General features: G+C 32.8%; 6 protein-coding genes and 1 pseudogene across 15 annotated transcripts in view; all 7 read right to left on the minus strand.

The window, feature by feature from the left end:
* Positions 1 to 4,313: 4,313 nt before the first annotated feature.
* Positions 4,314 to 22,561, minus strand: LOC143244021 (uncharacterized). Of its 2 annotated transcripts, XM_076487969.1 has the most exons (6): positions 22,244 to 22,561; positions 16,099 to 16,234; positions 12,383 to 12,591; positions 8,704 to 8,832; positions 5,340 to 5,509; positions 4,314 to 4,659 (listed from the first exon to the last, which is right to left on the minus strand). In XM_076487969.1, the coding sequence occupies exons 1-6, from the start codon at positions 22,421 to 22,423 to the stop codon at positions 4,584 to 4,586; spliced, it is 900 nt and encodes a 299-aa protein (XP_076344084.1). In that variant the 5' UTR covers positions 22,424 to 22,561; the 3' UTR covers positions 4,314 to 4,583. The 2 variants fall into 2 exon arrangements, with proteins under 2 accessions (XP_076344084.1, XP_076344085.1); XM_076487970.1 differs by lacking the exon at positions 5,340 to 5,509.
* A 1,677-nt stretch (positions 22,562 to 24,238) lies between these two features.
* LOC143244020 (methylcrotonoyl-CoA carboxylase beta chain, mitochondrial-like) lies at positions 24,239 to 48,408 on the minus strand. Of its 6 annotated transcripts, none has more exons than XM_076487967.1 (13): positions 48,161 to 48,408; positions 45,294 to 45,431; positions 43,544 to 43,808; positions 42,195 to 42,373; positions 40,112 to 40,187; positions 36,494 to 36,677; positions 35,241 to 35,430; positions 35,004 to 35,095; positions 34,403 to 34,559; positions 29,042 to 29,152; positions 27,318 to 27,395; positions 26,654 to 26,779; positions 24,239 to 26,081 (listed from the first exon to the last, which is right to left on the minus strand). In XM_076487967.1, exons 2-13 carry the CDS (start codon positions 45,387 to 45,389, stop codon positions 25,989 to 25,991), a joined length of 1,647 nt encoding a protein of 548 aa, XP_076344082.1. In that variant the 5' UTR covers positions 45,390 to 45,431; positions 48,161 to 48,408; the 3' UTR covers positions 24,239 to 25,988. The 6 variants fall into 6 exon arrangements, with proteins under 6 accessions (XP_076344082.1, XP_076344078.1, XP_076344081.1 ...); XM_076487963.1 differs by having other exon boundaries at positions 43,532 to 43,808; XM_076487966.1 differs by having other exon boundaries at positions 43,532 to 43,808; positions 48,175 to 48,230.
* A 4,755-nt stretch (positions 48,409 to 53,163) lies between these two features.
* Positions 53,164 to 55,356, minus strand: LOC143244017 (zinc finger protein 593). The gene is made up of 3 exons (XM_076487959.1): positions 54,986 to 55,356; positions 54,137 to 54,199; positions 53,164 to 53,463 (listed from the first exon to the last, which is right to left on the minus strand). The coding sequence occupies exons 1-3, from the start codon at positions 55,177 to 55,179 to the stop codon at positions 53,310 to 53,312; spliced, it is 411 nt and encodes a 136-aa protein (XP_076344074.1). The 5' UTR covers positions 55,180 to 55,356; the 3' UTR covers positions 53,164 to 53,309.
* Positions 55,357 to 68,784: 13,428 nt separating this feature from the next.
* On the minus strand, positions 68,785 to 120,339 carry LOC143244018 (multidrug resistance-associated protein 1-like). The gene is made up of 28 exons (XM_076487960.1): positions 120,146 to 120,339; positions 112,566 to 112,742; positions 111,558 to 111,683; positions 111,187 to 111,324; positions 109,377 to 109,517; positions 108,552 to 108,607; positions 106,479 to 106,610; positions 103,745 to 103,918; positions 99,830 to 100,004; positions 98,443 to 98,697; positions 95,285 to 95,488; positions 93,898 to 94,044; positions 93,009 to 93,093; positions 92,541 to 92,734; positions 91,871 to 92,047; positions 90,727 to 90,894; positions 85,361 to 85,608; positions 82,486 to 82,699; positions 81,339 to 81,555; positions 79,891 to 80,201; positions 78,799 to 78,998; positions 78,232 to 78,358; positions 75,918 to 76,019; positions 74,614 to 74,760; positions 72,447 to 72,605; positions 70,388 to 70,554; positions 69,886 to 70,080; positions 68,785 to 69,039 (listed from the first exon to the last, which is right to left on the minus strand). The coding sequence occupies exons 1-28, from the start codon at positions 120,173 to 120,175 to the stop codon at positions 68,928 to 68,930; spliced, it is 4,578 nt and encodes a 1,525-aa protein (XP_076344075.1). The 5' UTR covers positions 120,176 to 120,339; the 3' UTR covers positions 68,785 to 68,927.
* Positions 82,135 to 82,286, minus strand: LOC143245713 (U2 spliceosomal RNA; annotated as a pseudogene).
* A 6,474-nt stretch (positions 120,340 to 126,813) lies between the features above and the next one.
* LOC143244023 (dicarboxylate carrier UCP2-like) overlaps positions 126,814 to 144,179 on the minus strand; it is a 24,452-nt gene continuing 7,086 nt past the window's right edge. For 3 of the 4 annotated variants that reach the window (XM_076487976.1, XM_076487978.1, XM_076487980.1), the window contains 4 exons: positions 136,660 to 136,897; positions 134,743 to 134,955; positions 130,487 to 130,769; positions 126,814 to 128,579 (listed from right to left, as the gene is read on the minus strand). In XM_076487976.1, coding sequence (XP_076344091.1) covers positions 128,354 to 128,579; positions 130,487 to 130,769; positions 134,743 to 134,955; positions 136,660 to 136,897 — 960 coding nt within the window. In that variant the 3' untranslated portion in view covers positions 126,814 to 128,353. Of the gene's footprint in view, positions 128,580 to 130,486; positions 130,770 to 134,742; positions 134,956 to 136,659; positions 136,898 to 141,646; positions 141,774 to 144,179 lie in introns of those variants that run through there. The other variant, XM_076487979.1, reaches the window with a different exon arrangement.
* Positions 130,778 to 134,734, minus strand: LOC143244024 (SCAN domain-containing protein 3-like). Its single transcript, XM_076487981.1, has one exon. It carries the CDS (start codon positions 133,095 to 133,097, stop codon positions 132,600 to 132,602), a length of 498 nt encoding a protein of 165 aa, XP_076344096.1. The 5' UTR covers positions 133,098 to 134,734; the 3' UTR covers positions 130,778 to 132,599.

The raw sequence follows: 144,179 nt of genomic DNA on the forward strand, positions 1-144,179 counted from the left end.
TTACATATTGTTGGTGGTCTTTTCCAAATATTATTTTTGTTTTTAATGCCTTTTGATGGCCTTTTCTAAATATATTCTCATTGCAAAAATATTACTAATGACATATAATGATCAGTGTCACTAAAATTGTCTTGCACTCATCAGCAAAGTATTAATGATGTGTTATAACATTTTTTCGCTGAATTCCCTTACCTATAGCAGAACCAGAATGGCCTGGGTTTCCACCTCGGACAACTATCATAGTGCATTATGTTCACCCATTATTTAATTATGTTGATAGAGTAATTCCAGAGTTGTTGTTAACAAAACTGTTAAATTAACACACAAACACCAACACAAAAAGTTAACTTTAAACACAAACAAAGGTTCACTTTAGAACACAAAATTATGTTTTAAATATATTGTCCATGATAGCACCAACTCATGTTCCTTATAAAAAGATCTCTGTAAACTATGTACACAAGACTTGTTTTCAGTAAGTTCTACAAATACTGAAAATACCACAGAATACAAAAATCACAAACATAAAATAATTCTTTATATGAAATATGAAAATTAACAAAACCAATAACTCCTCTCACACCTGTGTTTTATGTTGGCTCTTAAAAAAAACCTGTACATAGAAACGTTTTAGAGAAGTAATGTTTCACATTACAGCTTAATTTATTCTATACTATATTAATTTACAAATAATTAGCTTCTCTCAAACACCATGTTATTCCCAACCCCAAAACCAGCTGATGTATTCTATATTTCACATCAAGTAACAAACCATCACTAATAAATATAAATGCATTAGAGAAAGGCATCAGTGGCATTGTATGTAGCAAGTGTAGGGTGTTTGTCATACTATTATTTTTGCTTGTATTAATGATTTGTATCTGGAACCCACAAAAAAAACTGGAGTTATGGGTGCATTATAAAAGTGATAGTCAAATCCTCCTATTTGGTTAGACAAGAGCTGGTGGTGAATGCTTTTGACTGGCTATCTTCCATCTAGTGTATCTATACAAACTAGAAATAGCTATGCATAGATAGCCCTTGTATGAGGTTCTTAAACAAGATTAATTGAGAGTGCAATAGAATATGATTAAAAATGTTAAGTCTTAGAAGCAACTATGTTTTAGGTTGTATTCAAATCACAGAACAACAAGTGGATATACAGGGTGAGCCAAAAGTAGGTGGACAGTAAAAAAACATTTATTTAGAGATCACGTATACGTACAACTATATGTAATAAGACAATTATATTAATGAAAATAAAATGTTATTTATTAATGCAAATGCTCAAATTGTTTTCCTTCCTAAAAGAGATTTCCAATACTCTTTTAACACCCATATTCTTTTATCTGTATTTAAAGTATTTGACATTATGGGTTCTATTAACAATCTAAAAAAAAAAGAAAACAGATTAAATTAAAATAAATGTAATTATAAAATTGTAATTATATAACACAAATAATATAGTTGCAACATAGTTATAATATACAATTGCATTAATATAACCGATACATAAAACTATTCCAAATGCTGTCCACCTACTTTTGGCTCACCCTGTATATATATATAATTACATACATACACACACACATTTAACAGTATTTAATAGTCTTGACAATGATAATGGCATGTTTCATATACTAGAATTTATCTATAAGGTTGATTCAATGACAGCTTCAGTTTTGTGTTAGATTTTGACCCAAGAGCTCAATTGGAATTATTAACAACATTTTAACAATAGGCTAATAGGAGTACAGTTTTGGGCTCCCTTTCTCAAGAAGGACATTTAATTGTTGGAGAAGGTTCAGAGAAGAGCCACTCAGATGACACCTGGGATGGTTAGATTGTCCTATGAGAAGAGACTAAAATCTTGAAACTTGTTTTCACTGGAGAGGAGAAGTGTCAGTGGGAATTTGACTGAGGTATTTAAAATTATTAAGGGTGTCAACATTTTTGTGTTTAACAGTGAAAACCACAGGACAAAGAGTCATAAATTCAAATTTTGGCAATGTAGGAGTTGTCTGCAGTTTGGACAGTCTTACTTTTCAAGCAGGGTGGTTGGTTTTTGGATTGAGCTACCTTTGTAGGTGGTGGATGCAGAAAATTTAACTGAGCTCAAGAAAAGATTGTATCAATACACAAATAGTAAGGGGTGGTTGTAGTCAAGAGCTGGAAGGGGGCTTCCTTTATGGGTTAAGCAACTTCTTTTTGTCCCTTTAAAATTTTATGAAACAAACAATACTGCAGACTGCTTTCACTAACATAATCATCTTGCAGTACATGAATTTAGTGTCAATACATTTCAGCCTTCAGACTGCTTACATCAACATAATAATCATGTAATAAAAATAAAAAACATCACAATTTTCAGCAGTATTTGTAAATCTTGATTTTCGGCTACATTTGTCAATGTCTAAACTGAAGGATTTATGTCACTCCATCACTAGTTTTACACAAAGTTCTTGAAGAATGTGGAAAGTTAAAGGAAGTGAGTCATTGAATGGTCGTACTTTTGGGAGTACAGATCTATAAGGTAGAGCCTTAGGTTTCCAAACAATCAGTTGGTAAGGTATAGTTTTTTTATAATCCTCATATAACAATATCTGTCCTATAATTGTATCAGATTAGTTTAACATTTATAGGTAGTAGGACCACAGCATCTTAATTATAAATTTTTCCTTTCTGAGTACCTTAAAATACAGTAATGTCATGTGTTTTCTCTGTCTGCCAATATACATATTTATTTTCATTCTTCTTAACGTAATTTCCAGAAAGGTAAACAGCTGAATTGGTTGATTTAAAATAAAAATTTTGATATATCAATATTATGTGCATATAAAACTTAATGTTGAGATGCAAGGGGCTGTCATAACATCAATAAGTAATGGTTTATATGGCAACTACATTACAAAATTGCTACTGAATATGGAAAACACTAAAGTTGATCAGTGAACATACAAATGTATTTAGAATTAGCCCCTCCCCCCAGTAGTTTAGTAGGTTTTTGTACTTAGATGGTAAAAACCAGGTTTCAGTATCTGTTGTTGGCACAACAGTCAATATTCAAAATAATGTTAATTATCTAATCTGCGCTGCATTTTGATTCCATAGAAATGATTATGGTACTTGTAAAACTAACATATTTTCTTTATCATGCTTACTCCAAAAAGATTTAATCTTAATTTTAAAAATATAAGCGTGCTATAGAGTCGATTTGAAGTTTCACATATGGAAAACTTGCCTTGCTCAGAACCGATCTTATTTCATGTGCTTGTTATCCCATGGGCCAAGATTGTTTCTCTCTTAAATGTTATTGAACCTTTTACTGGAGTATGTCATTGGAGCCCATAGTCTTTGTCTTGTATCTAATGCCTCCACTGACAGAATTCCAAATGATTTTCATTTCACATTCTGCACACTTTTCTTTGTCCTGTTGTTTTATGTATTAAATAAACATTATTTTGTACAAGGTGATTATTGTGAATTTAATTATTAAATGCAAATATGGATTTTGATTCTTATATCTTAATATAAGAACTTTAGTTGATAAGTTTGGCTGAGTAATTCTTTAAATATTCATTGAATCAAATGAGGAATTCCAGAATATCACTAAAAAGAAATACTTAGATATTCATACGAAGCTATGCAAGGGCTATCTTTGCTATCCATCCTTAACTTTTAACTGATGCACTGGAGTGGAAGGAATAATATAGTCAACAGCCCTCATACCTATTTCTTAGTGTAATAGAATATAGTGGAATTGACTGTTACATTTATAACATTCTCACAGCCCCAAAGTGCAGAATTTGATAACTGGATGCCAATCAGGATATTCTTGGATCCATAATTCACCAGACTAACTACATAGCCACGAAAATCCCTAAAAATAAAAATTGGAAAGAGAGGAGAAAAATCATAAAGTAGTTTGGCTTTGTGTTTTCACAGCATAAGTATCTGAAATGGATCTTTTAAAATATTCAATTCAAAAATAACAAATATCTTGTAATTTAGGAACTGTAGTAGCAGTGTTTGCCTTTATTAAATTGTTTAATCAGAGCAACGGCGATAGGAGTTGTAAATCCTCTCTCGTTTCGGTCATTGAAATTAAATAATTCTACAAATGGTTAACATTTCAAAATTTCATGGTTGGGTCTGGCTTTTAAAAATTTTTATGGTTTTCATTCATTATAGATTCTTATCTGTTTGTTTTATTGTTATTTTAATACAGCAATATTCGCTTGTCAGTTTGTAATTTTATCTTTGAAAATTGAAAATTATCATTTTTTTCATTTTCATACACAGAAAAAACATTGTTTTGGTTATCGGTATTTATAAATTGATTTTTTTATTGGCAAACATGATTTTCGAAAACTCGAACCTTTTATAAAATAAATCTAAATGCAGAAGAGTTAACAAGAAAGGAAAATATTAATTACAATATTACCAGCTAAAATATTAATATCAACAAAAAAGTACTATTTGTAGAGTTCTTCCACGAGCTTTTAAACAGAATGTAGATAAAATGCAGTCAGTTTAGTTTTTTTAATCACAAAAGTTAGTGTCTGCAGTGGCGAAAATCGCTTTTAGTTTTTCATACGAATTATTTGGATGAGGTTTCTGAGCCAACTGCTGGTCTTAAGTTCGTTGTCGTGGACGCATCTGGAAGTAACAAGTATACATGAATAAACATGTTCAAAAATGTTAACTAATTCAAAACAAAATTATGAACGTGTCTAGCTAGGAGAGAAAACAGTTGGCGTGGGAAGCGAAGTAGAGCCTCCTCACATACGAGTAAAAAATGCATGGAAATTAGGAAAATTATTCTTAGAACCCACAAGCTTCCATGGTCCTAAGACGAGCCCTAGATGCCGGATATGGTGGAAACGCCTTTGGCGCACGTTCTCTCGCTTCGTTAGATCAAATAAGCCACGTCCCCGGTGGCTCAGCGGCATGTCTGCGGACTTAAAATGCTAAAAACCGGGTTTTAATACCCGTGGTGGGCAGAGCACAGATAGCCCATTATGTAGCTTTGAGTTTAATTCAAAACATCAACCACGCTCTCCCCCTTCGAATTTTAATTCGATCTCTTACAGTTCTTTAAAAAAAGAAGTATTTGAAAAAAAATACTAACTATAAAAAGCCTCTAGAAATTATTTTTGGTTGATGCTGGATGGATTTGTTTGTTTGTTTATCAGCGTAAAGTTCCGTAATAGGCTATCGGTATTCTGTCTGCCAGAGGAGTTGGATCCCAAATGTTTGGCAACGTAAGCCCCTAAACTTTAGGTAATCCACTCCTCACCCCTAGTTCCACTCTTACAGTGACAAAGAGTTGCACTTACCTGCAGCTTTGTAGGTCATAATAAAATCCTGTTGAACACATGCGGTGGTTTAAAGTTGGACAACGGCACTGGCATGATTCATTATCCCAAAACTTCCCGTTTGACGACAAGCAGTGTTTCATATTGGAATCATCTCGGCAAATACATCGACAATCATCCTTAACAAACTTCTATAAAATATATATAAACTAAGGCCTGAGAATTTATACTTCATAAAAAGTGTTTCAAATTTTCCATGATTCAGCTTCGCAAATTTCGAAAATAATATTGTTTTGTTTTTCTGTAACGTAAAGATTTTTTTTACAAATCGAGATGAAGAAAAAAACTTAATTAGATCAGATTATTGTTTCGTTTACCACAATTAATATTTTTTTACTGTTATGTATGGGTTATAGAACAATACATAAGACTTTAACGTCGTGGTTGGTCTAGAAAAATCTATAGCTAAACACAGTCACCCGTCGGGGTATCATAATGTTTCAGTAAATCACATTATTCGTTACTAAAAAAGTAACCCAAGTACTGGTGGTGGATGGTATTGACTAGCTCCCTTCCCTCTAGTCTTATACTGCTAAATTAGGGATAGCTAGCGAAGATAGCCATCATGTAACTTTGCTCAAAATTCAAAACAAGCCACGTTATGATTTCTTCTCATTCCTATGTATTCATTAGAACACAGTTTCTCAACTGGAGTTATAGCTCGAAAGAGGGTCTCAAAGCTATTATAGTGAGTTATTAGATCTTCGAAAATATTACGATAGCAGATATTTAAAAATATGTAAAGTAATTTACTGACGTTTTTTTTCTGGGAAATATTTTTAAATTGAAGCCCAGAAAAAAATGGTTGAGTGTTTCAGTGCCTCTGCATAAGAATAATACCAGCGATTTTAGTACAATGTTATAAATACTGAATTGTGTAGAGGGCAGGAGTATACATTTCACCGTAGTATAACTACAAAGTGCGAGAAGTAGAAGAGTCCATAAATTCACTCTCTTACACTTATGACCTATCAGACAGGTGGTCAAAAGCATACCTGCATTTCAGTTTTTAAAATATAAGTAGATTATAACCCTTATTGCCACATTTTCTAACTCAAAAAAAGAGTCACACTTCGTATTTTGTTACTTTCAATAACATTTGTTAAGTGTGCACTTTAGATTTCGTTTTAAGAATATTTTTGCCCATCCTACAGTGTGAGTTTATACTTGCTAAAACATTGTCATCCCTTAAGTATATAATCAAACGACCATGTTTCGATTTTCACGTGACCTGAATATTTCAATAAAACGACTAGAACAAACATAGTGTAGCGTGGCTATTTCAACTAAACATTTTAATGGAAATAAATGAAAGCTTGAAGCTTTCCACCAAATTTTATTTTTACTGTTAGTAACAGTACTGGACTTCACGGTTGTCGGGCTGACATTTTTTTAAAGTAATCTTATTGAGCAGAATAAGCCTTAAACTGTGAATGTAGAATACAATTTCATCTGAAGCTCTTTCGTCTACTAAAGAGTTGTTTGTTTTTTGTTTTGTTTTGTTTTTTAATTTGCGTAAAGCTACTCAAGGGTTATCTGCGCTAGCCGTCCGTAATTTAGCAGTGTAAGACTAGAGGGAAGGCAGCTAGTCATCACCACCCACCGCCAACTTTTGGGCTACTCTTTTACCAACGAATCGTGGGATTGACCGTGACATTATAACGCCCCCACGGCTGGGATGGCGAGCGTGTTTGTCTACTTAAGAAAGAAAAGGATAGTTACAAGTAACAAACTAGGTTGGCTTACAAAGGGTACGAGAGGTAAAATAAAAGAAAGCATCAGAAATGCATTTACTTGTAGAAGAACAATAAAGTTGGTCAAACCAAAAGGACCTTGGTGAAAAAAAATTGGCTGAAAACATAATAATTAATAGTAAGGATTTTTAAAGTACGCTAGGGATAAACATAACATTAGGACTGATAAAATATGACACTTAAGGGATGGCAAAGGATGAAATGGCGAGGTTACTAAATTGTGCTTTTTTTCAGTTTTTACTAATGAAGACAAATAGTGTTTCTTATCTTGAACAACTAATAGATGATAACAAAGTTAAACAGGATAACTACATAAATTATGAGCTTGTCATAATGAAATTGGGAAGTTTAAAGAATGATAAAGCTCGTGGTCTGATAAAAATATTTTGCAAAGTCATTTAACAATATTTAGAATTTTATTGGATAGTCAGCATTGTTTAACGTAAGGAAAATCATGCCTAACTAATCTTTTCATATACTTTGAAAATGTTAATACGTATGTAGACGAGGATAAAGCTGTGGATATGGTGTATCTGGATTTTCAGAAAGTAGTTGACGAAATTACACATAAAAGGTTTGTAAAGAAACTTATCTCTTGATGTTAGGGATAATTTAATTAATTAGACAGACGAGTGGCATAGTGAGAGAAAGCAGAGGATTGTTATAAATGGAGTTCAATCAAACTGAATTAATGTTGCAAATGGTGTATATCAAGGCTTAGTCTTAGGACCATTGCACTATTTGTTGGTTATTATAATTTGAATTATAAGTATAATTTTGATGGAAATAACCTGAACAGTGTCACCGAATAAAAGAATCTCGATTAATGGTCAATCAGTCTCTAAAGCCATCCAGTCAGTGTACTGTTAGTAGTAGTAGGGCAAATAGGAGTTTAGGTTGTACATACAGAAATATTGAATATAGAATATAAGTCTAAAGAGATTATAATTTCATTGTATAGATCATTGGTGAGGCCACATTTGGAGTATTTCATTCAGTTTTGGACTCCTTACCTTAGGAAAAACATTGAATTGTTGGTAAGGGTTACTAAAATCGTACTTGGAAAGAAGGGGTTGTCACACGGGATCTTTATAATTGTTTTCTCTTGAAAAAGGGGATTTCATTGAAGTGTTTAAATTGTAAAAGGAATTGATAATGTTGCATCAACATTTTTCATACTTGACGAAAATTATGGAACTAGGAGACACGAATATAGATTCAGGCATGGTAGAAACTGTCTTCAGACAAGACAATTTTATTTTTTAATAGAGTTGTTGGTCTATTGAAATGGTTGCCTTCAGGTGTTATGGAAGAAGAAAATTTGAGTGAGTTTAAAAGAAAGCTTGATAGGTATATCAATTATAAGGGCTGGTTTTACTTTTTTTAAATTTAATAGTTTTAGTTTGGCTTATAGGATGAGGCAGTCAAGATGGACCAACAGGTTCTCTGTCCCTAAACACTATGTTTTGCTATTTGTATGAAGATAGTAATTTACTCCTCCATCAGCTCTAACAGGAAAGCTACAAAACAAAAGCCTTTTTAATTAATTAATTATAGTGAATTTTTCTCACTTGTTTGTTGCTGCAATTACTTGGCTTTAAAGTGCACTCGCACCTGCAGCGAATGTGTTTTTCCACGTAGGCCATACCACAATGTTGATCAAATATACCTCTTTCGGTATTAAACCTAAGTTCAATTACCTGTAAGAAATAATGATATACACATTTTTTTCAGTCAAGAATTATAAACAGTGCATTAAAATTAGTAAAACTTTTAGTTGTTTTAGTTGCAGGTACATATAACGATTAGATTTTTTGTTTTTTCCATTATCAGTATAACAAATGGCAGTGTGAACTAGTAATTAGCGTAACTGGTCTCTTAAACCGAGAGTTTATCATTCTCTTTCTCTTTTTTCGTACGAAGCTGCAGGACCATCTGCTCTAGTAGTTTGAAATACAAAGGAATAAAAATACAGTGGTACCTCGGTTCTCGATCTTAATCCGTTCCAGAAGGCTGTTCGAAAAACAGAATCAATTTTTCCCATAAGAAATACTGTAACTTAAATTAATCCGTTACAGACCTCCAAAAATTACGCATTATGAAGCATTTTAAATAAAAATATTGCTTATTTATACTTGTATAATAATATTTACATGCATAAAGTCAACCACAAAAACTATAAAAAAAATAAAAAAACAATAAATGAAAATTTAACTGCACTTTACCTGTGCTGAGGAGAGCTGATGGTGTAAGTGAAAGGTGGTGAGGAACGTGGAGAGTAGGAGGGTTATTATTGTTTTTCCATAAAAACGTCAGGTAACTCTCCTTCCGGGTTCTTTCTCTTTTCTGTCTCTTTGCACCCCTACAACCTGCTTGAGACTCACTGGACCTATTTCTCACTAAAAACTTGTCTAATGAGGTTTGTTTCTGCCTGCATTTTAAAATGTTTCTAAAGTAAGACATGGCATTGTCATTGAAAAGGTTTATGCTGCGGTTTGCTACAGCTTTGTCAGGGTGAAATTTTTCCACAAAACTTTGTAACTCTCCCCATTTTCCACACATGTCCTTGATTAGTGAACTAGGAACATCCTCCTCATCTGAAGACACTTCCTCAGTTGCCTTCTGTTGCTGCTCCTTCTGAAGGTCTTGGAGTTCTTCCATGGTGAGCTCAGTGTTGTGGTCTTCCACCAACTCCTCCATCATCATCACTCACATTCAAGCTCATACATTTGCCTAGTGAGACAATACCCTCGACAACAGGCTCAGCCTCAAAGCCTTCAAAGTCTCTATCTGCTACTGAGTCTTGCCACAATTCCTTCCAGGCTGAGTTCATGATCCTCAAAGACACTTCCCTCCAGGCTTTATCTATGATTCTCAAGCAATGGAGGATATTAAAGTGATTTTTCCAGAACTCTCTGAGGGTTATCTCTGTGTCAGAGGTCACTTCAAAGCACCTTTGAAACAGTACTTTGGTGTAGAGTTTCTTAAAGTTCAATATGACCTGTTCGTCCATGGGCTGAATGAGAGGAGTCGTATTAGGGGGCAAGAGCTTCACCGTAACGAAACTGTACTCCTCCACCAACCCGTCCTCCAAGCCTGGTGGGTGAGCAGATGCATTGTCCATCACAAGAAAGACCTCCAGTGGCAACTGTTTTTCCGTGAGGTAATTCTTTTCACTTGGGGCAAACACTTCATGGACCCACTCCATAAAGAATTGCCTGGTTACCCATGCTTTACTATTAGCCCTTCACATGACATTAGTTTACTTTTCAGATTATTTTTCTTAAAAACCCTCGGGTTTTCAGAATTGTACACAAGCAAAGGCTTAAATTTTAAGTCCCCACTTGCATTACTACATAACAATAGAGGTAGCCTGTCCTTCATTGGCTTGTGTCCTAGCAGTGACTTCTCCTCCTTGGTGATGTAGGACCTCTTTGGCATTTTTTTTTCCAAAAGATGCCTGTCTCATCACAGTTGAACACTTGTTGGGGAATAAAACCCTCAGTTTCTACATAATCTTTAAATTCCCTAACAAATTTATCAGCAGTGTCTTTGTTAGAACTGGCACCCTCCCCATGTCTCACCACACTATGTATGCCACTTCACTTCCTACATTTTTCAAACTGCCCCCTACTAGCCTTAAAGGCATCACTTGTATCAGCACTCATTCCAGGGGTGTTTTTCAGGAAGTCAGCATGCAACTGCTTTGCTTTCTCACAAATGATGGTCTCAGAAATGCTATCACCAGCTAACTGTTTTTCGTTTACCCAAATCAACAACAGTTTTTCTACCTCTTCCATTGTTTGTGATCTTTGTTTCGTAAGCACTGTCACTCGTTTTGCAACATCAGCTCCTTTGATGACCTCTTTATTTTTCAGTATGGTGCAGATTGTAAACTTCGCCATTCCAAACTATGTAGCAAGGTCAGACACACGAACACCACTCTCATACTTCGCTATGAGATCTTTTTTCACCTCTATTGTGGCTCTAACGACTTTTCATTTTGGTTTACTGCTTTCATTATCCTTCTTTGGCCCCATGGTGGCTTATTTAATCAGAATATTTAGAAAAGCAACAAAAAAAACGAGAACGTTCACAGCAGATTTTAGCGGGGGTGAGGACTGAGCGACAGGTGCGGGTAAAGTGTTTTGAGCAAGCTTGACGTGGGCCGAAAATGGTCGAAGGGTCGTTCGGGTCATCATTCGGGTTATTTTGGGGGTTCAGGCCACGACAGTTTGGTTCGGGAACCGAGTTTATGTTCGACAACCGAGACATTGTTTTCTCAAACAATATGTTCGAAAACCGAATTGTTCGAGAAGGGAGTCGTTGGAGAACCGAGGTACCACTGTAATACACTTAGATGATATGGACTAGTTCTCATTGCTTTATCACCAACTCTTGGAACTACTGTTCACTAATAAATGCTGCGCTTGAACGTGACTTTACAATGCTCTCACGGCTAAAAGGGCGCAATATTCAGTCATGGGTTGCGACTCGAGAGCCCTAACCTCTAGGTCATGCTGTACTCTTTCGTGATTCTCTTCGCACGTTAGGTCTGACTTACGTAACTTAAGTCCAAAACATAACAAAATACACTTTTGTTCTAAGTTATTTTGATTTTCCTATTTCGTATATTTCTGTCATTGTGATCACTATTTTTTATCCATTTTGTGTTATTTACTATTATTTTAGTGGCCCCTAAATAATTACACACCGCTAAATTAAAAAAACACATTTTGAATTTCCTCTTTTTTGTATTTGTTTTACAAAAATTTCCGTGCTTATTATTATTGATTTAAATTGTATTTATCGTATTTACGTAATCATAATAATAACGGCCCGGCGTGGTCATGGCGCTCGACTCGCAATCTAAGGGTCGCGGGTTCGAATTCCCGTTACACAGAACATGCACGCCTCTTCAGCCGTGGGGGCGTTATAATATTACAATCAGTCCCATTATTCAGTGGTAAAAGAGCAGCCCAAGAGTTGGCGGTGGTTGGTGATAACTAGTTGCCTTTCCTCTGATCTATTACTGCTAAACTAGGGACGATCTCGTGTTGCTTTGCGCGAAATTCAGAAACAAACAAACAAACATAACAGTACCATCCCAAACAAAATTTCAATGAATACAATGATATCAAATTATAAAAATCGAATAATTTTGGAATTATTTATTTTAGTCGAAGCACAAACGTAAAATATGATTAGATATTATATAATACACTTTCAAGATTACAGATTAACACTTACGGGTACAGATATTTTTTCTGCTTCAATTGGTACGCAAGACATCTTGGAATTTTGGCATTCCCCACCGCATCTCTTTACTGTAATGCTTTTTGGTATGACATGCAAAACATCTGGAGATTTTGTGATGTCCACAGATGTGTCCTTTGGTATCCCACAGGCCTCTCTGTGGAACGATTCCATTATATTACGATTCTTGCAGTCTTCCATCCCTGGAAAATATTATTAAACATTCAAACCTTCTCCATTTTCTCCACGGAAATCAGGCCCGGGCATAGCCAGGTGGTTCGGGCGCTCGACTCGTAATTTGAGGGTCGCGGGTTGGAATCTACATTAAACCAAATATGTGCACCCTTTCAGGCATGAGGGTGTTATAATGTGACGGTAAATCCCACTATTAATTGGTAAAATAGTAGCCCAGGAATTGGCGGTTGGTAGTGATGACTTCCCTCTAATTTTACATTGCTAAATTAGGGACGGCTAGCGCAGATAGCCCTCGTGTAGCTTTGCGCGAATTTCAAAAACAAACAAACTATTAACATTGAATGTAAAATATGTTGCTTTAAAGCAGCGGGCCCTCCAGAAATATAGATTAGAATCTATTTATATTGAAGGCTAAATATGCTGCTTTAAAGCAGCGGGCCCTCCAGAGACCTCTAATTAAAATATACTTTTATAGAAGATAAGATTGTTTGTTTGTTTTTGAATTTCGCACAAAGCTACTCGAGGGCTATCTGACTAGAGGGAAGGCAGCTAGTCATCACCACCCACCGCCAGCTCTTGGGCTACTCTTTTACCAACGAATAGTGGGATTGACCGTCACATTATAACGCGCCCACGGCTGAAAGGGCGAGCATGTTTGGAGCGACGAGGATGCGAACCCGCAACCCTCAGATCACGACTCGCACGCCTTAACACGCTTGGCCATGCCGGACCATGTTTTGTTTTATTTTGTTTGGGGGGGACATAAGATGTAACTGAAAGATTAAAAGCCCCTTTCACCCTATCACCTCCTGGATTACGTATTTATATCCTGAGAATAACGAGAAAAAAAAACGTGATTGTTCCAATGTTCTTCTATTTATGAAGAGAACCAGATAATGAATAAACATGAACAAAAGTCGTGAATATTTTTCGGAAGGTTGTTGTTGGAATTTACAAAAAGAAAATAACAAAACATGAGTGATAAGTAACATGATAAGTTATTTATCTGCTTTGTGCGTATTCAACATATTCTTGCCCCACGCCCACCACAGTGACACAGCAATATGTCTGCGGACTTATTGAAACCGAGTTTCGACACCAGTGGTTGGCAGAGCACAAATATCCCATAATGTCGCTTTGTGCTGAACTACAAAGAAACGAACACGGTTTTCAAACAAGACCCAAAACTCGACCGCTTTCAAATAGTTCACTATTCTCCTTCTGAGGAAAAATAAAAACAGAAAAGACGAAACATAATTTAACTATTGTCACAAACTGGTATCAACATAGGCGCGAAAAGAGATAAAGGTTAGGGTTGGTTTGTGGGTTGGTTGCATGTGGTCTAGTAGTTTATGTGCCTGGATTGTGAATCTGGAGGTTTATGGTTTGGATCACGTTGTCGTAAAAGAGGATTCCGTGCTGTGGAGCCATGAGAGCGCTATGAAAGTGACGGTTAAATCCCACCATTCGATAAGATAAAAGTAACCCATCTATTAGCTCAAAATTAGAGACGACTGTGTGTAAGAATATTTGCAGTCAAAAAATAAAAAGTGCAAAAATCTACAGTTAATCGAGTATGGTGAAAAAACTGTCAAACCAAAAAACAAAGAGAAAACCTGATTTTGAAGCTCCATGTACGTACACTTGCAGTTCATCCGTAATGCAGCAATTAGTGGGTGGAGCACACATAACTCGTTATATAGCTTCGCGCTAAAAAGTTTAATCCCTGAAATTTTCGAGAATTCTACAAACATATCTAAACATTAGTGACAGTGACACTCATCCGAAGGCCTGGCACGACCTAGTGGTTGTAGCAATCTACGAGTCAAAGGTTCGAGTCCCGTCATTAATGATGCTGAAACTTTCAGCCGTCAAAGTTTTGTAATGTTACGATTATTCACACTATTTTCTGGTAAAAATAAATAGTTAAAGAGCTGGCAGCGGGTGGTGTTGATACATTGGCTTCCCTCTAGCGTATAACTTCAAAATTAAGTTCGGCTACAACTAAGCTTTGCGCGAAATTCCATAAACAAACAAAGCACTTAAGTAACGGTTATTATTATTATTGTACTTCTGAACCAGTAGTTGGAGCGTAGTACTTTGACCATATCAAATGTGCAAATGTACTTTTTCATATCTCGGTGGAGAGTCCTAAAAATTTAGTTAGTGTGACCTTCTGGAGGTTATTATTAGTTTTCGTTGTTGTTTCTTTGTTTAGAGCAAAGCCACAATGGGTTGGCTATCCCCGATTTGAGTATTGTAAGTCCTTATAACTTACTATCGACCGACAGGAGGAACCCAATGTTTTTTATTTAATAGAAACACGAAATGGAAGCAAATGTTTAAATGTTTAAAAACTAGTAACACTGAAAGCCTATGGTTTCTGTTCGAAGGGCATTTCATACTGTCATAAGACTAATTAGTAGACCACATATATTACAGATGTGTGTGTTACAAGGGTGTGAATAATAAAAACCGAACGCATTTCTGGTGCATCAGAGCAACGGTGTATATTAGTGCATTAAAAAAAAAAACAGCATTTTTTTATTTATTATTTTACTCTTTTCACATCCGGTGTTTATATAACATAAAAGGAAATTAAAATTCAACCACGTCTGTGGATATATTTCCTGCTCACACACTCTCGGCAGATTGCGTGTTGTTTTCTTTTTTGCCACCCCATCTCCACGTCGTCTTTCCCGAAATGAATCTCGTGTGTTAGTTAAATTACATCATTAATCATGTGATCGATCTGGTATGGCTGTTTGCGTCATCTCCACATTATAAAATGAAATTAAACATAATTTATCAAATTGTTTTTGCGCTTTTGTGCGATATTTCTTCAATTTGACGCCCTAGCAGCTGCCTATTTAACCTACGTGTAAGTGTGGCTCTTCACCCTTCACACACACAAGGTAAATCTCATGCTCAGGCAGCGCGAGTTTGCTGTTTCCAGAATGAGGTGGCGCCACCATATTCTTTTAAACATTTCACATGATTATGATAAGATTTTAACACAATTTGCTGTAAAAAGATTTTCGGTTTTATTACACGCTATAAAGTGCCACCTATGTAAACTTGTAGCCGTAAACAACTTTGTTTATTAAATAGTAAATAATTGGTGTTTCTAAATATATTTGAGAATTCACATCTACGATCAAAATATTTTAGTATTTGCAGTTTGAACTGCTCATCATATGATACATAAATTAAACGGTCAGCTTAAAGGCCCTTAGAGTTCAGGCCTAACCATGGCTAGGTTATAGCTACTAAGCAGTCGAATAGTAAAATTAACTTATGCAGTTATAAATACAGTTGAAAATGCGGAGGCATCTTCAGCATTGAATCATTTCTCTAACTTTAGACCTTTAGATACATAGCCCGGAATGCTAACCATTAGGCTACACGCGACTCAGAAACAAATTTATTCAGCTTTTTATTACTGGCACCTAAATTATTACCCAGCATTATTTTATTTTATGAAACAACAACAAGAAATTTAACAAAATACGTACCTGTTGGAATATTCGAGGTTAAATATTTTTTATCTGTAATTGACCGTGATGAATGGTTAGAGGCATTCTGCTTCTCTTGTTCAGCTAGCCATTTCCAATGTGCATTCCATAATGGTTTCATAATGTTTTGTATTTGCTGTAGGAGAAGTGGGAAAATGTTTATAAACAAAGCATTGTCATCTGATATATTCCACATATTTCGGAGAGTGTTATGGAAACTTGTTTTTGTGTCAGTCATGCCAACTGGTACTTTTTCAAATAATAAAGTTCCGTTAAAACTCCTTCAAGATATAAGAGAAAAATTAAATAAAATATAGAAAATAAACCTTTAAAATGACACTTTTGATTAAACAATTTGTTTTAAAGTCCAAAATATGTTACGATTTAACCCTAACGTAAAATAAAAGTAATCAAAGGCTCAGTTGCTATGAAACTCCAATTATTATAGGAAAAAAATAACTAAGTGAAAGTTTAAAAAGTAAAATATTAAATTACAATTATGTTTGAATTTCATGAGTTCATAATGTTTAATGTGACATGTATCTTGATTTTTGATATCTTTATGAATCTGATCATTTCTCTTAGTCCTACATGCCTAGATGATTAAGGGTCGTCTGTTTGAATCCTTGTCACACCAAACATGCTGTTCTTTCAGCCGTGGGGGCGTTATAATGTGGCAGTAAATCCTACTATTCATTGGTAAAAGAGTAGCTCAAGAGTTGGCGTTGAATGGTGATGACTAGCTGCCTTCCCTCCAGTCTCACACTGCTAGAATAGGGACAGATAGCCCTTTACGCGAAAATTTAGAAAAAACAAACAGACTCTTTCTCGACATCTTCATAATAATTACTCTGGAGTGGTTATAACAATGCATCTTGACACCTTAATGACAATAAGCCTCTGCCTTAACTGTGATCAAACAGGAAAATCTGACAGACCGATTCAGAGTGGGATGAAACACTAACATAAATATTAAAATCTTCAGTAACCTGGAGTTAAGTAAATGAATGTAAAATAGTAATCAAGATTAGTTAGGCTCATGTTTCGCCATGAACAGCCTTAAAATGTTAGACCAACTTTTCACAAATAATAATTTATTTAAGTAATACATGAGAAGTGTCAATAGAATATATAATTCATACAATCCAAAATTTTGGAGTGCATTGTCATAATTTCGCTGAATAGCTTTAGAATGTTTTCTGAGAAAAGTTTTAGAACATGGCAAGACTGAATTAATTTAGAGGGATTCTTGAAAAAAAAAGAATTCGGATAACTATTCAAAATAAATAACAAAATTTCTGAACTGTTTGATGGTTTTCTCGTTTAAATATGATACTGGAGTTACTAGAAGTACAAACCTGATATTTTCCCACAAATTTGCAGTATAAGCGTGAAGTCTCCTTGACGACACACGTGTTTTGTTCTGGATACAGAAAAATCAGGATTTTGTATATTTATAAACAGGAAAACTTGGGAAAACCAAGCCATTCATTTGAATGCTGCCTGTCTAAGATATAGTAACACTATAAAAAAACTAGTCGAGCTAAAGGTTAATAAGGCTAACCTAATACCAAATACAACCAGCTGTTTTAATATAAACTGATTTGAAATGTTATCAAGCGTACAAACTTTCAGACTTCTTTAGGTTATCATCCATAGGCACTTGTTATTGGCCCAAACTTATTACAGCTCCTCTTCTGAATAATGCTCGAGAAATGTACTTGACATCAATACGATTGACAATAAAAGAACAGAAACAGGTACACGTGAAAAGTCCGTCAATAATCCAACGAAGAATGTCGCTTCTGAAGATTTGAAATTAATATAACTTCGAATAGAAACTCTGGAAACTAGGTTCAACAACAAATGAAAAACTTTCTTAACAATAGCGTGTGTAGTGTCTATTTACCAGACTGACTTCCATCATAAAAATATATCTTTCCTAAAATGTACCACAAAACAGCGACAGTAGTATTTTTCAGACAAAATATTTCAAGTCGGGTATATTAGAATAAAATGACGCAGATGTAACCGACTATTCCAAATAAGCTTGTAAGAGAGCAAAATCCCTAACCCATACCGATTTGTACACATATCTGCACCACCCTTTAACATCGGTTGCTAGGAGAACGTAGGACCAAAATAATGCAATTTTCTCACCGTTACAGTCAGTAACCTTTACCTAAGTAAAATGAGATGCATATAATTATATTTCAACTTCTGAATAACTAGAATTTCATTACTACGTGCAGAATACCAGCATGAAAACTTTAAAAAAATTTCAATATACTTGATGAAAAATGTATTCTATACTAGCTATGATAAAGTGAAATGTATAGTTGTTGTAGCTGTTTTATGGTATTCCAAAACGAAAAATCACGTAAAGTTATCTTGATAGATTAGAATGTGACCTTTCTTTTCAGCAGCTTCTCATTGTGTTGGATCTAAAGAGAACCTTGATAACCTACTAAGCTGGTATGTCCCTAATTTAGCAATATAAGACTACAGGAAAGACAGCTAGTCATCACCACTCACCGCCAACTCTTGGGCTACTCTTTTACCAATGAATGGTGATGATTGTAACATTACAACGCCCCCACGGCTGAAAGAGCGAGCATGTTTGGTGTGACAGGGATTCGAATCCGCGACCCTCGGATTACGAGTTTAGCGTCTTAACTACCTGGCCATGCCGGGCTTTCTCCTTTCCTAGCAACAGCTGTACCTTAATTTGTTATTAAAGTGAGCTCACGTCAGTTCCCTAGCAACGTGTTACACATAAGAATGTTGATGGCATATTTTTAATACTAGAAAGCATCCTGATAATCGCATAATCTCTTGATAACAACCTACTAAAATCGTCACGAAACATAAGTTTGAAAGTAAGAAATTCTAGTTTAAAATCGCTAACATCACTAATTATTGACATATTTCAATTTTCTTTAAAGGTAGGTTCAGGGGCGTAGCCAGGGGGGTTGGGGGTTAAACCCCCCATGGACCTAAACTTTTTAGACAAGTTCAGTTGCCACCTGTGAAGTTTCATAAAGATCCGTTATTGCATGGCAGATAATTTCACACACAACAAATGGTCAAGTGCAAATTTCTGATTGAACACTTTTTAATACAGCAAGTTTTGTCAAAACTAGAGAAATACAATCGAATATCTATGAAAGGCTCAAACGCCTATTCGTTCTTGCCAGGACATCTACAACACAGTGTGGTTCAACTTTAATATCACGGTGAAAGTATAATAAGACCAGGCCATTCAATCGAACTTCAGAGGTGGTATTTCTCAAATACGTTTTGGGTCTTCTGAGAGTTGAAAACGAACGCTCCAATGAGCTCGTTAACACAGGCAGCGTGGCAAATACTTTCAACAGTCTTGTAATGACTGGGAACATTTTTGTACTGTGAATCATTCACTATAGATGGTGCCAATGGTACTAGGTTAGTGCCATGGTGCTGCCAGCCGGCCACGATGCCACACACTGTTTATTTGTGAAGTTAATTCTTGAAATCCAGGAAATCTGAACATACACTGTCCATGATATTTGAATACAGATTATTGACACTATACATATATTTTGTACTGTCCTGAGTGACTCTATATTTTATATGTTGATGACAGGAATGTAGGCCTACTTTGCTGGGCCTGATAACTTTAAGTTATATATTATCTATATAGGCCTATATATTTATTTATGATTAAAAAAATAAGACAAACATCTCAATGTGCCATTCTGAAACATACCCCAAAGGTGGTCTCAGAATGCATAATTCAGGCTTTTATTTTATGCTTTTATTTAAATAATTTCCTGGGGGGGCATGCCCCCGGACCCCTAACATAGCTTCGCGCCTGCGGCGCTTGCATCAAGCATTCAAACTACCCCCCCACCCCAAATGGCCATTTCTGGCTACGCCCCCTGGCTAGGTTTATTAACACAGGATCCTTTCTTCAGCCATAAATACATCAGTGGCAAGTGGCAGGAATTGAACGTAAAAACTCAGTGACTTATTCAGCTTGGAGGATGTGTATATAGGATGTAGCGTATAATGCCACAAAGAAATTTAATTTACAGTTTCCAGTGTCATCAGCAGAAACCCCATAATTAATGAAAGTGTTTATTGTGTAACAGATGTGAACGCAGCCACGATGGTGTTTTTGGCACCATTTGTTGAAGCAAATCCATCAAACTCAAAAGTGCTATGGCAGGATTCAAAAATAGATTTTGCGTTAACAAGTGGAGTAGTAATAGTAGTAGCAGTCTATCACCAAATCAGAATATCGAAAACAGATTACATAATTTGATTTGAAACTTAAAAGACAAAAGAGTGAGAGATAATTAATTCGTATCTAAGGCCGTTGCTGTTAAGATGGTGCGACCACTCCGAAAGTCTGTCTCTTTGACTGTTTATAACTCCCTTTTTAAATGTGATGCCATCAAACGAATTGCATATTTAGATACAGCATATTCTGGTCTTACTAATGGTTATACAAAACCTACAAAAACCGATCGCTGGAATTTATTGTTCCATGCCACCCAAAAACACTACTTTGGTTCAAGGAGTTGTTCTGTGCTAGCGTGATTGTTCATGATGTTTAAAATAATTTATATTATATTTTATCGTTTATTTTAAAAGTATAAATAAATAATGAAAACAGTCAACACTACCATAAAATATAAACAATGAAAACATTCAACATTACCATAAAGTATATAAACAATGAAAATAGTCAACATTACCATAAAGTACAAATAAACAATGAAAACAGTCAGCATTACCATAAAGCATAGATAAATAATGAAAACAGTCAACATTACCATAAAGTATAAATAAACAGAGAAAACAGTCAGCATTACCATAAAGCATAGATAAATAATGAAAACAGTCAACATTACCATAAAGTATAAACAGTGAAAACAGTCAACATTACCATAAAGTATAAATAATGAAAAGAGTCAACATCACCATATAGTATAAATAAACAATGAAAACAATTAACATTCCCATAAAGTATAAATAAATAATGAAAACAGTCAACATTACCATAAAGTATAAACAATGAAAACAGTCAACATTACCATAAAGTATAAACAGTGAAAACAGTCAACAACATAAAGTATAAATACATTCAATATTACCATAAAGTATAAATAAATAATGAAAACATTCAACATTACCATAAAATATAAACAATGTAAACAGTCAACATAACCATAAAGTATAAACAATGAAAACAGTCAACATTACCATAAAGTATAAATACAGTGAAAACAGTCAATATTACCATAAAGTATAAATAAATAATGAAAACAGTCAACATTACCATAAAATATAAACAATGTAAACAGTCAACATAACCATAAAGTATAAACAGTGAAAACAGTCAACATTACCATAAAGTATAAATAAACAGTGAAAACAGTCGACATTACTATAAAGTATAAATAAATAATGAAAACAGTCAACATTACCCCAATACTACTTAAACATTCACTGAATTACAATTTGTCTTTAAAGTTAGTTTTTAATTATTCTGGTCATTCACTCTGAATTTTATGTTTAACAATTTTAAAAATAATATCCGTATGAGTCAAATGAAATTTCTGTGAACGCTCTTAATTTTACACTGACTTCTTCATCTATATTTTGTTAAACGGAAGGAAAATGTCGGATTCATTTAAAAAAAAAAATTGGTAAGTGCACATCCTTCTCAATGCATTATAAAAAGGTTAGAAATGCATTAGGCCCGCCATGGCCAGGTGGGTTAAGACGTTCGACTCGTAATCTGAGGGTCGCGGGTTCGAATCCCCGTCGCACCAAACATACTTACCCTTTTAGCCGTGGGAGCGTTATAATGTTTCGGTCAATCTCACTATTCGTTTGTTTGTTTGTTTGTTTTGAATTTTGCACAAAGGGTCGCGAACCCGCGACCCTCGGATTACGAGTCGCACGCCTTACGCGCTTGGCCATGCCAGGCCCACTATTCGTTGGTAAAAAAAAGTAGCCCAACAGTTGGCGGTGGGTAGTAATTACTCTAGTCTTAAACTACAAAATTAGGGACGTAGTACAGATAGCCCTCGTGTAGTCGCTTTGCACAAAATTCAAAACAAACAAACATCGAAAATACGTTTCGAACCCTTACCTCTGAAACTTTATAAGCGCCTGTTGGCCGTAAAGAAGTCGACAAGCTGTCTTTCTTTCTAGCTACCAACTTCAAGTAATCAGGAACCTCCTCTTCAGCCAAACAGTGGAGTTTATGCCAATTATCATTCAAAAAATACTCAACCAGCAAAACAAAAGAAATCGCTTTAAACGTGTGCATTTTCTAGTGGGAATTTCAAAAAAGGATTGGACGTGGAAAGTCTGTTGAATATATTTATCTATTGATTGTACCGTAGTAACAGTAAATCTCAGGTCTATGGGTGTGACATCCGCCTTGTCTTCACAGTTCCTTCCTTCTGGCGGAAGAGGAGATTTGTAAAAGATGTGTCTTACAAAACTTGAAATTAAATGTCATGTTTTATAAATACATTGTTAATTTCTATTCAGTTCACTTAAAGTTTGGATTGCTTAATTAAAATCGCCAAGTTATAAAGAAAAAAAAATAAATATAATGTACAACCATAATCGTCATGAATTATTTTACGTTGGTATCGGTTGTTAAGTTCTTACAGGAGCATATATATCATCTTTCACAGAAATAATGTAGACGTATAAAGTTGATGTTGTCGGATTTCCTTTCATTCAATCATTTTCCAGTTTCGAAAACAGGTGCCTGTTTTTCAATAATTAAAGGAAGTAGCCCATTATGCAAGTCTTCTTTATTCTTGGGTATACAGTATCTACCTGATTATACCAGGTTAACCTAGCGAAACATTGTAACCATAAGTATTATAGTCTGTATAGTTGACGGTGGGTGGTAATGACTAGCTGCCTTCCCTCTAGTCTTACACTGCTAAATTAGGGGCGGCTAGCGCAGATAGCCCTCGAGTAGCTTTGCGCGAAATTCAAAAAAACAAACTGTATATTCGACATTAAATTAGCCTCAGATATTTGATCTTTTTGTTGCGGTTCTTTTTTGTAAAGGAAAATATTTTATGTATGATAAAAGGTTCAAGTCTGAGGAAAGGTTTAAATGAGTGAATAGTCAACTTTTGACTTCTCATGAAATTGCGACCTTTAAATATACCTGATCAGTAGTTTAGGTGACAGTACATTTACGGTACAGGAGGATATATATTTTTAGTGTTTTCAGTTAATGTTCGTCGCTACAATAGATAACAAAACTACCTACCGATTTCAATTGCATCCGAGATCAAACTCATTTTCGGTCATTATGTGTTGTTTTTTGTTTTTTTAAGAAGAAAAGATAACTGGCTTGCCCATATGATAAATCAAACTAAACAGCTACATCATTTGTTGATGAATTTTGTAACTGGCGTGGGGTCTCTCCATCCTAGAATTTAGGCATCTGTAGATTAAAGTTATATGTTTGAGAAGTGCATGCCGTGAACAGCTTGGCTTTGACCTTCCTGTAAAACAGTAATTTTTGTTGCATTTCGAATTAAAGATTTTGAAAGATTCTCATGTTAAAATTTCTTATTCAGCATTTTTTCGAAACTTTTTACATTTTCTAATATCGAAAATTGTTTAATAGTTATAAGCTTTTAACTCATTTAGATTGAGTTTTAATAGCTTGTATTCTATTTTAGCTTTCTTTAAGCTTATATATTGCGGGTGGGTTGGATCTTTCACTGAATATGTGAGAGAAAAAAAACGAATAAAGCATTATTTTTCAGATTCTCTCCCCTTATATCTACACACTCACTTAAACCAAATGTTTCTGATTTTATTGTTTTGTATTTACGTCACAACTAAGAGTATAAACTACAGTATTTTTTATTATAGGATAATATAGTATAATTAATCAATCTTGCATATTTTGCTCGTGATGTATCATAGTTTTGTACTTGGTTTATTATACATACAGCAGTATTTATCAATTTTTAATATTTTTATACAATACATCTGAAGAAATAGAGACAGACTTCATGTGGTAAAATTCAAATTTTGTGCACCATGTGGTAATTTTAAGAAAAATAAAAGCTGCAATGATGTATTATACCAGAAAAAGCTCTTAAGTATTATTATTTATTCCAATTTGTCATCAACTGAAGTTTGTTTTTTCTGAATTTGAGGAGGCCCAGCATGGCCAGGTGGTTAAGGCACTTGACTTGTAATACAAGGGTCACGGGTTCGAATCTCCATCACCCCAAACATGCTCGCCCTTGCAGCCATGGGGGCATTATAAAGTGACAGTCAATCCCACTATTCGTTAGTAAAAGAGTAGCCCAAGAGTTGGTGGTGTGTGGTGATGACTAGTTGTCTTCTCTCTAGTCTTACACTGCTAAAGTAGGGATGGCTAGCTCAGATAGCCCTCATGTCGCTTTGCGTGAAATTCAAACCAAATGGAAAAGCTGCACAAGGGCTATTTGCACTAGACATCCCCAATTTAGCAGTGAAAGACTAAAGAGAGTGAGAAGGAAGTTAAGTCATCAACAGCCACTACAAACTCTTGGGCTACTATTTTGCCAATGAATAATCATCACATTATAATGGTCCCACAGCCAAAAGGGTGAACATATTTGGAAATGGGGATTAAAACGTGGCCCGCAGATTACAAGTGAAGTGCCATCACCACCTGAGGTTATCCATAAACAATGGAACAAATTGGAATATATGATTAACCTCACTAACAAAAAGCTACAGGTTGAATCAACAAATGATCTGAGAGTTAATGAGATTTAAATTTAAAAATTACAATGCATGTTTTTTAAGTCCACAGGACTTGGTTTGAGACATACATGTAAGAAACTATTTTAATGGGAATACCTCAAATATCTATATTCTAAATTTAATGTAACGAAATAACAGCTGGACATAACTCTAAAATACAAATTGTTGTAATCACTGCAAATACAAAGAAACGTTTACAATCATAGTAAATGAAAAAAAATGGATTAATATTTCAGCCATAAAGCATTCATTGGTCAAAGAAAAAGAAAATAAACAACCACATACTTTTCTTATAATGATTTTAAACACTTATTTTGAAACCTAAACAATTTATGTGTAAATGTGTTAAAATTGTGAACTGTTATTATCGTCAAGTTTTTACAAGTTAACAACTCTAACTGCTTTTATTTACACTCTAAATGTTACATCAATTTAAAAGTCATTTAATGTAGATATATTTATTTTACTGTTCACTTGTATAAGTAGAAACTGATCAAAGAGCAATCTGTACTGTGCCCACTACACAGATTAAACCAAGTATTTTTGTTTTATATGCCCTCAAACTTACTTCTGAGGTAGTGGATAAAAGATAATTTTTTAACATAACTGTTAATAAAATATAAAAACGTATGTATATAAATGTTAGATGCAATATGGTGAAAAATACAGGAAATATTCAAAAACATTCATTTATAACTAAACTAGCTGTTTTGATATTTATACAATTTCAAACATTCAGAATAGTGATTTTTAAACATACTCCAAACTGATACAACTTGTTTCATTCTTAAATGGTTCAACTGATGATACACATTTTAAATTTCAATAAAATGTTCACAATACAGCATAGATCTTTTGAATAAAATCACAGTAAGCAATAAATGAATAAATTATTTTAATTTAGTTTCTGTGTTAAAACATAAGCTCAATAACACATTCAGGAATTGCATTGCAACAACAACAAATCTAGATATGCTTTAAAATATATACTGACAAAATTTTACTTAATAAAAACATCCACTGAATTAATTAAAAACATTTATAAAAATATAATTGTGTACAATATGAATTCACAGCAGTCTAATAAATTTTTACATCCTTAGAACAGCATGTGTTGTCTGTACTTTTTCTGTACGGGACCTTCTGTAACCAATGCATGCTACCTCTAAACAAGTGCCGAGAACCTGAAAATAATCAGCCAATTTGTTGGTTATACAACAGAATTCTTCTACATACTAAATAATAATAATATCTAAAGTCTTTTATATTCATTTGGCAATGCGTCAATTAACATCAGGTAGATCACAGAAATAGTAATTAGTGTGTGCAACTGTTTAAAAAATCAACCACAAAATTATTAAGTGTTTGCTGCAACTTTTAGCCAACTAACATACTAAAAGTCCTAACAGATATGAAAATCTAACTATTCTAATTCTATATATTTTCAACTTTTTCAGAATCTATTCAATATGTGGTGTGATGTAACATCACCAGTTGATGTGATTATTTTTATGCAAACATTAGCTCAAACAAACATTAGCTCAAACTTATATTCCATTATTAAAATGACAAAAAAGCAAAGCATGCTTCTAGTTTATTTAGTTTAATCAATTAGTTTATGAATTTAAATTATCAAAAATAACATTATTTTTACACACAGATGCATTTCATGCTAATAAAAATGTAATAATACCTTTCAAGCGAGTATCAATGAATAACTACATATTATGTACATTTGAAAATAAAATAGTTTTACTTGTCTTGTATCCTCAGGAAAAATTATTCCATCTTGTAACATGTTTGCACTTCTATAAAATGCACTTGTTGATTGAAGAAATGGATCTGTTGCTTTCTTACCCTCATCCTTAGAGTTTTTAGCTTCCTAAAGGAATGTGAATAATGAACAGATGTCATGATGTATTGTGATACAGATGGGTTGCACATATACCCAGAGATGCTAACAAAGTATTTATGAGGATTCAGAATTTGTAATAATTAAGTGTACTCTTTCATAATTGTTAGAATTAACACTATTCCCTTCTACAATCACTTTAGATAGATGCTATACTAAAATTAATAATAATTATGTTAGAATTATACACTATTCCCTTCAGACAAGTTTTATACAAAATTTAAATTTCATAAGTCAAAAAAAATATTATGAAAAGAAATGTAGGTTTTGAGACTAATCCATAATGCTTGAGAAAACAGGCTAAGTCATGTTACCTTATTATTAACATATCTGTTATTTGTGTATAATTTTCACATATTTTAACAACAACCTGTTGTAGCTTAGGCTATTTTGAATATAACCATATTCATATTTATTATTTAATAAAATAATTCACTCTTATTAAGACAGTATTATGTAATCCACTTCAAATGTTACCAAATCTCAATACTTTGTAAATAAAACTTACCATGTGGCTAAGATAGTTTGAATGGGTATGAGCAGAAGGCCAAGAGAACAGGAAATTAGGCTCAAATGACCATCCACACTAAGTAGACCAAAATATACATCATGTTTAAATCTGAATTTGTTTTAAATAAGTACTATAATCAAAATATAATGTTTCATTTTTTATTCATACACAGTACCTGTTGTAATTTATTCTTCTATTACATACCAATGATTAACCATAATTACTCATTTTAAAATACATTAGGTGTAAATTTATAGCTAAACAATAATAACCTTATGTGAAACAATTTTTAATGAATTTCTTTACTCAACAAGTTAAATGCTGATAACACTTATGCATTTATTATTCCAGATAAAAGAGTGAATATGTGTTTTGAATAGTTTGATACTAATTATTTCAGATAAAACATTTTGAGTCTGTGTTTGAATAGTTTCAAACTAACTGTAACCATGTCAGGTACAAAACCTTGTACATTTGTTACCATGTTCAGTTTGAACAAATTGTCTTCATTACTCAATCAAGCCTTCTCCAAACTTTAAGTCTCGGAGTAGTTTTATCATCAGTCAAATTTCAAATCAGATATAATGGGTTATATCAATTTTTTGACATGTAAGTTTAAAATGCTATGATTTTAGTCAACTGAAATCTAGAAGATGAATCTGAGAAAAAATTACAAGTGAATTATTAGTCAAACTTACATATTGTTTAATAGTCAGATTCACTGATCAATTATATTCTACAACTCAATTATTCTAATAATAGACTTGTATAGTTGGAATAAGCAAAAATGATAATACTTAGAAACAATAATATTGACTAACTGTTTTATTTTCATGAGTCATAACAATAATGAACAATGAATTAATTGAATATAATAATGAGAAACAAAGACAACAATATTTGAATTACTTGAAAATTTTTGTGATTTTAATTAATGTAATCACTATTTTGATTGATTGATTATTTTATGTCACAAAGCTCAGTGTAACTTATGCTCATAAGAAATTATTAATTAAGTTGATTGCCCAATTGTGGCCAAAATGGCAAAAACCTTTCAATAAATGACAAATGTACACTTTCCTTTGTTAATCTATTACAAGTTTATTGACCATACTCTCTTAAAAACACCTGTTCTATATTATTAAAAGCAATGCAACAAGCTTTGTGATATATCTGTATATCATTATCCATATATGTAAATAATAATAAAAAAGCTTTTCAACCAATAGGAAACATCATATAATTTAAAATTTAGTGGCAGAGAAAGCCATAGTAACAGAACACAAGGAAAAAAAAAGATTAAAACATTTCAGAATTCTCAGATTCAAATTCCTCAAACTTCAGCAATCTTAAAAGTATCAAAAATGTGCAGAGTAGACAGGAGGACTGAAACCACTTTTACCAAAACCACTTAATCAACAGCTTGTTCAACATTTTGCAATTTTCTGTCCCTTGATCATTTTAATTACTTTGTATGCAATAAGGTCTATTATTACTATTATTAAGTCTGTTTTTAATTTGTTTATGTCCTCAGCTATCAGCTTTTAATTTATGTGAAACAATATAACCCTTGGGAAAGGCATCAGCTAAAACATCAGGTTCTGAAATACTGGATTTCAATAAAATTGTTTTTTTTTTTTTTTTGGAGTGCAATTAGTTGTTTTTATGCAAACAAACATTAAAAAATATTTTTAAATCTTTGTATTTCCAACTGTACATACCATTACAAAGTCATGATCTCCCACTGAACCACCAATATTTATTGTAATTTTTGGAACAGTAGCACATACATGGGAAGCTATCATATTTGCCCTGTCTTTAAGTATCAGTCCTGTAGGAGTGAAGATTACAAATATATGAATATTAGAAACAACACTAACCAACTACAGTTTACTCATCAGTAGTAATATGAATATACACTGCCAGACTTTTATACAAACTTCTGAATATGATATCACATGATGTTAACATAGACTAAATAATAAACATAACACAAGCCTAAAATACTTGAAAGCAAAAAATGAAAAAATTTATATCAAAATATGTTTCAGTAAACTTCTAAACTAAAACTGCCTGGCCCCTGCTCATGTAATGCCTAATAAGTAATGTTTAAACCAGATTTTCTTCCACTATGTACTATTTTAGTAAACTTTTAAACTAAAACTGCCTGGTACCTGCTCATATAAGACTTAGTAAGTTACATTTAAACCAGAGTTTCTTCCACTCTGTACTATTTATTAAACATCTAAACTAAAACTGCCTGGTACCTGCTCATATAAGACTTAGTAAGTTACATTTAAACCAGAGTTTCTTCCACTCTGTTCTATTTATTAAACATCTAAACTAAAACTGCCTGGGACCTGCTCATATAAGACTTAATAAGTTACATTTAAACCAGAGTTTCTTCCACTCTGTACTATTTTAGTAAACTTCTAAACTAAAGCTGCCTGGTACCTGCTCATATAAGACTTAGTAGGTTACACTTAAACCTATCTTCTACTCTGTACTATGACTTCTGACTTTGAACTCTAACCCAACTAAAGCACATTAGCTGAGGCCTTATATTTCATCTCATCAGCTGCTATCCACTGCTGTGGTTAATAATTTTTAGTATTGAATCAACAAGGAAAACAATCTCCATGTAAAAACATGATAATAAGTTATCCTCTGACTGAATTATATTTAAATGCTAAGATATAAATCACATTAAAGCATTCTTACCTCTAAACATATGAAAAACAACTCTTAAATGTAAATATTAAAAGAGGGAACTAAACAAATTGATTCAGGATGATATACATTGCATGATATATCTGTGACAGAATTTTGACCTACATTAGTTTGTTTTTTATTTGCCACAAATCTACACGAGGGCTACCTGCACTAGCTGTCCCCAATTTAGCAGTGTAAGATTAGAGAAGGCAGTTAGTCATCACCAGCACTGCCAGCTCTTGGGCTGCTATTTTTCCAACAAATAGTGAGATTGACCGTCACATAACACTCCCACAACTGAAAGGGTGAATATGTTTGTTGTAATGGAAAATCAAACCTGCAATTCTCAGATTCCAAATCGAGCATCTTAACCACCTGGTCACATTCACAAATATCAAGGTATTTTATAATTTTTTTAATAGTTAATATAAACTTCAATACAAATATAGAATTTTTTTAGGAATTGGTTTAATCCAACTCAAAGCTGTAGATAACAAAGTTTCTTTTTAAAACTTGACACACAGTTGTAAAATTATTCCAGTGAGGATATCTAGAGTACTGTAATTTCACACATTTCAACGAGTTTTGAAAATCTAGGTATCTTGTCATAAAGACCAAACTATTTAAGGACAAACTACTGGGTACTAGTTTTTTTTTCCAAGGTAAAATAAAAAGTTTGTATCAATGAAAAACGTTTTGAAGGTTCAATACAATATTTGTCTAATTCATTACTGATGAATAAATGCCATGAGGTTTGCAATGGTTTTGCTTTAGATCCTTCAAACTCTTGGTTCCAAATCCAAACTTGATGTTTCCATGACCTGTTTTATGATGCAGCTCTGCGAACATGACGAATTATTCTCATCACCCAAGTTCAAACTACTGCCAGATTGTTTAGTCCTCCACCAACAGAATGGGTACTTGGCACTAGAATCATGTATTTATTAACAACTTTGCACTTCAAGCAAACATGACTGTTTTAAACTGTGACTGTAGAATACATCTTGACTTTAAAATCTGATTAAATTATTAAGAAATGTTTTGAAGAGTGCAGTAAAGGGTATTCTGTCAAGCAATTTTGTCCTCTTGCTAACACTCTTGGTTATTATTCAGAAAAGACTAAGACAAGAGGAGTTTCTTACATGAATAAAATAAATCACAATTTTTAACCCTTTAGCCATATACCTTTTCCCTATCACATCATGCTCAAAATCAACATGAAATAATTCAGGTTAAGAGCCAGGATTATCATTAGCTTGCACAAGTTTAATTCTCTCATCAAGTATGAAAACTCTGGAACATTTTGTATCAATTTTCCAATAAAAATTAAACAATTCTCAACTGCAAACATTCTCAATATTTTGAATAGCAAATACATGATGTTGAATATGAATCAGCAACTAAGAGCATCATGTGTGCAGACTGGGCTTTGTCTGTAATTTTGAGTGCATTTCTAGTGTGAAATTCAAAACAGAATATGCAGTTGCTATACAATGGCAGGCATGTCTGAAATGTTAATTATATATTTCTAGTACTTGAAACCATTCTTTGTTTTCCACCATTGCTGTTGGTTCCTTGCCTTCTAATTGATATATGCACCTTTTATTCTTAGGCAAAAATGTCAGATAATACAACAAGTAAACAAAAATGCAGAAAGATTTATAAAAATAACAAGGCAAAAAGGAATTAAAAACCTGGTTAAGTATTCCCACAGAAAAGTTGTAAAGTGAACTGAGGCAGTTTACTTTGAATAGGCCTTCAAACTTCCTTTCCAGAAAAACAAAGTAGAAAAGTTTTACAACCACCAGCAGTAAAATTAGCTGAAAGAAGTTGTTAATTAGAAAACACACACACAGTGAGAATTAATAAAATGTGAAGACTGAAGAGTAAAACAGTATAAATAGATTGTTTTAAACACTCATAAAGAGCCTTTAGAAAATTAATCCGACACAGTTCTGCAGAAACCGAGTTAAGATCTACATTCCTAAGTAAAGAGCACTGAGAGTGCTTTGAATTCTGACCACTTTAAGCCCAAGAACAAAGCAAATTCAATAATGAATTTTGTTCCAGTAATACTAGTTTCCTGAAATATTCCCTTTAATGCTTAGCTACCACAGATGAACACGCACTCAGGCTTTAACAGTAACTTCCTGTGAGTGTACTTCAGTTATCTTTAAAATTTATTTAAAGTAAGTGTTCTAAAAGAAAACTTTGCATATATAAACTTATAGTTTAAAGAATATGTCCTACATGTGCTAATTATGAAAATGAGATTAACACATTTAATTTTTTAAAATAAAATCTTTAAACATAATTGAACTGTACATGGCTGTTATAACTGTTTTACAAATAATGTATGGCACACTATGATCAAACATCGTCATAAATCATCAGCTCTGTCCTTCTGTTAAAATAACCAAGAAAGCTGTACATTCCACATCACTAAATTCCATCTCAAACCTCAGTAAAATAAGGGGGAATTTCCACATACATTTGATGTAAAGAAAGAGAAGACATAATTGTTATTTTTTTCTGCAGTATTTGTTTTCCTTAGGAGGAAAATATCAATCTGCCTAAGAAGCTATATATAAAAGTTGTTGGTTTTCTTAAATAAAAACAAATTGTTCTCCTTCTCAAAATCTGCAAATGGAGCAGAAATTCTATAAAACATTTTACATATCAGTTGAAATGTATAAAATAATTACATATTGTATCTAATAGCCAAATTAAAAACTACAACTGTATAATTATTCTGTTGTAAATTCTTTTAAAAAATTAGACACTCAGTAAATCATCTGTTTTTCATCATAGATCCATTCTTAAACAAATACAATTTTCTCACAAAAAGCAAGAACAAATACATAATCAAACTTTCAAAGGAGGGTTAAAAACGGTTTGCAATCACTTAGTGGATATACTATAGACTCAGCTGGAAGTGGAAGACTTAACTCTTTTCATATTCAGTGGGTCAGCTTGACCCACCCTGAAACTATGCATACTATAACTTAATTTTACAGGCATATCTTTACAAAATTTAGTAAGCTTTTAGTAAATACCACAAATGTTTTGTATATAAAAAAATCTGATTTTTTTAAAATAAAGTATTTCTATTAAATATTTGTCTATGAACTTACAGAACCTTTACTGATTCACCCAGAGTGAAAGATGGTTTTCATGCTAAAACTAAAAATAAAAATACTCCTTTTCACCTTATGGATTTTATATTTTACTTTCATAACCCCTAAAATCCTTTAAATAAATATCAAAATTTTTTCAATAAAACTTTATATTTTCTGTTAGTTACTTTACCTCAACATTAACTGCACTGAAACCATTAATGTGCTGTGAAATGAAAAGTTATAAAATATCAAATAATATGAATAATACCTTTTATTTCTTCTTCTTCTTCAGATGCAAAATTTTTGCAGAATTTAGATTTCTTTATTCACAGTGTGAACTGTTAATCTTTTCACAATTTTTTTCTTTTAATTTTATGGTTTTATTACCTGTACATTGGACTACCATCCTCCATCAAAAGCAACTACTCACAACAAGATCCCATTAGCCATCTCTTGTAAACAACAAAGTGCATGACAAGCATGATATTTGCACAGTACAAGCATAACTGTGCTAAGCCTCACTTTTTTCATTAACTTAGTAGTTTAAATAAATATTCATGCATTTTAGAATATTAAAAATACATCAGGAACTAGAACAAAATACCCCCAAACTGCTTTAAATAACCTGGCTTCCTAAATAAGTCATAAATGGAATTTAAAAAGTCTAAGAGCTGGAAGCAAAGAATTACATACATTAAAACAAAATATTTCTGCCAAATAATGGTTTAAGATGAAAATATAAGTAATGGATCTACAAGACTACTATAGAAGAGATATTTCTATTGATTATAAGCATGTCCACCAGTCTTGTAAAGATTATTAGTAAAAAGTATCAAAAGTGAGACAAGGAGAGAAGGAGCTTCTCTGATATTTTCTTTATAATTAAGTAAAGCAGGAAGGTAGGAAGTTCAAATTTTAAATTCAAGCCTTTTATTACCTGTAGTTTGTGTTTCTAATTGGTTTGATACTGTAGTTTATATTGGAGAAGATCTAACATCTATAATGGAGAATTCAGAGCAGGTACACTATGTTACACAGAAGACTTGAGAAAGTTTTTTAAACAGTTTCTTTTCATTTCAAGAAAGTAAAACTTAGATTATATAAAATTATGATGCCAAGTGTACTGAAATACAATAATAAGTTTTAATTAACTATGACCCAGTCATACAGAAAGAATTAAATGTCCTATATACCCAGACAATTGCAAGAAGCTAAGATGTAAAGGCCAAATCATACAAAGATAACATACCTTTTTTCTAATCCACTTTCTGGAAAATCTTGAGTATAAAAATTCTGAAGAAAAATAAGTGGAATTTCTCTGAGACTGCACAGCTGTATGAAATGTGAGCCTTTCAATGCATCTGCTGAACTAACTGGACCACAGTTAGCAAGTATACCAACCAAGTACCTAACAAAAAACATTTGTACTTTTTGGAGGTTTTCACTTAAGAAGAAACAAGACAACTTATATTCAATACAACAAAATTATAAAACACCATGAAAATGAATTTCTTAATATATGAATACCATTTTCATCTGTGTTGGAGAGAGAAGAAAAAAGAAGTACTGGACTTTACCAAAATTCTATGTAAAATCTGTTGCAACAAGAAAACATTTTCCACCCAATATAAAGCATTTTAGTCTTATGTTGTCTAGCATAATTTGTATGACACGACTTTGTATCAAGATAAAAGTTTCAACAGTAAAAAAACATGGTATAAATGGTTATCACCCATTCTTTATTTTTTAACTATTAAAAGATTTACACTCCTGCTCGTAGCAGGTTTTTTTTTCATTAACCAGTGAGAGCATCAGTGTTTAAATAGTTACTACTTAAAGCAATGAGACCTACCCGTGAATGTTGCCAAATCCAGTAATTAAATTTGAGCCATACTTTTCTTTGAATTCTTGAAACATGCTGCCATCTAACAACCTAGCTAGTATCTGTCAAAATAAAAATAAACAAGATTTAATCAAGGACAAGTCTATACTCTCTTTACATGGCTCATTAAGTTCTAGTAAACAGGTTACAGTGATACACCGATGTGTATAATTAATCATCTTTACTGACAGCATCGCATTCTCTTACCTTGTACAAATCATTTTTGGTAATGAATTTCTGTCCTGCAATTCCAGCCAACTCTTCCACTGAAAACACTGGTTCAGAATATGATTTGTCTATTTGAATGTTTTCCGTATTCAGTGTGAGAAAAATGTCTCGACAAATGCTCAGGGCTTCCTCTTCATTTTCCGCATAATAGTCAAGACAGCCACTCAACCTTAAAATGTTTGAAATAACATTTACACAAGTTTATTTCAAGTAGTACATTTTGAGTTAAAGCAAGTTTCTTTTAAATGATTACACTGATTTTAAAATGTTGACATAAATCTTAACTGCCTAGGTGAAAATTAAAGCTTCTTAAACATTTTTTTTCTCTAATTATAATAATGACACAAAATTATTTAATAAAAAGAACCCTACAGTCTTATATACATTACAAACCATGGTGTCTGTCTCCCATTTGAAGAGCTGCATACACAGGTAAAGCTCAACATTCAGTTTTAAAATGACAGGAGAACAGTTGAGAATAATGTTGATGCTATAGCAGGATATTCTACATTAAACTGTTAGGAACTAACCACACTATCATTTACATTCCAAAATGTGATGTAACTTAAACAATAAAAATGTAGATTTACCACGTACTGCTGACGAGTGGCTCTTAGTATGACTGTAATGCTCAACAATCACTTTTCTTAGTAATTGCTATAAGTAAATCATAGCTTTGATTCAGAGTGAAAACAAGAGTGCAACACAATTAACTTTTCTGAAATCCATAAAACAATTTAAATTGACAGATAAACTTTTCCCCGTCACTATGGATGGGTACTTTTTCTTGTGTTTTATACAGAAGGCTTAAAATAACCCTCTCAGAGCCTATATCCATAGAAGTGGTTTTCAGATGTTATATTTTTCTTGTACACAAATAACTCTTGTGAATGTCACAGCAAAGGACATAACTAATTTCCTAGTTTGAACAGCTATTTGCTTGTAGAGAACTTGGGAGGACAAAGTTATGTGTCCCTCATGTACACATAACCTAAACTAATACATTTTGACATCACAATAACTAAATTGATCATGCTTGTGATCCAGCCATCACTCTGAGGTGATTTCTAGCAATGTGTGCAACATTTGGTTCTTAAACACAATAAGATGTTGACAAATGATACCCCTAAACACAACAGTAATAACAGTAATATATTTTTATGATGGATTCATGTTTGCACATAGATGAAGCTTTTAGCCTGCTATTACATGTCTGATACACACAAACCCACCTACAATGAAGGTCAGCACCCCCAAGATCCTCTTCAGTGATTTCCTCCTGAATTGCAGCCTTCACAAGAGGAGGTCCTCCAAGATATAATGTTCCAATTCCTTTCACAATGATCGCTTCTTGTGTCATGGTTGGACAGTATGCTCCTCCAGCAGTGCATGGACCACATACGACAGCAATCTTAAGTAAAACAAAGATAAAAGAAAAAACTTTTCAACTATTCAAGGTTGTACAGATTCAAATAAAACTACTGTATGTGCTGGCATACAAAACAACCCCTAATTTTCAAGTTAAAGTGTAGGTTTCAACCTATACTCGCCATATAAGATGACTCCTCAAATCATGCACTTGATTAGTGGAACCAAATGAGCCTGTTAAAAATTGCTGTCCAATAGTCCTCAGTCATCAGTATTCGAAAGAAAATAAAGTGTAAATATTTAATACATAAATTTTATGATTTTATACACAATATGGGTAATTAAAACATTTTAAAGGCAAATGTTTTATTGGCAATTTCAAGTAATATGGTTACAAGTTACTAAAATCCTTCAAAATCCAAATCCTATTCATCATCTGACATTAAAAATTCTTCAGTTACCTCTAATTTCAACTAGTTAGGATGTCTAACTGGTTAGCATGTGATTGGCTTATTATTAAAAGATATAGTATTATATAATAGTTGCAGAACTTTTCAGTGGAGATCTGGCTTGTCCTTTTGATTTTATTCCACCACCAATACATTGGAAGTCAGCCCCACTATCCAACTATATCAGATCCATCAATATAAACTTATCATACACCACAAGATTAAATGTTCACATTTCACACCTGGTGTATAAGACAACCTCTAGTTTCAAGAGATTTTCTAAAGCTTCAAATGTTGTCTTACATGCCAGCATATATGGTATTTATTTGTTTACACTTTCAGTTCTATGAGTTTTTTTCATGCCCTAGAAGTAAAGGAGAATACCAGCACACAGAAACTAAAATCCTTGAACAGTTTCAAACGTTCTAGTTCAACATAGCCCTGTATACACATGTATGTTTCACATTAAACCAATAATAATTTTTAGATAACTTTCAAAAAAAAGCTTGGCATGGTTAGGGCATGTTGTGTTGGGCGAATGACAGTTTCTTTAAGAAGAATGTGATGCTTTGTTCATATGCTGCAAAATTTTTCAAAAATCTTAAAACTGCTTACGTATAACATTTTTCAGGAAGTTTGAGTAAACTTTTAACTGCCAAAAAGGGACTTCCAGGCCAAGTTTATATTTCTTGGTCTCTCATGAATTAATGTACATGTATAGGTAGCTCGAACAATGTACGCTAGTAAAATTATGTTTGATAAAGGAAACATAAATAAAACAAAAAAGGAATAAATTATTTGTAAAGAAATAAACTTACTAATTAAAATAAAAGTGTGATTGAAAAAAGTATAATATACAGTGCTGTGCACAAGTGTTAGAACAAGAAGATATGTTGTCAATCTTTACATTTTATATGGCTAATTCTTCCATGCCATTACAGAATGTAAATTTCAACACTATAATAATGTTTCACTGATCCATGTTGACAAGTGAATGAGCCAGGTTGAGAATAACTATTATTCTTTACAATTCCCACTTACTTTAACCAAGGGCATGTAATAAGGGTTCTGCTTCAATGAATATATAGTTAAGACATTGCATGGGATATCACAACAGTTATTTTAGACCATAAATTTTATCAGTATGTTCACTGAAGTAGAACCCTTATGACATGCCCTAGGTACAAGGAGCTATTATATGGTACTGGTATATGGTAGAAGAAATCAATTTAACAGCACTCCACAAATAAACCTTGATAAAACCAATGTTATAACACTAAATATTAAGTTTTGTTTCATGGCACGGCTCAAAAAATAGAGAAATCTCAGTAGCGCAGGGAGTTTACATAAAAGCTTTATATGATGGTGGTTAATCTCTCCAACAAACTGCTGCAGAATTGAAATTCTCACCAAACATTGTCAAGTACACCCTAGATCATGAGACCGAGACAGGTATGTTTGAAAATAGGAAAGGAAGAGGCAAGAACACCTAAATTCAATGATACTGATGTTAAGTATCTTTGTTTATGCAGCCTTCAGGAAAGAAGGAAGACTGACACTAATTCTGGCACAAGATAAATGACCATATAAAAAATGACAGAAAAGTGTCTAGATCTACAGTATCAAGAAAACTCAAAGAAAATAGAATATTTGGTCACAAAGCAGTTGAAAAACTTTTACTTCAATCTCCAATAGACTAAAATTTGCCAAAACAAAGTACAAAAACAACTTCTGATGACTGGAAAAGGGTGTTATGGATGGATGAGTCCAAATTTGAAATATCTGATTCAAAGCATAGGTTGTACATCTGGTGGAAGAAAGGTGAAAGATACTTACTTCAGTGTATAGCACTTATCATGAAGCATGGGGGAGACAGAGTGATGGTTTGGGGGTGTTTTTCTGCTAAGGTGACAGTAGATATTTGCAACATACATGGAATAATAGACCAGTGAAAGTACCATCAGATACTGATCTGTCATGAAATATCCATTAGTTTACGTATTATTAGTAAAATATTTTACTGCCAAGTAAGTAATTACCCCAAACATTCATCAAATCTATACAGAAATTACTTAACTAAAAAAGAAGACTCTGCAGCCATTCAAATGATGCAATGGCCCTCACATATCCCCAATCTCAACCCAGCAAGCAGATCTGGATTTGTTAGATTAAGTACTTACCAAACCAAAAGTTACTTCCAAAGAAACTTTACGGGAAAGTATTAAAGACATTTGGAGTAAAATCTTAAAGGACACTTTGACTAAATATGTTGCATCAATGCCTAAAAGAATGTCTGCAGTTAAAGCAAAAGGAAGATGCACAAGATACTAACTGTTTGAGTTTTTCTAATACTAATTATGAATATTAATAAGTTTGATGTTTCACCTGTGATTTACCTTCCATTGTGCTTTGAAAATAGCCTGAAATTCTTTACTTTGTCCTAACACTTTCGTACAGTACTGTAATTACAACAGGTTATTTGAAACACATACATTTACAAACAGTAACATCTTATTTTTGATTGTTTTTAAAAATGATCTATCATGATTAATAAGCATTTTTAACTAGTTGGAATGAAAGAGTAAAGTTTATCCTCTTGATTAGTAACTGGAGAAAACACACACTTGCATACGAAACACCTGGAAGTTACTGCCACTAATGACAAATATAGTATCATGAAAGATAATCTTGAATTCTTCCAACTAACAACTTAAGCCTAGCTAGCAAAGCCTATGCTTCTTCTTGCCTTACTAGTACAGATAAACCACTTGGCTATTGTAAACATTTTTATTTTTTGTATTAAGTTTTTAAGATACAATTTCTACACACTTTCTTTATGGTATAGTTTAAACTTTAACTTCATACTTTCCACAGGCCAAAGAATTAGAAAATAATGCTAAATGAACTTACAAGACTGAACTATGAATTCTTACAATACATTGTATGGTAGCAATGCATTTTCTAAGTACCTTAAATTATCCAGTGGAAAAAAGCATCAGTGTACAAAAATTACATTACTTATACATGCCTGAGGAATGCCTCTCGATGATAAAATAGCTTCATTCCTGAATATACGACCTCCATGATCCTGATCTGGAAACAACTCGGCCTAATTTGCATAACAGTCAAATATTTCTAGAATTAATCAATTACAAAATCTTCATAATTACAGCAGAGATAAAATTTCAACAATACACCGTCCAGTAGTCAGAAACTCCTATGTATACAGCAGTGCTATCACTGTCTACAGCTGCCGTAACACAAACAGTAGCAGAAAAACTATATGATCCCATAAAAAGCTACATAAGAATAAAGTTTATTAGAAATCACATGTGTAATCTCAAATATGCATGGAATGTATTCACCTTTACCTCTCTTAATAACTTATTTCTGCTACTAATCAGTTTTTGTTTTCTTCTTAATTTTATGTTATTGTACATCAGTTTCTACCAGATTGTATGCTGTCAGTTTACATGTAAATGATTTAAAACTTACAACAAAAGAAGCTGCTTACATTTAAAAGTTTAACAAATACTGGTCTCACCAAGATACTAATGTGACGTTTGATTAAACTTTGTTTTTCAGCTTGACAACATAGCATAATGTTTTGGGACAATAGAAAACATATTGGTCCATCTTGACTGTTCCACACTCTAAACTAATTTTTTTTTGTAATTCCTTTTTCAATCTTAAACACTTCAATGACCTCCCCTTCCCTTCTAACTCTTCTTTTGTGAAAAGAAAACGAATTTGAGAATCTTAATCACTCTTCCATTTTAGTAACACTCCTCTGAACTCTTTCCAACAATTTAATGTCTTTCCTAAGGTAAGAAGCCCATGACTGAACACAATACTCCACACATGGCCTAACCAATGACCTATACAATGAAATTATAACCTCTTTAGAGTTGTATTCAATATTTCTACTCATACAACCTAAAAATCCCATTATCAACTAGCAAACAGCACGCTGCTTGGATGACTTAAGATACTGATCAATCAATCCATGAAGAGCCTATTCTTTCATGACACTGTTAAGGTTATTCCCATCCAAATTATACTAATAATTCAAATCATAATAACCTACCTGCAAAATCTTCCATTTATTATAATTAAAACCCATCTACCATTTATTTGCCCAACTCTCTAGATGATCTGAATCCATTTGTAAAGCAGCAACATCCTCTCTACATCCAAGACCATGATATCATCAGCAAATTTAAGTAATTTGTTGACAAATTTTGTAAGGCAAAATTTTCCCTTAGTAAAACCAAGCTGACTATCCACTAAAATTCTAAATTAAATGTCTTGGTTAAACATCTTTTAACAGACTTTCCAAAACTTTTCCCACAAACTGGTATAATACTAAAGGGTCAGTAATTACTGGGGCAATTTTTATCACCTTCCTTGAAAAAAGGAGTTACATATGGTAACTTCCAATCCTCTGGTACCTGCCCACTATTCAAGAACTGACAAAAAATAGTAGTAAGTGGCTCAGATATCCAATCTTTAACCTCCTTCAAAACCATTGGGGAAACATCATCTTGCCGAGGAGTCTTACTTTTTTTAAGCTCCCAATTTCTCTTAACTGGCTCAGAATTAATGCAATCATCTTATTTGATTTCATTTCCATTTATCAACTGTTCAAGATATGGAATACTGCTTAAATCTTTGTTAACAAAAACCAAAGGGAAAAGCACTTAGTTAAAAAAGCTTTGACATTTTTGAAGTAATAATATAAAATTAACATGGCTACTTTGGTTTCAATACACCTGAAAGATGGAAAATCTTTAAAAAATTTAAAACATTTTATTCTAAACCCGAAATCTGAAATGAAGTTAACTAATTGAAAATTTAGACTAGCATAAAATAACTGTTAATTTACCAGCTTTTCTAATTTGTTGAAAATATTAAATTAACAAAATGTACAAAATAAATGTATGTTACATATTTTCGTGGTTCTTTAGAAGCAAGGTAAACTTACAAAAGCACAATCTGCAAAGCCTTTTATTTTTAATATTATTTATGATTTAAATTTTTGCTGTCAGTTTTCTTTTGCAAAGGGAAATACCTGTCAACACAAGAACTAAGCAGATAATAAAATTGACAATTTTACTTGATAAATAAGAAATCCGCCACCACTGTCAACAAGGTATATAGTAGGTAGAAAATTTTGAAAGGCTAGTCGTTGAGCTCGAAGCATTTTTGCAACAGTTATAGGAAACATGGACCCTCCCTTTACTGTACCATCATTTGCAGCAACAATACCCCATTTTCCATGTATTTTTCCAATACCTGCAAAATATCAAAATAATATAACAATAAAAATGAAACTATATTGGCACATATAAATATTAATTCTTGTAATGCAGTTTAAATATACTGATTTTATAAAGTTGAAATATGGAGCATTGTATATACAGAAATGTAAGCCATGCACCATCAATGAAACGTTTTCCAAGATCTTCCATTACACGTTATAAATGTGCACACTCTTATGTCACAATGCAATGTTACTCTTCACTCACATTTTTTTTTAAATTTCTAATTGCACAGATGGTGCAATTTTCTTTTTTAAATCTTCTAAGCTATTTAGATATGTAGCAAATACTAAGCATTGGCTGCATCACTAAAAGGAAAAAAAAAAGGAGTTAATTAGGAAAAATCAGTCTTTCATTGTAATTACAACTGCCCACAAAACTATTTGTACAAAATGTGGTGAGCAAATAACAACACTTATTCTCCTGCCCAGAACTGCTGAAACTCAATTTTCCCATGAGCTGCATAGGCTCGGATATTGCACACACAATTCTTTATCCTTCACATAAATTTTAACAAGTTGTATGCATTTTAGATACCATGACACTATAAGCTCATAATTTCTATAAAGTTTCATTGTTTTTATTTCATAAGTACCACAAAGAATGACATAATGTTCATTAGATACTGTATTTTAAAATTTGTCGCTACCATTGTTAGGTTCATAAAAATACTTGTTTTTTCTTACACATACTAGGCTGTCAATATTCTTATTAAACAAATCAAGTCATTCCATTTCTGCACTTGATATTCTGATGATATATTACTTAGCATGAACATTCATGTACTACAAGAGCTGTAAAATATGAAATACACTTTTTTAGCATCAGATTTATGCTACCTAGGACAGATAACTTGCCTGACATTCCTCCTTACCCACAGATATTTTAAGTACAATTTATAATTAAAATGACATTTTAATGAATACAAGGTTTGACTGAAGAGAGTTATACGAGTTACTCTTGTGCTGATGATCATTTTGTTACACATCTCAAATTAACATTATAAATATTCCATTAATAGATCATTTACTAAGACACCTAAATGTATATGTACTAAAAACACATTTAATCTATAACAACAATTCTATATTTTTCTCAGCTACATGTAATATTCCTAAAGTAAATATTTTACCAAGCACCACACCAGCTGCAGGGACATCACCGTAATTCATGCTGAGACCAGCTAAGGCACCAATCTCCATGTATTCACAGTCTTGATCGAACAGCATTTTTATTCGCTCTCTAACAAATATTTTTTTATTCACAACTGTGTGGCGATGAATGGCTTTCTCACCCCCACCACTCCTCACTTTACTGAGTATAGACTGAATCAGTTGTTTCAAAGTTGATGAATGTTGAAGACCTTTCACAAATTGATGATTCTGTGTGTCCACTTCACCTTTCAGCATCTTGAGAAAGACAGAAAAAAAAGGGAGGGAGAAAAATTATCACATTACACGACATAAAATAAATACTGTGCACACATACAAAATTATAATGATATACCTGAATGTCTACATAAAGCAAATCAAGGAAAAATCCATCTTTGTCCAAGACTTGGAATCACTGGACAACAAATAGTGCTCAAACTTTTCTTTTAAACTTCAAACACAAAATTTAAATGATTATTTTATAATGCAGAATATAAGATAAAGATTTCATAATGAAACTGTAATGTACATTTATGGTCCTTAAAAGGACTGCAGTGAAAAGATACCTGATCGAATCTTGAGATCTTTTAGGTCAACTGACAGAGCACCACCTGTAGAAAGCTACTCCATCACTTACAGTTTCCAGTTCAAGTTTTAGTCATGGTTATTTTTTATTATCTTGACTTCTTTATACTGAGACCCCTATTAGTAACTTCCCATTCACTTGATTCATTTGAGTCAGTATAACCAACTTAATATTTACTTAGATCAACGACTTAACTGGTGTTGTGTTTCCAAGTAGCATATCTGATGCCAGCTACAGGCTGTAATGTGCCAAGTCTAGAACAGCCAAGCTAAGTCTATGATGTCAGTTGGAGATTGTAATGTCCCGAGTACAGATAGTACACATGATGTCAGCTGAAGGTTTTAGTGGGCTGAATCTGGGACAGCTAAGTAGCATCTGTATAATGTCAGCCAGCATATATGTGTAAACCTGTACATAACTCTTTTTTGATGTACACATAATAAGTATTAACTGAACCTGAGTTAGAAGGGATCTTACTGGGGTGTTCAAGATTGTTAGGGGAACTGATAGCATTGATGCAACATCTTTCTTCATATTTAATGGTAAAAATTGTAGGACTAAAGGAATGAAATATATATTTTGGTATTGTGGGAGTCATCTTTAGCTAAGACAGTTTTACTTTTCTGAAAGAGTAGTTAGTTTTTGAAATGGATTGCCTTCAGACATCTTTGATTCAGTTACTTCAAAGGAGTTTAAAGAAAGGCATGATAAAAATTTGCATAACAAAGGCTGGCTTTGACTCTTTTAAATTTTAGAATGGCCTTGATGAATCAACTAGTCTTTTGTTGTTTCATTGTATATACATCATTTGAACTATGTGATTGTATTTTAACACTTTAACAGTGCCAGATTTTGGTACAAGTGTCTGAATGTTTGGTCCAGTTTATACATAAAATTTATGTACAACAAGAGACCTGTTGATTCATCAAGGCCATTCTAAAATTTAAAAGAGTTAAAGCCAGCCTTTGTTATGCAAATTTTTATCATGCCCTTGATAAATCAACAGGTCTTTTGTTGTACATAACCTACAAACACTTGTACCAAAATCTAGCACTGTTAAAGCGTTAAAATACAATCACATAGTTCAAATGATGTATATACAATGAAACATTTAAATACACAAATGAACATCAGTTTCTATAAAATAAACTCAGTACCTTGAAATGCTTGTTAAATGTTGAAACACATCTCTTTGGTTTTATGGCCCATGACAATCTCATTCTCTGCATTATGTGAACAGCAAAAGTTTTCATACTGAATTTTTATATCCTTTACAAAAGTATTTTATAATAATCCTAAAAAAAAAGAAAAAAAATTAACTCAAAAATGGTTTCCAGAATAAGCAAGTAAGAAAGTGAATCTATTTATTCATTTTCTAAATTTTCATTAACCCTTTCATGAAACTAATAGTTTATGATGTTTGAGGAACCCACTCACAGTAATTACACAACATAGAAAACCAGTGTGAGTATTAATAACTTTCATTTAAACACACAAAAAATAACTGGTTTAATCTGATTAGATCGTCATAAGATTAAGAACCATTATGATGACTTAAGCAGGACAAAACATTGTTACTTATTTTGTGTTTACAAATAACATTTTTAATACCATATCAGTTATCTTTACAATATACAAACCAATAGTCTATTAGCTTACTAAATGTTCATCCATTTATCATCAAACAGAATATACCTTTAACACAATTACAAGAAATTACATTAAATTTAAGTCTATATCAAAAGATGGGTTTTGTGCTTTAAAGGTTCAGAATATATTACCAAAAAAGGAAAACTGATATGAACATTTGATAAAACTTTATTGTATAATTTAATGTTGATGTAATCATAGATACTATTTTATATGTGATTAAAAATATACAAATCACATACAAAACTGTACATAATTTAAAAATGCATTCTATAAAACATTAATCATTTCTTTATGTTTTTAAACAAATGCATATTGTTTATGTACAAGTATTTGATGTTATGTGTGATACTCATACAGCTATAAAGAGAAAGCTTTCATTGCAATAGCACCCTGTTACAGCCAATTAAAAGAACTGTAACTCACTTAAGCAACACCAATTTCTATTTAAAAGTCACCATCCTCACATGAGGCTTGGATAACTGAAAATTTTAACAATGAGTAAGAATAATTTTGATTACTTGTTCAGTTTAAATTCACGAGTGTCATAACTCATAAAAATAATGAATTAGACAAAAATAATGATGAGAAATCATGATGACAATATTTCAATGACAAGAGCAATTGGAATAACTGAAAACACTAATAATAACAAACAAATTTCATTAGTTGATTATTTTCTGAAGGTTAATCGATTTAATTACAATTTCCAATCAAATTATCACTTTATGTGACTAATTGATATGGTTGGTGCTCATAGGTAATCAATTAATTAAATTAATGCTAATACATAGTTGGCAGTTTAAAATATTTCATTAGGTATATGGGAGAAAGTAGTTGCATTGCATTTATTTTTGAGCTTTGGGTGTACAGAAATGACAGAATGGCCTATTGTCATCTAGCATACAAAAAACACGTCTATTTAACTCTATACTTTGGATATAATTACTTTTTATGGACTATTTTTAAACAAAAAAACAATAAAAAAGAAATAATATTTAGCTTCTAAGAAAGAAATTTAAAATATTAAAAGAATCAGATGATATCAACTTTTACTACATCTATTATAAGATGAAACTATACTGTAAAAATAAAACTTTTGTACTATTTGATAAGGCAATATTAACAACTACGTGGTGGTCACAATACATAAATTATAATAACAAACCACAAAATTAGTTAGAGGAAAAAGTTTGTGGTCAACACATGATCAAGTGATGTAAAAATGCCAAGTGTAATTTTGTCAAAAATATCAGCGACTGACTAATATCACTCTTTTACTAATATATACAACGAAGTAAAAATAACTGCAACTCAGTGCTCTTAATGACAGCGTGTGTTTTCTTATAGCAGAGCCACATCAGGCTATCTACTGAGCCCACCGAGGGAAATCGGATCCCTGATTTTTTCGTTGTAAATCCGTAGACTTACCGCTATACTAGCGGGGTGCCTTAATGTCAACAACAAAATTCTGAGATAATAGCTCTGACTCTCTTCAAACCATATAATATAATCAACAGGTTCTGCATACCATATGATGGAATTCCTAACTGCTAAAACATCACAACAGAAACATAAATTTAGTAGATTGTTTAAAATTTACTGAAAAACTTTCAAGAATACGGAACTTCAACTTAAATCCATATTGTCATATGGTACGTAGCTTTAATTTCCCGTCCATACACAATCTTTTTTGTTATTCCTATTTATAAAAGATTTACCAGCAGAAAAAGAAAATATCACATAACTGCTTTAGGTCAACATAAATTTTTCAATTATTAAACTGTTTAAAATTTTTCCCTATGATATTACACTCTACAAAAAGCAACAAAACAACGTTATATATCACTTACTCTATAAAAAGTTACTAAAGATATTACATGTTTTGCAGTACGTGACACAAAGTTATCGCACTCGCAAAACTAACAAAAGGAGTAAAACTCATTAATCAAAAGTTATGTTTGGAAGTAAAATGTGCCTTTTTAAGCGACAGTCCCTTCCCATCCCTATTTCCCACACACAAAAAATGAAATGAAAATATTGAATTAGATAACTGAATAAACTTCATCAGAGTCATACATATAGACTCATATATCGCACTGTTCTCCAGTATTTTGCAACAACTACATAGTATACCTATCAGTAATCGCGTACTTCGTACCCAATAAAGAGTATAAACATTTACACTACACCACGGTGCAGAGTTACCCTGCCCCGTGCAAGTTAAAGAAAACTAGTGCAAAATATTATCGCTGTAAAATTTAACGCATTTAATCATAACATTTCCAATATTTTAAACAATTGCTTTAATCATTTCCTTTATTTATATCTATTTTCTAATACTTGCCATTTTTCATAATAGCATTGCACTCACCATACGAAGCTTACCAGAACATCCTTACATATAAAATAATCCACCCCACACGTCTGGTGTTAAATTAAGAATACTAAACATTTATAACTATTGTCGTTGTTATTGTAGCGAACCTTAAGTTTGATAGTGCTAACTGAATATAAAATAAACTTTCACATTTTGATACACACTATTATAAATGATCTAGATAAAAGTGTATTTTATTTTATTTTTAACATTACATCAGTGTTCATGAATCATGCATGAATGCTTTTAATTTAACAATTAAGTCTATAACAAAACATAGTGGTTTGTATTTCTTAAAAGATCCACTAGATGTTAAAGCTTATCGCAAGTATATAACCACATTACGATATTGAAAAACGAGTTTTTATTACATATAATATGTATATATAAAAATAAATTATATAAATTGTAATTTAGCATAAGATCTAAAAACAGATATTATCTTCTTTTGAGTGTGAAATGTCCAGAATTATTACTATTACTGTATTACTTGAAAAAAGAAGTAACAAAACGATAAAAGTGTGTTGCTAGGACTGAGAGTTAGATCAGAATTAAGTTCTTATCTACGAAAGAAAAGAGTTTTATGTAAAAGTCTGAAGAAAGAAAAAACATTCTCAAATACCACGTTTCACCTTTTAATCTGCTGCCATCTTCAAAACATTTCTAAAACTGATAATACGTGTAGAAGTAGGATTCGGGTCCCGGTCCTAGATGTTCTTGTTGAAGCACGTGTGATGATGTTTTTTGATGTTCATCCACAGAGCGTATAAACAAATTAAATTTATATACACGGCGGGCTGTGATCCCTACTGGTGTGATTTTACTCGTTCCTTCACTCACTATGCTGGTGGTCCCCAAGGGTCATTGGTTTTCCTTCTCTTGTACATTTCTCTTTATTGCTAATATACGTCAACCTCGAGTTTTCTATTTGTTTGTATTTGTATGCTAATGGACTGCTTTGGTTGCCCATTGTTTGACTTTATAAATTCTGAATAAAGTTCTGCAGTCTGTTTGGTGCCGATACTGGCGTGCTACCTTTATTGCATACAGAACACATGGCATCCTTTTTTATTCTACGCGCCGAAAATTCGTTCCATGTCGCAATCCGGCTTCATTTGATGTCTGTATAGACAATATCTCCATCCAATATTTTGTCTCAGTGATATATTTGATAAATGTATCGTGTGGAAGCCGTATTTGTTTGCTTTCTCTAACATGATATCTTGCCATTTTAATGTTCCATTTTCTCACAGGAACTTTTATCTTCCTCTTTTACTGTACACCTACAAGACTTTCATTAGACCCTTGTTGAAGCATGGCCATGCTGCCTGAGTTTACACTTCTTCATTGTTTTATTCTCGTCTCCAAGTCTTGGAACAGTATGTTCACCGACTTGCTTTATTGTTAACTTTCCTATTCCCATCCATGTTTTACATGGCTGTACGAATTTTCCATCTGCGACATCTTCATACTCCCTGTGTTCCCAAGTGATTTCTTATACCACTAGCAACCGGGTTTCGATATCCGTGGTGGGCAGAGCAGGGATAGCCCACTCTGTAGCCTTGTGCTTAATTCCAAACAATCAATTACTAATAGTACGAATATTACTAGTACGTGTCTTTATCTGTGAATGTAATTAAACTTTCTCACTTTTTGTCATTATAGTTAACTAAATGTTTCAGAATGAAACTTACTGGCTTTTATCAAATTTCAGTTTAATCGAAACTAAAGACTCTCCTAGATTTATTAACTGTTATTTTGGTGAAAAGAATGCGTAGAAGAAAGCGTAAAATTGCAGATTCTTTCAGCGTTAAAGAATTAAGTGTAGCGAACACAAAATAACAGTTAAAATACAGCTTAACATTTTAATTTTAAGAAAACAGTTTCAAAACTCCAAATGTTAAATACTTATAAAGAAATGAAAAGTGAAATTAATATGTTAAAAAATCAGATGAGATTTTCTTTCTGTTCAGTATTCATTCTAAAAAGAACAATAACGATACTGTCACTACAAATATTTACTTTTTTTTAAATACTCTCTTCTTAATGTGTAAAGTAAACCGTAAAAACAAATTATAAGAAATGTGGCTTTCAAATCAAGTACTCTTGTTTCTTACAAACCAGACATTCATCAGTTACTTGTTACTAAATATTTTCCTGGTCACATAAATCTTTCAGTGAGAGAATCTTGATACCTTCCATAGTAAGATGAGAACTCAAAATGAATACAGCGGATGTAGAATTATTCTCGATGGGAGATAAAAATACACATAAATACTACAATCGCTTAGAGGGTGTTATTATTCTATATATATACCTATTTTTGTGAAATTGAACATCGCTTGATTGGATTTTCTAATCGCTCTAGTGTTCAGTGACGTAATTAGATAAGAGCTAGAAGGGATTCAATCCTAGGGTCCATGGTTGTAATGTGGGCCCAATGATAATTTTATTATATGTAAAATTACATGGGATATAGGGCCCACACAACCTTAAATCCACCAGTGCTAGTTTTCATATCTTCAAATTTGGTAGAAAATGGAAAACTTAATTTTATTAAACATTGTGGGCTGAGCTTTACCTATGATTATCATCCCTTGGCAGTGTACTTGAGATCCCGTGGTTTGTGCCTCGTTTAAAATTAGTGTTTCAATTTCTCTGTGAGAAGAGTACACCAGTACTGCTTCTACTTTACTATTTTTTGTGTCCCACTGATCACTTGACTTAAATTAAGAGAAGACAATAAGTACAATTTCTGAAATAAACAGATTTATTACTTTTATTGTGTATCTAGTATGAATATTCTAAATCGGCTGACATACATTTAATTAGACAAACGACAACATTTGACACGTATATGTTTAGTAACAGTTTATTCTTGTATGTTTCGGAGCATACATATTCCATTTTCAGTAAGCTATATCGAAAATAGTAATTTATTAGGCACAAACATATTATATTATCTGTTTATTTGATTGTCTCTTAATTTATTTCTTACCTTTGTGCTGTATTTCAATTACTTTTATAGTGTTTAAAGTTTATTATATAAATTTAAAATGAATGTAGAAAATTACCACATAACTCTTACCTTAACTATAATGCTCCCGTATCGTTCTCTAAAAAGTCACATATAACCCAATAAATTACTGGTATGGTCAGAACATATTTTCATAAGTGATTAGGAAGCCCGACTCACAATCTGAAGAAAACCTTTAAATAATGAGAATGTGTAATAATTATTCATTCCAGCTTCTCTGAATCAATTTATTTTAAAGTATCCTATCTATTTCTTGTTCGATGTCTACGTTAAAACAAACTTCTTCCGATCTTCTCATTATTTATGTCTAGAATACTAATACATTTCTTAAGTTGGTGAAACAACAACTGTATTGAAGTATTAAAACGGCCAAGTGTGACCAAACATAATCGCTCTTTCAGCCGTGGGGGGGGGCGTTATAAGAAACGGTTAATCACACTATTCGTTAGTAAAAGAGTAGCCCGAGTTCGTGGTGGGCGGTGATCACTAGCTGCCTTCCCTCTAGTCTTACACTGCTAAATTAGGGACGGCTGGTACAGATAACCCTTGTGTAGCTTTGTGCGAAATTTAAATTATAGCTAAAATTTGATTTTACCAGCAGAAAACTTGAAAAATATGATGAATGAATTTTGGACGATCCCTTAGTTCCATTATTTCTAAAACTATATTTTCATGGTATTCGAAAGGCTTAGTGACATTTCATTTGCTTCGAAGAATGGTGAATCTTAAGTGAGTTATGTTATGTTTCCTATCTATCCACATGTAAAATGTCCCCGGTTTCAAATATAAGACGATACTCTTGGACATTTGTTTTAACACACTATTTATAACAAAATGAGTTTTTAATATACCACTTTATACATATATTTATCAAAATAAAGTTTTTAATCATTTTTTCCTTCAAAGATACTCTATGTAAACCGTCAATAATATCGCTTGTTAATTTTATCTTGCTCCACGAGATTGTTACATTGTTATAATCTTGTATTCTCTAGTTTACCAAATTATCGTTTTCTTTTGCCTGATGACGACCTAAATAGAGGGTCGAAATATTGTATGCCTATAAACGTGTGTTTATCTGTAATAAATATTTCACAAGTTAGAAACAATGAGGTACGTTTTTTTTAACTACAATATTTTTTTTTTCCTTTTTATGCCATGTTTTTTTCTATTTAGTGAAACATTTTAGATTCTATATTTTAATATTTGTAAGCCTATTGTAATACCTTTGTTTGTCCATTTTTTGGTAGGAAGCTGTTCAACGTTTGATTCATTGTTTCTATCAGGTTCAACATACTTATGTTCATTTAGTTGATTTTTTTGTGATGTCATCATTAATAGAGGTTATAATTTAAAAATTATATGGTGCATTCCATTTCTTTATCCTCAATCTCATGCCTTCTTAATATCGCAGTGAAATATGAAGTGTAATACTTCAAATTATTTTTGACATTACCATTGAATTCAAAAATTACCTACTTGTATTTTTAAAAAAATGTCCAATAAGGATTTAATAAGCAAAAAAAAAAGGAAATATCATATTGTTAATATTTATTTCAAGAAACTCAAGAAGCTTCTAATTCAAACTGTAGAACACAAGCCAGAAAGATATCTACTGTAAGAAAACATGAAAGTAAACAGGAAGCCAACCAAGAATCCTTCACAGTATCCCTAACTAAAAAGCAGTTACCAGCTTTCCTTTCCATGCAACAGACCAATTATTTTAGGAACAGAATGTCATTTTCTTAGCATTCTTACTTGTGATAATTTGAAATTTTTTTAACAAACGGGTATACATTTCCAAGTGCAAGTGTACATGGTTTGTCACTGATGTTATATGTTTCAATCATTTACAATTCTAAATATTTTATAACTAGTTATATAAATCAAATTTCTACGTACCACAGTCAAGAGTGTATAGCTTCAAGTACGAGTACATTAATTTACTTCTGCAACCAAGTAATGAACACATAATATATTTATTTATATCTGTACAGACAGTAAAGATATGCATCTTTATGCTTCTTAACCACAGCATGGCTGTCATTTCACAAATTAAAACTTCAGTTCCATATCGTTCTCTTAAATCCTTTAAGAGTCTCGATTTCATTCAACCATGGATCCCTTTCCTTCCTCTAAGTTAACATCTGGTTGAGGCTGGGTTTCAACTTTATGACGTTTTGGAGGAACATAGCAGCCCATTCCTGCAGCTGCCTCAGCTTCCTGCTGACTATAAGGTTCTTCTTCTAAAGCCTTTAATCTGAAGTAAACAAAATTAATTCTCCTGCAATAATATCATAAAGCTTAAAAAATTGCAGAGGTCAGAAGCTGTTAATTTGTTTTTTATTATTCTTCTATAGCTCTAAACAAGATACTTTATTAAATTAGTTAAGTCAAAAAAGTACTTATAATAAAACATGAAAAAAAAAAGAGGTTTAACAAACTGATACTGAAAGCAGAAGCCATAGATTATAGGTTTTGGGGAGATAAAGAGAAGTATTAACTGTAACCAGAGGCCAGGAATGAGAGCTTAACAAAAGAATTTTCACTGACAAAGTATTTCATCTGAGTAATATTTAAATGAATTAATTAAAAAACTGGAGTGTATAAGAATATGTCAGTCATACCACACTTGTTATATCAAGTGTTATGTTAATCTCAAAGAATTTGTAAAGCCTAAACTGCAGCAGTGTAAACCTTAAACAAAGCACCTGCAAAATTATCAGTACTAGACAAGTTAAACAAAAAAAAAGAAAGAATTTTGGGACACATCAACACAACTTGGGCAGAGCATTTCCTCAACAGAGATCCATCTATTCTGTCAATATGAAGTTACTGCGATCTGAACTTATTCTACACTTCACAATTAATTATGGGTTTAAAAAATTCTCACATAATACAATATACATGAAGCAGAGTAGGTTTGTACTTACCGACGTTTGTGTACTTTACTTCTGAAGTGCTCTTTCAGAGCATGGTCATCAATGAAGTACCGTCTGAAACAGGCAAAAAAACAGTTTTATGTGAAGTATTTCTTGCTTAAACATACATGTGCATGAGTAATACGAATCGGTATCTGTAAATACTCCATAGACTTTTTTAAGCAACACATTTTAGGCTGTAATGTTTGAAATAAAACATCAATGAAGTATTCACCAAATACACATCCAATTACATGTTTGCTGCATAATTAAATTTAATTTTCAAGATGCTAATTCTTTTGACAGGATACAAAGAATGGACTTCAAAATGATGCCAAGAATAACCAGCTATTGATTTCTGTTTTGAGAAATTTTTAAGCAATTTTATATTTATTCAAGAACATAGAAAAAGTTCAAAGATTTCACTTCAGGCTTTTGATACTTTAAATTTAAACATATATAGGTTTCTCACTGAAGTTTACAAGGTTACCTGAAAGAATGACAAGATAAAAGCCTCTGATTTCTTTATGCTGCATTACGAAAATAACAGGACAAGAGAAACAAGCTTAATATTTGGAAAAGACAGGCTAGGCTCTAATTAAGACACTTTTAAAACAGAGTGAATGACATATGGAGTGAACTGCTGTTTGTAGTAATGGAGACCAGCACTTTTGAAAGCTTAAGATGGAAGTCGATCACATTCATACAACCAAAGGGTTAGTTTTAATTTTAAATACTGTCAAAGGTTGATACGTATTCAAGGAAGGGTGTGATAAACATTTAAATAACAAACTCAAAAATGCCAGCTTTTAATTTTTGAATTAGTTTTCACTTGAACAGTTAAAGCAGAAAAATACTTACGCACAGTGCAGACAGTAGAACTGTCCACTTCCAGGAAGATCATAATCTAATTCTTGGTTTAATAACTTGTTGGCATTTTCAGTCTTCATATGTTCCGATATTTCATCCAAGTCTTTCGTCCTTTTTCTAGTTTTACATTTTCTCGTAATGGGATTTTTCCCTCGGTTGGTCTTCTTTCTTGAATAACGAGTCATTTTTGTAAACTATTCTAAATAAAATAAAATCTACGATGTTTCAATCCACAGTCAAAAAAATATTTTAGTTGATAGATTCCATCCAATTCTATAACATTATTATCAATACCACAAAAACTCAAATTTCAAGAACATAGACCCTCTTCTCTTCATTTTGCACGTGGCCAACACCTATTGACAGGTACACTTGTCAATAACAAAAACCTGAAAGTGGCAACATGAATAATTATAATACTTCTAAATACCTAATTCAAAATGAATATTTACTTGCAAACGGTATTTCTTTGATGAAGAATATCCATAATAATAAAATAGCTACTACAATGTGTACATCAGTTAATTATTTGTTTCGCCTTTTTGTAAATATCGTATTTGACAATTATACATTTTAAATCATTTTGTGAAATAGTGAATTCTACTTTCATTTCGTTATGTCTTTGTTTACTATCATTTGTTAATTTTTAGTTATATGTTGCATTAAGCATTAATTGCCTCCCCTTTGTAGTTAGAGCAAGTTGAAATTGAGTATTTATTATGAAATTAACACAATCTTCCCCTAGCGATGACGTAAAGATAATAATATTATGAAAGATTGTGCAAATTACCTAGTCACATGAAATGTGACCTCGTCCTCTAACCACGAAATAAAAACTCTTTCTTGACCTTAAACGAGTTATTTGACAATATATAGTTAGAATGAATTATTCCTCCATTTTGCTATTGCCCCCCAGTGGCTCAGCGGCGTCTGCGGACTTACAACGCTAAAATCCAGGTTTCGATACCCATGGTAGGCAGAGCAGAGATAGCCCATTGTGTAGCTTTGTGCTTAATTCAAAAACAACAACAACAACCATATTGTTATTAAACATTAAGTGGTTTAATTTTGGAATAATTTGTTGTTTCGGAAAAAAAAAATCTTTAACTCCTTCCGACTGCTCTTCCTAATTTTTTCTATCTATTGAAATTAATAACATCGATATTTACGTTGCTTTATTTATTAAAGTTTGTATCGTGTCTTGGCCAGTTACGGATTTACTATACTTTTCTATAATTAATAAAGCGTGTATGTATGTTTTCGTATAGCAAAACCACATCGGGCTATCTGCTAAGTCACTGAGGGGAATCGAAACCCTGATTTTTTAATAAAGCACGTATTCCAACTTTTTGAGAGTTTTGTTTTGGATTACTGTTATTGTTACAGTTTAATGAATTGTTTTTACTGTTGTAGTTGTTTGTTTGACCTTGTTTGTAATAAAGTTTTGTTTTTAATCCATTACAATTTTATATTGAACATAGATGTTGTCATAACTCTGTCGTCAATGTATTTTCGAATAAAAAAACTGCTAGATTAAGACAGCTCTGGTGAAAAATTGTAACACGATATTTTAAATTTAATATTAACATATTTTTATGTTCTTGTAACAACTTTGATTACTATACGTATTCTACAATTGTAAATATTGAAAATTATTTTTATCTAAATTAGTTTTAGCTCTTAAATTTAAGAGGAATACTAATTCTGAACAAATAATTTTTATAACTGAGTAATGAATTTGTCTTTGCTGTTTTATTCTGTATGACTACTTCCTTTTTTAAACCATTAGTTAAAACATATAGTATTTATAACCCTATATTTCTTTTGCTACTGTGGTAATGCACACAAGTTTTCTTTTATATTTTTTTCTTGTTTGAAATATTGTCTTGCAAAGTTGAGCAGAAACAGCGTAATGTTAGTTAAATGGGCATATAAAGAGTTTACTTCCATTTTTATTGAGTTGGGTATAAAAAAACACATTTATTTTCTCCACTGTAATGTAATGGCGGCAAAATTGGTCCTGATAAGTGTAGATTACCTTGTGCTAGCTTATTTGGTTTCTGTAGGAGGTGATGTCTCTTCTTACCACAGGTATATTTCAGTAATACATTTAGCATCCAGATTAAAAGGCTCAGCACTGAAGTATACTTTAACGACCAATTACGTTAACTGAATTTTATATCCTACTAGTGCTGTGAGAGAACAAAGTTCACGGAATGATAGTGTCGACTAGACAAAGAAAATGAGTTTACCTGTTGAATTCATGAGCGCTCTATTTTCATTTGCTTTTACTAAGAGTTTGCCGAAAGAAGATCGTCTTTCAAGATATTCATGTTTAATTCTAAAGAGATTAATTATGAGAGAGAGAGAAAGCGATGTAGTTAAGCAAGACTTACTAGAAACGACTGTCCTTTTGCGTGTACAAGTAAGTACACAGAGTTTTTTGTTTGTGTGTTTTTTTAAATAAGCATTGTTTGTTTCACTTTTACCAAGTGTGTTCAGTCTCTTCATTCCACACACACCAAGAGGACTCTGTTATATCATGAATTATAAAAGGTTTATTCCTTTTTATAAACGCAAATAAAAATAACGACCTATACACTGCTGGCCAAAATCTCAAGGCCAATAAAGATAAAAAAAAAATATGCATTTTGCGTTGTTAGACTCAAACACTTATTTGAGTAGAGCTTCGAAAGATGAAAATAAGAAAAGAGAAAATAAAAATAAAAAACTCTTTTACCATTTAATAGGGAAAATGTAAACACTATGGAATTAGCCATAATATTAGCTGGTCAAAGGATTAAGACCATACCAAAAAGAAGTCCTAAACAGGGTAGGAAATGCCCAAAAAGAGGTCTCAGTAGTGAGTTGCACGGCCGTCATTGCGAATAACTTCAAACATCCGCTTTGGCATGGTTGATATAAGCGTTTGCAGAAGGCTGGCTGGAATGTTATTCCAAGTGATGAAGAAGGCATCATGAAGATCATCCACTGTTTGGAATTGACGTCCATTTCTATATATTTCCCTTGCCATCCACCCCCAAACATTTTCAATAGGGTTCAGTTCGGGCGAACACGCTGGATGGTCCAAAAGAATCACGTTATTCGCCATGAAAAAGCCCTTTGTCCTGCGGGTATTGTGGATTGCAGCATTGTCCTGCTGAAAAATCCAGTCATTTCCACACAAGCGAGGGCCTTCAGTCAATAAGGATGCTCTTTCCAACACGCCAATGTAGCCAGCTGCTGTTTGACGCCCCTGTATAACCTGAAGCTTAGTTGTTCCATGGAAGGAGAAAGCACTCCAGATCATGATGAAACTTCCTCCACTGTGTCATGTAGAAAATGTCTATGGTGGGATATTTCTATCGTGCCAGTAACGTTGGAAGCCATCTGGACCATCCGGGTTAAATTTTTTCTCATCAGAGAACAAAACCTTCTTCCACTTTTCCACGTTCCGTGTATGGTGCTTCTCAGCAAAGTTTAACCGAGCTGTTTCGTGGTGTTGAAGGAGGCGTGGCCTTTGAAGACGTTTACGGTTTTTAAAGTCTTTCTCTCGTTTATGCCGTCTTATCGTTCTTGAGCTGCATTCTACGTCCGTAAGGGCCTTAATCTGGTTCGTCGATCGACTGGTGTCTTGCCGGACAACCCGTCGAATCCTCCTGCTCAACGCCAGCGAAATTTTTTTTGGCCGACCACTTGAAATTCTCGTTCCGTATCCCTTAGGGTCTTTTAAGGAATTTACAAAAACAGTTTTACTACGCCCAATCTCACCAGCGATGGCACGTTGACAGAGTCCTTGCTTTGGCAGCTCTACAATTCTGCCACGTTCAAACTCTGTCAATTTTTTAGCCTTTGCCGTGTTTTTACTCAATGTAACACAGGAGATGTCAGTGGGAGATGTTGACAACGCTTATGCTTGAACACAAATGACTGAATTTCGTTACGTGTTTTCCGATTAACGCTTCGTTTCAGTATGGTCTTAAACTTTTGACCAGCTAGTATTTAAGCTAATTTCATAATGTTCACATTTTCCCTATTAAATTCTAAAAACGTTTTTTATTTTTATTTTCCCTTTTCTTATTTTCATCTTTCGAAGCTCTAGTCAAATAAGTGGTTGAGTCTAATAACGCAAAATGCATATTTTTTCTTTATGTTCATTGGCCTTGAGATTTTGGCGAGCAGTGTACCTCCAGAATGTAACTTTATTTTGTTTGGTTATAATGTTAGCATGTTTGGTGCGACAGGGATTCGAACCCGAGACCCTCACATGACGAGTCGAATGCCTTAAACAATGTCAAGAACATAAGCTTATTCCATTTGTTCCTCTGTTGAGAACGCTTTAACGCTCTTGTTTTTTTGGTAATGCTCAACAATATATATCGTCGATTAGCAACAAAATTATCACCACATTATTTTTAGGCTAACCATGGTGTTAATGGCGAATGTTCCTTATTCATGTTGATTTGTTAGAAAGGTTTGGTGTTGTTTTTTTTTCATTATTTTTTCTATATTTTTGGGTGCCTTGGTGAGACAGCGGTAAGTTTTCGGATTTATAATGCTAAAATCATGGGTTTAATTCCCCTTAGCGGACACAGCAGTCCGATGTGGCTTTGCTATAAGAAACAGACACAGTATAAGTTCGATGATGTAGCAGCAAAATAGTTTATTTCAGAAGTTTTATGACATTGTATTTTTATGACAAGTTGTACCCTAAACTAAAATTTACCGATTAGTGTTTCAGTTAAGCCTTATGTAACGTTTAGGTATTAGGCGTAATGTTTAAGTTATACTGCAAAAGACTTTGTCTTACAGGCCCGGCATGGCCAAGCGTATTAAGGCGTGCGACCCTCGTAATCGCCGTGGGGGCGTTATAATGTGACGGTCAATCTCACTATTCATTGGTAAAAGAGTAGCTCAAGAATTGGCGGTGGGTGGTGATGACTAGCTGCCTTTCTTCTTGTCTTACACTGCTACATGAGGGACGGCTAGCGCAGATAGCCCTTGTGTAGCTTGTGTAATTTCAGTTCGTGGTCTGCTCATGTGTAGATGCGGCTAATGCGTTCCTGAGGAATGTCATGCCAAACGAAAATCAGTTTCCAGTAGGAATGTACAATAAAGAAAGGATGCGTTCCTGACCAAAATTTTTCTGTGCAGAGAAACTCTTAAACAAATTTTAAGGTATTAAATAGATACTAAAACATCAACGAAGTATGTAAAGCATTTAATGAACCTGAAAATAAAAGCATACCACTGCCCTCACGAGGTGATAACGGCATAAATTGAATATATTGTGTATCCCACGTATTAGATGATCCTCTTTGCTATTTCAAAACCGACACTTGCTTCCGTAACACAAGCTGCATTAATCGGAAACAAGTTCTATTATGAAAACTGCTGTATATATATATATATATAGTATACAAAAAACAAACAAACGATCATGACCATGCTACCTGCATGGTTTGAACTGGAATTCAAGAACACAAGCCTAGAACGTATTAGCCTAAAAATTAGTGTAGAGACATTGCCTATCAGTCCTAACTGCGGGTCTTACATTTCCGTACATCGTAAATATACATGAAATGATAAAATGTTACCCAGGGTTCCACTGATTGGAAAACAGACTCCACTGAATAACAAAACCAAAATTTTAATAAATTGAGGTAATTACCATTTTTGATCTTACAGGGTGTCTGCTATTGAAGTAAAAACAAACATCACAAATTTACCGCGGAAACAAAAAGGTATTATTTTGGTGTACGTGAAATTGACTGCACAGTAGCCTCAGCTTAATGTCTTTGTTTTAGAATTTAACGCAAAGCTGCTTAATAACTATCTGCACTTGCTGTCCTTACCTTAAAAGTGATAATCTAGAAGGAAGGAAGCTAGTCAACACCATTCACCACCAAATCTTAGACTACTATTTTACCAACGAATAATGAGCATCACACATAATACAGTTGAAATTATTCTATAACGTGTATCCGAACCCGTAAGTTGAGCCCCCAAACAACCATTTTGTTTGTTTTGGAATTTCGCACAAAGCTACTCGAGGGCTATCTGTGCTAGCCGTCCCTAATTTAGCAGTGTAAGACTAGAGGGAAGGCAGCTAGTCATCACCACCCACTGCCAACTCTTGGGCTATTCTTTTACCAACCGTCACATTATAACGCCCCCACGGCTGGGAGAGCGAGTATGTTTAGCGCGACGCGGGCGCGAACCCGCGACCCTCGGATTACGAGTCGCGCGCCTTACGCGCTTGGCCATGCCGGGCCATACCCCAAACACCCAGGCCAACCTTATTCAAGACCATATGGATGAAAAATACAATTTTCAATGTGTCCAGGAAACTCCATTTATCTTTAGCAATATCAGTGTAATTAGCTATTTTGTCACTTTTGTAAATTAACTTCTATTGAATGTTTCTTTGAAAAAAAATTAAAATCGCGAATATTTTTTAATTTTAAATACATTTTTAATGTATGAAAAAATTGGCTGAAACACAAAATGTAACAGTAAGAATTTTAAAAAATATTTTAGGGGTAAAAAATGTTGGGATGGGGATAAGACTCTTGAGGAATGATAAATGAAGGGTTGTATTTGACGATTATGAAATGGCCAACTTATTAAATTCTGTTGAGTTTTTTTTCACAGTTTTTACTAATGAAGGCTTAATCAATATTCCTCCTCTTGAGTAACTGATAGAAAGAACTGGATATGTGAGCTACTTGCCACAATTTTTGTTAGTCCTTCAATAGCAGACAACTATGTGTGTGTGTTTTTTTTTTTATAGCAAAGCCACGTTGGGCTATCTGCTGAGTTCACCGGGGTGAATCGAACCCCTGATTTTAGCGGGAGACAGCAGACAACTACCAACAGATTTGAAATTAGCTAATATCATACATATATTCAAGGGAGGTAATTGAAGTTGTTTCAGTAACTATAGATTTATTAGTCTTACATCACTTGTGGGAAATGTTCTGGAAAATCTGATAAAAGGTATTTTGCAAAGTCATTTATAAACAAAGTTTATAATTTTATAAGATCATTAGCATAGTTTCACCAATAGAAGAATCTTGCCTTACAAATCTTTTGGCATGTTTTGAAAATGTTACTACATATCTAGAAGAGGGTAAAAGCGTGGATTTGGTGTATCTGGATATTCAGAAACCGTTTTACAAAGTGCCACATAAATGTTTTATAAAGAAACTTATATCTGTGGGTGTATGGGGTAAGTTACCTAATAGGATAGAAGTGTGACTTTATGGAAGAAAGGAGAGGGTTGTTTTAAATAAAGTTCAGTCAAACTAGATTAATGTTACAAGTGGTGTACGTCAGGGCTCAATCTTAGGACCATTTCTTTTTTATTTACATTAATGATAAAGCTGAAGGAACGGTCAATAAGTCGCTTAAATTTGCTAATGATATCAAGTTCTTGGATTTTATTAGCTGTAAAGAGGATGCTGCTGCTTTACAAAAGGATTTAGATAATTTTCTTAGCTGGGCAAATAAATGACAATTATAAGTATAATTTGAATGGAAATAGCCTTAACAGTAGTCATGAAAGAGCAGGATCTTTGTGGAATCATTGAACAGTATCTTAAGTCATCCAAGCAGCGTGCTGTTTGCTAGTTGATAATGGGATTTTTAGGTTGTATGAATAGAAATATTGAATACAAGTCTAAAGAAGTTGTAAGTTCATTGTACAAGTCACTGGTTAGGCCACGTTTTGAGTATTGTTCAGTCTTGGGCTTCTTACCTTAGAAAATACATTAAATTCTTGGAATGATTCAAAGGAAAGTTATTAAAATGGTACCTGGGATGGAGATGTTGTTATATACGGAGAGATTAAGATCCTCAAAATTGTTTTATTTTGAAAAAAAGAAGAATTAAAGGGAAAGGGGAAGTTATTGAAGTGTTTAAGATTGTAAAAAACATTGATAAAGTTAATGCACCAACATTTTTCATACTTAACATGAAGAATTACAGAATTAAGGAACGCAAATATAGATTGAGGCAAGGTAAAATCAGTCTTCAATTCAGACAATTTTATTTTGGGGTGTTTGGTCTATGATGGGGTTACCTTTAAATGTTGAGGAAGTATATTTGAGTAAGTTTGAAAAAAAAAAGCTTGATAGATATACGAATGATAAAGAATGACTTTAATTTTTTAAAATAGTTTTAGTTTGGCTTAGAAGATGGGACAGCCGAGATGGACCAACAGTTCCCTTGTGTCCCTAAATATTATATTAAATATGTTATTAGAACGAAACAAGCAATAGTAATAATATGTGTTCATTTGAAGTTTTTTATTCCTATTTACCCCACAATCTATTCCATTCTAGGCTATTACTGACAACCATTTTGTGAATAGGTTATAGTAATTTCTTTGTTCACTACATTGTCGTTGAGTATTAAATTTTACGGCGCGGCATGGCCAGGTGGATTAAGGCGTGCGACTCGTAATTTGAGGGTCGTGGGTTCGCATCCCCGTCGCGCCAAACATGCTCGCCCTTTCAGCGGTGGGGGCGTTATAATGTGACGGTCAATCCCACTATTCGTTGGTAAAAGAGTAGCCCAAGAGTTGGTGGTGGGTGGTGATGACTAGCTGCCTTCCCTCTAGTCTTACACTGCTAAATTAGGGACGGCTGGCACAGATAGTCCTCGAGTAGCTTTGTACGAAATTCAAAAAACAATTACATCTTTTTTTGTTGGCAATCGTATAGTTTTGAGCACGCCTTTAAGCCTAATTTAGTATTTATAATTTTTTCTGTTGTTTAAGTTGGTTGTGTGAATTAGCTAATTTTGACACAATCAACGCAATTAGGCTTGTCGCATTTCTCAAAATGGGGTATGTTAAGTCAACATGAAATTTTCAAAAACTTTTTCTGGAAGGTCATGTTTATATCACACCGAAAAGTTAAGCCGATGGCGTCATTAGTTCATAACGTGAATAGAAAAGATCATCGTATAAACCGACGGTTAAGTTTTATGTTAACAACCCTGTTACACAACTATTCATTTTCCAACTTCGTGTCACGAATACCTTATATCAAAGTTTTCTGACAAATTGTTGTCGATGGTTTTTTTGTTTTTTTTTAACAGCATCGTTATATGGTTATCACACTTTAAGTTAATTATTTTTGCGAGTGTGATTTTTTGACAGTATTGTTAAACTTCTTTGTGGGTATCTGGGTATGTTGAATTTTTAAATACCCAGGAGGGTCAGATGCAAGACTTCTCCCTCCATCCCTAGCTTTCATGTCGGCTACCATTGTTGTTGTTGTTGTAGTGCTTTTGGGCCAGAGTATCCCACAGTATTCCAGCCCTTTTCAGGGCAATGTCCATGTATTGTCTTGATTTGCCCTTTTTTTACCTTTATCTATTTATTATTATTTTTCCCTCTTTTATTCATTTATATAAATATTTTTTTCCCTTTTCCATATATATTTATCGGAAAAATAAAATAAAACATAAAAGAAGAAATAATACTAGTTTTAACCGTCTAGTGCATGGTGGCCAGTTTGATTTATATTTATAGGTGAGAGGTACTTAAGACTATGTTCATCATGTTCGTAGTATCTATCGAGATCACACATTAAATCATTTTATGCCAATTTTTATTAAAATAGTTTAGTGCATTATACAAGAGTCTTACAGATATTGTCTCTATGTTTGCACACTTGTACATGAATGTGGATGAAGTACTACGTGGTACTTTATAAGCTGAAGTTAAGATTGAATGTTGTACTTTTTGTAATTGTTTTTGTGTTATGTTTATCCAGGCAGGACATGCGTATTCAATTATAGGTCTAATGTATATTTTGTAGATTTTTTATATTATCAGGTGATGTACCTTGATTTTTACCTGAAAGACTTCTTGCATGATTTGCTCTTTTCCATATTCTAGTCAGGATATTTTTAGTATGCTGTATCCACGTTAATTTGGTATCATAAGTTAATCCTAAAAATTTAGTAGAAGTAGCAGTCTGTAAAAGTGATCTGTTCATGTATAACTTTGGTGGATCTTTTTTCAGTTTATTTAATCTGCTGAATAGTATTACTTGAGTTTTCGGAATATTTATTTTTTATTCTATATTTCTGGCAGTATTCTTCTAAATTATTTAGAACTGGTTGGAGGTTTGTTGCTGCTATTGCCTTCAATAGGGTGGGGGCACTTTTCCAGATAGCTACATCGTCAGCAAATTGTGATGCAAAAAGGCGAGCATGTTTGGTGTGATGGGGATTCGAACCATATCTACTTGGCCATGCTGGGCCTAGAATTATGTTATTGTTTACAATGGGCCATCTATGTTTAGCCCTGTGTAGGGAAAGGACACCAAATTACAGTTTTAATACCTCAAGTGTGACGTTGAACCATCAAATGTCAAGCAATTTTTGATTAAAGAAAATGTAGTAAATTCATCACATTTGACAAATAAGGTCTTCCAAGTTCCTGTTATTTACGGCAAATCGTTTATGGTAAAAAATATATATTTATGAATTATGTCGTATCTAGTCTTTAGATACATGCTTTCACATAAAAAACAAACATAACTGTGCATCACAAATCGAGCAGTATTTTTCCCTAAATGCTTTTCTTCAAACAGGTATCTTTTGTAATGTGTACAATTTGTTTACCACATACTTCTACGGCACCAAATTATTATTTGTCAACACAATGAAATGTTGTAAGTGGTTACTATATATTTAAAGCACAAGAACACCAGCGCTATTAGGTACTAGGTACATAATTATCATATTACAAGCTATTCAAAGTTCAGATGCGAGTTCGTTTTCAACATTTTCAAAAACTCCACATTGAATTATTACTGTGCCATTGCGTAAACGGTCAATAAGAAGTTTCAAAATGTTGTAATAAATAACATCTTCAGCAGGTATATTGTTCTTTGCAATTTAAAAATGGCTTTTTAGTTTTCAGTCTGTGCTTACAGTTCATCAAACTGTGTACAAGTTTTTTAATCTGGAGAGAAGTACCTATCTGTTTTCCGTTTTAAAGATTTTATAAACTGAAAAGCATACTTTATAAGTCTTCTCCGTATACGTATATACAACCCAAAAAAAGTCTCATTTACGTAAGATTATTATAAAAAAAACATTTTATTACAATTAAGTACATCTATAATTGCTTACTTCTAGTAATCATTGTGGCCAAGAATCATGCTAGTCTCATCAATAAATATATAATTACCTAAATTTATCACAGTATCTGGATGAAACAATTTTCATTATGATTTAATACCTGCTATTAGAAGACCTGTTGTTTTTATTTAGATATAATTTACAATTCTAGTTACCATTCTCATTCATACTTAGTCTTGTCTGTAAGGTATATCTCTCAACTGACCAATGAAGTCTTGAGGGAGGGGAAGCTATGAGTCATTCATATAAGCCTTTAAAAACTACAAGAAAAATGTACAGAATATTAAATGTGAAATGTTTTTGGATATACTTTAAAAGATAAGATGCACAAGTCTTAATAAAATTGTTCTATTTATTGCACCAGTGAAATAAATAAATTACCAAGTTTTGATGTTTTGTTTTTTTAATACACATCACATAGCTGGTTCTAGTCAAGTGTATTTGAAATACATACCCTTATTTTCTATACACTATCCAATTTGTAAAAGAATGGATCTGATCACCAGATAATGAATGCTCCAACGTATAAAATCTACATTTCATACATTTAGTAAATCCTGAAAGTCACAATAGGTTATGATCTACTCTCAGTAGTTAACTTAAAGTGATTCTTTTCATTTCTGATAGTATGGTCCTGTTAAATAAATTTATTTATTTCAAATCACAAAACTATCTTTATCACACAGTAATCACTATAAATAACCACTTCTGCATAGAACAGGTAATCTCTAATTATTATGGGCTCTACTCCCAATCCCCCACAACTTTTGTAGATCTACTAAAGTTTTCTTAAATTAGGCTTAACTCTAGAATTGGATTCAATGGCTGACAAAATTTTTTAATTATCTGAACTACAATACAAGATAGCTAACTACTTAGTTATCAAACATTTCCATATATATGAGGGGAAAAAGTGTCCATTTTTAGTTATTTATGGGTGTCGAACCACAAGATATTGATAAACATTAACCTTTAGTTTTAACAGTCTATATATGTCCCTCTTGTGTGTGTGTATATATATATATATACACACTGAAAATATATTCTAGATAGTAGATATAAAATTTTAATACACTTAAACTCATTAAAAAAAGATTGGACCATTGGCCAAGATATTTAAATAATGTTGTTTATAAACAATATTTTTTTTTCTTTTAAGTGATACATTTCTTCAACTTGCTAGATATATCTCTCAACTTCTGTATCACTTAAAAAAGATTGGTCAAGATATTTAAATTATGTTGTTTATTAACAATCTTTTCATGTAAAACAATCCACAATTGTTGTGGATTTTTTTTATATCTGTAAATTACTAATATGCTAAAAGAACTGCACTTTGTGAAAATTAAAATAAACATGGAAACAGTCCAACTTATGATATTATGTATGAGGCACAAAACCGTTCTTTCTTACAAACAGTAACAAATGCACTTGAGGAAAAATATTAATTAAATGCTGATTATTTAGTATAAGAGAAACACCATGTCATATACAATTAATCATACTTTTAAATTTCTTGACAAAAATAACTAGTTTTATGAGGGGAAAAAGTGTCCATTTTTAGTTATTTATGGGTGTCGAACCACAAGAAATTGATAAACATTAACCTTTAGTTTTAACACAGTCTATATATGTCCCTCTTGTTTTCTTTTACCTTCAGGATATATAATTTATCAGAATATATTATATATTTTTTCAGTCTTGCCTACCATCAATCATGGTGCAAAAATGAATTTATAATACTGAAAATGAAGATTGGACTGTACTACTCATTTACTATACAGGAAATTTCTTTAAAATAAAAAAGTGTTATTTTGACTTATCTTCAGTAGACAAACATTATTTGTAAACACAAAATAAATCCATGTACAAAACATCAAGCTGTCACCAACTGGTAGTGTGATATATTTTTTATATATTCGTGAAAACCTAATTAATAATTAAGGTTTGTCTGCTCTAGTCACCCGTAATTTCAACTGACAGATTAGATGGAAAGAAGTTAGTCAATAGCATTCAGTATCAATTGGACAGCAAGACTCGACTGTTATTCTTATGACATCCACAGCCCCACAGGGATTGAATTAACAACACATACTCAGCCCTTAGCATGATATTACAACACAGTAGAAATGATAATAACTTTCTTGTAACACCTTTCTTCACCTGTACAGGTTTCCAGAAAAGTATACATACAAGAAAAGTATATAATAGTGGTTTAAATTACACCTTGTTCATTGTATGCACATGAAAATGTCTTTCCCCAATACCAGATTGACTCAGTTACAACATACAAAGCCTCAGACTCCATAATTTCTATCACCAATTGAAAAGCAAATGAAGAAAGTGTGAGAAAGTATCTCACCAACTGTCAATAAACATGCCATGTTTTTCCAGTTTTTAAAATATAAAAGCTGCTGAAATAACTTAAGATATGAAATATTACCTACCGTTAAATATCACAATTAAGCTGATTGAAATAACAGAATAAAAATGGTTGTTACCAAATATAAACATCACAATTAAAGTTTTCTACAATGAACTTACAGTAAAAATAATTCAAATTAAAAATCAACTTTTAATATATTAATCTTTAATCCTGAGACCTTATGGACCCAGGAGTTTCTTTCTTTTAACATTAATATAATAAGACAATCATAATTTACATAAAGCTCCTATACTACAAAATGAAAAGTCGTTGATCTTCCCAGGGTGTATTGATAATACATAGTAAAGTAGATTTAATATAGTTGTGCAGAAATTGTATTTTTCTCTAAATGAGGCCAGCATCCTTTGCCATTGAATGAAAGACACTTGTTTCATCCTCTAACAGGTTACATGGAGAGTCATATTCAACTATATTTCCTTTATCAAGTACCATTATTCTAAAAACAAAAAAGTAAAAATAATATATATAAAGATATCCCATTTCTCTTTGTACATAATGTTAAATAGAAGAAACGGAACTAACAGCTACAGTTTTTTTGTTTACGAATATAATATACTTAAAATTTATATTTTTTTACTTGTGACAAATTTAATAAAGCTATCAACTGACTCTAACTTTCAAACTACTGAATTAACAGAAGGCAGGCAGTAACATGCTATTGCTTATGCTAAGGGATTGACTGTCAATCTTTTAACGTAGCCAGCTCCACATAAACAGTTTAAAGTGCTAGGAATACTTTGTGGCAATGCACTTATTCAAATATTTGGCTTTTTAGCTGTGAACTTCAGAGCTCTACTACAGGATCAACCCATAACCAAAGTCAAAATCCAAATTTAAAAATTTTATAAAAAAAGCTACAAATGGGAACATTGAGACATATTAGATGTATAGAGGAATGTTATTTTTGAAACATAATTACATAAAACTACAGAATATGAGTTTAAATATCTTTTGCCAGCAGTTCCAAATTTAATTAGAGTTCAATTTCTAATAAATTACTTGTTTTTATTTTCTCTTATTGTTGGGTAAAAGCAGAATGAAACTCAACAGTTTTAATAAATATTTGATTTTGCTTGTTTGTAGTTCATTACAAAGCTATACACAATGGGCTCTTTGTGCTGTGCCCCTCCCTTGGGCAGCATAAATTTGTGAAATATTTTCTTCATTTTTAAAATTTTACTACTTTATTTCAAATGGTAAGTATACAATGTATATTCATAAGCAGTACCTAAAATCGTTTTCACCATCACGTATTTTAGCATATGTAAAACAGTAACACTACCTGTCATAGTCCAAGACTGTATTCAGTCGATGAGCAATCGTTAGCACTGTACTATCCCTGAACTCTTTTCTTATAGTAGCTTGGATTAAGTCATCAGTTTCAAGATCAATAGCAGCAGTGGCTTCATCTAACACAAGAATCTTTGATTTTCGAAGCAGTGCTCTCGCTAAACAAACCAACTGTCTTTGTCCCACACTAAAAAGATAATGTGGAATACTTGAAATGTATAAATGCATCATATATAACTTTAAAACAAAAGTGCAATAAGTAACGTTCCAAAATATTGTCTTGCAATTTGATCTTCTGGTGTCAAAGGTCACTGAAATATATGATTTTACATCTATATGTTAATTATTATTATAGTTCAGCTTGAAAATTGTCTAGGAAATTGATTTTATACACTTGTGTAAAAAAAATAAATCCTTTTTTGATAGCAATTTTTTCCTTTATGTAAATAAAACAATTATTCAGTTGGTTTTTTACCACAACTTATACATGTTACCTCAGATTATCTCCTCCTTCAGACACCTGGTGGTCAAGACCAGCATCCAATCCAGACACAAAGCCTTTTAAATGAGCAAGTTCCAAGGAGTTCCAAACTGCCTCATCATCATATTGGCTAAAAGGGTCCAAGTTCATCCGCAACGTACCCGTAAACAACACAGGATCCTAAGAAGTAGAAGAGAAGACTTATTTTTGGTAAAGAATAAAAGAATGTATGTTTTTAACTAATGTTAAGGTTTTCTTGTGAGCTAAGGTCTGGTTTGGTTTGAATTTCGTGTAAAGCTACACAAGGACTATCTGCACTAGTCATCTCTAATTTAGCAATGTAAGACCAGAGGGAAGGCAGCGAGTTATCACCACCCACTACCAACTCTTGGGCTACTTTTTTACCAATGAATAGTGGAATTTATAGTTACATTATAATGCCCTCATGGCTGAAAGGGCGAGCATGTTTGGTGCAACAGGGATTGAAACCCCCAACCCTTGGATTATGAGTCAAGTGCCAGGTCATAATACATGTTAAAATTAGCTGGAGTACCTGTCTGCTAGACAGAAGTTATGTAAATTCATGATTAACTAAATGTTATCTTAGGACATGAAAATTTGCTTCCCTTATATTGAATTGTACAAAAATGGCCATAACAAATTGAAAATAAAATGTGAAACTGCAAATTTGCATGTATTTCTGCATAAACCAAAAAAAAATCTTTGTGCCAAATTTGGTGAAGATCCATGTGCCTAGATACGCCTCTGCAATGAAAAGAAGAAACAGAAAGTGATATGAGAAAAGATCTGGTGCTTTCTTTGAAGAGCATTAAACCTTTGCATTTTCCAAGAGACATATTACTGGTCCAAAGTTAAATATTATCTCCTAAATGTAACGAAAAGATCTTTGTCGTGTGACATTGTTTTCATATTTCTTGAGTGATGCACATATTTTAAAGACAAGTAGTTTTAACTTAAAAATCTTCAAGGCATTTCTTTATTTTCTGCTTGAAAACGATTTGTAAGATATCAAAGTTTAATAGATGTTACACAAGCAAGTTCGTACAATAAAATATTTATAAACACATTGACTGGACCAAAATAAACCATAAAATAAAAATAAGAAATCAAGTGGTCACTTTTAAATAACGATACCTTATCAACAGAAGATAGTTTCATGTTTACTGGGAGAGGTAATAATTTTATCCTCTTGCATAGTGTCCTACTTTAGCACTTGCTGAAGGTAAGTAACATGTAGTGTACATTTTATTTGAGCACAAAAGTGCCCTTAACTTCTTTAACACTGATAAAAAAAATCATAAAAGGAAACAACATGTGCAGCATAAATTGTAAATATTTTTTTTTCATTAAATTTTAACATGCTCATTTCCACTTGCAGGAAGAAAACATATAGTGTACATTGTAAATAAAGCTTTTTGTCGACACTAAGTGCTTTTTTTTTGTATTTACTAAGTTCTACCCATGGGACCTATAAAAATTAATGTTAAAAATACAGGACCCTCTCCATTACAGTTGAGTTACAAAGTTAATGGACTAATCACCCAAAGAAAATAATTCATAACATTCATGTTTAAGAATGTATATGAGGTCTACTTTTCAATGAATTACACTGGCTAGAGACAATTCTATCCTTCTTCAGTAACTCTAAATGAGGGCAAATTAGAATGAAAAAGGCCCAGTGGAATTACCAAAAACTGGCATAATGACTTTAATATATTAAGACTTTATTTTCATTATGTTAAGTAGCATGGTTGCTGAATAATTCAAACAAATAAATTACTAGCATAATGGTATATATTATCATATAAATTATACATAAATACAGATTCACTATGATAAGTTAAAGATAACCCAAGACACTATATATGTAAAACATTAATGTTTGCCAAGTTACCGATCAAATTCATTTCAGGCAGGAAGTTTATTCTCAGCTGCATAAAATGTAATAACAAATCAGATAATTTTGTGTAAAAATTACATTTTTATCCATTATATTTTATTCAAAATATATATATAAATAGAAGATATTGTTATTTGTACCTATCAATTACCTGGGGAATGATGGTGAGTTTTGATCGAAGGTCATGTAAGCCAATCTTGGAAATGTCAACACCATCTATGGTGATACTACCTCCTGCAGCCTCAATAATACGAAAGAGTGATAAGGTGAGTGAGGATTTTCCTGCTCCTGTTCTTCCTACAATTCCCACCTACAACAAAACAGAATTGTGCACATCAATAATACCAACATAAGAACCTCAGTATGAAACCACAGTTTTTTTAATATCAACGATTTAAAACTGCTGTTCTATCCCCATAAATGACAAAGAGTGGTTAGTTTTAATAGAAGACATACCTTCTGTGGTATTTACTTGTACAATTTTATGATTATAGCTAACTCCTATCTTTTTTTAAGAACCTTGCCATTTTACCTAATATAAAAGAAATTGTATTCATGGCATTCATAATAACTAATTAATTTCTTCATTCAAAACAGACTCTAAATGCTAATGTTTGAGAAAGTCAGAAAGACAGCAAGAAGAATCATTTGTTATGTATCAAACTAACAAGCTTTGTGAGGTAATACAAACAAAAATACAAGGTTCAAGTAAAAAACTCCTGGTCAACTTATCGATGAGTAACTCCATTAACCATACAAATCTGACAGAGTATTCCAAATATACATGGACTACAACAACATATTTGTTGTATTAAACAAGCTTCAATATTTCTATCTAATCTTGGTGACATGCTTTCACACTTCAGAAAATAAACTAGACACACTACATCTCTCCATCTTAACTAACTTTAAAACAACCATCATGTAACTTTTAATTATTATTAGTTTCTATCTAAACTATTTAATACCATTGACATTTTTCCTACACTACCATTTATGAATCTTGTTAGTTTTCATAATATGTAGAAACTGTTTTACAAATGTTAAAACCAAAAAAATTACTTTAGTAGTGCCTCTAACATGTGATTCAAAATTATCATCAGTGAAGGAGGGTTTGAAGACTTAAGGAAATAAAATATTTAACCATAACTGTAGATTTTGTTTTTAAATAATTGGAAATAAATGAAATGCTTGATGATGTAGATCCTTCTCATTGAATGAATGTTGATGAATTTCACGTTGAAGAAATGAAAATTTGACTTAAAAACCATAAGATATATAACAACATTTTACTAAATTATAAAAATAAAAAATTTCACCTTATTTATTTCATCAATTTTACTATTTAGGAGAAATAAAAAATAAAATTCATAGTTTTTCATAAAAAACAAAATATTTCACAGAGTTGAATATAAACCCATTAACTCTCTCTATACAGGCTTGGTCAGTTTATATTAATGACAGTAATGTATTTAATTTTTATTTAATTAATTAAATAATGCACAAAACAATATCGATTAATAAGGTGCAATAAGTAGATAGATTCTCAAAATGTTTCTGACTTTCTAACCATGTGACAAGAGTCATTACAAATTCATCCAAGCTATTCATTAACTTTCTCATGGGAGCTTGTTTGGTATCCTGAGTGAAACTGACATTTAACCATTTAAAACATATGTCATTTAACAGATGAAAACTTTGAATTTCTATTGTTTACAGGTAATATATAATTAAATATAACAGAGAAATATTAACAAATTCTAAAAGAGAGGATGTGATAGGTAGCTGTGGCATGAGGGGTCCGATTTTCTATCAGATAGCTCTGTAAACAAACCATACTGAGCAATAACAATTTAATAGAAAGTAATTTACATTTAGTTTCATACTTTTACCAAGAGGTGGTGGATAAAATAGGAAAGATTAAACTCTAAGAGAAAGTATTTCATGTATGTTACACTGGGAAAAATTGAGGATTTTTTAACATTGCCTTGTAGAATTAAAAAATAAAAACTTATATACTATTAAAATATAGATTATTAGCTAAAATTTTATGCCATTGTAATTTCTATACCATAAACCAAAAGTAGTTTTTATTAAACTAAAATTAAACAAATGTTTATTAATTTGAGTGTGATACACTAAAATCTTATTTCATGCACAGTAAAGGATATCCATGGTGACAGGGTTAAATATATAGAGATCTGACAATCTGATTACCTTAGATTCAATAATAGTAAATATACATAAATACTAAATTACCTGTCTGGCAAACTGCAAATTTTAAAAAAGGAGGGAAGAACAAGAACATACTGATTTACCTTTTCACCAGCATGCACATTGCATGAAAGGCCATGCAACACCAGATCCAAACCTTCTCGATAACGTGTAGTGTAGTTGTCAAACACAACATTACCATATCTTGGCCATGATTTGTCTGGTTTGTTGGACTCGCAGTACCATGCAGGCTGTTAAAGTATGAGAAGACTTGTAAAAAAGGAACTTTTTTTACATGGGGAATGTGAAGAAACAAGTATGACTGGTAAAAGTGCAATTTCTATGCATGTATTGAGAATTTATATATTAATATCTGTGTACGATTATCTATCAGACATTGATATTCACAGAATATGTAAGCAACTTAAAATAACCAATAACCTGATCACTAAGTCTGCACTACCAAGCTAAACTTCAATGACACAAAATATATAACAATGCCATAAAGAACATTAGTAATCACACTTATTTACTTATCTTCATTAAGTCAAACAAATTTTCACAAGTTGCTATATTACACTTTTTATACCAAAATAATGGAAAAAATAACAACTGAATGAATAAGATCGCATCTTTCATTTTGTCAGCACTAAGTGACAGATGAAATCTGTCATTTTGACAAAATCAAATAAGTGTCTGCTTTTCTTAAAAGCACAGCCACATCAGGCTCTCTGCTGTGTCCATTGCCGGATCAAAATGATCGTAAGGCCAGGCCTAGGCACCTTCTGTTCACAGAGCCTATCAGCTGTGTAAGTTAAACCCAGATTAAGAGGAAAATTTTCATGGACCCATAGTTTTCATAGGCCCTAGGCAATGTGCTTATTGTGCCTAATAAATAATCCAGTCCTGGCTGTGTCCACTGAGGGAAATTGAACCACTTATTTTAGCATTATAAATCCATTGACTTACCACTGTACTAGAATGGAATGACTCAAGTGAGACCTTTCACGTTCAGTTCAAATTGAAACACAAGGCATTTATCAAATGTAAAATGGCTGCATTAGCATTTTAATAACGATGGCCAATGATAATTTTATGCAAGCATACACAGATGTATAAAACACTTTTCAACATTACAATTTCTTCTATCCTACAACTAACTCACAATATATGAAGTTCCTCCACATTTAAAACAATATCCTTAGCAATAAACATAATACTACTTTATTATCTCCACATGAGTGTTAGCAAATATTCAAATGTCGTTTCATGTTACACAAACATTTCTATAAATGTACATGCATGCATGTTTTGATTTAACTTGAATGAAAAAAGTTAACATTTTCTTTGGTAGATCATTTAAGAAGTATAACAGACAAATGATATCAAAGAATAAATATGAACAGACCTCTGTAGGAGCTGTTGTGTATTCCAAGCACCTTTCTACTGATACAATATTAGTTTCAACATCAGAACTGGCTCGTACAAGCATGTTTAAATTGACTGTCACCTGCAGAGAAAAGGAAAATGTTACTTCAGAATTTTAATAATGATAAAACTAGTGAGTAATACAAAAACATCAACTCTGCTTCTGATACTTGGTACTTTTTATCTGAATGTCTCTGTATGCAAAATATGCATTAAATGGTTAGCTTACAGACCTCAAGATATATGTACAGTTGTCCTATAGAACTGTTGGTCTGAAAGTTGATAAGCAGTCAGTAGCACTCATCAACTACACAATTACTCTTGATTGAATAATGGAACTCAATATCACTGAACAAAACATAGCCTAGAGGGGTTATTTATTCTCAAACTCGATTTGTCGTGCACAATTTTTGTTTTGAATTTCTCACTGGTCATCATCATCTGCTGCCAACTCTTGGGCTACTCCTTTATCAATGAATAGTAGGATGAACTGTCACATTATAATTCCCTCACAGCTGAAAGGGCAAGCATGTTTGAATCTGATGGGGAATTGAACCAGTGAATCTCAGATTATACGTCAAGTGCCATAACCACCTGGCCCCATGTGTGTGTCTATTCAGTGGCATACTTCAGACTCAAACCATAGACCTTCTGATAACTGAACCCATGCCTCAACTACAAGGAAGAACCTTTAACTTATAGTTCAAAATAGCAGTAGATTCTTTTCATTAGCTTAAAGAAGTATGATGTTTTTTCCAAACAAAACAAATTATATTTATAGTGCAACTGTAGCATACTGTCTTTATCAGTAGGATCTCTTAGAGAAATGTGCATTTTCTGTAAGTCAATATTTGGAGTTATGGTCTTCTTTGATGTATTTTCAGTTTATGGTCATTACGTGAAATATAACTTTGACTGTTAATTTAGATTAAGGAAAAGCTTACTAACCTGACAGATAAACAATTAAAAAAGACCTGTAATATTTAATATTAGCAAATAAATTTACATATGATCATAATTGTTGAGGTGTTTCAAACTTTGTCAAACTTAAATTCAGTAAGGTTATCAATATGGATCAATCAGTGTTGCAAAATATGTAACAGTAATATTCAGATATATAGTCTTAGTTATTCACATCTTCCTTAATACACTACAAATCATAAAACTACTAGAATTCAATGTAAGATCAACAATATGCCATTAAATGAGAGTGAATACAAATTCCCACAATGCCTTAACATTCATATGATTCTGCTCAAAACCAGAATAACATATTATTAAAATATTCTGTTTGTTTTGTATGGTATTATTCTATGATACCCAAACTGTTATTCAAAGGTTTAAAACCTTTGCCCATCACATTCATCTTAAAACTCTCACATCATGCTTTTTACAACAGCTAAGCTGTCCAATATATTCCTGCCTATTATTTTAACAAGTTTTGTGAATATAAATATGTTAACATCAGTAACAGTTGCTGTATCATGACTTTTACAAGTGGTTAAAACAAGAATATTAATTCAATGTACCTTTAATTTAGGAACTACATGCATTATCAGCATTTCTAAGTCTATTTATACATATACATGTATGTATCAAAAGCAATTCTAGCAGTACACCTAGTTAAGCTATATTTAAAGTTTTTAATTATCATTCACTCATCCATGAGACTGGTCATCAGAAGCTACATTTTTAACCCACATCATTTTTGTTCCTAATTTATATGCTAAACATTTCAGAAACTAAATTAAGACTATTGCAGTTTTTAAAGTACTTAAGTGAAAAATATTATTAATAATAAATACATGCATAAAAACCTAAAAACAAATAAACATGTGCATAAAATACATAAAACCCAAAAATTAAAACAAAAACTCCTAATATCACTGCAAATTATGGCTAATAAAGGTTATTTGGCCAAAATACTGATCACGCATTTCTCGTTTGTTAAAAACGATTTCTAGTAGTAATAGTTGGTATTGGTAATAAAAAGATGTTTGAAATATGGTGAGCAATAACCAACTGATGACCAATAATTAATTGATTATTGGTAGCAATACAGCTATTAATTAACTGTCCTGTGTACTTAATCTTAAAGAAGGTTACTGAATAGTTACTTAAGTAAAATGTAATATATAAAATGAAAAATACTCCATAATTGCACATAAGGTTATGAAATAACTTTGAAAAATCAGTTAAAAATAAATTTTCTTTTTCCATCAAAAATCATTACTGCTTTTGAAGAAATTATTCAGCTAACAAGACTGAATATATTTATTTTAATTTATACTTACTGTAAGAGCATAGCTGATTGACAAGCCTGCAATTCCAGGACTAATTGTTCCTTTCGTAAGAACAGCAAACAAGGCAGCAAAAAACACAATGCAATAGCCCAAGAACTCCAGTCGAATGGCTAACCACCTGGAAAAAAACAAACAAACAAAACAACAATGTAAACAAATTTCTTTCATTATATGTACTCTAAAACTAACATTGTCAGTCAATTTACAACTATTTCTTTGACTAGAAAAAAATCTTATATGTATAGTAGAGCAGTCATTTTCTTTATAACTGTCACAAAATATTCAACTGCAAGACATTCTGTACGTTTTTCATTCTATTTAACTATACTAATCACACTCTCATGTTTGTTAGTTTAAATGTTTTTGGGTAGCATTATGTCTATAAATCAGTGACTAAAAATTATATGTTAAATTTAAAATTATTTTACTTCAACCAAATAGAAATAAGATAAGTTCTAAGTGAAAAACAATTTCATATTATGAAAATAAAGAGTGGTCATTCTTCAATAACATTTCACAATGCAAGTACTGGAAATATATACTTAATAGAAAATTCACCTGCTTGCAGCAAGACTAGGGAAATAGCTTGAGTGATTGAAGTCAACTCTGCTGTTAGACTCAGAAATAAAACGCTTTGTTGCACCATAAGCCCGAATAGAAGTTGTTCCCGTAACTGTCTCTGAGAAGTGGGTGTATATTGGGGACCTAGTGATAGACTCTAATCTTTTAAGTTGGCGAGAAGAAGAGATGTAAAACCTCTACAAAAAGGAAGATCAAACATTTCTTATTAATACAAAACTAACTTTGGTACATACACAATTTAGAAATAAATAAATGGTGTAATAAGTTTCTCACGAGACAATTAATAAAGAGTAAAATAAAGAAAAAAACCAACAAACACTGAATATTGTTTTCAATTATCTGTTATTGTACTACAATATTTGTTTCATACCTTAGAAAGTAAAACTGTTATTTAATAAATATTCAAATAAATTGAGGGTTAAATAACATAAGGTTCTTTTAATAAAAATTCTAAAAACAAAAAATGACACTCAAATACACCAATCTGCAACTTTCGTGTGTGATGTCAATAATCATAACAATGTTATATTCCCATTAACGTAATCATTAACTGATGAAATGCAACATGAGCAGAATTCCCAAATTATGCAGATAAGACTAACAGAAAGAAAGTTTTGCTTTGATGTTTTTTGTTTTTTTGCATGTTCAAACATTATACAACATTTCCCCAAACAAACAGCTTGTGAGAAGAACTTAATTTGGAGATCTGAAAAACCAGAATCAAATTCCTATTAACAGATTATTCTTTGCTGAATTTCATTTTTTTCTGTGAAGTTTCTTACTTTTGTCACTATTCTCATAAGTTATATTTTTACTCTTCACTTTCTGCATCATAAATTTGTTTATTTTTTATACAGTAACCCCTACTCTTGAATGGATGAAAATGGCTAGGAGCTGAAAATCTTTAGATTAAAATTTGCAATTCAAATTTCCACAACTTTTATATGGCATAAATATAGTTATCATCAATCCACATAATTAAGTCTGTAATATTTCTATAGTATGCTTGTAATACAAACAAAAAATTTAACTCTAGTCAAATATAATACAAACAAAAACTACACTTACCTGAATAAAGTAGTAGCATACACCCAAGGGTAAAATAACACCAAGAAAAATGGGTGTTTCTAAACATATTCCAATAAAAGCAATTACAGCACGGAAGCACTGAATTGTAAATAATCGAACATTAAACCGAATTGTGATATCTGTGGTGTCAATGTCTTTGGAAAATCGGTTAAGAATCCTTCCCATGGGAGTGGTATCAAAAAACGACATTCGGCATTTCAAAACATGTTTCAACATACTGTCATGTAGAATTTGAGATCCCCACAGCGTTGCTAGGTTTAACATAACTGTTGCAAGTAGCACAAAAATTGCTACAAGAAACAAAACATATTCTATTAATCATGGCTCAAATTTATTTGATTAAAATATAACAAAGAACACACAACAAAATTACAAGTCAAACTTGCCATGGTTTTGTTAAGTTTACCATTGGTTTTACTGTATTCATAAATTACTTTTAACATCTGAATTAATGTAATAAGCAAGTTAAATATACATGTTTTGTAAATGTTAAGCCTAACCTAGACTATGGTTCTTGCATATTAATTTCTAAACAAATTTCTAAATTTTGTGATTTACTAGAATTTTCAAAGTATATGTTCCCTAGAATGTTTTACTTTTGGTGGAATTTTCACTCTTAAAGTTTTGTGCATATTGTTTCTTTTTATATATTGATTTGTTATAATTGCTTTTCATATATTAATATTTTTGTTTGAAAAATGTTTGAAATTTATTTAGGAGGTTTTAGGGATTGCACAAAGGAAACACGAGATTTTTAAAATGAGAAAAAGTATCTTCAATCTCAACAAGAAAATTACTTTTCACATGGACTATTAAAAAAATTCAATATATTAATAGACAAATCTTTATTTAAGTTCATTATAATAAATTTATTACTAAAAATATTTTTTGTATGTGAAACACTTATGATGTTAACTGAAAGACTGACAAATTTTGTGAAGATATGCAAACATTTTGAAAGTTAGGAGTATTAAATCTATAAAGGCTTCAAATGGGTACAAAAAGAATCATGTGATCATTCAAGTAGATTGAGTGTGTTAAAAGAGTTAATTGACAAGTTCAAGACACTTACAGTTTTAAATGTGTGAATATTTCACACACACATTAAAAAGTTTAGTTTGGTGTACTTTGAGGCACTGCAAGTTTTAGGTAATTGACATGTACAAAGAGACAACAGGTGCTGCAGATTACAGAAGTAGCCATCTTAATAAAATGTTATTTAATTTAAGGTTCAAGTATACGAAAAACAATAAAGCAAGAAGGTATCTAATATACGTATATCATACACATCTTTAAATATATTGTGCTGTTTAATGTTCAATTTAACAATACTGAAATAGTAAGCAACTAAGATTTATTCATAAGACAGAATATATAAATACATAACTGAATTTAAGTTAGTAATAATGAACTAAATATAAACATACTTTCACCAGCACCCAAGGCCCCATACACTCCAAGTCGTAGGTTGCGAAGATTTATGTCTGTGATCTTATCAGGATCAGATGCATCATTACTCCATTCACTGAGCCAAATATTGGCACCAAGGCTGAAAGCATGAGATATTGCATATGAAACAAGGGTGATGCCAATACCCCAGAGACCAATGGCTTTGATGTATGCAAAATAAACCCACCATTTTACCTAAAATAAGAATTATTTTTATACTTAAGATAAAATGGCATTGCTAAAAACACTTAATAAATATTCAGATAGCATGAAAAATAAAGAACCTTTTGGTGTGAAAGTTAAAGAGACCAACCTAAGAAAGTAATTCAATGGGTTATCAATTCAGGTAAAAAGGACATAATTATTTTGCTTGGAAAGGAACTGTGGTGAAAAGTTACCTGAATAACCATAACCAATAGTATACACTATTTAAGAAAGAATTTTACTAAAAAATGGAGCTTTTAAAATGAAACCGAGAAAATAAAATTTTATTTCATAAATAACACAAAACTATACAGTTAGAACAGTTTCTTTTCTTTTGAAAAATATAGTTAAGTCCATTTTACTTTACTGATGATTTTTATGTTTTTATTTAAGACATGTAATTTGATCTTTTCAAAATGTAAGTGAAATAACTAGCAGTAGTTAAACAACTTCCAAACTTAATCATACTAGTTACCAGAAACACAAGTCCAAGCAGGAACACAAGTATAAACAATAAGCCAACAAACAAAAATGGCATGGAAACTAGGTACTGTATTGGGAACCATGATATTAAAGTTATTTTTGTAATGGCAGAAGTGCAGCAAGCCCCAAGCAGCCCACCACCTTACAAATATGTTTAATTTTATGGTCCCCAGTGGGAACCATATCACACATTAAGATGATATGAACATAAAATACACTTCGATCCTAGCATTTGAAATCTGATTAAAGTGAGACTTCAAAAATTTGCCTATAGGCTCATTGTAATGCTTCCTTCCATAATGTAAACAATAAAAACAATGTCGTCTCATGATGGATCAATTATGAGAAAATTATAGTTTTTCTTTTGTTAACAATACAAAACTTTGTGCTTGGTCTCACTTTATAGTGTTGATCACTAAATGCAATTTTTGGACTAACCGAGCCAACTTCGGCATATTCTGCATCAATAAGCCTCGAACGAGGTGAAGAAACTATTTCCTTATCCTTCTTTGTATCCCTTTGCAAGCTTCCAGACTTTGATCGCCGTTTTTCCAGTCCATCCTGAGAAGAGTGGATGGATAAACTACGAAAGCTTCTTTCTGATCCTGACCTCTGTATATCGCTGTCACTACCACTAAGTCGTGACAAACATCTGCAAAATGAAATTTTACCATGTTTAAACGTTCAATGTACAGTTAGTAGAAAACTGACAAACAATGATTTATAAACAGAATGAAGTGTATCTGTCTTGGATAACAAACCACACATTTCAAAAGATTATTGTTATGTCTTTTTTGAGTAATACGTTTCACTTCATTATACTTATAAATTATTGTTGACCAAGTTACTATTATATTTGCATAACATGATTCAACATGCACATAATTTAGAGAAAGATGTTTTCTGTATAACAGGTCTGTGTTATAGAATCAGTCTGGCTTTTATACTGTAGAAACTATAAAGGGATAACAGGTAGAATAACTAAACATACAACTTACATAATTAACATTTTTCCTACGAGTTTTTCTATATGACATACATACATACATACACATTTGTAACAAAAATACACACTATTATTTAATATTAGTTATATCTGGCTTCAAAACTACATATGAAATCATATGTTATTAGAACTTTTGGTACCACACAGTTCACGATTGTTATTAGTATAATATTTTCTATCAGGTTTATGTCTGTGTTGTTACTCATCTCACTTAAAGTTGAATACCAAATTACAAGTTTATATTACCAAGTTTATGTTGCTCTGTAGCGACTTAATCATCTTTCGAATACCCTGTAAGGGATGGGTCAATAATGTTTTTGGTTACCACTCAGTTAGATTGGCTGAGCAGGCAAAAACACTGAGAATCAAAGAAAATACACGATGATCTGACCAACCAATAAATATTAGTAATATCTTTACTTTCTTACTGTCTGTATATGGGTATGTTATGAGGTTATAATTTCATTGTAATGGTCATTGGTTAGGACACATTTGGTTGGAGTCTTGTGTTTAATCTTGGTTTCTTAGTTTTTTGCAAAGGTTCTGAGCAGGATTACTAGAATTGTGTCTGGAATGGAGAGGTTATCTATATGACATATACATACATACATATACATTTGTTACAAAAATACACACTATTATTTAATATTAGTTATCTTGAACAAAAACAGTTAGAAAGGATCTCATTGACATATTTAAGCTTTTAACAGGAAATGACAGAATTGATGCATCATCTTTATTCACACTTAATGGAAAGAACAGTTGGACAAAGGGACACAAGTAAATATTTTGACAGGGTAAGAGTCACCTTCAGCTAGAACAGTTTTATTTTTCTAACAGGGTGGTTAGCCTACTGAATGGGTTGCCTTACAATTTTGTGAAGGCAGAGAATTTAATTTTGAATTTAAAAGAAAGCTTGATAACTACAGCAATGATTTTTAAATTTATTTAATTTATTGTTTTAGTAATAGTTTAGAGGATGGGACAGCTGAGATGAACCAAAAGGTCCATAAACACTATTAAAACTTTTCAAATATAACATTTTTGTAGTTATGAGTGGCATTTAAGGATTATGTACACATACACTATTTCCTGGTTGCCTCAAAATATTCAGACATTTGCTTCTCACACATTGATCATCACCTAATAAGTAATTATTCATTGATTAAATAATCTTATGATTAGGGTTGTTATTTAAGTAATAAACAATTACCACTGATGTAATTAACATGTACACATGCAGTCTAAAGAACTTTGTATTTACATTAGTTACAAGTATTTATGATTTAATAGATGTGAGCACAAACACACACACACACAGAGCTTCTTTTGTATTTTAGCACAAAGCTACACAAAGGATTATTTGAGCTCTGCCTACAGTGGGTATCAAAACCCAATTTCTAGCAGTATAAGTCTGAACACATACCGCTGTGACACTAGGAAGCATATACAGAAACACACACACACATACATTTAAAACATGCTGTAATCACAAAATTAATAATGTAAAAAAATACTCAAAAGTTACTAAAAACTTTGTTTTCTATATGTGAAAGATCCTATGTTACATTCATATACCTATTTTAAAGAAAATCAGTACTAATAAAGTTAAGTAAACAAAATCAAACACATACACACATGTATATACATATAGAGTGGAACGGAATGATTACAAGTTCAGTGCTTCTTACAAAACTAATTTACAAAAGTTAAAAAAAAAAAGTCAAATGAGCAAAACTACTGAGATTAGTACATTCTACAATTACCACTGGCATCTTATAAACTTTATTACACATTACTTATACACCAGATCGCTTATGGGTTTATGAGTTGTTCAGATACAGAGTCTAACAATGTACGAGTCAGATAAAAAAGAAAAAAGATTAAAATAAAATTAATCCTACTAATCACCATTTGAATCCAATGCAATTTTGATAGAAAATGCGTAATTTTACCTAGTTGATTTTGTTTGTTCTCTACACTCAATACAATAACAGTTTGCCCCTGCAGAAAAAAGGTCCAACTTTCAAAAGTGCTCAGGTTCTAGTTTTTATTTCATCAGATAAAAACATAAAATTTCCTAGCATGATACCATAAGTAGACCCCACCAATAGTGAATACTATAAAAAAGCAACAACAAGTATATAATTAGAAAACTACACAGCTTACTGGCAAAGTCATTAACTGGATGTAAAACTAAAGCCTTAAAAATTGGTAAAAACAATAGCAAGAGATACAGAACTACAAATAAACTTATGTTTTGTTTTCTACAGTAACTCAGTTTTTACTAGCACATGAGCAACCCACCTTTCAAGTTTTGGATTTGGTCCCACACTTGCAGCGACCTGCTCTATTATCTGTAGCTCTTCAGGGTCGATATCATCAGCTTTATCTACCTCTTCACTTATATAATGTACAAGAATATCTGAAAAGGCTCCCTTCTTCTCAAGAAGTTCACTGTAAGAGCCAGATTCTGTGAGATACCCATCTTTCAACACTAAGATAGTATCAACTTTTGGCAAGATAGAGATTTTATGAGTCACCAACAGCCTTGTCTGAGAGAATAAAAACAAACAAACAGATTTCTATAGGAAAGATTTTAGGATTTTCTTTTTCTTAATAAAGGTTCATACCACACAGGTAAAATTATCATGTTTCTGATTAGCTAATAAAGACACCTACACTGTACTTTCAGTCTTGTGCTTATATACTGTATTACAGTGTCAACTGTATTGAATTTCAGGTATCTGCTTTAATAAGACATTACTTTTAAACCTGAAACTCCTATCTAGCTAAGTAATGAATCTGGCACAATATCTTGGTTGTTGATAACACATTAATTGTGCTTTTAAAATATATGTTGAATGCTAATACTATTAGTTATAAGTGGTTCTCTTACTAATTATAGAAAAAACAACAGAAAATAACCTTCAGTAGTATATAACATCTTAATTTTCAACAATCTTTCAACTTTGTCTATTCACAACTGTGTTAAAAGCATTCACAAAATTGCTTTAAATCACCCTAAATTCCACCTCAGGCACAACTGGAACAAAGCAAACAATAACAGATGATGTTACATACATGTAAGTTGTAAATGTACATTATTAGAAATGTTCTGCTTGTCTGATCTTAAAAGCTACACAATGTTCTCTCTTCATCACAATTTGTAAAAAATTAGGTTTTTAAAAGGAAAATTCTTCAGTCTTACTATGGGTATTAGACAAAAGCTGAACAAAACTCATTTTACAGTACAATTGCTTCACAAAATTACAAACTATTGAAATTACTTTTGAAAATGGAAATGAATTAACAACACAAATCAATTATAATAAAATTAGAATCTGTTTTTGTGTTACCCAATTCATTCCAACTAATCATGCTCCTTTTTGTCAGAAGATCTATGAACTGACAGTTCAATCTTTCTTTACTTCTGAAATTCATTAAATTTAAATTACCCTGGAAATTATTTTAATATTTACATAAAAACATGTCTCTGTACTTAAGATCTGTTGGTTGATTTGATGTTTTATGGCACAAAGCAGCTAGGCTATCTGCACCAAACATCTGGTAAAAAGTTATAATTAAAGTAAATTTAGTAAAATTCATAAAAGGAAGTTAAGGTAAAACAAAAAGTTTAAAAAAAAAACATAAATAGCATAAAAGCAATGTTTGCATCTAGTCTACAGCAGTAAGAGAAAAACTACAATATTACAAGTTGTAAAGGACTTTGTCTGTAGCATAATTATAATTATCACAACTCGCCAAGAAGACTAACAGATAAGTTCAAAAACCACCATCTGTCACCTTAAGTTGGCCTTTCCAGTCCTGGTTCCAAGTTATTTGGCATTATGGCCAATTTCTAATTTCAAGTCAAACTAGATGGACTTTGATTCTTAAAAGAAAATCACATTAAAAAAGGTCTAATGTATAAATTAAAAACTTAAATAACATTAAAAAGATTAATGGCCTTTAAAAAACTAAAAACATTTCCAAGGTGGACAGTGTCACTATCACCAATAATACAGTCTAATGTTATGGACAAACCTTTGGACAGAACACGTTTAAAATGGTGCCATTGTTGAGAATCGTAACAACGGCAAGACAGTAAAATGTGGCTTATTGTGACCAATGTGTAACAGTTCCAAATAAAAGAAAATGACGAGTCAAGAAACTGTGACCAATGCGCAGTCTAATTAGAACAACTTCATCTTTACGATCCTTATGGAAGCAAGTCCAATATAGGATTTTATTTGAAAAAGCTTGTTTTCACGTTGCTCATTCCAAGTCAATTGCCAAATGGCATGGAGCCGAGCTTTGAATACAGGACTATAGTCCACATATGGAACAGCCACAGTGGTGATAGTGCCAGAGCAGATAGATTTAGCTGATGTGTTGGTGAGCTTGTTCCTACAAATACCAACATGGCCCAGTATCCAGAAAAACTTGATAGAAGTAAATGTTAAAGAGAAATGGGCCAGTCAGTTTTAAATATTGGTGAGAACAGCGTGTGAAGTAATGTGAAGCAATTCCAGGGCCAGTAGAGAACTAGGCGAGTCAGTATAAAGAGTGCAGTTTGAGTACTGCTTAGCTTTTATGCAATCCAGGACAAGAGAAATGGTGTATAGTTCAGCAGTGAACACAGAAGCTGTACAGGGGATTCTGCACGCAACCACCAAACTACAACAAACTATGGCAGAGCCCACACAGTCACCTGATTTCGAACCATCTGTATATATAGGAATAGAAGGATGGTTCGAAAGATGTTCAGCAAATAATGGACAGTATTTCCAATTGGAAATGTCTGCTTTTCTCAAATAACTTAAACGTAGTTCACATTTGAGGAGTGTAAGAAACCATGGTGGTATGAGCTGACCAGTGTACATAACAGTGTTATCCAAGGACAGACCCAATTCATCCAACTGCGCCTAGATATGAAGGTCAAAAGGAGCAATGGCAGATCATCTGTTTTGAAAAAGTATGGCCCACCAAGGAACGAAAACACAACCCCAGATAGAATGCTTTGGTAAAGAATGAAGTTTTGAAGCATATAGTAAAGACAGTTGCAAATGGCAGATATGCAAAGAAGGTTCATGAGACTCTGTGCATAAGCTCTGAACTGGGGAAGTACAGAAAGCCATAGTGCAGAGCTGAAGTCCTTGATGATGAATGGGGCCCAGCATCTTTAAAGCCGAGTTCCTGACAGAGCCATAAACCAGTAATCCATAGTTGAGCACAATACATCTTTAGCATAGAACATCAATCTGCTCTCCAAGTGGTGGAAGAGAGGACACGGAGGATGTTCAGTGCTCTTGTACATTTGACCCATAGCTGATTGATGTGTGGTATAAAGGTCAGCTTACAGTCAAAAATAAGCCCCAAGAATTTTGTTTCAGGGACCACAGGCTGCACAACTTCTCAGGATTCAGGATACAGAGTTCAGGATCAGGGTGAATACCCTGTTGGCAGCAAAAGTGCATGCAAACGATTTTAGAGAGTGAGTATTTATAGCTGTTTGCTGTGGTCCACTTCAGTAAACGATTTTGGGCAGTCTGTAGCTGCCGCTCAATATACCTCATGATTGATGGCTGACATGAGATGTAAAAGTCATCAACATAGAACCCGTTTGCAACAGTAAGAGGAATTGTTCAGTGATGGCATTAACCTTTATACTGAAAAGTTCTCCAAGTTCCTGTAGAAAAGAATGGGAAAGTGTTGAGCCCACACGAACTTGGAATTTCCTGTTCATTAAAAAATTAATAAAAATGGGCAAATGGCCATGTAACCCATATATATGGAGGTCTCGAAAAATGCCATACCTCCATGTTGTATCATAAGCATTCTCAATTACAAGAATATTGATACAAGATGTCATTTGAAAAAGGCTTCTCTGATTGATGTTTCAAGTCAAATCAGGTGGTCCATGGTGGCATGCTGTCATCGGAACCCACACTGGGTGGGCGAGATGAAGTTGCTTAATTCGAGAAACCAAACAAGACGAGCATTAATCATCCTCTCTATGTTCTTACAGAGACAGCTCGTCAAAGCTACTAGACGGTAGTTTGAAGGAATCTTGGGATCCTTCTCAGGCTTGGAGAAAGATAGGACATTAGCCTGGTGCCAGGCATCAGGAAAAACATTATCCTGCCAGATCCGGTTAAATACAACCAGAAGAATAGCAAGAGAAGCAGGAGATAGACAAAGCAACATTTCATAGTGTACATCATCAGGTCCGACCGATGTACTGCCAGACCAATGAAGGGTCAGTTTAGGTTCCACCAGTGTAAAGGGATGATTATAGTTATAAAGATAATCAGCTTGAGAGGAAAGAGGTGATCGTTCTGCCTGAGTTTTGGTGGCTAAGAAGATGGAAGAAGAAGCAGAAGTGCTAAATACCCAGCAAAAGCTTTCACCTAGAGTATCAGTGATGGGAGAAGAAGATGTACCCGAGGAAATGCTTGTACTTGGAACCAAAGGAAGTGGATCTTGGGATTTGCTGGAATGTATGTTAGAGACACAGATGGGTGATGAAGTTGATTCACCAACTTTTTTAACTACAGAGGTCAAGACTTTTCATTTGGTTTGAGAACAATTCTTTTGGAGGCACAGAGAGATCCGTCTGCACTCCCACTGTAGTAGTGGAACGAAGTGCAGCAGTATACGTCCGAGATGAACTGGTGGACAGCAACGCCAGAGTTTTGTGAGCACTGTACCCAAACACCAGCATCAGACACAATGTCCACAACACCTGTTGAGAACATCCAACACTGGTACTTGGTTGACCTCAGCCCAAGTGGACCAGCCGATTGACCCAAGGGGGGCCACACATGGCCTCTCGTCTACAGTAATTCAAGGCCAATGTGGTGTGTTCGGGTTGGACCCTTCAACCATTAGGATCCTCTCCTCCCCTTCCTGGGTCACCATGCATGGCAAACATGTGGGTGGATGTTTAGATCCCAGAGAAGGTAAACTGAAAGAACAGAACCTTCCCTGGGAAGTCCTCTCACCACATATAGGAATCCACACCGAGGGGAGGATTTGTTGCTGTTTGAGTTTGTCCAAATTAGAAATTTATTTGAAATCACTTTTCTGCAACATTTTGACACAAGTTTTAAAAGCAACATAACATAAAACATTAACTAATGTTTTGTGTGTAATGTGTTATTCATACCTTCAGTGAAAATATTTTCAATTCCAGAATTCATTAATATAATTATTATAATAACAAGTGTTGTGAATCTATAATATTTGTACACTAAACACAGTGAATTAAACTGATAAATTATAAAAACAGATATGCAATAGTGTTAATTCTACATTTTAAATTTAGCTACAACAATCTCTCACAATAGAACATTTCTGTGATTCCATCACAAACTTCCAAATAAAGAAACACGGTGACAAAGACTGAAGCATCACATCATTGAACATTTAGAGTAAGAATGGTTTGTTGAAAATTTTCAATTGCACAGTACGTATCACACACACACACACACACACAAAAGACTGTGCAGTCGTTAGGCTAACTAGAATGTGTATCTAAACTGAATAAATACCAATAATTCAGGTGATTTAAAAAGTTTCTGTACATTATTGCACATGTGTTCAATACATGTTTTTAAATGTTTAACTTAGACTACACTGAATTTGAATATAAAATGCATCTGTGATACCTTTTCTCTCAACAATCCTTTAGGACCCAGAACATTGTCGAATATGTGTTTCCCAACGTGAGAATCAACGGCGCTGAGGGGATCATCGAGTAAGTACACATCAGCATCATTATACACTGCTCGTGCCAATGATATTCTCTGTTTTTGACCACCACTAACATTGATACCCTAGATGTAGAATAAAAAATAAATCTATGGAAAAAGCTACTTTAAACAAGCATAGATTTGGATTGTTTAAATTACAGATGTCACTACATAAAGCATGGTGTTAAAGTAATAAATAAAGATAGCTTCTTAGTTAATTTTAATAGAGGTATTTACTATAGATACGTACGCTTTCAACAGCTATTCTTGTTGAATAACCGAGTCATTCTTACACTTATAATCTATCATAAACTGGATTAGCAATGAAATTTTATATTACACTGAGTAAAATACACAAGTGATACCCAAAGAAACTTTTCCACAAAACCCACATTACCAACAATAATTAGAAGTAGCAACAACATTCTATGTTAAATAAAATAATCCTGATAAACAATGAAACCATGTATATTTGTTAGATTAACAAACTCCAAAAATATCATATTTAAGCAAGAAAAGATTATTAATCACAATCTCACTAATGACATAGGGTTAAAAATCAATTGTCTGGTTATTTTTTTCACACCTTAAATATGTTTCACTTAACCCTCAAATTAATGATTTGCTTTCATATCATTTACAACCAGTGAGAGTCTGAAAACTGCAACATGTCCCTCATTGGGGCAGTGACAAATCTATGTATTTACAACGCTAAAGTCAGGAGTTCGATTTCCCTCAGTGAACCCAGCAAATAGTTCAATGTGGCTTTGCTATAATAGAAACACAGATACACACACATATACTGCATCATATTAAGTTATTTTAGGTTTTTGACAATTACAATAATTGGTGTAATTAACTGGATGAAATAATTAATTTTTTAAATAAATTACAAAGAGGAATTAAACAGCAATTAGTGGAAATGACAGCAATATTGATGATATATTTGTCTGAATTTTTTCATTAAGACCATGGGCCCTGGGACTGAACCCCCCTCTTTCCCCTACCTAAATATGCTACTGACTACATCTTTTCTTTTTGATGAAGTTAACCACCATACCTTTTCTCCAACTTCAGTCTGATCTCCACCAGGAAGAACTTCCAGGTCTGGTTTTAGAGCAGTTGCATCTAGGACTTTGTTATATTTACTTTCAGTATATGTTTTACCAAACAGAACATTATTTCTTATAGTTTCATTCTGAATCCAAGCTTGTTGAGGAACATAAGCTATGGAGCCCTGGAAAACACAGTCATCAGTAAAATGAAGAAACTCATTTCAGACTTCTAAAAAATAAATGAAAACTACTTGTTAAAAGTTGTGCAGGTAAAAAACTAAAAGAATGACTGATGTAATATACACATTTTGTACACTGTGAATGTTATATAAAATACATTAACAGGACAGCCAGAAGAAAGCAGATCAAAATCATAGTTGATTGAATTTCCAACATACAGTAAATCAGTAAATTATTTTATACAATTAATGTTACATTTTAGAAGTGCCTGATGAACCAATCTAATAAGAATAATAATCCACAAAAGCAAAGTCCATTGTCAAGTAAAGTCAAAATCAGAGAAAATACCAGAAACCTGCAAGACCTGTATACCCACTGCAACAAAACACGATATTTAATATAAAATGTGTTTAGACATGAGCTACATATCGTGTGTATACATGTATATATTAATTTTAGCTAAAAAAATTTTCATTGTTTTCTAGAATTACTCACCTTGATGTTTATATATCCTGCCAGTTTTTCCATGTCACCAAGGAAGGCTGACAGTATTGATGACTTTCCAGCACCAACTTGGCCCACTAGTGCTACTAGTGATCCGGGCTTAATCCCAAAGGAGATATCCTTTAATGTCGGAGCTTCATCTCTGGACCATGCAAACACTGCATTTTCCATAACCAGCACGTCTTCTGAGGTTCATACAAATTAAATAATATTTAGTAAACTAAGCTTTGCTGAAATATCAATTACTGTATCCTTCCATACTCATGTTTCATTCCCACCAATGTTGGCACATTATATAAATTTTCTTATTAACACAGCTTCTTTATATGAAATATTTGTATTTAACAAAACCAGAGGCTTTTGTACTTGTTTATGAATTTCTCTTACAATACATTTCATGCTTAAATATCAAAAGTTGTACTTAACAAATTAATGAACATGACAAAAGTAAAAACTCACTTTCATTGTCATTGTTAGACACAGCATCAGGATCAAGTTCATCACTCGCCAGAAATTTGTTGATACGATTCAAGGAAACCACAAACTGAAAAATAGGTTGTGGTAGAAAACAATGTCATTATATAAGCTGTAGAGAAGTAAGAAAGTATTGACAAATAATTTTACCAAATAATCCAAAAATGCCATGATATATGATTTAACAACATGCTTAATGGTAAATTTTGTATTATTTTCAAAGCTAGTTTCTAAGATAAATACTTGCACAAAAACTGACAAAAAAATTAATTGATTTTCACAAGAAAAGTCTGCATCTTTATAGACATATTCAAAGTAAAAATGAACAGGAATATAACTATACATAGCGGACAGGTAAACAGACGTATTACATCATAAAAACTTACTTCTATGGCAGTCATGTTCTTTTTTAATTGTTTGTTTTGTTTTTTAATTTTGCACAAAGCTACAGAAGGGCTATCTGCTCTAACCATCCATAATTTAGCAGTGTAAGACTAGAGGGAAAGCAGCTAGTGATCACCACCCACCATCAACTCTTGGGCTACTCTTTTACCAATGAATAGTGGGATTGACCATCACATCATAAGGACCCCATGGCTGAAAGAATGAGCATGTTTGGTGCGACAGGTATTCCAACCCACAACCCTCAGATTGGAAGTCGAGTACCTTAACCACCTGGCCATGCTGGGCCCTTTTTTTAAATTAAAACAAGAAACAAGTCAACAAAAATATACTTCTAACTAATTCCACAATATACATCATCATCACAAATTTTTCAGTTCATTCATGACATAATAAAATACATCTTGTGCAGATTTGTTCTGAAATAAATATAAAAAAAAAACATTATCAACAGCTACAGAGATTTGCTTACCATAGCAGCAAAAGTCACCAACATGGGCAAAAATGCCATTGGAGCACGTAGAATGTTAAAGAGAGAAAGAGAAACAAAAGCAGTACTGGCATCCAAAACATTTCTTGGGTCTAAGAGGACGAACATAGAAAAACTGGCTAGTGCCACCTGCAAGTTAAATATCTGTATTATGTAGTGTTACAAGTATACATGTAATAATTTGTTACATCTGAACTCACTACTTCCTGTTAGTGCTAAATTTCTCTGGCTATTAATTGTTTCCTCTATCAAAAATATATTTATACTTTGTATACATTTTTGACATTATTCTGTCATTCCCTTTCTTTTCTCTTGCTAGCAGTAGAACTTAAAAACTGGCATTCCAGTATTTACGAAAAGCTACTTCTATATAAATTTTCAGACTCTTAAAATTAAATGCACATTTATAAACAGCAACTTTAAATGTAAAACCATACAATTGATTTATAAACGAAAAAAACTAATCCATTCAAAAATAGGTTTTGATTCTTTTCTGTAAAACAGAGGCTAGCTTTGAGTTTTTGGAGTTGTTATTAAAAGATTATTAATAACTTTTTCAAACTTCAAATTCATAACCATATTGGTTATAAATATAGAGCATGTAACATGCAGAACAATTTCAGTTACTAAAAATATTTTAGAATAATAGTTGTGAATAGGCAATCCCATTCTGTGAAAAAAGTTTTTTACACTGTAGAGTTAATCAACATTCTTCACATTTGCTTTGACCAGTATCTTTCATTTTCTGACAAAATTCGTTTTCCAAGAGTCAATGTTAACTAGTTACAGTATTTCTTGATGAATTTATAACTTAAATGTTCATTATTTACAGTTCCATACTGCACATTCTCTGTCTTTTTTTCAAAATACTACAAGTCTTAACCATATACATTGTTAAATGTTCCTTTCTCTCTCTTCATAGTAAAAGAACTGGAGTAAAAAAAAAAAGGGTTTTCCTAAGATTATTTATATCTTATCAAAATGACAAAAAGCAAATAAACTGTTAAACATTATACTAAATGCATTATGGAAGAACCTGTAAACATTGGGATCACAAGACTTGGATAGTTGGAATGATAAAAAATATTAATAATTGTGGATAGAAATTTCAATCAGTTGATTATTTCCATGTGTTGTGACACTGACTGATTAAGTTTAACAATCTCAAATTAACTGAAAATAATGACAATATTTCAATTATTGGGTAGTTGGAATAATGAAAAACAGTAGTAACTGGAAACTAACTTTGGTTAGTTAGTTATTTTTGCAACAATAATTGTTTTAATTGTGCTTTTGGATAAATCACTTATTTGACTAGTGGATAATATGTATTGTTGTTTTAAAATTGCAGTTCTTAAAAAGTACTTACCAAAAATGGAGCACACGTGAAAGCAAAAGTAATAGCTGCTGCTAAGTACGCCTGAAGAGTTAATATATGTATTTCCTCTCCTCGGATTTTTGTAACTTGATCTTGGAATGATTCTTCCCAGGCATAAAGCTTTAAAACTTTTATTCCACTAAGTATTTCATTCATAAGTTTAATCCTCTTGTCCTTTTCTTTCATCATGCGAATCTGAAAGGAATTATGGAACAAAATTTACTAAGCATCATCAACTAAATGACACAAACAAGAAAAATTTGCACCCATTCTGTCACCTATATATAAATGTTAATAAGTACTTTAATGGTCTTAAAAGTTCTTAAAAGTAATATTAGTGAGTCAAACTGTTGTTACAAGCTATATTTTTGACATAGTTGCTAGTTGAAGGGTGCATCACATTGAGATTATATTTGTTCTAAAACATTTGGGAATATTAATGAATGAGAGGCTTTGTGAACTATCTAGAACAAGGATTAGACTATAAATAAGAACGAACTATTGAAATGGCTTAGTAAGCTTACAGTGAAACAGAGAAACATCAAGAAGGTAGAGTTCTTTTCTAGCCAACAGAGTTGATCAGGCAGTATGTTTACATTTTTGGATTTGTGTTAGTAGGTAATTTTTCATGCTGAGTTACTTTGCATCAAGTAAGTCAATTTTTACATTAGTGTGGTGCATATATGAACTGTTATGTGGACTGAATGTTGAATTATTTTTACCAGATAATTTAAAAGAATCTTTCAATAAAAGAACAATGTCATAAGGCAGTCTTACTATTGATATTCAATAAAACAAAGTGAGATTTAAACTGAAAGTTATACTAAAAAATCCATAAAAAACTTAACTCTCTCAACACAAGCTCAGCCAATTTGACTCACCAAATGACCACTTTGTGTTCTTTTAAAGTTGCAATATATTTAATACTTCTAACTTTCAATATAAATCTTCAAAACATTTGGCAGTCTTCCATATCCAAAAAATCATTTTTTTTAGTGAAGCATTCTTAATAAAATGAAAGAGATTTACCTATGAATACATTGAGTATTTGTTTTGAATACTCCATGTGCAAAGTATTCATGTTGAAATTAAAAACACTTTTATTTATCTCAAAAATCTCCAAATTTTTCTGTGTAATCCCCAAAACATCCTAAATAAATTTCAAATATGTTTCTTCAGTAAAACTTTATATTTTAACTGTTCTTTTCTCTACCCGATCTCAAAACAGTATTTATTAATTTGACTGACCTCATAATCCCAGAAACAAAAAAGTGAAATTACACTTTTCGTCTTTCTAGAATTATTTGAAATTGTAACATGAAACTATGTTCCTTTATCTCAAGTAGCTTGAAGCTCATAAAAATACACTTCAATTTATAATTGAGTTTTATGATTTTATTTTCATTTTGATCGCCCTTTGATCGCTCAAGGCATGTACAGATCACATTAAAACATCAAATTACATTATCTATGAGCTACTCCAAACTGCTAGCATGCAAGACTTGTGAAACATTTTAATAATAATAATTATTTTACCTAATATAACCTTAACTGATCTAAAAAAATCACTATTTTTACATTTTAGTTACTTTCATAATATTAAATAAAGAATAAACATGAAAAATAAGAAATAAATCTTGTTCTTTCTTGCCATCAGTTGAGGACATTTAACCTTACTTTTCTATACTAATGGTAGTAATGTACCAAAGAAGATAAGACTAAAAACATGCAAAATGTAGAAAACTCCCCTAACACTCTAAATTTTCCTGGCTTTCTAACTATGTGACAAAAACCATTACAAGTCCATCCAAGCTAGTCACCGTGATTCCCATGAGAACTTAAGTTGTATTACATGTGAAACTGATACTCTATTCAGACAAATACAAAATACAGTACATCAAGTGATAGATGAAAACCTCGACTTTCTATTGGTTATAGGTAATACGTACTTAAACATAAGAGAGCACTATTAACAAATCCTGAAAGAGGATGTGACAGGTGGGTGTGGCAAGAGAGGTCTGAATTTCATTTCAATAGTTCTTTAACCAAACAAAATTGAAGGTTATAACAATTATGATACACCTGAGTAATCATGATTTTACATGAGTAATTTGAATTCAATTTCACACTTTTTTCTTCAAGGGGTGTGTCATACAAGAGGAAATTCATGATTAAAAAAAATCCTTGTAGAATAAGAAACTTAACACTTGTATACTATTAAAAATATGGATTATTAGCTAAGATTTTATGCTATTCTAATTGGTATAACATAAACAAAAGTCATGATGTGCAGTAAAGGATACCTGGGGTGAGAAAGTTAAGTAACATAGCTTCACCGCTAAACACCCAGTAATTCTCTGTTTGACTGCCCGTGACATGGAAATTCAATATTTTAGTAAATGATGTGCTGTTACATTTCAAATACAAAATAGTAAATATTCTTAATCACAGAGATTTACAAACATGGTTTACTTACTGTTGTGTCTAAACTGCATAATGAATCTCCAGAAGTCTTTCTACATGATTAGAATACTGACATACATGAAAACTAACTTAAGAACATGTAATATCAAGACTCAGCAATCTTTTGCCTTGGTACTAATCTACTTTCAATTCATATTTGTGATTTTTTTCAATACTTTGCTGGTTAATTTTAGCAACTAAAATGTTTTGTTCAAGAAAAAAATATAATCTTCTAGTCACTTGTGTAAACAAGGTTAAAAAAAAATTCCTGAGGAAGAGTTATGGAAGATTGCAGTGTTCAGGAAACCATATATAGTTTATTGGTTCTACATATGTTTATCAACTGAGAACATACACTTTCGCATATTTATAGTGCTATCATTTTCAGGATTTTGGTTTCCCATACTCCCAGTTTGCTCACCCCAATTATTTTGGTGAAATAATAACATTTTTCTCATGTTACTGCATTTTTTCTGAATACAAAAACTTATGTTGCTTCTACATTAAGTTGAAAACTCATTGTTTGACTCCTAGCAACTGTACACTTATTTCAAAATACAACTCTACTGTATATATATATCCTGAAGCTAATATTACCAGGTTAAAATTTTAACCCACAAGTCTTTAGTGTTGTCAGAAATAATAGTAATAAAACATTTTTATGAAAATGCAATTTGTATTAGTACCTGTAGGTTTCTCAGTTTTGCTGTAATAAATCCATTTACAGGAAACAAGAGGATCATAAAAGCCAATCCTCCGAGGGTAGATATGCCAAGCTGTTGCCACAGCATCCAAAGACAGACACCAATCTGAAGTGGGGCTGACCATAGTAAGTTAACAATCTGGATGAACTCCATTAACCTTTGCGTGTCTACGGCCATTAGGTTAACAATCTCTCCCACAGTGAAATTTTTTCTAGCTGAATTTGATAATTGCAAGGACTGTAGGGAAAAATTAAAAGTGTACACGAATGATAAATTTTAATATAGAATGAACAGCAAAATTCACAGTTGTGGCAAAATTAAGACAAAGAAGAAAAATCTGAAAAAGCTCTCACTCACTTTTGGTTTTGAATATAATTACAATACATAGACTACTGAGTAATTAAATGCTTTCATATAATATACATTTTCCTTCAACAGATCTAAACTTGCATGTTTATTTAAAGATCAATACAATAATAATAAAGATTGATTATCATTGAATATATAACTTTATTATTCACAATCTCTGTAAAACATTTTTTAATAAACATCAACATTACAAATAAATGACAGATTAATAATCTATAACAAGGACTTATGGCTGGTATTAACACTTTTATTGATAAGGATAGAACAACGTTTCAACATTCCTTGGTCATCTTCAGGTTAAGAAAGTTTGAATGTGACTGTTGTTGGACATGTCTTAGGGACGAGAGTATAAATGGGTATGGGATTACAGGGGGCGTACCCATTTATACTTTTGTCCCTAAGACAAGAAAAGCAATGGTCACATTCAAACTTTCTTAACCTGAAGATGACCTAGGAAGGTCAAAACGTTGTTCTCTCCTTATAAATAAAAGTGTTAATACCCATACCAGCCATTCTGAAATACATAATCATTGCTTTATTAGTTTAAAAATTCTATTTAATTAATTATTTTTCCCCATTAAATTTTGAAATACAACAAAAGAAAACTTAATTTTGCAGACAACAAACCAGAGCCATTTTAATTTGTAGCATGCACCACATCTATATTATAACAACCAAACTAACATTAAAACTGAAGCTCTGAAACATAGGAAAACTGTAATTAATATACCCTTTGTCTCTTACCCTTCATCCTCCAAAACCTAACTTATGTTAAAAAAAAAAATCTGTAATAATGTGTTGTTTTCAAAAAAACAAAACTGTGTTATTAACTCTCAGACATGAGCCACACAAAGTACACATATGAGAAGAAAAGAAGACATTTTCCTACACAAGTTTCATGCACTTTTCATCAAGAAAAATTATATCATGTACAAACCATTAACCCTTCTTTTTATTTTAGAGATCTGTGTTGTATGTTGCTCCCTTGGAAAACACTTACTTTACGATATAATGCTGAGACTACACAGGAGCGAATCCTCATTGCAATACAGAATACACGATATTCATACTGGCTATTAAATAATGATTCAATCATGGATGCAAAAAACATCAGTGCAGCATATAAAAACCCTCTCCAGTATGGTTCATCTCCACTTACAAATGCAATCACCAAACTACAATAAAAAGAAAAATACTCCAATAAAACACACTCAATAACTTACAAGTATAACATGTGTATCTTAATGTATCCAACGTTAGCACAGGCATGTACCTTAATTTACTGATTCTTATTAATACTGAATTACATGTACCAGTTTTGTATCTCATGATGGCTGGTAGGAGTATTAAAACTTTTATTAAATTAATGTAGAGAGCAATGTTTCGACCTTCTTAGGTCATCTTCAGGTTAACAAATAAGGGAACAATTTTTTTTTGTCAACCTGAAGATGACCTAAGAAGGTTGAAACATTGTTCTCTACTTTATTTTAATAAAAGTTTTAATACCCATACCAAATAAGCGAACATTATTTTTTATGAACCTGAAGATGACCTAAGAAGGTCAAATGCTGTTCTCTACTTTATTTTAATAAAAGTTTTAATTCCCATACCAGCCATTTTGAGATATATTTTTACTTTAAGTGGGTTTCTTGTCATCACAAATGTACCAATTTTATAGCAACATACACTAAAAAACACAATTTGAAGGCCACACCAGATTTAATTATTAAGTATTTATGTATTAAATACCAATATTCTTTTTGCCTTCATCATATACAAATATCCAACAAGAAACAAATTTATATATTTTTCAAGTAAAATTTCTTAGTTAGCCAGAAATAAAGCAAATAAACGTATCCAATCTCTCTTAGGCATACAAATTCCTACTTTTTTTTCCTCCCCCACTGTTGATAATTTTGTGAAGTATGATTGCTTTTGCTTTTAATTTTAATTGCTAAAAGTATATGAACACAATTATTAAAAACTAAGAAATATGAGAATTTTTAAAGCTATAATTGTTCTACACAGAAAATTTGTTTCCAGCAGGTACTTCCGTCCCCTCACAACATCAGCTATTCCTGTTTATTGCCCTCTAATGCAAACATTTTCATTATGCACGCCACAGACCTATTGCTCTACCGACTTATTGGAATCAAACTCTGATGTCTCTCTTATGTAAATCATATTGCATCACTTCACCAACAATAGGAGCATAGTGCACTCGTAACTCCTTCATGCACTTCCACTGTACTATCACTTCAAAGTTTGGCAGATGATGGAAGCCCAAGAATGAGTGGGGGGGAAGGGTGGGAGATGAGAGAAGACAGAAGTACCTATCAGAAATACATTTTTATTGTAGGAAAATTATAACTTCCAATATAGTACTTCCCTCTACTCACAAGAGAAGCTAGAATTCCACATTGATTAAGAGGAGTCTGGTGCGAGAGAAGAACTAAAGTACCCTCCAAAAGCATCTGAAGAATACCTTCATATATGAGAGAGTCAGATCTGATGAGGGGAACCTCACCACTTCTGATCTAAGTATACTCTTTGCCCAAAAATGTGTAAAGATAGAGGGTGGAAAATGAGAGGATTATATCCAAATGGGAGAGAATGCAGTAAGAAGGTGTTCCTAACCATTGTAAGATAAAGTAACTGAATCCCACTAGAAGTGGGTAAATGAAGATGTGTCTAGATTGACTGGCACGATGAACCATACACATTGAGTAAACTATATCCAAACCCTTCTTGTGTGAGAGTAGGATGAGGATCATACCATCTTCACCTAAAACCCAAAAACCAAGGAACTGAAAATCATCTTAATTCTTAGGTACAACACACAACTGGAACAATCTGTAACCACCAACATAGAGGAAATTGAATGCATTAGATTCACAACCTGAAACCTGTGTGAGGACATGTGTTTGTTGGTTCACTCTAAATCCAAAACAAGGCCACAGGGTATCAATATCCACATGACAATAGGATGAGGGCTCCCAATGAAAGGGGAGAACTGCATTTTCAATGGCTCAACTCCAGTGTTTGTGTAAATATCAGAAGGGCACATCCCTCAGCAAGGTAATGATTCAACTCCTCTGGATGCCACATCACAAACTTGACTGAATGGTTATAGACAGATGCAAAATAAGACAGTATTACAACCTAAAAGCTGCAAACAACAGACAAACCATACATGAAAATCCAGATTTGAAGGTAACAAACGAGCAAATGTGGAGGTAAGGATTGAGAGTATGTTCCAAGAAAATTCATCAGGATTTCTTTTATGAGCACCAGAAATAAGATGGATAATGGAAAGGTTCCACAAAATAGTTGGGATGGTAAGACAGAGGTGGGAACATTAGGAATAGATAAGAGTAAAGGGGAATTTGGTATCTGCCCCCCAAATGGGTAAAAACTGAACCCAACAGACAGTCAACCCTGTGATATATAAGGACATACTAATCTGAAACCTTCAAGGACCAAGCATACTAACACCACTGCCCAACTGAAAACTGAAAGGTAAAATGTTTAGCAGAAATTCAAATACTAGGACATAAGACATACAAGTAAGAGACAAAACACACAAACACAACTGAGAAATAAAGTGAAAAAAAAAGAATATAAAAGGCTGAAGAGAATTCTCAGGAAGGGTATGATAAGACACAACAAATTCTGGAGATGAAAACAAGTGATCAAAGTACACATCGGTCTTTCCAGGTACTACACATTCAGGAAGATGTGGGGCAATGTCTGAAGATAAAAATGAACTCACATAACATTCAATTTCCACATGAATAAATGTACACAAATCACCTGACAAGTTGCTGTGCTAAAGTGCCTTTTCATTATGAGACATCTGAAGTAATGACAATTACTTTGAAATTCATATTGTAGCAGTTGGAAAAAGCACTTAAAGGAAAAATAAATGCAACCAAAACAAGGATAAGTGCATTGGACTGGTGTCAAATGTCCTGAGTATATTAAATTTAAACCACTTCAATAACTGATTGAATTGAAAGCACTAATAAAGTAAAAAGAAATATGTCCAAATACAAACACTGTCAAATGATAAGTGATAGTTCAATAGAGGCATATGTGAGTGTAGTAACGGAGGATGATTTACATGAGACACACATCAGAATCATTTTGTTCAAATAAGCGGGGATAGAAGGCTTATGGCATGCATGATAAAAAGTTCACATATAGAGGGTAGCATCAAATGGGAACAGTTAATCTTGTGAGTGGAAGGATGTACTGTATCAGAATAACTTCATAAATTTAAACAACATAAAAGTCATAAACAGAGTTTTACTAACATTGCATTATGCCTGCTGAAAATGTATTTCATAAAAGTTTTAAATCTTACTAAGTAATTTAGAGGTATTAAATAATAATTAATATTCACAGGTTCATAAAGCAAGAAAAAAATCTTAACCATTCTAGGTAAATTGATCTAAATACAAAATTTTTTGTTAAACATTTAAAATAATTAAACTTTATTAATTTTGTCTTTTAAACTTTTCCTTAATATTCTACCATTTTATTCAGCCATAATAAACATAATAAACACAAATTTTAACTACAATCAGTGTTACTTGCAAGTGGAGTTGGGCAGTTAACTACGTTCCTTTACATAATTGCTTACATATAAGCATTGACTGATGTCACATCAAATAATGGAAAATATTATTAAATCAATCAATGTCAAAAAATATAATCAACTAATCAAAACTCATGGTTATAATGATTAGTTTTCAATCACTCCAACTGTACATGTAATCTAATCTCATTATGATTTTTGATTAATTTAAGGTTTTTCAGCTTAATTTATTTGTGGTACTGTTTACAACTCATTGATTTTAAAATTTTCTTATTTGTTAGAATCTTAAAAGCTAATTAAAAATTCAAAACTTACGATAATATCTGTGGATTGACAAACGGCATCAAACTTCCTACCAGTTTCATCAAGGCAACAACAAAAAACTCCAGTGGAAATGTCTTTACTAAAGGCCACAATATGTTGACTTGGCTTGGTACTGGTACTTTCTTTTTACCTTTATCTTTGGAAAACTCATCCATTTGACTTCTCCTACAAGTTAAGATACATTTCAATAACTAAAAAAATATAAATGACCTGGATAATATTATTCAACAATATTTATGAGTTAGTATTATTTATAAAGTTTGCTATTCTCCAGCAGAACACTGGTAAAGTTAATGAAATCAAAGCAATTAGTAAATGTGCAGTATTTTCAAAAGGTTTTGTCCTTAAAAGTGACTCAAATGTGGTAGTTTCTAAATCTGGATTTGCAATTTTAACATTAAACAGGTCATATGTAGCAGAAAAGGCAGAATATGTCAGCTGGCATACATTTTTGGAGTGAAAAGGTCATACAGATCCAGAATGTCTGGAATGAGGTTGGCACTAAAAAAGGTTTGGGAACCACTGTTCAGTGGTATGCATCCATGAGCCTTATGGGACATGTAAGAACAAGATATCAGTAGTTTTCCTTGCACATTACAGTTAAGCGACTGGTAAAATCACAAGCATTTGAATTAGGACAGTAGATGAAAGTGACATGGTACATGAGAAATGTTCAAATAACATTTGGCCAATACAAGTGTATTAGTCCTAGAGACCTGTTTTTTCATCATCTCAGGACTGATTATGACCTGTTCAAATTTGATTCACAGCACAGCTGGTGCAATTATGAATCCCTATAAGGATGACAAAACACACACAGTTTCTTCTACAAAATCCAATAAGGCTGCTTGCAGTAGGTGTATAGCTGTTAGAGTTTCATTGAGCTAAACCTGCTTAATGCACACTACTGCAGTAACGTTTAGCATTCAGAGTTTTATATTATTCAATTGTTTAAGGTTTACTCTATAGTCTATAAACTGTTTTAAACATTCTATATATTAACTACATAATAATAACTGTAGAAGATACTACATTGATTTTTGATACCTAATGTTTCATGTTTATGTTTTTTGTGACAGCTGGTCTATATGACAAGTGCCACCATTTCAACATTCACCCAGCTTATTTTTCAGGTAATGATGTCGACTGTTAAGTTGTGCACGACTTCTTACTAGAAATATTGCTTTGGTGCAAGTGCACAAAACATTTAAATTGATAGTTTTATTTTAAAAAACTCAGTAAAACAATAAGTCCTTTATTCTAACATTAAGACAAGAGAAGCTGTAGCCAAGGATTTATCATGTAATGAATCTTCACTTCTAGAGCTGAAAGTCATGGCAAAAAGATAATAGATTGAGATAGCAATTTACTGAAAATTAGATGTTGTTACATGTGTATATGATGACAGAAAAGAAAATTCTCAAATTACTCTTTTTAGTCTCTCAAATTACTCTTTTTAGTCAGTAATTTATATTCATTCTATTTATTTACATGTTGAAAAACAGATATAAAACAACCTAAATATTATTAGAAACATTACAGATTCATTTTATAATGAACTGTACGGTTTTCACACATTTTAGGACTTATTTTATCAATTTCTTACATTTTTCATCTGCGTGAAAACTTTACACAAATCTTTATCTGAACATAAATCATTTTACCTAAATAAGCTTTATAAGCTGTGATACATTACATAATTGTGTACTTTTAATTTTGTAACCACCTAAAAATGAAATAATTTAATATTGTTTATATTACTTTTTAATAACAAACACCAGGTGTTGTGATTATGATTCTTGTTATTTCTCTCCTTATAAACAGTCTCACTGACCTCCATGATGAAAATGAAACAAATTTAAGGTTCTTATAGCTCTTAACCACTTCACTGTGGGTCACAGGTCAAAGGTCATGTCATCATATTTGTTGACTTGCATTCAAAATTTGGTTGAACTACTATTTTATGAATTTGTTCAATACATATTTGAAATCAAATTGTAGATTATAATTCAAACTTTAATATTATGAGTTAATTTCTTAATTTAAAAGTAAATATTGAAAGAACACAAAAATTTAGAATTCAGCGAGTCATTTGGCATGTTGAATGCAGCACTGTTTAAAATTAATGTCTGCAATGTTAAAGTACGTCTGTAATTTCGTACAGATTAGGAACTCAAATTATTAATGTCATCAAACTAGAATATCAAATGAGAATATCATCACTGGAAGGTCAAAAAAATAAAAATTATATAGCATTATGAGACCTAAGCTACTTACAGTAAACATTTGTACTTTTGTGTTATAATACCAACATGTAAAGAGACCAAAATTAAAATGACAGTGATACAAGTTGATTAAAAAAAAAAAGGAGAGTAAATAATTTAGTAGGTATTTGGATTTGAAAAAAATCAAAAAACAAAACCTACTGTGCAAGTTACATCCTACTATGTAAGTTACATATTTTATGCTTCAAATTAAAACTAAAGATCTCTATGAAACAGATTTTTTAAGGTGGTAATGAAACAATTATTAAAAAGTAAGTTTAAAATAACTATTCCATAAACAAGGAGTTACATAAAAACTTAGATAAAAGGTAAGTAATCTTGTGTTCATTCACTTCTTCCTCAGTTAAGACCTTGATAATTCACTTGAAAATATTCTCAAAAACTATCACACAATACTATTAAAACTGATTTGTATAGAATAATGTAATACTTCAACATACTGAATGGATTTCTTTAAAACAGGTATCCAATGTTTGTCAAACTGTGGCAACATCCCAGATGTTTTGTTTTTACTACTGAGCTCCCACATATCTTCCATTACTAGGGGTTTGCAATACCCTTTGATAGCCATACTGCAATGACAACATGAAGTAACATTAGTACGAGTCTAAATCTCACACATAATTTCATAAAAAAAGGGGGAACATTCTTCTATTAAATAACTTTAAAAAAAACTTGTTCAGAAAATGTACTATGGAAGAGGAAACACACATCAGAGAGAGACATTCTATAATGGAAATAAGAAATAAATAGCCTCAAAGCTTGTCAAAAACTAGCAGATTCGTACATACGCAGTTTGTAAACACATCAAGGTGAAACAATGGTCGTAATAAATTATGTATTTGTGAAACATACAGGCATGTTGGTTTTTTTTCTCCCCAATTCTCTTATTTCCTTTAATTTAAATTTATTAAACTGTTCTATAATCTTACAAAATATATTAACATTGGTATTGCTTTAGAAATAATTGGAACTGTTTATTTTCTTAGGAACAGACACAATACAAATGAGCAAAAATAGTCAAATTATACAACCAAGAAACATTTTTTTCATCTTATCTAATTCATCTTCAAATAGGTTAGATCATACTTGGATTTATTTATGAATCTATAACATTTTCAGACATTTATTTTAGGTTTTAGCATTACTTTGAAATTTTATGAGATGTTTCTGTGAAGAATAAATGGAAGGTAGAAGTTCTGTTTTGTTTTTTGCATTAACTGGTTATAAAATTCAGTACATGATTGTATAAAGCATGTTTTGACAAAGAACACTGCCTAAACTATCTTCATATTCAGACCTAAGTTTTCACGACTCAGAATTTTTTAGAGTTTGACAGCAGAAAAGTAGATGTTGCAGTAATGACGATACTGAATAGGCCCATTTCATTCATGATTCGATGTGACTGACAGTTTGGTGTCTTTATCATAAAACTAAGATGTTTTGTGCATTCCAAAAACTTTTCTTGGGACTGGTACAAACAAGCAAAAACGAGAGCACTATGAAAACCTCTCCCTGTTCTGCTGATTATGAATAAATCCTTGAGTAAAGTATCCTTAAAGTTTTAAATATTAAAGATGCTTTTAGAAAAGTATTACATTTAACAAGGAAACAACTTTTATTAAAATTCACAGTTCTGTGTCTGTCAGCATTTTATTTCCTATTGTTACAGTTAATGTCCAAACATATTTTCATAAACAGTCATCAGAAATATGTAAAAAGATGGCATAAAATCTTCACAGGAAACTGAGTAAAAACTAGTCTTCCTTTTTTAATGCTTATATATCCTCCAAAAAACATCAGTTTTGGAGTCAAGTAATATAATAATACAAGCCTGCAATAGTTTTACAGTTTTGAAATTTTTACATATCCTAAAATAATTTCTGTATGCTTAATTCAAAAATATCAATTTTTCTCCATCATGTACAAATTTTTCACAAAACATCATATCTACTTTTACATAAGCAAACCATTTTCATTTGTTATGCTTAAAATGTTGAAAATCACGAGCCATAGATTTCTCTAGACTAACTGTGATGTAAGAGTCTTATCAACCATTCTACAACCTATAAGAAACATACCATGAGTATAGTAACATACCATTACAAACCATACAGTTAACAAGCCACATGATGTGTAATATCTGGATAGTATTTGTTTGTGCATGCACTTTGACATTTTGTTTTTTCAATATCATTTATTCATCACTATGACAACAAGAGGTTGCGTAAATGACCTAACATATTCTGTTATATTTGATCTAAGTAATGGTATGTTTCTTCCCACTTTGTAAAACCTACCTACGTAATAGAAAAAAATATATATTATTTTCAAAACCTGCATAGGTGAATTATGAAAACCTATTAATTAAAACCAAAACAATTTTTACAAAGTTTAAATTTACAGGCCTACATAATTGAACAAATACAAATCTTTAATAATCTTTCTTCCAAAACAAATGACAGAATTCCACTTCAATAATTATTTGTAACAATTTATATAAAAATTCTTACCTAGTAAACCACCAAAATGTAATCCTTGACAGAAATGATGCATCATCTTCAGGATTCTGTACATAATTTTAGTTTGAAGAAACACCAAAATATTGTAGGGAAAAAATGGCAAATATGAAATATTTTACAAATAATGCAAAGTTCTTTTGTTTAATAAGATTTAATTTCTTTTTCAAAAAAGTACAGATAATAAAATCTGAATCAAATTTATTAATTTCAGACTACTCCATTTAATACTCTCTATATTAAATCTACTAAACATTAATCACTATTCTGCTACTTTTAGTCTACTTAAGTAAACACTCTCTCAATTCTGATGTTTACAGTCTACAACAGCAAACATTCTCCGTCTATTCTATTTTGAATCTTCTTTAATAAATGGTATTATTTTAAGACTAGTAAATTCACTCATTACATAACCTTAAGCTTTCCAACTCAATAAAAGTTATGAAAATTTTGTGGCAAACAACCTTTAAAACTTTATATTCACTCCTAGGTTTAATTATTGCAATCTTGTCATCCTCAAAACTGGCAAAAGATTTGAAACTCAACAACTCTTTTTTTCCTTTTATGTATGCATATAGAGAATTTGGTGGAAGATAAATCAAATATCGATACATTGAGCATAAAAGTTAAGTTCATGAGAATTTATAAATTTTGCTTGAAAGAAAAATGAAATTATTTGCCAGTAGTAGGAAAAAAAACTTATTTAATATGTTATATGTTGTTGTCCACATTTGAAGAATTTCACTGTTAAACACGTAGCTTATATAGGAGTTAATATATTCTGAAAAAGTTTCTAAGTAAATTAAATAAGAAACGTACTGCAAGTTTCTTCCCCAGAGTTGAAGAAAATGGTCTCTTATCAGCAAAGCATGACAGAAAGAGCACAATCAGCAAAACAGGAAAGGTGACTACTTTAATAACAAACTTGCTTTGGTCTGCTCTAACACTGAAGTGGGTTTCCTGTAAGTCAAAAGTTATTCAATTTGAAATAAACTGTTATGTCTCACATTATTAAGCACTCTAAGCTTTTTTTTTCATTAAAAAAAGTGCTAATGTTTTGAAATTATGAAGCATAAATACCTGAAAAGTGCCTAAAAATTATAAGCACATAATAGTTTTCTATTAACAACTTTTTAGACATTTAATAATAGAAAATAAAGAAATAATTTTTTTTTAAATATGTAAACTTTCTTGCAACTTTTAGTAATTACCCAATAAATATTTAATGATAATTATACACCAAACCATAATTTCCCATGGGTTCCAACCTAACACTGGGTCTTCAGAATATGTGAAAGACCTATTAACAGACTTTATAAGTACTTTATTTGTTTAATAACTAAGCCAGAATTTCTTTTTAACAATAAGGCCATCTAATGGGTCACAACAAGTTAATGTTTATGAATGTATCCTAAGCCAACAAAGGATGAGAAACACTGCATTAGGAGAACATTTATATACTGATATTATTGCTTAGCATCTTGCATTTGGAATGTTTTTATTACTAATATAATTTATACATTATAAGCAGAAACTTGCCTACTATACATTTTAGTAATGAAGTCAACAGCCTATTAAATTAAAAATTCAAATAACATGGAAGTGGTTCAATGAAAAATTAACTTCATAGTTTTCATTCTTTGTCATGGCATTCTGAATTAATATCTTGTTTTTCTTTTGTTTGTTTGTAGTTGAATGCAAAGCTTTGCTATGAGCTATCTGTGCTGAACCCACCATTGGTATCAAAACCTAGTCTTGACACTAACACAATGTGGAAAAGGGGCTAATGATTTATTAACTAACAACAAATGTTTTCCACTGAAAAGATTTTCTGGAAAACAATTAGACAATATTTAACTGAGAAAAGTGTTTACTTGCAAAAACAGGCATATTACTTCTCACATCTACTTATATTTACAAGGCACGTTTTGGTTCATCATGTGGTGGACTTATTTTTGAATTTCGCACAAAGCTACTCGAAAGCTATCTGCTCTAGCTGACCATAATTTAGTAGTGTAAGACTAGAGGGAAGACAGTTAGTCATCACCACTCATCACCATTCTTGGGCTACTCTTTTACCAACGAATAGTGGGATTAACCATCACATTATAATGTCCCCAAGGCTGAAAGGGCATGTTGGGTGTGACAGGAATTCAAAGCTGCGACCCTCGAATTTCAAGTCAAGTGCCTTAACCACCTGGCCATGCTGGGCCCTTGGTAGACTTAAGAGGAATATTCATAAAACAAGAAAGTGTTTGATTTTTCATAAAAGACACAAATTTCTTCATGTGTTTTTTATAAAACTCAGCAGAGACTTTGTAATATGTTCAAAAAGCAGAATTTTAATGCAGAAATATCATCTACTACTAAAATTGCTCAAATCTCTAATTATAGACTATTTGTCTAAATATCTACAAAGTTCTACTGTTAAGAAACAATACTTATTTCAACTAAAAACCTCCAAGAAAAAAATTCCTATCATAAACATGTATTACATATTTTTATCATTTTATATAAAGTTATCAAAGCAAAGTATTGAGCATTCTTATGTAAAATCTGGTTACTACCATCTTTTATCTTAGAAGTTCATAAACTATAAATATAAACATAACCTCATATTTCTACATACCTGACTGAAGGTGTCCATTAACAATGATCTGAAGATAATTAAATTACACACAGATAAAAGAAGCCAGAACAGGAAGAGAACACCAGATGATCCCATCCCTCGTCTCCTTCCAACCAAGACAAAAACTAATGCCATGACCTATAAATTACCAGAAAAAAAGTTAAATCAGTAATCATAAATACTATTATGGATGTATGTTATAATTTATGATTCCAAGAGGACTCAGTTCATATCAGTTTTGCTCAAACATAACAAACTACTTAAAAACTTAAATATATATATATATAACATACAAATCAAATGCTACATGGATTAAAGATACAAAAAGAGAAAAGATAAACATGCAAGCTTTTACTTAATACAAGCCTTACCAGTGTGAGAAACTTGATAAATGGTGAGTAATAATCAGCTGGGAACACTTCCCACCCTAAAGAGTATGCTTGAATACTTAGAGCCACTTCTACCACACACACACATAGTAAAATTACCATAGACATCTATAAAAAAAACATCACTGTATTAAAAAATGTTCAAGCCACCTATACTACACCAGTTATTAACATAATATTTATCACCTAGGTGTGCACATATATGGTGAAGCCAAAGTTAATAAACTGTTGGTACTAACAGAAATATTGATGTAAAGTCACAAATTAAATCATGTTCCAAATGAAATCGATGACTAGTCATTTCTGCCCCACACTATATATGTACCACCTAATTTGATTTTAAATAGAAGTTTTTTAAACTAATTACTTCTTACACCTAAGTGTAATGCCAACACTATTAACATAGCATAAATAGCTTTGAATTTTATGTTTTGTATGTTACACACACATTAGTGTGTTCAACATATATTTACCTATTTGATGTTTTTCTAGTCTTTTTTAGTGTGTTTCAGGTCAGCAAGTAAACTTGACACCATTAAAATAAACCTTCATCGAGTGCACAACCACTGAAAGTTTTCTTGAGGTATTCTCATTTTTCCCCACCACTAAAATCTGTGTCATTTAATTTATATAATTTAATTATTACAAGAGTTGTTTGAAACAATTTGTTTTTCTATTGCCACCTTTACCTCTCCTACATTCTTACATACAACATGAAACTAATTTCATTTTTTTAATCACTTAGAGAAATAACTCCAATAATGTATGGTAAAGGAAGGCTGTTGGTTCTTGCACATTCCAGGTAACTAATTAATTTAGTTAATGTCCCAGGTATTTGCTATGAATTGTTTTGGTCTAGTAAGTATGTTAAGGATTTTTCAGGTAGTTTTTTATTTCATCTGTTCTGGTTCCAAACTCTATGATGAATGGAAACATAACTATTGATTTTCATTAACAAGTAATATGCAACAGTAAATACTGTTTACTTACTACTTTTGTGATGTTCAACAGTGTCCATGGCAATGGCTTGTAATGGCTCTTCCTCAAAAAGTACATCTCTAAAGGAGCAAACAACCACAGAAAACCACATGGCACCCATATTAATACAGTGTTTTGGAAGCATGGTGTGAAATTTAGAGTCTCAGAGTACCAAACCTCATTTAGATTCTATAAAAGAAACAAAATAATACCTTAAATACTCAAACTAAATTATGAACATATTAAAAAAACTTAATACAAATCTTAATGAAAATGAAAATAAACTGAGGTCTGTTCAACATATCATGCATTAAAAAGCTTGTAGTTGTATCTCAGTTCTAGACAGGAGGTCCACTCTGATGGTTACTGCCTAGCCTAAACATCCTACCCGTTTTCCCTCGGTGCCCTTGATTGAGTGTCTTGGGTGACTGGCAAGTTTACTTTGAAAAAATTAGAGTGCTCAAAACAGACAAAACACCTAAATAACAGTGTATGGAATAATGGAATAAGACCTCGGTTCTATTTTGTTGGTTTTCTGAACACAAGATAATGATTAAGAGGGACAGACATGTTTACAGATGGTTTTATTACCAGTTTAACAGAGAAAAAAAAAATCTTTTGAACAAGTTGTACAGTCATTATTGTGTTAAAACTTGTAATGAAATTTTCTTTGTTACTCATTCAAGCTATCTTAACTTTATGAGTCTCAAGATGAGTTTCTTGTCATTAAATAACATGTTTTAATTCCTTATTGTTTTCACTTTCATCACCACTACAATTTTCATATTTTACTTGTTCCTTTGTGCAAGCTAATGTAAAGAGCGAGATCTCTTCACTGGTTTAATCAACCTGTATTGCACTTTAGTTTGGTTTGGTAAAGATGTGGTAGTAATAATTTTCCATCACCTGCAACTGTAGTTGGTCAATGAGTTGAATTTAATAATAAATTAATTATTTACCTTACCAATTAATAACATTCAGCAAATAGGTTATTCTGACAAAGTTTGGGATAATTACAATAACAATAAACAGTCAAAAACACCAATTTCAAAAACTTTATATTACCTGAAAAAAACCTGAATAAATCTGTGGCAATGTTTCAATTGGTTCAATAGTTGGAATAATAAAAACAGTAATAAGCACAAACACCAATTTTGTTAATTTATTTTAATGACATTAATTTAATTGCAATTTTGATTAATCGACTATCTTATGCAACACCAATTAAGACTAATAGGTAATCGATTAAATCAATTAATTGATACTAAGTACTTTATCAACTGAGCTGAAGAGTGAGCCAAGCAACAATTCCTGGTAAATCATTTTTTAACAATCTTGTATCTTCCCCTCTCATAAACAAGACTGAACCTCAAGCCTAATCTTGAAAACAAAAACGATCACCAATTTAGTGACAATTTATCTTGTGAAAATCCCATTCCTGCATCACCTGCAAGCAGGATTGGACCCCAAACCTCTCAAATGCTCTACAAGTTTACAATTAAAGAGTTAATAGCATGTGCTGGCAATTCAAAGTACCACAAAATGTTGCCAATGTTTGTTTGTTAGAGATCATTCCATATTACCATCCTTTTGTTTGTTTGTTAAAATAAAAAAAAATATTTTGGAATTCAATGATACATACATTCACAGTGGGTAGAGACAAAGTAATGCAACAAAACCTAATATTTTATTAAGTATTTAGTAAGGTTTTTAAGTAACTGAAACTAATTACCCAGCACTGAAAACAAAAGAAACCAATTACTGAAGAAATTACAAGCTTGATATGTCAATACTGTGACTATTGTTTCATTCCTTAACCCTATATCAATCAGATTAGCTTATTTTATTTTTAACGCTTATCTGTTCATATAACTGTTACATATAAAACAATCTTTAATTGAAATTATTGAAAGATAGAGAGTACTTTCACAGAAATGCACGTAAGCCAAGATACAATATCTTCCATATGCCCTTCCATTCGAAAGATAAAATGAAATTAGATAACTGAATGTAAGAAAATATTAAAGGACTTTACATATACTACAGTATTTTCAGACCATGTATATTTTATTATAGACGCTCATACAAAAAGATGTGGAATAAAATGCACAATAATTTTAAAGCTATTAAAAATGAGATTTGCTTACAGTTACTTTTGTGTACTGAACTAAAAAACAGCTGTCAAAATATCAAACTCTTTTAATCACAATTTATCACTTGAAAAGCAAAAGTACAAATCTAATAACCAAGATAAGACAGAACTGTTCTTGCAAAAAAAAAGAAAAGAAAAAGAATCCAGCTTTATCTTTAGTGATTACACCAAAGAACAAACAAAAACTCCATGAGATAGGAATGTCAAAGGTTAAATCAGTACTTGCAAACTGTATTCAAATACTTCTGCTCCAATAACAACATCCTAAAGAAAAGTAAATACTGTTTCAAATGAGTACACTATACTGTAATTAAAGCTGAAATTTGATAATTAATTCTTGGTTTCATTAAGCAATTATTAATTGATTATTCTCAAGTGAGACTTGGATCATTGAAATTATCTCTTTCAACTTTTTAAGCAATTAGAAATATTGGTTTGATTAGGTGATGATTTTTATGAGTAGTTACTATAAGTTATGAGCTGAACAAATGTGAATCAGTTTAAAATAAAAATACAAAATTCAAATGCCAACATTCTGTTTCAATGAATAGTCATGATAAAAAACATTGAATAATGGAATTACTAATTTTAATTTTTGATTATTCTTGCAAGATTGATGTAATTAATTGATTATTTTACATAACACCAATCAATATAATCAATTCTCATTATTGGTTGATCAAGCAAACTGCTTGCCTATAACTGTCACCAATAAATTTTTTCCTCATAAAATAGTACAAGAAAGGTGTGGTAAGAGCCTCCGAAAACCTGTATTTGGTTTTGAATTGTTTGATTTGCTAGTAAAAAACTAATCACTCAGTTTACTAATTCTTTGATGCTCTATACAGTTTCACCCAACTTTATTAACTGATAAAAACTTGTTGATGTAGAAACATTGTTAAAGCCTTTGGTTTTTGTTGCACATTTTAGTTTCACAGGCACCTTTTTTCCAAAATTTGAAACTGAATTGCTTTATGAGGAGCAGAGAGGCATCAATAAGGCTTGGGGCAAACATTTTATGTAACTTGTTCTGTAAGGCAAATAAAAACACTCAATTATCATCTACTAAGATGAAGCAAAACAAAGATGAACAGTTTTTGTTTTCTTTCACTCATCTGATCAGACAGTTTGAAAGAGTTTCAAACTACGTACTTTCACTTATACAAGGCAGTTGACCAACTTCTGATGTAGAAAATCAAACAAACAAACACAAAGACTGATCTGAAGTTATAATCAAAATGTTTGAAATCAGTGATAAAAACACTGGCCTGAAATAAATTTAAATATAATGCACAAGTTTCATAAGAGGCAGGTCATTTGCAACACCTTTAAAAGAAAGAAAAAATTCACTAATACATCTAAAAATTACAAGCAAACTAACTGCATCCTCCAAACATAGAAAAAGGAAGTAAAGATGACATTTTCCACCACAGAGAAGAAAAACTAATTTTGAGATGAGAGAGCCAGCAGTATTAAATATCACTTCTTTACTTTGAAACACAGTAACACATTATAGTCCAATCAATGGATGTGACATGAAGGAATAATTTAATGTTTTCCCCTTTTGTTTTTTTGACTGAAAGACAAAATAAATATGGAACTGCATATACAAGCTCATATTTATACAAATACACATAATCTCAGTCCCTAAAGTTCACAAGTATTGATTTCCATATATAATAAACACTATTTTCTTAAGCACATAGTTTCTAGTGCATAGAATACATTTACATCTCTGAACAAACACTGAGCAAAGTCTTTAGAAATCAAACAAATGCTGATCAAAGTCTAAAAAGAATGAATGAACAAAAATTGCTTGTCATCTCACGAGACCAATTGTTCAATAATCACAAAACAAACTAGGTCATAGAATCATATATTTATATAAGGATGCTGTCTTCACTTACTCCTCAAAGATAAGTAAATGTTACAAACCTAAGTATCCATTCATGAATCTCCTAGAAGCGTATACATTAAATGTTATTTTAGTTGCTGTAATCCCAGCCACCTTCACAATAAAACGCAAAAGAAAATGCACCTAAATCTACATTACATAATATTTTGAAACATAAAAGTCACTCCATGCAAAAATTAGAAAAATCTATTAATATTAAAAGCTAACATTAAAACAGGCTGCTTTCAAAACTCTGCTGCATCTTCAACTTTCATTTCTAATGAAAGGTGGAGTTGAACAACTAACCTTAGTAATCAATTACCTATGGGCACTGGTTACACTGATTAGTTGTATACAAATTAATCAAAATTACAATTAAATCTATTAATTTTACAAAATAACCAACTTATTGAAATTAGTGCTTTTGACTATTACTGTTTTCAACTTTTCCAAGTAAACAAAGTATTGCCATTATTATTCTCAATTCTGTGTTTTTCAGTTTAATCGGAGTCCAAACTTAGCAATATAACAAATAACTCAAAATTAATGTTTCCAATTATTACTATTATTTATTGTTACAACAATTTCAAGTCTCATATGGGATTAACTGATAAATGAGCCTGATAAGTAGTCCACAAACTCCACTAATTGCTCACTTCTAATGAAAGATATCCTTCAGTAACTATCAAAAGATTAGTATCATTTTTCTTATATATATATATATATTCATAGATTCATTTTGAGTTCACTTATAAATAATAAAACCTTCTTTACTGTAAAGACATGTGCACTTGATAAGGCTCACACCAGTGACTGAAACATTGTACTTACTCTAAAAACTAATCTGACTTAACATAAAAGCTGTGAATTGTAATAAGATATATACATTCATAGTTGCAGATAAAAAAAAAGATCAAAATGGACATAGATTTGCACATTAGGTAATCCAACTCATATTTCTCTTAGTTTTAAAGACTGCTTATAATAGTTCGGGAAAGCCTAATGTTGCTCAGTTTGATAACAAACTTAATAAAAGACACAGTAATACTATTTTATTCAAGTAGTTAAGTCAGTGTTCTAAACTAATGCATTTGTAACACCTTACAAGCCAAATTAAATTATGCCCCACCCAGTGTTTCAGTGTTAAGTCTGATGGAATTATAACACTAAAACTCAGGGTTTCAAAACTTGCAGTAATTGTAGCTTTGCACTTAACAACAACAAAAAAAAAACACAAAACACACCATATTTTATGCCTTGTAACATGCACTTTTTTCTTTAAAACTACCTTGAAAAACCCCCATGTGTCTTCCAAGACAAAAGTTATGGGTTAAGGCAAGAGGTTAGCTCAGGGTTTAATCAAAATGGTCTTTCATACAGATCCTAATCTTATTACTTACCAATTACAAGTATTTTAAATAGCATAAAATATTCAATTTAACTAGCATTGTTGATATACTGTGAAGAATATGATGTATTTGACTACATTTACTTAGTGGGTTGAAAAAAAAGTCAAGGTTACATCACGGTGTTGGTTGCCAAGTCAAAATATTTTTTCTTAGAATTGTCTTTCAAAAATTAGGATGCATCTTCCATGATGTAATGTCTTATAAGATATAAAATATAGTATATATATATGTATGTTTGTGTGTGCAGAAAATTAACAATTACGTGCATTTTGTGGCATCTGAACTATTCAGCACAATTTCTTCTACTGTAAATCATAATACAGGTTTGGTCACTTCATATTTCTGGAGAACCAAAAACACATTAATAGTGACGATAAATATTACCTTGTAACTGGGTGCATCAGATAATTTTCCAACTGAATCAAATAATAAAAACCACTTTAACCAAATATGCTGACAACAGAACTTGCAAACAGTGGAGTTTTTACATGCATTTTGTTTGAATGTACTATGACGTTATTGAATGTACATATGAAGGAGGTTAAGAACATCACATACAGTAAAACAATTTTAAAAAATCACCACTTCATTAAAGTGATGTCAAAATATCTCCTCATGCTCTATCTGAAAACTGTGCATCTTGACAACAGCTCTATGTTAATCTTAAAAAGCTGTAATGTAAATACTTCATGTCCAAAACACACCATTCCATTGTACTTTCTTTCCATAATCCATCTTGGATATGAGAATAACTCTTACCCACCATAAATTTCAACAACCTGATTACATAGAAATCTATAAGCAACTTGAACCACGATTTGTGTCACTTTTCCAGACAGAGATCCTTGATTATGTTTTTTTGTATTTGTTAATACTTCACTGTTATCATGGCCATGGTGCAATTTCCTGAAGGTTTTATTTCTTGAAGTTCCTAATTCAGCAAGTTAAACCATGTTCCTCTGTTTTCTAATGTTATTAAGTACAAAGGATACCCCATATTGGAAATTACAAGTTCCCAGTCTGAGCACATCTGTATGATCTGCATGAATGTTTACTGTTAAAAGCTGTTACATACCTTTCTCAAAAGGGATCATTTTTTGATAACATTACCTGCAAAACAATGTCAAAACTGTTCACAACTGTAATTGTTATTCAATTTAATTTGCACATTCAAATAACATTAGCATAATGGCACAATCCTGTATACAAGGAAACAAATTTTGAAAAACATTACACAACTAAGATCACAAACAAAAACTGAACAGTAAAATAGCTAGTTTGTGGGGAAAATAGATCATCTACGATGTAACTTAAATTTAAGCATTCTCTATCAACTGCATTAACATTTGTTTACATTGTTAAAAAATTTTCATTACAAAAAGCAATATCTTTTAAAGTTGGTGAACACATTCAATATTTGTAACTGGCATTTTACACGTTTCTTTTAATATTGATAGTTTACATATTATGTAATGACGAGAAACCCATTTGCAGTAAAAGTGCATCTCATGATGACTGGTATGGGTATTAACACTTTTACTAATAAAGTAAAGAGCAATGTTTTGGCCCATACCAGCCATCTTGAGATACAAATTCACACATTAATGAGTTATAGAGATGCTTATCCTATGTTCAGGAAGCCTGAATGATACTTTTAATAGGTTTAAAAACTTCCTGATGCAAACAGTATACACAGTTTCTTACATTTACATTAACATCAATGGAGCTGGTTAGTTGAAATATAAGAGATGCTAGATATCATTTCTAAACTGGAAGATATTTATCAGATAAATATTTTATGCTTTATTTAAAGTACCAATAACAGCTTTTCTTAATTTTACTTATAGAATAACAAGTAACTAAAAAGTCATTTTTTTCTTTCTATAAACATAGGTTAGCCTTGTAAAACTATAACTTTGTATGAGACTGTGATTATGTTTAGATCGACAACTGGGTGAACTGTTTTATTCTGACAATTATATATCTTAAAAGTACATTACACCTTCACAAAAACTGTCACATAATTAACACGTGCTGAGAATGGTATGATAAACTAACGTACATCACTTTCATATCACTCTTAAACACAAAAGTATATTCACAATTCTTAATATATACAAATATTATGTTCACTAACCCAAAACTCTGAGCCACAGAATTCGTCCATTACAGATAACCGAAACAGAAACTTGGACCATCAGTTGTGTTATAACTTGTATGTTGGTAAAAATTCCTCTTGCTTGTTCTTCACTTTACTTTCTTCCAAAGTTCAACTTAATAACAGGTACTAGTAATAATGATACTGGAGTAAAATTGTTTCCAGAACTTGACTGAAAATAACAAAAACAGCAAAGTTCAATTATGTGACTACGTATTGAAACTTTCTTATTCGTTAATTACTGTAAGTGATGTGTCTTTTCTATCACTTATCAAAATGTTATTACCACATGCGTTCATGTAAATATAAAACCCTCAAACCTTCGGAACACTTCCTACCACACTTCGTATGTTCCAACCGAACCTACAAAATCACGTGCATATCGTTTTTTACAGCGCTATCCTTTGGCATATTTCTCTTCAGATAAATGCATTTTATTTATCGCATCAAAATAGTTTAAATTGCAAAATTTATCTCCTATTACATATAAAGAGTCCGGCATATGAATGTTTTTGTAATAAAATTTTCAAATTATTTATCATTTCGTAAACGTGATTAAATTTACATGTTACTGAAGTATTTTAATCAATTTTTTTCATCCTTTTGTTTCTCATTTTATCATTGTAGTAGACCACATAACATCTATTATGATGTGAACTCTTTTCTAAGGTGATGAGGCATGATTAAAATTAATTACACTCGACACGAAGCATTAATATTATATTTTCAACACTATATTCTTTTTTTTTTTAGCCTCTTAGAATTATGTCTGAAATATCCACAGCCGACGATGTGCTCCGCTAAACACAAAGATAATCAGTCTGGCTGAGAATTATTGATAAATGAAACACTGCTAATTATTTAAAAAGGATATAATTTCCTTGTATAAGTCATTGGTTAGGCCACGTATAGAGTATTGTGTTCATTTTTGGGCCCTTTACCTCAGGAAAGACACTGAATTGCTAAAAGGCGTTCGGAAAAAGCTACCAGGGTGATACTTAGAATTAAATATTATCATGCAAAGACAGTTTTAGACATCTAAAATTCTCTTATTTATTTAAAAAAAACTCTTTTAATTGTTCGCTTCTCTTATTCACATCTAAACATTTCTTTATTTGTTTTCTCTCCCCTGCTGTATTTGCATGTGTGTTAGACGTCATTATAGTTTTCATTTGTAATTAGTTATAACTGGCACAAAATGACCTATTGTGTTTATTATATAACTACTGTATACGAGGTCTGTTCAAAAAATACGCGGACTGTTTGAATTGAGCGGCTCCAGTTGGTTCCAGGGGAATCCGCTTGGTGTCGCTAAGTTCGCACAGATCAGCTGATTACGACGCCATTTCCCGATTGCAGATATCTTCATTTATGTATTAGCTACGCGGTTTTAAGTGAAGTGCGATTTTTTCGTTTGGCGAATTTCAGAATGAATGGGGCCTGGCATGGCCAAGCGCGTAAGGCGTGCGACTCGTAATCCGAGGGTCGCGGGTTCGCGCCAGAGTCGCGCTAAACATGCTCGCCCTCCCAGCCGTGGGGGCGTATAATGTGACGGTCAATCCCACTTTTCTTTGGTAAAAGAGTAGCCCAAGAGTTGGCGGTGGGTGGTGATGACTAGCTGCCTTCCCTCTAGTCTTACACTGCTAAATTAGGGACGGCTAGCACAGATAGCCCTCGAGTAGCTTTGTGCGAAATTCCAAAACAAACAAACAAACAAACAGAATGAATGACCTGAAGGAGCAACGATTTGCTGTGAAATTTTGTGTTAAACTTGGAAAAGCTGCGACTGAAACTTTTTCTATGCTTAACACGGCTTACGGCGATGTTGCTATGAACCGTACGGCATGTTTCAAGTGGAATGAACGTTTTAAGGATGGTCGACAGTCCATTGAAGATGATGAGCGTCCTGGACGTCCTTCCACGTCAACTGACGACCCAACGTCGATAAAACCAACACCCTGGTGCGGGCAAATCGACGTCTGATTGTCAGGGAGCTTGCTGAAGAGTGTGGGATATCAGTTGGATCTTGTTACGAGATTTTGACCGAAAAATTGAAGATGCACCGCGTTGCTGCGAAATTTGTGCCTCAGAGCTCGTGAGTTTTTGGCTAAACACTCGATCACTGTTCTTCCCCACCACCCTACTAACCTGACCTTGCTCCTTGCGATTTTTTCTTGTTCCCCAAACTCAAAAGACCCTTGAAAGGAGGAAGATTTGAGACGATTCCCGAGATTAAGGCAAATGCGACGAAGGAGCTGGAGAACATTACAAAAGAAGCGTACCAGGACTGTTTCAACAAGTGGAAACACCGTTGGGATAAATGTGTGCGTCGGGGAGGAGAGTACTTTGAGGGGTCCCAGACCTGTAATTTCTAAATAAAGTACATTTTGTTTGATGACGTCAGTCCGCGTATTTTTTGAACAGCCCTCGTACGTGACAGTGATAGCCCTAAGTACCTCTCATTAATTATCATGTACATTAAAAATAAAAATTTAATAAGACAGCATTGCACTAGACTAAGAAACTCACATTAATATATGTTTTGTACATTTTGATTATATTGTCAGATGAAGTTCCGTTGTTTTTTTTCCACGTTAGATTCCTAAAATAATTCGTACATTGTCAAACTTTGTTAAAATATACTCTTCAAAACAAGAAACGCAAAAGGGATATTTTTGTTATTAAAAAGAGAAATATATGTAATAACATTACAAGCTCAGAGTATGTGATGTTACACGTGTTAAGGCACTGATTGTCAGACCAAAATGACAATAAAGTTGTGCACTTTGACAACGGATTTTTCGCCAAAATGCATGCGTGTCCAATAAATTTGTTTGAGAGATCTGCATGTTCTGCAAGTGCAACATGTGCAAAATCCCTATAAAAATGACGGGTTCTCGGTTTCCATAGCTCAGTGTTAAGCCACCGACACGCAATACAGTTACGCCAAGACTGACTGAAGCACAACGCAACAACGCCATTGGTCGCTTGGAAGCAGGCGAACCTCGATCAGATGTTGCCAGAGCTGTGAATGTCCACCCAAGCACCATCACAAGGCTATGGAATCGTCACCAACAACATGGATCAACTCGTGATCGTCCATGATCTGGCAGACCTCGTGTGACCACGCCCGCACAAGATCGCAACATCCGGTTACGTCACCTTCGGGATAGAACCACCACTGCGACGTCAACTGCCTCAACCATACCAGGGCTGCGTAGGATTTCCGATCAGACCGTACGCAACCGTCTACGAGATGCAGGAATCCGACCTCCACGTCCAGTCAGAGGCGTCATCCTCACCCAGCAACAGCATCAAGCACAGCTGCAGTGGACTCGGGCACATCGGGTATGGCCTCATCGACGATAGAGGCATGTTTGGTTCAGCGATGAATCACGTTTTATGCTTCGTAGGCAGGATGGAAGGACCCGTGTTTACCGTCGCCGAGGTGAACGTTTTGCAGCAAACTGTGTGCAGGATGTTGACAGATTTGGTGGTGGCAGTGTCATGATGTGGGCTGCCATCTCCTACAATGCTAGAACAGACCTTTTGCTCTTCGAGGGAATCTTACGGCTCAACGATACGTCGACGAGATTCTTAGGCCCCATGTGCAATCCATCATGGTGAATGTCGACGACGTTTTTCAACATGACAACGCCCGTCCTCACACAGCCCGACTCACCACTGTCTTCTTGAAACACCACAACATCAACGTTCTTCTCTGGCCCTCCAGATCACCAGATTTAAACCCCATCGAACATCTTTGGGACGAGTTGGACCGACGTCTGCGACGGCGACAACCTCAACCGCAGACTCTACCTCAGCTTGCAGCAGCTTTGCAGGCTGAGTGGACAGCCATTCCACAGGATGTGATTCGTCATCTCATCGCTTCCATGGGCAGGAGATGCCAAGCAGTTATTGATGCTCACGGGGGGCATACTTGTTATTGACGTTAAACTTCACCTAGTGAGCGTGGACTTCGCCTTTGCAGACTTTGGATGTTCAGCAGTGAATGTGCAAAGTTTCACACATGTCATACAGAACTACCCGGAATAAACTTGTTAACAATTTGTCTCATATTTTGCCTTTTGCGTTTCTTTTTTGAAGAGTATATTATTTATGCACTTAACTCGCGTTAATCTCAGGTTAGTCCTGGAAGTTTGGCTAATATTGTAGTGTGGAAAAGTTGATATATCGTTTGATTGTGTGTTTTTTGTTGTTGTTTTTTTAGTTTTGCAAATACTACCAACTGATTTTTAGCGTATTTATTTTGATACTGTATTTTTATTAATATTTTACGATCCAATACATAAAGCAGTCAGTTCTGTGCAAAATGTTTTTGAAATAAAATTAATAAAAAGAGGCATCAACCTTTTTTTTCTATTTGCACAGTAAATAATCTGTAAAGTTTAAAAACATGAACTAAAAACTTTAAAGACCAAAATTTAAAAATATACATTAAAAACTTTAAAAGGTACACATATTCATATGGAAATAATTCCACCATCCTCAGGATAATAAACGACGTAATACATATAAAGTTTCTTACAAACTTTCGTTTGTAATTTTTTGTTTACAGTGGCACTATTTGGAAATCGTTGTTGTTGTTTAATTCCGTGGCTCCTGGGCCTAAATCTCTACATTTAATCCGTTTTTTTCCATTATATGTTTAAGTATTTTAATATTATCTCACTTAATAAGAAGTGTAGATTTTGCCTCATGTTCTGCCAAAGTCGATTCACCCATTTTTAATTCTTCTACCGCATTCTGATGTTTCTACTAAATTTTAAGTTTCCACTTGTCTGTCCCATACAATTTAAACAAGTATACGTAATTTTATGCATGTGTCATATACCCCATAATTCAATTTTATATTTCAAACCGTTAATTATACGGCTTAATTTTAATTAAGGAGTAAATGTCAACACAGTAATTAATAGCAGGTACGATAAATCTAACTTGTTTGCTAACTAGAGGGAGCTGCAGATCATAATGGTGACTTTGAGATAAGTCTAGAAAGTTTTTAGATTTGACATTAAATTTTAAGTATGTTGCGTGATAAATTATCGGTAAGGATATGAAGGAGATAATTAAGATATATATAGTTTTTTTTAGATAAAGATTTCAATCAAATGGTATATTTTTGTGAAATATGTGGGCCTAGATTTGTTATCGCACTTGTTGAGTTACTGTCTAAATAAGTTGATTTAAGTTATTCCTAATATTGTACAGGCCTGGCATGGCCTAGCGCGTTAAGGCGTGCGCTTCGTAATCGCGGGTTCGCGCCCGAGTCGCGCCAAACATGCTCGCCCTCCCAGCCGTGGGGGCGTTATAATGTTACGATCAATCCCACTATTCGTTGGTAAAAGAGTAGCCCAAGAGTTGGCGGTGGGTGGTGATGACTAGCTGCCTTCCCTCTAGTCTTACACTGCTAAATTAGGGACGGCTAGCACAGATAGCCCTCGAGTAGCTTTGTGCGAAATTCCAAAACAAACAAAAGCGTCCGTGGTATCGCAACTCTCGCTAGTTTATCTCTTTTAAAAGTTTGTTACTTCTTTTATGATTAATTTCACCAGTAAATATACAATCACTCATATTACCTGAAGTTTTAGTTGAAAGAGTGGATAAATTTTAAACACTATATAAAAACCTTCACCTGTTAAACTTGTGATTAGGTTAAACAAAACCTAATATTGTTAGAGAGCTTTTAATGTAAATTCTAATACCCACCCACAACAGTGTTCAAATCTGTACAGGCGATAAAAGAGGAAATAAACTAATTCCTGATTGTTAGGTGGGGTGGAAGTTGAGTTACTGTTTCCAAATAACTGAAATCAATCCGCCAACGAAGGGATAACGATACAACGTTATATATTCAGGCAGAGTCTTGGCATTCTTGGTGTTTTATGTTTGTTAGGAGCGTAAAAAAATCCAGCCAACTGTAGAGCACACTAAATTTCTTACCAATTTTATTACCCTAGCCACTTGACAAAAATTAGGCGAGGCCATAATCATTATTTTGAATTTGTTGTGTTTTTTTTTAATTTTGCGCAAAGCTACACGAGGGCTATCTGCGCTAGCCGTGCCTAATTTAGTAGTGTAAGATTACAGGGAAGGCAGTTAATCATCAACACCCACTGGAAACTCTTGAGCTACTCTTTTACCAACGAAATGTGGGATTGACCGTACATTATAAAGCCCCCACGGCTGAAAGGACGAGCATGTTTGGTGTGACAGAGATTCGAACCCGCGACTCTCCTCTGTAGAGATAGAGTGGACCGTCTTAGCGATATTGTCTTTGACTATATAGTTTTATTTACAGCAATAAAAGATGTCCTTAGTACAATATTAATTACAAAACTAATAATCTTAAGTAGTTATCGAATTTTAAGAAGCCTTTTTTTTCTCCATTCAGGTGAAAACATAGTTCCAGGTAAAATGCGTTAGGCATTAAGTGTTTTGAACTCATTATTTCAATAAGGGTACTTGATAAGATAAAAATACTTGATTAAAATTCAAATAATATTTGATAAGAACTTTTAACGTATGGTTATAAGAATTATTCTGTACTTTTGTACTTAAAAAAAAATGTCCAACTAAGCTTTTCGTATTTGCTTTTATTCACACAATAAAACAGGACTACCAGATTTTTTCACGTGTAAAATTTACTTTATTTCATGAACATTGACAATTGAAATCGAATATATATATATATTACATTCACACAATTATAAACAGTTTATACACAACATTCATCATACGTTCAGCGAGCCAAACGGCCGAACCTTCTATGACCTTTTAAATGTTTAGATTCAGATAGAACGAAACCAAAACTTAAAGGTGTTAAAATGCCATGTTTCAATGTAAGTGATTTTTGCAAAATCTTGTTACGAATAGCAGCATTTTTTACACAAAATACGTTGTTTTTGTTCGATATACGTTTCCCTTAACAGTATTCACCTTAAAGAAGCTAACCCTTACATGCTAGTAAGTACATAATGATTTTTCAGTGTATCGTTGCTTAGCACAATAAAATCTGGATAATTTTGAGTAATAATATTGTGATAACACCGAAATGAAGTGTTGCGTCAATACTGTTTATTTTCTGGCCATCACAATGTCACTTTAAGATTTTAGAAGTAAAATATGCTTAACAAGCAATTCTTTTGCCAGACTTTGAATTTTCAACAGATAACGAAACACAGGGTGTCTCAAAATGAATATACCAAAAAGACAGTTGAATGACTTATCTTTTTGAGATAACAACAAAATTTAAAATAAGATACATTATGAAGACATGTAAGTTTGTTTTCAGTTAATTATTATTTCTATTTCTTAAATTATTTATCATTATTTTTTTGAACGTGTTTCATTTCAGATTTCAAAACTGGCCTTGTTTTTGAGTAAAATACAACTCTTAAAGTGTTTCCTCGATTTAAGCCATTTGAAAATAAAAATCTACAATAATAAACTAAAGGTCTTGAGGAATCGAGACTTCGTATCCATCCCTTTTACTGCGTTTTCAGAACGTAAATGTATAATTACATAGGTTGTAACTAAAGATAAATACATTTATAAGATTATTAGTTAAACTTAAACTTATTGGACTTTAGAAGACTCGATTTTGAATCTTTTTGTTATCTCATATAATACAAATGTTATTAAACTTTCTTTTTGATGTATTTATTTTATATGAAAGATGCATGCAAACAAAAAATACATTTCAACTATATTTTCCACTCATTCCATCGAGAAATTTTGGTTCGTCAAACAGATTATTTTACTTTTCAACCGGTTTCGTGCCTACTTTTTTATCAAAAATGTGTTGGTACAATTTCGTGAAAACACAGTTTGAAATTTTACAGCGTTGGCCTAAAGTGTATCAAAGTTCTGCGCATGCTTCGATTATGTAGCTGTTTTCTTACTTGTAAAAATAATAAACACTTTTCATCTTCGTCATCGAATAACTGAACTGGTCGAATTACTTTTAAATGCTAAACCACATAACTAACACCAGCTCAGACCATCACCGTATTATCTGTGATTAAAAAGTAAATCAAGTAGTTTTATTACATCAGAATAATACGTGACGGCTTAACAGGCATATATGACGTATTTATATCCCTATCCATTCTTTCCTTTAAAAACAAAAGACGCATTAAACCGTTCTTTTCGGTCAGATTAGGCTTAGATGTCCCACTGATTCATGCGTTTTTTGTAGAAGTTGTCGACTTTGGCAGGAGATGAGGGCGGTTCCACTAGGAACTGGAAAATGGGGGCATAGCCAGGAGAAGGAATAGAGCCTGACAGTAATTGGCCCTCTCCTACAGCCACAAAGAGTCGTTTCAGCTGCTCAAACGTAACAAACATACAGATATTCCAGGATCCCAGACGGATGAAGGACGGCATGAAACTATTATAAAGAAAATGTAATAGTTAGTAGTGAGGTATGGATGGATATAGAAAGATAGTACAATACGAAATTTTTCAAGGAAAGAAGAGAGAGAAAAGATTCAAGTTAAATATTTCTGTTCATGATATAGCTAGCTAAAAATCGGGAGCAGAGTCTATTTTTTTCAGAAGTTTCCCACAAAACAACACGAAGGGTTATTCTTGCACAGTTATCTCTAACTTTGAGTTAATAGATGAGAGGGAAAACAAACAGTCGATAGCGACCACCTTTAACTCTTAGGCAACTTATGTCTGGCCTAATAGTGAGTCTTGACTATTACTCTTATAACGCAATTATGGTCACAAGGTGCAGACCACATTTTAGCAGCGGTCGGTTTATATGAATTGAAAGTTTTGGGAGGAGAAACTGTTCAGGATGCCCATCTTGCGTGATTACATGTAAAGTTAATACAACGAGGTAAGTTTCAGCCTCGTTTTACGGAATGTTATATACACAAGTTTAACAGGTGAAGGTTTTTATATAGTGTTTAAAATTTATCCACTCTTTCAACTAAAACTTCAGGTAATATGAGTGATTGTATATTTACTGGTGAAATTAATCATAAAAGAAGTAACAAACTTTTAAAGAGGTAAACTAGCGAGAGTTGCGATACCACGGACGCTTTTGTTTGTTTGTTTGTTTTGGAATTTCGCACAAAGCTACTCGAGGGCTATCTGTGCTAGCCGTCCCTAATTTAGCAGTGTAAGACTAGAGGGAAGGCAGCTAGTCATCACCACCCACCGCCAACTCTTGGGCTACTCTTTTACCAACGAATAGTGGGATTGATCGTAACATTATAACGCCCCCACGGCTGGGAGGGCGAGCATGTTTGGCGCGACTCGGGCGCGAACCCGCGACCCTCGGATTAGGAGTCGCACGCCTTACGCGCTAGGCCATGCCAGGCCACCACGGACGCTATTCATAACAACTGTTTCGTGTAACTGCGTCTTTTATCATTTTGATTTAAGTGATTGCACATTAGAACTAGGTATATGATTTTTTACTGACATAGGACACTTTATTTAACACTAAATTGTTTGTTATTAATATTATCGTATTGTCTCGATTATAAGACGATCTCAAATATAAGGCAACCCTCAGTTTCACATATCATAGAAAAGTAAGAAATGAGAGTCACAACGGCCTTTTTTTTTTCCTTTTAGATCCACAAAATTAGTACTATAATTGAACAGCCTGCAGGTAGTTTAGTTGCAAAAATTAGTGATGGCTTTAAGCGAACATCTGGCGCACATGCCTAAACCTATGTTTTCTGAATATTCAGTAGTAGAGACAAAGGGCCTGTGGTCAGCCATGATTATAAGGCGACCATAAATTTTACAGCCTAATCATTAATAAAAAAACAACATCACCTTATAATCGTGCCAATACAATATTTACTTTTACTTAAATTAACTTGGCTTATCGTTAAGAAGAAGTGACGAATCGGACCAGAAAGTTAACTCTTTATCTTTGCTTTTGTCCCAAAGTGGATCAATCAAGTAGTAACAGTGACAAAAAAAGGAAACTACATTAGTGATTTTAAGAATGTACAAATTATAGCGCGCCAAAAACTTATACAACATATGTAAGATAATCAAGAATTTTGTCCACTCTTATTTCAGACCATATGTCATATTATCTGTGATTAAAAGTAAATCAAATATATATATTACATCAGATTAATAAGTGACAGCTTAACAGGCATGTATGATGAACTTATATCCCTGTCCATTATTTCTCTTAAAAACAAAAGATGCATTAAACCGTTCTTTTAAGTTAGATTATGCTTAGATGTCCCATTGGTTCATTCGGTGATATTATGAAGTAACGAGTATATGAAACATCTCATCGGCAATATGTTAGCTTACCCTTTATAAAACGCCATAGGGCCCCCTTCCTTTGCCATTTTGATTGCGCAATCCACAGCTCCCGTGTACTGCCCCTTATAGGAGTTCATGTAACGGGTTTTGACGACATCTACTGGCGATGCCACAACAGTGGCGCAGAAGCCCGCGCCGAAAGCAGACATGAAATGGCACGGAGGATTATCTGACATCAACTCGTGGCGCAGAATGGCTTCTTTGATCAAGTCATAAGCCACTAGTTCCGAAGCATTCACTATAGCATTCCTAGTGACGTTTGGTAACGTTCCTAATGAGGAAAAAAAAATCGTTAATATGAGTAAAACCATGTAAAAGCCATAACTAGTGATGTTATGAAATTTAGTGTCATATTGTTTGTGCTACTGTCTTTATTTCTGACATTTATAATAAAGATATTAGAGATCCCGTTTTTATGTAACCAAGATAAGCAAATATCATAATAGTACGGAACAAGTACGTTATAGACTCATCTTGTTAGGATATTTCATTAAAACTAACAAGGGAATGAAATTACTTCATTTTGTAATAAGAAATGCAGCATTGCCTTAGAACACAAGTATAACATTATAAATAGTTTAACTCAAAGCTCCCAAACTTTCTCGGTTCACGACACCCTTTGTGTCTCAGCAATTTTTTTATGGCGCAAGAAGGCAAAAAGAAAAACCTAACAGTTCCGTTTATTAAGTTGTTAGGTCCAAACAATTTAATACTTAATAAGTATTTATGTGCTAACAACTTAATCGCCGTTTGAAAGAATAATACATGTAAATTGAAATTAAAAACAATATTTTTATTTCAATTAAAAAACACAATTACTAATCGGATAACTAAGCCTGTTGGACACAGCTTAAACATTGAAATCAGATTAGACATCGCCACCTTCATTTCCTGTTCCACATTAATTTTCACGCGGTACTTGCTTTTTATCACAGCAACCGCTGAAAACCCAGCTTCGCAGAGATATGACGCCGCAAAAGGAATTACGATTCGCTGAGCTTTAGCACTTAATAGTGAATATTCATCTTTTACTGATATCCAAAACTCAGTTAGTTCCATTCTCTCAAATTTTGTTTTTAAAGTCTTGTCACAAGACAGCTCAATAAAATTTTCTTCTTTTGCAGAGATAAATTCAGATCGGGCCTTTGCCTTCAATAGTTTTGGATCTATGCAAACTTCTCCATATTTTCTGAAAAAGTAATTTTCAAATCAGTCACTGAGTTGTGTTAGATGCTCTTCAAAAACAAATTTTAGTTCGTGGGTGAAATCGACTTCATTGGGTGTAACAAACTACTGCAACAGGAGGAAACAGTCTTTCCCACCATCTTCATTCTTTTTTTTTCTCCATAGCAGTAACTTTTTTTTCTGAAGGCTGAAACCTTCTCTGCGTGTTGCCTTCCTGTGGAGAAAGATTCAACACATTAAGTGTTTCGAAGAGATCACACTGGTGTGCTAATTTTGACAAAAAAATCAGTATCCAAGAAGTTTTTAGCACATTTGTGTTCTTCTTCTTCGAGATAAGAGTAGAGTTTCTGTCGTAATTCGAACACATAGAACAGCACATTCCCACGGGAGAGCCATCACGAGCTACAGTAGTACAACAAAGATGTGTTCCCAGATCCCATATTCTCTTACAGTTTTAAAAACCTCGCCTTCTGTGGCTGAGTTTTTATAAAGGTCACCACTTTCAACACACTTTCCATGACGAGGTTCAGTGCAAGACTCAAGTGCTTTGATGCAAGGGCTTTCCTGTGGGTTATGTGTTGGGTCCACAGTGCATCAAGAGCTTTGCTTTGTATGAGTGTCTGCAATCCTCCATAACAGCCAGATGGAGATCGACCACCATCGGTACAGACGCCAACACACTTAGTCCAGTGTAAGCTGTTTTCATACATAAAAGTGCCAAAGATCTCAAAGAAGTCTTGAGCCTTTGTACCTACAGTGCTACTTTTACAAAAGCGAAGGTCTTCTACAATTTTGTCACCATCCACGAACCGTGTGTAGCAAATCAAATGAGTATTCTTGTTACTATCCGTGGCCTCATCTAGCTTTAACCCGAATTCCTTTCTTTTCAATTTTCAATTAGCTAATCATTGAGGTCTTAAGAAATGTGTTGGATTTTACGGCTGATAGTACTATTGGATAAAGGCACCTTTGAAAGTAGTCGTCCCACAAATTCACCCACCATAATATTCACCATATCCACTGCTGCTGGTAAAATCAGTTCTTCTGCGATGGTGTGAGGCTTTTTACATTTTGCGACTCTATCTGCCACCTGGTAGGATGCTGGCGAAGCATTGGTTGGTATTGATTCTTGTTTCAAAAATGTACCTTTTTGTTCTTTCAATCCTTTTAACTTTCTGATAAAATAATCACGGGGTTTACTAGCCTTGTTAGGATTATTGGTCTCTAAGTGGCGTTTTAGTTTACTTAGAAGCATGCACTCTGGAGCCAAAGCTTTTAGATATAATACACACTGCGGACACTCTTCATGACTGACATCTACCGAAGTAAAACCTAAATCTAGATAACTATCGTCATATTTCCGATATTTCCAATTCTTCACAACTTTGCTATTGGTCTGTGGTTTGCCATCCATTTCTTCACTCTCATACTTCTTATTTATGTTCAAAAATCTTTCCCTTTTTATGTACAAGGACTAGAAACCAACAAAATAATTCACTGAACTTTGCCAGACCTCGCAGACACTTGATCCCAACACCCTTCAGTTATATCCCATTACTGACGGACCCGGAGAGTCAACAGGTATTTATATACAAAATCTAACAAATGAGAAATTTCGAGAAGTTACTGGCGTGGCCGAAAGTACAAGTAAACAAAAACATATCCCAAACATTCGAGAACGTTATTGAAAGGAATGTAGCGCAATCTAATGTTAAAACTGTGAATTACCTCGAGAAAATAGTTCGCGCGGTGTCCGACAGATGTCGATATTGCTGTGTTACCCTTAAAAATGTGAAATATCTCGCGGCGCCCAGTTTGGGTTTAACTATTTTTATTTGCTTACTTTATGAACTGTAATGTCTTCTTGTTTGTATTTAATGCTTGATTCTTATCTAGTGAACTAATCTTATACATTTCTAAAAATAGCTCATCTTTTATTTCAACTCTTCACAATCTATATAAAATTAATAATACTATCTGTTTTATATTATCTATATAAATATAATAGTACTATCTGTTGTATGTTAACTATATAAATATAATACTACTGTCTGTTGTATGTTACATATATAAATAAAATAGTACTATCTGTTGTCTCTCCATGTAACTGCTTTGCAGGTTGTGGATGGATCTTCACCGAAACTGCTATGGAGGCTCATTAGGTCCACAGAGGAAACATACAAATTTCCAGTTTTGGTTTATATGTTCATTTTTGCATTTTATTACCACTACTTCGTCCCCTGTTGATGGATCTTTACCAAACTTGACATGGAGGTTTATTGTGTCCATGTAAAGATACATGTAAATTTACGGTTTCACATTTTGTGTTTTGCAGGTTTTTTAACAATTACAAATAAAAGAAGCAACTTTTTATGTCCTAAAACAACCTTTCATTAATTATAAAATCATATTACTTTCGTCCATGAAACGGGTACTCCAGCTAGTAAATAAAAAATGTGTTAAAATTAACTAACTTAGGTACATATATTTCCATTTCACAATTTCATTTATCCACCAACACTACTGAACAAACTTTGTGATCTCTGTGGCTACTTTATTCGGCTAAAAATATTTCGAAATTTACCTAGCGGACCAAACACTTCTATTTGTAAAAGAAGGTTTATAATGTTAGCTTTTATTTCACTTATTCATTAAGAGAGAGAGAGAGACAGGCGGACGTCGAAACTATCTTTATCAGAACTTAATCTTGCTCTAGTTGTCACATGATCTGCTTTGTAGCTGAGGCCCAATAACTATTTTAAATTATCTGTACTCGTTGAAGTAACACTCACCAACAGGCCCCCCGTAAGTACAACGGTATGTCTCCGGATTTACAACGCTAAAATCAGGGGTTCAGTTCCCCTCGGTGGGCTCAGCAGATAGCCCGATGTGGCTTTGCTATAAGATAAAACACAAACAAACACACTCACTAGCAGCTCTAACTGTCACATTTTTAACATGAATTTTTATCAGGGTAGAAATATCCTAATCCTTTTACCTAAACGTATTTTATGTGTTTAATTCTTAGGTCACAAATTCCAGTAATATATGTTTTTTACCTTTCCATAGGCCTTTGACTCCCTCCTGTTGTCCAATCAGCCGATAGGCCTGTATTGTTCCTGTGTATCTTTTAGGGGTACCTGTGATCTGGGCCTGCATCCTCACCTTCACCACATCCGTTGGTTGAGCACATACAACAGCCATTCCTCCTGTGGTAATCCCAGCGAGAATACGGACAATGACACCAGGAGAGGAAGACTGTTTATTTGAACCTGAAGAATTTAAAATATATCTATTAATAATATTAGCGATAGTGTTATTAATGTTTTCACTATAGGCAATATCTAAATAATATTTCAAATCCCCATCATTCTAAACATGCTCGCTCTTTCAGCCTTGGGGGCGTTATAATGTTAGGTCAATCCCACAATTCATTGTTTGGTGTGACGGGGAATTCGAACCCGCCAAAATAGTGGTTAGTGATTTAAATAATTAAATTAGATGCATAATCAAGAATAAAAAATAGCATTACGACTCGAACATCTGACCATGGAGATTTAGTAACAAATTAAAGTGTGAAAAGTTTTGGTTGCTGTTAAACACAGAGGTATACCGTGTGCTATCTGTGCTCTTCCCACTATGATTACCATACCGATTTTTAGCACTATAATTCTCAAATATTCCGCTGCACCACCGGTGGACGTGTAGAGTTAATATTAAAGAGGGTCATGGACATTCACTTAACTCGCGGTCCGGCATGGCCAGGTGGTTAAGGGACTCAAGTCGTAATCCGAGGGTCGCGGGTTCGAATCCCCGTCACACCAAACATGCTCGTCCTTTCAGCCGTGGGGGCGTTATAATATGACGGTCAATCCCACTATTCGTTGGTAAAAAAAAAAGTAGCCCACGAGTTGGCGGTGGGTGGTGATAACTAGCTGCCTTCCCTCTAGTCTTACACGGCTAGCGCAGATAACCTTCGTGTAGCTTTGCGCGAAATTCAGAGCAAATCAAAAATCCACTTAACTCGTAATATAGAGAACAAACCAAATAATGCATGTGAATAAAAGACGTGACGTGCGTTCCAGAATCTTAGAACGCAAACTGATCACGAATTACTTGACGAATTTGTAAAAGTCGATGTTGACTGATGCAGGGTTAGGACTTGGACATAATCTGTTGTATAAACAATTTAGTCAAAAGCATACATTGTAATGCTAATTGATCAATAAATAATTAATTAACTTATCATTTATCGTGGTAGAACGTCCCCCAGAACCTTAGAAATCGATGCAGATATTGTTCGAGCTCCGCATAAAATCCATTACATCGATACCCGTGGTGGACAGAGCACGAGCAACACGCTGTTTAGCTTTGTCCTTAATTTCAAACACATTCAAAAACAGTAAATAAAACCAAATTTAAGAATAACAGATATTTTAATATCCTGCTTTGAAAGTTCACATGTCATGTTCTGTTATAGTCTGTTTACTGACGTTACGACAGTACAAATTGCAACGTTAGGAGTCTATAATGTGACGTAATTTTAGTGTTTACTGAATGATAGGCAACACTCTACTGTATTATAGTGTGACTAGTTAAAACAAGGGTGTTTTCTGCCTCCTCGCGAGAAAATTGGTTTAAAAGTTAATTGACAGTTTTCCATAGTAACGTTTCTGTAGCTTTATTCCATGTAAACAACAATGTCAGTTCTTTGTTATATAGTCTTAGTTATGCTCCGTGGTGATTTTACAACAGAAATGAGGACTTATAATGATAATAACCTGGATTTAATACTCACAAATGACACAACATTGACAACCCATTGCGTAGCTTATCGCTTAAAAACAAAACAAACATGGTAGAACATCCTCTTTTATCCTTAAGGACCGGTGAAACGCCGTTTGCCATAGAATACGTGCAAAATTCTTTTGTCAGAAGACATATTTTGCGTCACAAACTGGTCCGTATATACTCACCTGATAATTTTTGATGGTAGAAGGACCTTACGGAATCATAAAATCCGATACGAACTGATGCAAACGCCATCTGTCGTTGGAGCCCTGCACAAAGGCCATTGTAGAGACTCTTCGGTCCTTCTTGTTTAGCGATAGTGAGGAGTGTACCAAACATTCCTTTATACCGTGGAGTAGTTGGGTTGTTCAGGGCTTGGCTGACTTGTGTAATTGTTTGAGAAACAGTAGACTCTCCCTGGATCTGAAATAAGAGTAATTTATCACTGAAATTGATTTATGTAAAATAGCAATAATTATTAGAGGTTAATTGCATTTATAAAGTTACAGAGTCGTAAGTTTTAATTAACGCCCCAACATTACCTCACGTTTACTTTAAACATTCCCTTGTGTATCTATGTTAGTTAATTTTATGGCCTGGTCTGGCCTGGTGGTTAAGGCACTTAGCTCATAATCTGATGGCGGTAGCAGGTTCGACCGTTATAATGTGACAGTCAATCTTACTATTCGTTGGTAAAAGAGTAGACCAAGAGGGTGGGTAGTGTTGACTAACTGCCTTCCTTCTAGTATATGACGGCTAAATTGGGATGGCTAGCGTTGTTAGTACTCATGTAGCTTTATGCGAAATTTAAAAAAAAAGTTAACCCTTTACTTCCTGGGAACGTTGGAACTAATCACACACAAAAAACAACAACAATTATTAAAGCTTTTTTCATGTTTATACACTCGTCTTTATAGAAAAACAAAAGTTTTAGGAAGTAAAAGCTTTCCAGTTATCTTTAGCGTGTTTTATTAGTATTTTTGCATTATGGCTTAACAAGAAATGTCAAGGTTTCAAATAGTTTCTGATTTTCGGTTTTAGTCGATAAAACACCCGATAGAAAAAATAATAATTAAAATCGACTTTCTTTTTCCAAAAATTGTTGTTGCTTTGAATTAAGCACAAAGCTACACAATGGGCTATCTGTGCTCTGCCCACCAGGGGTATCGAAACCCGGTTTTCAGCATTATAAGTCCGCAGGCATACCGCTGAACCATTGGGGGGCTTTCCAATAAATACTGGAAATGCTAAACGTACAGGTTGGAATAACGGCAAATCTTTGGATTTACAACACTAAAATCAGGGTTTTGATTCCACTTGGCGAGATCCCGTATGGCCAGATCGTTAAGGCAGTCGATTCATAATCTGAGGATCGTGGATTCGAATCTCCGTCACATCATATATGCTTGGGTTTTCAGTCGTGGGGCGTTATAATGTTACGGTCAATCCCACTATTCGTTAGTAAAAGAGTAACCCAAGAGTTGGCGGCGAGTGGTGATGACTAGCTACCTTCCCACTTGTCTTACATTACTAAATTAGAGACGGCTAACGCAGATAGCCCTCGTGTAGCTTTGCGCGAAATTCAAAACAAACAAACAAACAAACCATTTGGTGAACACAGCAAATAACCTGATGTGGCTTTGCTGCAATAAAACACACACCCTAGCTACTTTGAGGACCACGTTATCTTGAAATGTTACTCGGGAAAAAAAAAAGTGATACGTTTCGTGCGTCAGTGGTTTGTTTCAGTATATTAACTACCTGTACAAAGCTTTCACATAATTAGAATTGAGTTTAGATCCTCTTTTTTTTTCACTCCTATAAGTGAAATTAGTGTACAGAGAATATACGATTCTTTAGTATACTCATAATGGTATCATAAGCGAAAATTCCTAAAACACCGATTTTAGAGAAAGCTAAAAACAAACATTGAAATAAAGGCGCCCTAAATATACATTAGAAAAGAAAACTGAAACACAAATGAACTTACGTCAGCATTAATGGAAAGTTTGTTTTTGAATTTCGCACAAAGCTACTCGAGGGCTATCTGTGCTAGCCGTCCCTAATTTAGCAGTGTAAGACTAGAGGGAAGGCAGCTAGTCATCACCACCCACCACCAACTCTTGGACTACTCTTTTACCAACGAATAGTGGGATTGACCGTCACATTATAACGCCCCCACGGCTGAAAGGGCGAGCATGTTTGGCGCGACGGGGATGCGAACCCGCGACCCTCAGATTACGAGTCGCACGCCTTAACACGCTTGGCCATGCCGGGCCTAGTATTAATGGAATTTTCTTCGCCCGCAGATGAAACATGTTTTTGTACATCAACTTTTATATCCGTATGTTTCGAAGTCGTATAGTTATAGTAGTAATGTTTTCTTATCCTTTGGTTTTGTGGTCGTTAATGTTTATTTAATCATTAATCAGCACCCACAGAGCTCAATGAATAAATGAAAAATTGTCGTTTATGTTCCCTTGATTGCTGGTAAGCACGAAGATACACAATGAGCTATCTGATCTGTGCCCACTGCGAATATCGAAACCAAATGACACCGTGAAAAGCCCTCTGACTTACCGCTGAACCAACTGGGATGGGGCTGTCGATCATCTGTAAGAATATGAATTACTTATTTTTCACGAGAGGGAGTATTTTAGTTTTATTTATTTATTTGTTGTTGTTTAGGGGTAGTTTAATATAACTTGTACTTGATGTGGCATTCATTCAAAATGTAGTATAAACCACATTTATTTTAGCGAGATTTATATTTGATACTTAGTTTTATAACTATTTGACATTGTACATATACAATTGTAGGAGTTATCTTATTTCTCAGTGTGTATATATAAATTACTTTTCTAATACTTAATCATATGCAATTTTAGGTACTTCCACATTAGGTCAGCGGTTAAGTGAACGCATTTACATAGGTCCAATCAAGGATTCGATTCTCCATGATGGACTTGGGTAGGAATCCAATTACGTAGTTTATGTTTAATAAAAATACAACAACACAATTTTTATGTGTAGTTGCTTGCTTTAACTTCTTTAAAGTAATTTGTCTGATTATATTTTGAACAGTTCTTTTCTACACATTTCGTTTCATGTTCACAGAATGACAGGTCTCACTGTGTTTAGGTAAGTGTAATTTTAAATATCTGAAATTGCCTTTTTGTATCAAAACAAGAAAAAAGTTCCGCGAAAGTTGCATTTACTTATGCTTGTCTGATCTTTCACTCAGGGATTAGAGGTCAGGGGAGGGGAATCAAAATGATATTTGAGAATGCAATAATTTTAAATGTAAAAGTACTACGTATCGGATTACAAATAAAACTAACTTTGTTTCCAAGCGCTAGGCAAAGCGAATGAAATTAGTTCACAACTTTGTTTTCAAGATCTAAGCTTAGCGAATCACGACACTTTACTAATTAGATAAATCATTTAAAAAACAAAAAACATGTTATCATTAAAAATTTAAAAACCAGGAGTTTGAGAAAAACAAAGAAGGTTGCATTAAAAGAAATGATACTCGTTGGATCTGAAAACAGTGATAACAACTGTAACAGACAAAAATTGTAAATGTTATGATGATGTTTTTTTATTAGGCCCAAAGCTACACAGGGGATTTTCTCTGTTCTTCCCACCACAAATAAGCGGATTTTAGGGTTAAAAGCCTTCTTATTTACCGCTGAGCCACCAGGACTTCTCTCTGAGGGTAATTATTAAAATTTTTGTTTTGTTTTGTTTTGTTTTGTTTTATTATATAATAAAAATGGCAAGTTATTCGTAATTTTCGTTAGCTTTTATATCTTTGGTCATAAAGAACGCAGTAATAGAAGAACAAAAGAAAATTCAAGTAAGACACAAAGAGGGGGTTTTAGTGCATGACAAAGAAATAAGACATCAATGAAGAGGTAAAGAAGTATTGAGCTAGAATTATGATATCACTGTGGGCATCAAGAAGCTATGAGATGGGAATGCAACATCAATGAACGTGTAAAAATGTTAAGGTAGAAATATTACATCAGTGAAGACATAAAGAAGCGTTATCCTTTTTGTTAATATGACCTCGTTTAGTCCACTTAGATTAAAAACCCACAGAGAGACGCATGATGTAAGTTCTATCGAAGTTGAGTTTTAAATTATTGTGAAATGTGGAATAGGTTGCGTTATAGCTTACATATTTATAAGAATAGGCTTAGAGAAAAAATTACCTCAGTGAGATAACGGTGAGTCTACAAAGTTACAATGCTAAAACCAGCGGTTCGATTCCCCTCGGTGACGCAGCAGATAGTACACTGTGGCTTTAGTGTAAGAAATACACACACATATTTGGATATAATATATACGTATATCCTAAGATATAAAAATAGCAGTGCTTACAACGTTCCAGAGTATCTGATGCAATGAGAAAATATTTCTAATTCTCGGCGAGTTTATTTGTTTTATAGAACAAAGCCGCAGTGAGTTATCTGCTGTGTTCCCCGCTGGGAATCGAACCCCGGATTCGAACGTTGTAAGTTTTTAAGCCTATCGCTGTTCCACAAGGGTAACTGATAAGAAAATATCCCTTTGGTGAGAGGAGAATTTTGTTTTCTTTGCACTTGTGTTTAATTTTCTTCAGTCAGTTGTAGAAAGTTAAAATTAGCTTATTATTCTTGACAAAGTCGTCAGTGCGTGACATTTAGCAAATAGGCCCGGTATGGCCAAGCGCGTAAGGCGCGCGGCTCGTAATCCGAGGGTCGCTGGTTCGCGCCCGCGTCGCGCTAAACATGCTCGCCCTTCCAGCCGTGGGGGCGTTAAAAATGTGACGGTCAATCCCACTTTTCGTTGGTAAAAGAGTAGCCCAAGAGTTGACGCTGGGTGGTGATGACTAGCTGACATCCCTCTAGTCTTACACTACAAAATTAGGGACGGCGAGCACAGATAGCCCTCGAGTAGCTTTGTGCGAAATTCCAAAACAAACAAACAAAACAATTTAGCACATAAATATATTCTAAAATACAACTTTTTAGAATAAAAATAATGTGTTGTTCCACTTTTCTGATTGACTCTGTTTTACTACCACCAACCCTAAATTATTTTACGGTATACTTTGTTCTCTTAGGGAACAAAATATCATTTTACACTTGGAGAAACAGCAGGCTTTAAAAAAAAACAAAAACTTACCCGACACGTATGTTTTGTAGGCTTAACTATTAAAATAGGTTTTAATATTTACGGCCCCCTAACCAAATGTATTAATCTTCATGTAATATTCAAGAATAAGAGATTTACTGACATAGCAAGTTTGTGCTTTCTTTTCTTTTGCACATCAAAATAAATGTTTACTTTATTCTCTTCGTTAATTAGATATTTCAATATTACAGTGTTAAATATCAGTTGCGCCGCCCAAGGTCTTACCAAGTGGTGTGGCAACAGTCTATTCTCCTATTGGTGCGTCTGTAATTTTATTAGCCAATCACTTCCGTCTGCGCAAGGCCACACCAGGGGTGTGCGCTCGTGTTTCTTGCAGCCACGTGAAGTAAACAGCTGATAAGTGTAAATGCGTGAACAACTTTTGTCAACAGTTTGCTACATAACTGTGATATTCTACTTCTATTTTTTAAAGCATTTATTATTACTCTTGAATATGTGTAATAAATAATTTTTATCATTTATTTCATATTGCATGCTAATAACTATTTCTTCTATTTATACAAAAGTTATTTAATAAAAGTGCCAAACATTACTCGCTGTTTTTCATGAAGTGGTGTGGTAATTGTTTTATGTTGAAGGACAGGGATAAATATGTCGTAAACATGAGAATGTCTGGCTTAAATAATGAAACATGAGGCCGAAGTTAAAGATTTATTCCCTAATGCAAGGTTGTGAAGCAAATTAAAGACATATCTTATAATTTTGAAAATCAATTTATTATTCGAATACAGCGAATCTTCTGCATGAACTATGCATGACTGTAATCTTATGGTAAAAACTTTTCAAAAAGCTGTTCGCTTCAGAATTTCGGAGGTGGGTGAGAAGATTTGGTTTATAGCAAACGCTGTATTAGATATTTATGTTATGGTCTTAATGACGAGCTAAGTCTCAGCTTCTCTTAATAGGATAAGGCAGTGTATTAGTTCCAGCGACCAACCAAAAATATAAATTGATTACATTGCAATTAAGCAATGTTCCCATGAAATATATCATCGTAAAATAAAGACGTACAACATACATTAAAATGTTAATTTAATGACATTTATCTGCTTACTGTTCATGTTGTTTTATTGGTGTACGAAATAGAAATAAGTGCACGTTTCACACTCTTGCTAAAGCTAAATAAACTGGGACAGATGCAACGAATGTACGTGTGCAACGAGCCAGCTTTATAATATTTTGCATCAGATGTGAAGATTGCTGTATTTTTTTTTTAAATGGAAATTAAACAAAAAAGTTCTCTATCACAAGTTGACCTTTCAACGGTAAGTCTGTGGGTTTAAAACGGTAGAAATGGAATGTCGATATCCGTAGTGAGCACAACACAGATATTTGTATAACTTTGTACTTAACTACAAGCAAACGAGAAAAGTTTTCCTAATTCGAAACAATTTGCAGTTTTAAATTCAAATTTTAAGTGAAAAAAAACCCTAGAAACTCTACAATTGGCCAGAGACAGCATATTTGGTTATCTGCTACAAATTTCGATGAGAGAGAGAGATTGGAAATATAAAAGGGAAAGTCAAGGGTCGGTACCATTGTTCTTTTGCTATTGGATTTCAGAAGTGGGCGAAAAGAAAAATTAACTTTATGAGTGAGTATGAAATGGAGGAGCTGTCCTGTTTAATACAATAAAATGTAAAAATTGTATAGTTATGTCAAGCGAAACAAATAATTTTTCCGAAGATAATCTAGAATCAAACATATGTAAATTATGTATTGCTTCTGACAGAAAGCAAATTATAAACAACAAATAAAAGCATTAATATTAATAATAAAGCTGGCAAGAATATTCACGAAGATTTCCAAGTAAGTTACTTTGTTTCTCACTTTTATACTATAAATCCATACATCCACACATATACAGTAAGATTAAAAAAATTAAGAAATGGACGCATTATTTTCTTCATGCAACTGGTATATGCAAGCTGAGATACTAAATTACTTAGATATAAGCGTATAGAAAGATAAGTCCATTTATGGGTTAGACCTTGATATTCGCGCAAAGCTACATGTGTATTATCTGTTCTGATAGTACCTCATCTGAGCTGATGAAACCACAGAAAAGACAGCTTTCCAACCACAGCACTAACCATAGCTCTTGGATTACTCTTTATTTAACTGTAACTCTTATCACAACACATCACAGCCACTTAAGAGTATGATTCACCCACCTATAGTAATAAAATCAGACTCTAGGGAGCAGCAGAGCGCAATAATACGATTAAATTCCACCCACCTCCCAGGCTAATAATCTAACTTGTTTAGAAACGATTTTTTACGGCAACGTAACGCGTACAATTCGCTAATCACAAGGCCACGCCCAATTCTCTTTATTCGTGGAAATGAAATATAGCTAAGTATTCAAAGTCACCTATTTCATATCAGTGCATAAATCAGAATTTTGTTTTGCTATGACACTGAGATAAAACCGCTTTTGATAGCCACTAAGTTATAATATTATAAACAAATGACTCACGGTTCTCTATCGCTTTTTAAGTAA

This window comes from Tachypleus tridentatus, chromosome 2, assembly GCF_004210375.1.
Source record: "Tachypleus tridentatus isolate NWPU-2018 chromosome 2, ASM421037v1, whole genome shotgun sequence".
Classification (NCBI taxonomy): domain Eukaryota; kingdom Metazoa; phylum Arthropoda; class Merostomata; order Xiphosura; family Limulidae; genus Tachypleus; species Tachypleus tridentatus.

Bases quoted from the DNA above. Each gene is read 5' to 3' on its own strand.
- LOC143244018 (XM_076487960.1), bottom strand. From the start codon at position 120,175: ATGGACGAATTCTGTGGCTCAGAGTTTTGG. The intron at 111,325-111,557 runs GTAAGGCTTGTA...GGTAATTTATAG, and splicing joins TTATCAAGTTTCTCACACTG to GTCATGGCATTAGTTTTTGT. The intron at 82,700-85,360 runs GTGGGTTGCTCA...TTCATTTTGCAG, and splicing joins CCAAATCCAAAACTTGAAAG to ATGTTTGTCACGACTTAGTG.
- LOC143244020 (XM_076487963.1), bottom strand. From the start codon at position 45,389: ATGAAAACTTTTGCTGTTCACATAATGCAGAGAATGAGATTGTCATGG. The intron at 43,809-45,293 runs GTACTGAGTTTA...GTCTTTCTCAAG, and splicing joins CATTTAACAAGCATTTCAAG to ATGCTGAAAGGTGAAGTGGA. The intron at 40,188-42,194 runs GTAAAATTGTCA...TATGCAAATTAG, and splicing joins GCGGATTTCTTATTTATCAA to GCCGAGTTGTTTCCAGATCA.
- LOC143244021 (XM_076487969.1), bottom strand. From the start codon at position 22,423: ATGCACACGTTTAAAGCGATTTCTTTTGTTTTGCTGGTTGAGTATTTT. The intron at 16,235-22,243 runs GTAAGGGTTCGA...CTTCTCCTACAG, and splicing joins GCGCTTATAAAGTTTCAGAG to CAAATACAAAACATTATGAA. The intron at 4,660-5,339 runs GTAAGTGCAACT...TGTTACTTCCAG, and splicing joins TATGACCTACAAAGCTGCAG to ATGCGTCCACGACAACGAAC.
- LOC143244024 (XM_076487981.1), bottom strand. From the start codon at position 133,097: ATGGATGGCAAACCACAGACCAATAGCAAAGTTGTGAAGAATTGGAAA.
- LOC143244017 (XM_076487959.1), bottom strand. From the start codon at position 55,179: ATGACTCGTTATTCAAGAAAGAAGACCAACCGAGGGAAAAATCCCATT. The intron at 54,200-54,985 runs GTAAGTATTTTT...TGCCTGTTTCAG, and splicing joins TTCTACTGTCTGCACTGTGC to ACGGTACTTCATTGATGACC. The intron at 53,464-54,136 runs GTAAGTACAAAC...TGTTTACTTCAG, and splicing joins AGTAAAGTACACAAACGTCG to ATTAAAGGCTTTAGAAGAAG.